Source organism: Myotis daubentonii, chromosome 3 (assembly GCF_963259705.1).
Source record: "Myotis daubentonii chromosome 3, mMyoDau2.1, whole genome shotgun sequence".
Classification (NCBI taxonomy): domain Eukaryota; kingdom Metazoa; phylum Chordata; class Mammalia; order Chiroptera; family Vespertilionidae; genus Myotis; species Myotis daubentonii.
Window position 1 is genome coordinate 53,255,748 of NC_081842.1, and position 120,891 is coordinate 53,376,638.

A 120,891-nucleotide genomic window follows, 5' to 3' on the forward strand; every position below is an offset into this window, starting at 1 on the left:
CTGGAGTTTGATCGCTCACTCTGACATGTGCTGACCACCAAAGTGTGTTCCACTCTGGCGTGGAACATGGTGGGTGACCAGCGGTGGCGGCGGGGTGCTGAGGGAGTGAGGGAAGGAGACGGGGAGGTGGGGAATTGCACAGTGGTGGCGCACAAGGCGGTGGGGAACCTGATTGGCCCTGATCGCCAGCCAGGCCTAGGGACCCTACCTGTGGGTGAATTTCATGCACCGGGCCTCTAGTTGGTAATACAACTGAAATGCTTAACACTCACCTGGCAGATTTAACTGAAAAAAATTTCATGTTGGGCAGCTGAGATAAAATCATGACTAAATATTTGCCAATGCCACCCTCACTTAGCTATTCTTAGAATTACCTCCCTCAAATAAAAAACTAGGTGAGTCAAATCCACATTTAAAATGTAGAAGCCAAACCCCACACCCTCAAAACACTTTGGCTGGGGTAGTAACTAAGTCTTGCAGCTGTGATCCACACTAGGGAGACTTGCTATCTGCTCTTTTATTTTCCCAATGAGTAGCAGATGCACTCTTGTCAGCCAGTTAGGCAAGAGCTGATGGGGAGGACAAGGCATTTTAGAAAATTGCTTAAAGCAGCAATTCTTTGAGCAATACAGGCATACCTCAGAGATATTGTGGATTTGGTTTCAGGCCACCGCAATAAATTGAATCACACAAATTCTTTGGTTTCCCAGTGCTGGTGCAGGGTCTAGTCTTTAATTTAAAAATTAAAGCATCTGATTAAAAATGCAGCATCTGATTAAGTGCAATAAAACAAGGTATGCTTGTATTCATATCAATAATAAAGCACAGCAGCATATACTAACCATGGTCTCATCTTTCCTGGATATGTATTTTATAGTTTCTTGAATAAATTACCAAAAATTAAGGTCGTATGCTTGGCAAAATATGTACAATCCATAAATGTTGTGCAGTTATTTCTACCACATCTTCCCTCTTTCAATGGTAAACTGTTCTTATTTTAGGAGGTTCAACTTTCATAAGACATTGGAGACCCTAGTCTACCTTCCCTATTCTTATTTGGGATTCTACTTAAGGGAAAAGAGGGAGTGGATTATGATGAAATGTTTAAAAACTGCTAGGTTAAACCAAGTTTTTTTTTAAAATATATTTTTATTGATTTTTTACAGAGAGGAAAGGAGAGGGACAGAGAGTTAGAAACATCGATGAGAGAGAAACATCGACCAGCTGCCTCCTGCACACCTCCCACTGGGGATGTGCCTGCAACCGAGGTACATGCCCTTGACCGGAATCGAACCTGGGACCCTTCAGTCCGCAGGCTGACGCTCTAAACACTGAGCCAAACTGGCCAGGGCTAAACCAAGCTTTAAACACATACTTTATGCAGGATGTCTCAAGCCCTTTAATATGATGATGTGCATTATCATCAGTCTTCAAGGGGGTAGGAGAATAAAGTGTATAGTATGTGCAAAGCTTATGAGCTTGTGGAATCCTTTTCATGGAATATGCTGTAGGACTGAGGGTTTCATGGAATTCAGCAGTGTTCTTTAAATCTAACAATAAAATAAAATGGTATAAATGGGATTGTTAAAGAATAACTTTAAACTGAAGATTAAAGCAAAGTACTATTTTTCCTTAGATTTTTATTTTGTTTACATTTTCCCCTTTAAATTGATACACTAAACACATTGTAATAAAATGTGATGTGATGCCCTGGCTGGTGTGGCTCAGTTGGTTGAGCTTTCTACTGTGCACCAAAAGGTCACAGGTTAGATTCCTGGTCAGGGCACATGCTCAGGTTGTGGGCTCAATCCTCAGTAATGAGTGTGCAGGAGGCAGCCAATCGATGTTTTTCTTCCCTCTCCCTTCCTCTCTTTAAATCAATAAAAACATTAAAAAAATAAAATGCAGTGATATGACATGCCTGTTTTTATAAGCTAGCTTGGTATTTATGAAAAAAAATCCTGTTCTGAGCTTAAAACATACTGCTTAGAAACAAACTTGCAGAATGAGCAAAATTACCTGCACTTAGACATCCCTAGTCATAGAATATTTGTGCTTTTGGGATTTTTCCTAAATGGCATAAAACCCTCAAATAATTTCCAAGTTTTCCTACTAAAAAAACCTTCAAAAACCTAAAAAATGTTACTCCTAAAGCAAAGGTTGTAAATTAAGAATCCAAATAAAGTTTAATTTGTAAGGTGTAACTTCTAAAATGAATTTTCTAGATCAAAAAAAAAAAAGCATGGATAAAGCGGATGAAATTTATAGTTAGATCTGGAATTAAACTCTGTAATTTAGCATGTATGAGACATACATTGAGACTGAAAAACTTGGCCAAGAGCATTTTCCTCCATTACAAAATACTGGTAAGAATACTGCTTGCCCTGGCTGGGTAGCTCAGTTGGTTAGAACATTGTCCAATATGCCAACATTGAGAGTTCGATCCCCAGTCAGGGTATATCCAAAAAGAAACCAAAGAATGCATAGGTAAGTAGAATAGCAATTAGATGTTTCTCTCTCTCTAAATATTTTTTTAAAAAGGAACAACTGCTTTACATGGTTGGTGTGATTATATTTGAGAGCTAGCAAAATGCTGGGCAAGAGCAATTAAAAGGCTCCCAATAAATTATATCTTTTATTATTTCTATCACAACTAAACAAACTACCCTACCACAATGTAGTCCAAAATCCTCTCCTGGTATCAAGAACATTTGGCCAATGGAACATGATCCTGAGATAGCTGGTTAGCAAAAAAAGTAAAATCCACAGACAGGCAATTGTCAACCACTGTATTTTATTACAATACTAGGGGCTCTGTGCACGAATTTGTGCACCTTGAAAGGAACTGTGGGCCACGAGGCTGCAGTGGGCACAAAGACTGGTCTCAGCCCATCCTTTGTGCCCCTGCATGGCCCCTCCCATCATGGCCTTCAATCCCTGGTCTGATGGAAGCCCTGTTCCCACCGCTGCCACTCCCACACGCTGACAGTGCTGGCCCTGCTCGCACCTGTTGATGGTGCAGAGTGAGCGGGGCCAGTGCCGCCTGCTGCCTTTATTGGCCCGCAGGAACGGGGAGGTGGAGAAGCCCTCAGGGGAGATCAGGACCGGCCCTGGGCATTGGCAGTGGGTGTGAGCTGCGGCTCCATTGCCAGCAGTGGGTGTGAGAGGTGGCTGCCAATACCGATTGACCCTCAGAAGCAGGGGGAGGTGGAGAAGCCCTGAGGGGTGATCGGGGCTGGCAGCCGCCGCTCGCACCCACCAACGGTGCCGAGTAATTGGGGCCGGCGCTGGGCCCAGCAGTGGGTATGAGCAACGGCTCTGGTACCGGCAGCTGGTGTGAGTGGGGCTGGCGCCGGCAGCAGGTGCAAACACTGGGCAAGACCATGGTGCGCAGGAGCAAATAATTTTCAGTAAGCACCAGGGGCTCCCCCTGATGACAGTGAACAGCACCCCGCCTTGGTCTGGTGCCCCTGCTCACCCGCTCCACCATTCTGCCACAGCTGGTGCCCACCATGTTCCACAAGTGCCCCCTGGTGGTCAGCGCACATCATAGCAACTGACTGTTCTATTTGCATATTAGGGTTTTATATATTTAGACTAGTGGCCTGGTGCATGAAATTCATGCGGGGGGGGGGGGTGTTCCCTCAGCCCAGCCTGCACCCTCTCCAATCTGGGACCCCTGGCTCCTAACTGCTCACCAGCCTGCCTGCCTGCCTGCCTGATGGCCATTAACCCCTCTGCCTGCCTGCCTGATGGCCCCTAACCCCTCTGCCTGCCTGCCTGATTGCCCCTGCCTCTGCCTGCCTGATCACTCCTAACTGCCCTCCCCTGCCAGCCTGATCTCACCCCTACTGCCCTCCCCTGCTGGCCTGATTGCCCCTAACTCCCTGCCAGCCTGATATCGCCAACTGCCCTCCCCTGCCGGCTTGATCCCTAACTGCCTCTACCTCGGCCCCCACCACCATGGCTTTTTCCAGAAGGAAGTTGGACGTCCGGAAGATGGCCAATTGACCTGGTCTAATTAGCATATTACCCCTTTATTAGTATATAGGATAGGATTCCTTAAATGGGGGGGTGAGGGGGGGAAGCCTTCTTCAGCAGGAAGAGATGCTCTTGGCAGACAAAAATCCCTATATCTGGACTGATAGCCAGCCATATGCACTATACTGCCAAACTGATCATTAAAAAATTGAACCCCTTGCTTACTCCTTACACCAAACAGCTGTTGCCCTTAAAACCCCTCCTCAGCCCCCACCTTAGGTTCTGCCTTCACAGTTCACCAGATTAGGTTGTGATTAGTCGGTTTCTATGCCAGTCAGCGTCAAAAGCTCCGCCTTCTAGGCAGCCATTGGCTCCTCGCAGTTCACCCAGGTTTGGTTCTGATTGGTTGGTTTCTATGCCAGTCAGCGTCAAAAGCTCCGCCTCCTAGGCAGCCATTGGCTCCGCCCAGTTCACCCAGGTTTGGTTCTGATTGGTTGGTTTCTATGCCAGTCAGCGTCAAAAGCTTTGCCTCCTAGGCAGCCATTGGCTCCTCACAGTTCACCCAGATTTGGTTCTGACTGGTCATTTTTTTATGCCAGTCAGTGTCTCCGGGCCTATCTCCAGGCCTGATCAGAGAGGCAGGGCTGATCAATAGCCACCCCAGGCTGCTGGTGAGAGGGCTGAACTGCTAATCTCTCAGACAGAAAGAGGTGTAGCTGCTGGCAAGGTCTGCTGATCACCCCTGCTTCTCTCTCTCTCCCCAAGAGGTCAGTTCAGCCCGCTCACCAGTCCCCACCCACCGGAGCCTGCTGCACACAGCCTGGCATTTGGTTGAGGCTTCAGTCATTTTGGACGTTATGGACCTTGGGTTTTTACATATTGGGATACTTAGTGTACCAATTTAAAAGGAAAAATGTAAACAAAATTAAAGTCTAGGGAAAAATGGCACTTCTCCTTAATCTTCAATTTAAAGTTATTCTTTAATAATCCATTTACACCATTTTATTATTACATTTTAAAGAACATCACTGCTGAATTTTAGACTAAACAATGAATGAGTAGAAATGATGACACCACGAGTTAAGCAGAGGAAGTAATATTGATCAAAAAGTTGAATGTAAAATCTACCTTGGCTAGAACTGAACATTGATAACTTTTTCCAAAGAGAAAGTATAACTTGAATCATAAAGGTTCATTTTTTTATATAGTCCAATACCATGTTAATTAGAAACTCATGATTTGATAAAAACAGTTTTACTTAGTTACATTGGACTTCTAAAATCCTACTGGGCATGCTATTTGCCATGTTTTATTTTCCTGAGATAACTATCTACATTTTTTATTTTAAAATATTTTTTTATTGATTTCAGAGGAAGGGAAGAGAGGGATGGAAGCATCAATAATGAGAATCATTGATCAGCTGCCCCCTGCATGCCCCCTGCATGGGGATTGAGCCTGCAACCAAGGCATGTGTCCTTGACTGGAATCAAACCTGGGACCCTCAGTCCAAGGCTGACGCTCTATCCACTGAGCCAAACCAGCTAGGGCTCTGCATTTCTTAAAAACGAGAAATGAGAGTTTGCCTGTGACTGAAGTTTCAAGAAATAGTTTGGTGCTATTAGCTAACATGTTATAGTTAGAATACTATATCTGTAGTTCAGAAGTGCTTTGATTGGATTCCATTTTAGAAAGATATTCAAAATAACAAAAACATTCTTCTAACAGCAAATAATGTTCCCACTTTTAAAAAAAAAATGTTTTTATTGATCTTTTAGAGAGAGGGAGAGAAACATTGATGTGAGAAACATTCATCAGTTGCCTCACATAAGCACCCTGACCAGAGATCGAACCTGTAACCTAGGTATGTGCCCTGACTGGGAATCAAACCAGGTGACCTTTTGGATGACGCTCAACCAACTGACCACACTGGCCAGGGCTCTCCCACTTTTTATTTGACATATTGATATTTCCATAAACTTGTAAGTGGAAGATAAGCTGTTCAGTAAAAGCCATTTCATATGTACAATATATAGGAATTATTTAAAAGTCTGTTCATATAATGGATTCTTTGGGCACTAACAAAAAATTAAGATACAAATAATTGACTAAAAATGAAACTATCATTAAACCAAGAAACACAGGAACTGCACTTCATTTCAGGGGGTAAAAATATCAATCTTACTGTGTTAGAAGAATAAAATACATTTGTCATAGTATACATTATCATATTCCCTTAAAGCAGAGAGTAAAGTTTTAAATTAAAAAGTGTTCATATTACTTGTCTATACATTTAGGAACTAACTTCATACCACTAGTTACACACCATTCTCTCATCATGCAAAAAAAAAAAAACAACCTCAGTTATTTCCTAAGGTCTACTTAAGTCAAACAATAAACTAGTAATAGCAAATTAATTAGCAGGCTGTAAATCAGAGCGGTGTAGAAATTTTGCAGTTGAATTGTATTTCTTGTCTATAGTACTGCTGCTATTAAATCCGTTTTCTCCACATATTAGAAGAAAAAAAAATAGGCATTGATAGTCAAAATAAGATTTTCATTGCTACAACAAATGACAGAATATGTGAGAGAAGGAAGAGTTCCTAATGTTACAGCAATCTGTGATCTATATATATAAAAGCCTAGGCGACTGGTCGACCGGTTGCTATGACGCACACTGATCATCAGGGGGCAGATGCTCAACACACAGGTGTAGACACATGGAACAGACTAATAAATCTCAGAGGAGAAGGGGCAGTGGGGAGGGCGGAAAGAGATTAACCAAAGATCTTACTTATATGCATACTAGAGGCCTGGTGCATGGATTCGTGCACTGCTGCGCCCTCTCGCAATCTGGGACCCTTCGGGGGATGTTGAACTGCCAATTTTGGCCCAATCCCTGTAGGCACGCCGAGGGACCCCACTGGTGCACGAATCTGTGTACCAGGCCTTCAGTTCTTTATAAAGGTAAAGGGTCATTGTGTGCATATATGTGGAAAGGAGTATGAAACAAAGGCAGGTGGTTAGGACAGACATATAAAGGGAATGCTAAAACTACATTAGAATTATATTTGTTTGAAAAAACTGATCTGAAGTCTGCCAATCAAGTGTACAAAAAAAGAGCAGACATTAGTGCAAGTTTAACCTGATAATTTATTTGTGAATAAAGCTAGTTTTGGTGAGGAAAAAGTTTAATCCTTTCCCTGAAAACATAAACAAACTCAAAAGGAATTTTAAAGGTAGTAGGCCAGAAAATGCAATAGTAATTCTTGTAATCTTTTTTATTTAAAGAGAAAAATCAAGTTGAAATGTGTTAAAATACTTTTCAGATTGAATATTTATCAGCCTATATAATCTGTTGTTCCAATTGGATTTTGACTTAAAAAAATTTTACACGAGCTATCACATCTAGAAGTGAAGAAAATAAATTAAATCCCCTCCCCCTCCCCAAGATATTATTTAACCTCTAAAGCATAAAAAGCTATGTAATATCTTATACAAATTAACCAGTGTTCTTAAAAAAGTAATGCAGTTTTGGACTGATGATATGCTGTATTTGTGGTGAAGTACTAGGCACAAGAATATGTATATATATATATATCAATTAGGCATTTTCAAGTCTAATTAGTCTCTAAAGTTATTTAATTCTTGGCAACATTGGTATGCATTTTGGTACTTAAGTCATGAATTGTAGAGAACAAGAGCAGTAAAGTATAGCAACAGGGTCTGTATCAACAATGAGTGTTGAACAAATCTCTTCTATGAACTCTGTGATTTGTTTTGCAGTTGGTCACTTGTAGTAGATCCTGCAAAGATAAAAGAAAAACAATCAACATAATTTGTTTATTGTATAGTCTCAACTTGGGAACTCCCTGAGCTAAAGTTCCCTTCCACCACCATTGATGATTAACAAATAAAAAGATCTAAAGAACAAATATGGTATATTTCCCGTAGGTAAAATAGTCTGATATGAAAGAATCTGCATACCCCCAAATTTTCTAAAGAGCAGAACTGGAGTGTCGACTTGGTGACAAGACAAAAACGTTTCAGACTCACATTCCTGTGAGTAAATCACAGGTGGATAGCTGAGTTAATTACAACTCAAATACCCAATGCTATAAGAAGATTGGCATTTATGTTATCAAAATTATAAAATATTTAAATATATAAAATTTATATATTTTATAAAATATTTCTTCAGATTCTAAATATGCTACTTTAAAAAAAAATAAAAACAACAAAACAGAGGTCAGGGGAGAAGAATAACGCTAAAAAAGTAATGGGTTCTATAAAACCTGGAGATTTTAAAAGCTGGTAAGATTATTTTTTAAACCAAAAGGGTAGAGGATAAAGAACTTTCTTCCCTGTTTTATTTTATAGTCTTTTCTTTCTTTGTATACTTTATGAAGCTAGATAGAATATATTCCTATGTAAGTAGTACTTCATCTCCACTGAAGAAAAACCAAGCACTGAGCTAATACAAATTTTAATCATTATCTTTAAATGATAAAATATACTTATGTACTATATGTGTGAAATCTAATATCTTACAAATAGAAAGACAAAAAGAGCTATTTTCAAAAGCTGTGGTTTAAAAAAAGAAATCCCTCTAACCTTTGGCACAGTGTTGCTGGTGCAAATTCCCAGAGGCAAATAAGGTAAGTATTCACAGTGTTTGACCAGAGTTATGAAGAACTGATATTGAAAGTCTGAGCAGAAACTGATGAAAACTCATAACCAAAGAAACATTCATTTTTACATCAAAATAAATCACTGAGATATAGGTGGTAAATGGGAAACAAAGACCAATTAGGAGAAAGGCCAACTAAAAATGGGTAATAAATTTTAAAAAAGACATATAACAATTATTCAAAATAAAGTTTGTTCAAGTTAAATATAAGCTAAACAGGTTATAGTGTATACAATGGAAATGAAATGCTGAATAAAGTAAACTGTATCACCCTGGCTGAATAGCTCAGTTGGTTAGGGCGCCATCCCGATATGCCAAGGTTTCAGGTTTGATCCCAGGTCAGGAATCAATCAGTGAATACAAAAATAAGTGAGACAACAAATTAATGTGTTTTTTTTTCTCCGTCTCTCTCCATTCCTCTCTTTCTCTAACATCAATAAATAAAAATTAAAAAACGAAACAGAAAACAAACTATACAAAAGGCTAAATAAAGCCTAATATGGAATATCAAAAAATACTGTAATAGTATTTTTATTATGAGACAGTTATCAGATTCTATCACAGAACACTGATATTTCACATATGCTCACCAAAACAATATGATAATTTACTTTCCTAAGACTTAACCATCCAAAGCACAACTAATAAAGTTACATCTCGACTGAAAAGCATGTTTGCAATTACAAAGAGTAGGTAAAACAGGCACAACATCTGTATTAGTGGTGTAGAAGATTCACCTTCATGGAATACCAAAATAACAGGTTGTTAAAAATAAATAAATAAAATCTATTTCCTATGACTGATCAAGAGTTGGTAGGCTGCAGGGGCAGACTGTCTGATACTTAAAAAAACAAAACAAGCCCTGGCCTGTGTTGCTCAATGGTTAGTCAGCCTGAGCACTGAAGGGTCAAGGGTTCAATTCCTGGTCAAGGGCATGTACCTGGATTGTAGGTTCCATTCCCGGCCCCAGTTCAGAGCATGTGCAAGGGACAACCAATCGATAGGCACATGATGTTTCTCTCTCTCCCTCTGCCCCCTTCCACTCTCTCTAAAAAAACCAATGGAAAAAATATCCTCAGGTGAGGATTTATAAACAACCAATTAGCCAAATAACCTGTCAATCCAAGAGTCAAAAGAATCAACACTGAAAACATATCATACAATTTGTACCCAAAGGGATATTAAAACAAATCTTCCATATTAAAAACATTTCTTCTAAAGTTTAAACCTTAATTCAGATTGTGAAATATCAAACAGGATCTAAAACATTAAAAACAAAATACAGCTTAATATGAAGACAAACATCATTGCTTAAAATCAAGTAAACCAAAACACATTAATATATAATATAAAATATGGTCTTAAATCAACTCTTGGCATAAAAAACTTTATTATTTTGAGATTGGCCACAGGTGTTTAAATTTTAGAAACTTTTGGCATAATTGAATGCCAGCAAAATATTCTGAGGTTCTTTAAGTTTAAAGCAAAATAAAGTCTATTAGGCACAAAGGATTACAAGAGTCTCAGGAATATTTCTTAAACACCTAACCTTGATTTGATTCTTCCATATTCATACTTTCTCCAGTTGCACTCTCTAACATTTCTTCATCTTCATCATCTTCATGTAGATCTTTTGAAATTAATTGCCTAGCTAATTTCATATTCAGTCCTTCATTGTAGTGAAGCTTCCTTTTCATTTCAAACTGTCGCTTTTTTTCTATAAAATACAAAAAAATAGACTTAGGAAGTCTTTAGCTCAAGGACTGGCAAACTTTACAGCCTATATCTGTTGGTACTGCTGGAACACAGTGATGCTCGTTTGTTTTTGTAATGTTTAAGGTTGCTTTTGTGCTCAAAGGCAGAGCTGAGTAGCTGCAATAGAACAATATGGCATATCAAACCGGAAGTATTTACTTTCTTGCCTCTAAAGAAAAAGTTTGTCAATTTCTGCTTTAGATGGTTCAGGAATATCTTAATTGGAATACAAGAATAAAGCCATTGAGTAGCTCTATTTGTGAAGAAAATTTAAAGATATTGAAAAACTTTCCAGAAAGAGTTGAATAGGGGAAAAAAGCAAACTATAATACTGTGTGTGTGTGTGTGTGTGTGTGTATTGACAGTCTGAGCAGAAACTGATGAATACTATGTAGAAGTATTATATACAAAGCCTGCATGTATGTGCATGCATACATATAGAGAGAAAATAAGACTCAATAAGTAACAGTGGCTAATTCTGGGCCAAGAAACTATGGAATAATTTTAATATTTTCAAGTTTTTATTTTTATAATTAAGAAAAAATTTCTTTAAGAAATTCTTACTATTCATTAAGAAATTACTAGGATTTAAAAAAATACTGGCTAAAAACGCAACCTCATCCCCAGAGTAATTTTAAGAAAAACCTATTATTACAGTTATTATAGTGAAGTAATTATGGACTATTCTTTTATTTATATTCACCATAGAAACATTAAACAAGCAACAAATAAACATAGCTGATCATAATTAATAGACAGCATTTTAAAGATCAACTGTTTATGAAGAAATAAGTCTAAGATTTTAAAATTTCTTAGACCTGTAAATTAAAAAAACAAAAAAGGGGGTTGATATAAAATTGCCAACTATTTATTTTGTCAAACAAGAGAGCATTCAAACTCATTCACCATAGTTTTATTATGGCATTCATAAAAATATTTTAATGCCAAAAAGGCATAAAGAAATAGAAATCTCTCAGAATACAGCTATTCAAAGTACTTCTTCAATGTCTTCTAAATCCAAGTTTTTATCATTATGTATACTTATGTTTTACAGGCATTTATAATTCATATCACCACTCATCAATCACTTTCAGGAAAGTTCTGAGACCAACATCCATTTCAGCATTCCATAAAGATCTTGCCAAATATCTTTCTTCTTCTCTGCCTATAGATTCCTTTGTGATTTGTTTTACTCTTTCAGAGTACCATATTGTAAAGAGGATTGAAATTAAGATTTGTTTTACTCTTTCAGAGTACCATATTGTAAAGAGGATTGAAATTAAGAAAGAAAAGAAAAAAGACCATTAAAGAGACCAAGTTCTCATGACTAAATTTTTAGTTATGCCTTTAAAGTATTCAGATGATGTAGTACAAAGCAATATAAAAAAATAAAACATTCTAATTGCCTCCAATACCATATAAATTTACTAAAAAGGTAACACTTTTTCTCATTACAAAGTAACACAATTTCATGAGAAGCATAGTAAAATTCTGCCACGTACAGAGCAGGTTTACATAATTTAAAAATGATTATAAAGTATGAGAACAATTTTATCCCCTATATCACAGATATCTGATTTCCCCCTTTATATTTTCAATGTTTTTTACTATGTAATATACATACATTTTTGTGTATTTGTTCTATTATCTTTGTAATATTAACTAGTGTGGTTTCAAACCGTGCTTCATGACTATTGAGTCACAATTAGCATTTAAAGAAAAAAAGAAGAACAGAAAAAACTGACACATCACATATAGTAAAGGGGAATACTCTTGTGCACTTTTTATTTTTGCAATTTTATGTACACATGTATATTAAATGGGATTTCATTAAATATGTTTAAAAAACATTAAACACTGGAAAACTGAATTACTAGATCAAAAGATGTTTTGTTTTTAGCTTTCATTTTCCATGCCTACCAATAGTAATATGAGTAACCTATTTCTCCACATTCACACCAAAAGAGATATTGTCTTTCTTTTTAATCCGTGTTTATCTGAAAGGAAAGAAAGGTACCATGACACTTTTAATTTGTAGTTCCTTATTCCTACGAGTTGATATAATAGTATTTTTTTTTTTTTGGTGAATTATATTTATAGCCTAAGAAAATTATTTCTTTTTAATTTTAAGAGATAATAAACTTGGTTTTGCTTGTTATAGATATAGTAGAGGCCTGGTGCACAAAAATTTGTGCACTCGGGGGGAAGGGGGAGTCCCTCAGCCTGGCTTGTGCCCTCTCACAGTCTGGGACCCCTCGGGAGATAACGACCTGCTGGCTTAGGCCTGCTCCCGGGTGGCAGAGGGCAGGCCCAATCCCTAGGTGCAGCCCCTGGTCGGGCTCAGAGCAGGGCTGATTGGGGAGTTGGGGCACCGCCCCGTCACACTCAAAGCAGGGTCGATGGGCAGGTTGCGGCACCACCCCCTGTCACGCACAGAGCAGGGCCAATCAGGGGGTTGGGGCTCCGTACCCTGTCGCACACAGAGCAGGGTCGATCAGGGGGTTGGGGACCTCCCCCCTATCAGGCACAGAGCAGGGCTGATCAGGGGGTTGGGCGCCTTCCCCTGTCACGAACAGAGCAGGGCGGATAGGGAGGTTGTGGCCCTGCCCCCTGTCACACACAGAGCCGCAGGGTGATCAGGGGGTTTGGGCGCTGCCCCCTGTCACGCTGATCCTGGTGCTGGGAGGCATATTACCTTTTTACTATATAGGATAGAGGCCTGGTGCACGGGTGGGGGCCGGCTGGTTTGCCCTGAAGGTTGTCCTGGATCAGGGTGGGGGTCCCCACTGGGGTGCCTGGCCAGCCTGGGTGAGGGGATGATGGCTGTTTGCAGCTGGTCACACCCCCTTCAGGGTGGGGGTCCCCACTGGGGTACCTGGCCAGTCTGGGTGAGGGGCTGAGGGCTGTTTTCAGGCTGGCGGGTGACTGAAGCTTCCAACCGCTCCTTTTTTTTTTTTTTTTTTTTTATTCTGGGCCAGCTTTAGCTCTGAGGCCCCAGCTCTTAGGCCTCCGCTGCTGAAAGCAGGTTTCTGGCCTTTGTTTACCTTCTGTATTTGAAACAATGTTGCGATCCTGCTGGCTGAAGCCTTGCGACTAAAGCAGGTTTCTGGGGTTTTGTTTAGCTTCTATATTTGTAACATAGTTGCTTAGAGTTGCAGCTCAGAGGCCGGCAGCGGCAGGCGGGGAATGTTGGAGTCCTCCGTCACTGAAGCAAGCAAGCCTCATGTTCGCTTCCAGCTGCCTGGCTGCCGGCCACCATCTTGGCTGGCAGTTAATTTGCATATCGCCCTGATTAGCCAATGGGAAGGGTAGCAGTTGTACACTAATTACCATGTTTCTCTTTTATTAGATAGGATTCTAGTTTTGGAATACTCAAAATTTATTACATAATTTAATAAATTTCTATTCACTTCACAGAAAGCTGCTAATATACAAATGGTCTTAGTCTTCTTTGAATATATTCATTTTATCTATAATCCTTGTATGGCAGAGGAACATAATGCAGAGTACAAGGGCATTCTGGTTTCAGGCCCAGATGTAATAATAATGAACTAACCACATGGATTAGATAAGTGAATTATTCTTTTTATATTTTCTTTTACTATCCTACAAACTAATAAAATGGAGAATATACCAATTATTTTAAGTTCTTAAAAGTTAATATTTACTGAGCACTTATAATATGCCAAGAAGCAGTGCTAAGTGCTTTAAATTTATGTAATTTAATACCAATGGCTCTCAATATTTCTAAAGCTCCTGATTTAGAAATGAGGAAATGTAGACTCAGAGAAATTAAGCAAATTAGACAAGTGACATATCTGGAGTATAAACTTAGATCTGTCTTGACTCCATAGCCAGTATCTTAATTGTTATGCTATCAGTTACAAGACAATTTTTTTCTAAAAACTTCCGTCAATAAACAAGGCTTTTTATAAGACATGTAATTTGTTTATAAGTAATAAACATCTATAGGTATATATGCATCAGTAACTCTACTAGTGGAAACTGAACATGTGAAATTGCCAACTACTCAACAGTTCCCCCTGCTGGCTAATTCCCAGAAGTACAATTTAAGGAAAAAACCCTTAATGAAAATTGTCAATATAGGTTAATAATAAATTCCCTGTTCTCAATAGATCATGTTTTTAGAGAATAATGAAAAAAAAAAAAACATACAGAATTTCTATCTGAAACCCTTTTAAGGGCCTTTTGGGGTATATGTTGGGAAAATATAAGTCAGGAAGTCACTGTGGATACAAAAATGTAATACAACTTGAGAATATGCTATGACAATTAGGCTCAGACTATCATAATTTCATTGAATAAACTATATTCTAAGGATGTGAGGAAGGAATAACAAATTATACCTTAGCAGCTGCCTATGACAAAGATTCTGAACTTCTTTTACAATATGTAGTCTCTACATTTCAAAGCTCTAAGTACACTACTACTCTCTTTTTTTTCTTTTTCTGAGGATATGTGGGTGTTTCTTGCATCTTTTTTCCCTACACATAGGCTTATGGTTTTTTCCTTTTAAAAACAATTTAAAATAACTTATATAAACTATTTTTAATTCTTAAAATGATTCTACATTCATACGATTCAAAAGGTATAAAAAGCAAGGTGAAATATCTTCCTTCTCTCCGAACCTCCATACATAACCACTGTTACTGCAAAAACAGAAATAATGAGTAGATAGCAATGCCTTACTGTATATGTGCTATATGGGCTACAAAGGCCTTTTCCATCCTTGTTGAGAGGTTATCTTTATCTTCTTTCCTATGACACTATCATTCTTTGTATGATGGAACCTAGTAAAATCTTCTTACTATGCCTGACTATCTGGAATTATTAAGTTTTTTCTGCCTTAAAACAGAAAAAGCACAAACAACTGGGAAATTAGCTTTTATTTCTATTCACTTTAAAACCAAACACTCAATGACTCTAAAAGCGTTAATCTAATAAATATTTACTGAGCATCTACTCTATGCCAGGCACTAAAAAAGTACAAAGGAACATCAATAATTACTTTAAAGATGGTAATATTTTCCCAAATTCTTGATATCGAGGTGGAAAAGACTGTCAATACAATAAACACACATAAGTAGAATTTGAATTTAAAAATGTTGCTCCCAATCTCTCTCATCCACTTTCCAAAAAGGAAAACCATTTTACAATCTTCCAAATAATGGGTTTATTTTAAGCAAAAATTATTGGCATAATACTGAAAGCAGAACAGGAAATAAAACTACCTTGTTCTTCAGGTGAGAGGTCACTGTCTTCATCTTCACTGCTTTCTTGTACATGAACCTGATACTTTGACTCCGAGCCTTCAGCAGCAGCTAATCTAAACAATCATTTGCAAAGAAATCAACACACTCATATTCTTATATTAACTCAGTGACTTGTTTAACTTTTGAGTACCATTAAAACACCTAATGCTCATTAATATACTAGCTATAACTTGATGAGGAAAATAAAAAGCAAGAGAGTGAGATGGGTGTAGAAACCAATACGCAACAAGAAGACTGGAGGGTAAGAAATCAATGAACAGCAAAGAAATAGAGCTTTTGTTTAGAAATGCAACTTTTTTGCCTTCCTCACATTTATCTTTAAAACTCAGGAGGCAGCAATATTAAAAAAACAAAACAAAAAACAACCATCAGTGTATTAGGCTCTGGTACTCTAATCTTTGTCACCTGCATACCTTGATTTTAATCTAGAAACAAGACTATAAAAGTTGTTATGAAAAATCCAGATATACTTAGCACATGCTTTTTATTTACACTTGTACAAGTAAAATGCCTTTAACGCTGCACAATTAAAAACAGCATAAGTGCCCTGGCTGGTTTGGCTCAGCGAATAGAGCATTGGCCTGCAAACTGAAGGTCCCAGGTTTGATTCCGGTCAAGGGCACATGCCGGGTTGCGGGCTCGGTCCCGGGTGGGGGGCTTGCAGGAGGCAGCCAATCCATGATTCTCTCATCATGGATGTTTCTCTCTCTCTCTCTCTCTCTCTCTCTCTCTCTCTCTCTCTCTCCCCTCTCTCTTTCTTCTCTCTCTTTCTTCTCTCTCTCTCTCTCTCTCTCTCCCCCCCCCTTTCTCCTCTGAAATCAATAAAAAATATATTTTTAAAAAAACCAGCATAAGTGAAAATGCTTTATAGTCAACAGTACTTACTTCTTAGCTAATGTATCTGGGGTCAGGGCTTCAGTGGTTTCTGAATCACTCAATGCATCTTCATCATCACCTATCATACTAGGACAACAAGCAGATTATAATTAATAATGGAACTATAATTTTTCAAGCAGAAAAACAAGGTAAATATAATCCAATTGACTTACTTAAAATATCAAGACATTTATAGCTCTGTTGTGATCTTTGAAGTTTAATTTTAGTTTCAATTCAATGCAAATATTTAAAAGTAAATGATTAAAAAACAACAACACTACTGCAACTATGAAGATAAATATTGAAAATTCAAACCATCTGAAAAAAATACTTCGATTATTCCATCCAGTGGGGTTGGGGGGACAAATAATGCAAAAACAAACAAACAAAACCACCTCACTGTCTATTTTACAATATGTACTGTTACATAACCTGAAGATGAGACAAAGGGATCTACACAGACATAAGGTTAGGTAAAATAACAAAATTGAGGGTTTGGGTTCGGGTTAAAGAAAAAAAAAACAACAAAAAAAACCCCCCAAAAAACCCCCAACAAAATTGGACCCTAAAGACATCATTCAGGAAGTTTTAAACGCTATTTAGCATTCTAGATCTACTCTCTAATGAAATATTTGCTCCCCACTTAATTGCAAATATGGGCATCTTTAATTTTCAAGCCACTGAAAAGTATATAAAACAGAATTTAGCTACATATAGAGAGATATAAATATATACCTATATATCTACATATCTATATGACTTATACCTTTCCTGGTTTGTTAAGGAGGCAAGTTAAATAAGTGCTATGGTTTAAATGATGCTCTTTTTCTAAGTGAAGTTGAAATAAACTCATTTACATTAAGCAGAGGACAGAATCATCTATCAATTTGTAGAACTCTTTTATAAAAAATCTAGGCTTTGTTATAAAATTTACAGATGAATTAGATGTTTGTGTATATGTATACACACACACACACACACAGTGGAGCAAAAGTAGGTTTAGAGTACACGAAACAGTTTATTCTTGTATTATTATTTATTGTCTTATTTTCCATACAAACAACTATAAATTTACCTTTTTATTTTTATTCCTCACCTGAGGATATTTTTCCATTGCTTTTCAGAGAGAGTATATGGGGAGGGGGGAGAAAGAAACATTGATGTGAGACACATGTATCGGTTGCCTCCTGCATGTGCCTGAATGGGGCCAGGGATCGAACCTGCAACCCAGGAACAGGCCCTCGACTGGGGATTGAACCCGAAATCCTTTGATATGTGTGGGCCAACACTCATCACTGAGCAACAATGGCCAGGGCTATAAAAAGCATCTTAAAGAAAAAAAAAAAAAAAAGCTCTTTAAGAAAAAAAGAGCTGGTAAAACTGAGCACCACATCGAGAAAACCTAAGCACATACATTTGTACATACACACAGCCTCAATCATTTAGAGACCAAATAACTTTAGAGACTCTCAGAGGAAGAATATGGGTAAGGTAGAGAGAGAGAGAGAGGGAAACAAAGCATATCTACCTGTGGACAGCAGCTGCAGCATTGGGACTGGATCAAGCCTCGGACTGACTTGTGGCAAAGCCACATACAAGTCCCAGCTTGGAGGGCAAAGCCCTCACAGCACAATTATAGCTAAAAGGCTATGGTTGTAAGCTTGACCAGTCCCACCCTGCAGGCCTAGGTAGCTAAGGGATGTGGGCTACAGGAGGGGAGGGGGGTGTGTGTGGGGGGGTGAGTGTGTGTGTGTGTGTATGTGTGTGTGCCTGCACGTGCAGCAAGTGCTGCCTAAATAAAGCTTGATAGAGTTCAGAGAATGGCAACAACAGGAAAGAAGCAGATTTGAAATTCACAAGAACACTGTAAACATCTTGCCCTTGTTTTGCTTTGTGTGATCTGACTATAAAATAAAGCTTCAGCTTACAGGCTGTGTCACTGTTTCCTCATCCAGGCACAGTGATCTACCTGATCCGAACTATATTCTCTTGTGTGTCTTCTTTAATCCTTCACCGCCCCTCCTCAGGTTCACCACTGGCTGTGCTGGATGTGGCTCATCTACCATTCAGATTTATTATATTTTAAATATAAAGCCTAAAAATAATGAGTACAGCTATTTTTTTGAATTATGTTCGATCTAAAGTCTTTCAGGATAGTATCTCCAACACAGGTAAGTAAGGGGTATCTACTACTTTTATTTTTACTTAATTTTAATTTTCTGTTTCAAAGTAAATTACAGTTTACTTTCAATATTATTTTATATTGGTTTTAGGTATACAACATAATGGTTAGACAATCGTACTTTACAAAGTGTTCCCCCTGAAATTTCCAGTACCCACCTAGCACCATACATATTGACTATATTCCCCATACTGTACTTTTATATCCCTGTGAAAGAAGTGAAGGGATTAAGAGGTACAAATTGGTAGTTACAAAATAGTCTACTACTTTTACTGAAAAGGAAGAAAGCCCCAACTTTGGCTTCTGGTACAATAAACGTTTTAAGGTATGTCTTAAAGTATATCTGTAATTAGGAGAAAACAATGTAAACTTTTCATAGGTAATATGTCTATTTTTTCCCTCAAGTTTATTAGTATTAGTATTTCAGTATCTGTACTTCCTATTTCCTTATTTCTTTCTACCCTTGCCAAAATCATGTTTATTCTTTTTACTGTTTTTATCATCAAGTTATCTCAACTTTGCTTCTTCCCAAGATTTCATCCACTGATTTAAAACAGAATTTCTTAATTCTATTTTAACAATAACTTCCGGATTTATGAACTTACACTTCAATGACAAAATATTTCAGTCCTGAAAATCTTTATTTTTTCGATACAAGGCATGCTCTGTGTTAGGTATTTCTACTTATTTAGAACTCCATCTTCTCAAAATGCTTATTAGCACATTATTTTTGTCTTTATACTAATCACTGACACACACTATGATTTTTAAAATTTTGGAAGACTCAAAATTGCCAACAATAACAATGCAATGATCTAAACTACAATATTATGTGAGTAAAAAATAAGGACACCAAACAGTAGTAATGACCACTTGTCTTTGAATGGGTTAAAAAATAGTTAACATCTGTGAAGTTATTTTCTGCAAAGAGAGTAAGTCCCTGATTTCTATTTTGGAAGCAAACAAGCCCAATTTTAAAGTTACATATTAGTTATATTATTACACAAAATATGCAATATATGCAGTTGGGTTAATTAGCACTCCAGTAACAAATATAAAAACAAATTCAAATCAGCTGTTATCTAGAAGTTCATATCAAATGCAAAATGTAAACAAGTCAAAAAAGGAATGATGTCTACAAACATTACCGGTGGTATGGAGTGCTTGGTTCATCTATTTTCATTAAACCATAGTCTTTGTCTGCTGGATGATATGTCGCCAGGATGTTCATTTCATCCCACTTCTGGGATTTTTTACTAAAATTAAAAGAAAAAGAAAAAAACTGTTCCTCAAAGCAATAAAAGATAAAAAATGTGCACATCTAAAATTCACAAACATCTAAAAATACGTTTTTATTGATATTTAGAGAGAAAGGGACAGGGATAGAGAGATAGAAGCATTGATGAGATAGGAACAATATCGTAGGCTGCCTCCAGCACATACCCCTGTACTGGGTGGGGATAAAGCCCACAATCAGGGCATGTGCCCTGACCAGGCGACCTTTTAGTTCCTAGGTCGACACTCAACTGCTAAGCCATACTGACTGGGTTAAATTTCACAAATATCTAAATCCCACATTTCAGTTTCTAGTTGACTGCTAACTTCTATTTTTACAGCTACTTTACTAGAATAGAAACTGATTTAGGAAAAAAACTGTAAGTCATTAAAATAAAATCTTGGTAAATATTTTATAAAATACTTAGTGCCCACATATTAAAAACATATTATTCAGAATCTTCATCAGGCATTCAAAACACACTATGACATATTTAGTCTTCACCTGATCTACAAAATTAAAACAGTAAAAATTGAAATTTATACATTGTTTGATCTCAATAGTTAAGAATTTTTGATCTATATATTAGTAACAGTGTGATTAAAAATATCAAACAGGAATTTTTTTTGGCCTAATTTTTTCAGATATCCATGCTAATCAAAAGAATCAGGCTTGCTCTCCCTCCCAGGAGCACACCCACACGCTGCCCCCCTCCTTTTTTCCCCACAGGTATGCATCTCCTAAACTCTAAGGGACCCCATGAGGCTTGCAAACAGGGCAGCAATGGGCAGCTGCAGTTCATTACAGGCAAACTCCCTGAATCTATTCTCAAGGCCCTTGTTCTCTGAATTCTTAGTGAACCAAAGCAGCCTACCTAGGCTCATTTCCCCAGCCTTTGTTTCATTGTCACCAGCTTTAATAAACGATCTCTAACATTCAACCAAAAAATCAGAACATTAAACGATAGGGAAAAACTTTATTAATTTCATATACCACTAAATAAAGATTTAGGTTGCAAAAAAACAAAATTATAGCTCTATTTTTTAATCTAGAAAAATAAGGCTTTGGTCAGAAATGGAATACAGCAGTCCCCCTTTATCTCTGAGGGACACATTAGAATGCCTGAAATTGCAGATAATACTGAACCTTATATATACTATGCTCTTCCCTGTATATACATACTTATAATAAAGTTTAATTTATACTAATAAACTTGGCACAGTAAGAGATTAATAATAAAATAGCACAATTATAACAATATACTGTGATAAAAGTTATGTAAATGTGGTCTCTCTCAATATATTGTATTCATCACCTTTCTTGTGATGATGTGAGATGACAATGCCTACCTAATGAGATGAACTGAGGTGACGAATGTAGGCATTGTGATATAGCATTAGGCTACTATAAGGGTTGCTTGAACAAAAGCACTGTGATACCTGAACAGCTGATCTGATAACCAAATGGCTAGTAAGTGACTACAGGCAGGTAGTGTACTGGTATACAATGTGAATATGCTGGACAAAGGGACGATTCACACTGAGGTTTCATCATGGTACTTAGAATGGTGCACAATGAATTGTTGAGCATTTTTTTCAAGTCTCTTGGCCGTTTATTTGTATGCCCACTTTGGGCAAGTGTCTATTCAGGTCCTCTGCCCATTTTTAAATTAGATTGTTTTCCTTTTGTTAAGTTGTATGAGTACTTTATATATTTTGGAAATTAACCCATCAGATGTATCATTGGCAAATATGTTCTCCCAAACAGTGGGTTCCCTTTTCATTTTGATGCTGGTTTCTTTGGCTGTGCAGAAGCTTTTTCGTTTAATGTAGTCCATTTATTTATTTTTTCCTTTGTTTCTCTTGCCCTAGGTGATCTATAGGTGAAAATTCTGCTACAGGAGATGTCAGAGATTTTGCTGCCTACGTTTTCTTCTAGGATTTTTATGGTTTCACGACTTACATTTAAGTCTTTTATCCATTTTTAGTTTATTCTTGTGTATGGTGTAAGTTGGTGGTCTAGTTTAAATTTTTTTGCACATACCTGTCCAATTTTCCCAGCACCATTTATTGAAGAGACTCTCTTTACTCCCTTATATGCTCTTGCCTCATTTGTCAAATATTAATTGAGCATAATGGCTTGGGTCAATTTTTGGGTTCTCAGTTTTGTTCCATTGATCTATATGCCTATTCTTGTACCAGTGCCAGGCTGTTTTGATTAACAATGGCTTTGTAGTATAACTTGATACCATCTTTTGATACCTCCAACTTTGTTCTCCTATCTCAAGGTATCTGCAGCTGTTCAGGGTCTTTTTTTGTTGTTGTTCCATATACATTTTGGAGTATTTGTTCTAGATCTGTGAAATATGTCATTGGTATTTTAATAGGGATTGCATTGAATCTATAGATTTACATCACTTTGGATAGTATGGACATTTTAATAATGTTAACTCTTCCAATCCAAGAACGCGGTATATTCTTCCACTTGTTTGTAGCTTCCTCTCTTTTATCAGCGTCCAGTAATTTTTCGAGTACAGGTCTTTTACTTACCTGGTTAAATTAATTCCTATGTTTGCTTATTTATGTATTTATTTACTAGAGGCCCGGTGCACAAAATTTGTGCACGGGTAAGGTTCCTAAGCCTGGCTGGTGAATAGGGCCTTCCTTCATTCCGAGCTGCCCCCGACCCCCCACCCCCAGTGGGTCAGCGTACACCTAGCAATCTGGTAGAACTCCCCCAAGGACAATTTGCATATTAGCCTTTTATATATATATATAGAAGATTTGCAATAATAAAAGGGATTTTTTTTTCTTTTCTTTCTTTTTTTTTTTTTTTTTTTGGTTTCTCTTTCAGAGAGATCATTATTGGTGTATAAAAATGCCATTGATTTCTGGATATTAATTTTGTATCCTGCTACTTGGCCAAATGCGCTTATCAAGTCTAGTAGTTTTTTTTGGTGGGTTCTGTAGGGTTTTCCATGTGTAATATCATGTCATCTGTGAATAATGAGTTTTACTTCCTCCTTGACAATTTTAATGCCTTTTATCTTTTCTTCTTGTCTGACTGCTGTAGCTAGAACTTCCAGTGCTATGTTGAATAAGAGTGGTGAAAACAGACATCCCTGTCTTGTTCCTGTTCTTGAGAGAAATTATTATGCTAAGTGAAATAAGCCAGTCAGAGAAAGACAAATATCACATGACCTCCTTGACTATGATGTTGATTTCAACGTCACTAATCATCAGAAAAATGCAAATTAAAATGACAATGAGGTATCACCTCACACCTGACAGAAGGGCTACCATCAATAAATCAACAAACAAGTGCTGGTGAGATTGTGGAGAAAAAGGAACCCTAGTACACTGCTGGAGGGAATGCAGACTGGTACAGTCACTATGGAAAACAGTGTGTTTTCTCAAAAAATTAAAAAAGTGGAACTGCCATTTGATCCTGTGATCCCACTTCTAGGAATATATCCTAAGAAGCCTGAAACACCAATTAGAAAGAATGTATGCACCCCTACGTCCATAGCAGCATAATTTACAATAGCTAAGATCTGGAAACAGCCCAAGTGCCCATCAACAGACAAGTGTATAAAAAAGCTGTTGTACATTAACACAATGGAATACCATGCAGCTGTAAAAAAGGACCTCTTACTCTTTGAGATAGCATGGAGGGACCTGGAAATTATTATGCTAAGTGAAATAAGCCAGTCAGAGAAAGACAAGTATCACATGACCCCACTAATATGTGGAATCTAATAAATAACATAAATTGATTAATAAAATAGAACTAGAGGCATGGAAACATGGAACAGACTGATGAATCTCAGAGGGAAGGGTGGTGGTGGTGGGGTGGCAGGAAGAGATTAACCAAAGAACTTATGGCATATATGCATTACCCATGGACACAGACAATAGAGTGGTGAAAGCCTGTGGTGGGGTGGGAACTTTGTGGAGGGGAGCAACAGGGGAAAAAGGAGGGGAACATATGTAATACTCTCAACAATAAAGAGGAAAAAAAGAAATAAAAATAAAATTTATGAATTGTTTATTTCTGGAATTCATTTAATATTTTTGTTTTTAAAATTGTATTTTTCAATTGTGCTGTTTACATTCAATATTATTTTGTATTAGTGTCAAGTTAACAGCACAGTGGTTAGACTTTACAAAGCATTTCCCCCAGTATTTCCAGTACCCCTGTGGCGCCATACAGAGGCATTACAATATTCTTGACTATATCACTTATGCTGTACTTTACATTTCCATGGCTACTTTGTAACTACCAATTTGTATTTCTTTAAAACTTTTTTAAAATATATTTTTATTGGTTTCAGAGAAGGAGAGATAGAAACATCAATGATAAGAATCATTGATTGGCTGTCTCCTGCACACCAACCTGCTCGATCTCCTACTGGGGATCGAGCCCACAACCCAGGCATGTGCCCTTGCCCAGAATCAAACCCAGGACCCTTCAGTCCACAGGCCAATGCTCTAACCACTGAGCCAAGCTGAGTAGGGCCCAATTTGTATTTCTTAATCCCTTCAACTTTTTTCAGCCAGTCCCCTAACCGACTTACCCTCTGGCAACCATTAGTCTGCTCTCTGTATCTGAGTCTGTTTCTATTTTGTTTATTTTGCTCTTTAGACTCCACATGTAAGTGAAAGCATATGGTGTTTGTCTTTCTCTAATTGACTTATTTCACTATGCATAATACCCTCTAGGTCCATCCATGCTGTCTCAAATGGTAAGGTTTCATTCTTTTTTATTGTTAAGTTATATTCCATTGTATATATATCCACTTGTCTATTGATGAGTGCTTGGGTTGCTTCCATATCTTAGCTACTGTAAATAACATTGCAATAAACATAGGAATGCATATATTCTCTCAAATTAGTATTTTTGATTCCTTTGGATATATTCCCAGAAATGCAATTGCTGAGTCTCAAGGCAGTTCCAATTTTTTTTTTTTTAGGATCCTCCATACTGGTTTTCACAGTGGATGTACCAATCTGCATTCCCACTAAAAGGGGTCCCTTTTAACCCATCCTTGCCAGCACTTGTTTGCTGATTTACTGATGATAGCCATTCTGATAGGTGTGAGGTGGTATCTCACTGTGGTTTATATTTGCATTTCCCTGACGACTAGTGATGCTGAGCATCTTTTCATATGTCTATTGACCATCTGTATGTCCTCTTTGGAGAAGTGTCTATTCAGGGCCTCTGCCCATTTCTTAATTGGATTGGTTGCTTTTGGTGTTGTTATAGGAGTTCTTTTTTGTTGTTAATTCTCACCCAAGGATATTTTCCCATTGATTTTTAGACAGAGTGGAAGGGAGGAGGAAGAGACAGAGACATCAATGTGAGAGAGACACATCGATTGGTTGCCTCCCGTACATGCCCCAACCAGGGCTGGGATTGAGCCTGCAACCAAGGTATGTGTCGTTGATCAGAATCAAACCAGGGACCCTTCATTCATGGGCCAACTACGCCAAACTGGCTAGGGGGAGTTATATGAGCTCTTTATAAATTTTGGATATTAACCCCTCATCGGATGTACCATTGGCAATTATCTTCTATTCAGTAGGTTGTCTTTTCATTTTGTTGTTTCCTTTGCTGTGCAAAAATTTTTAAGTTTGATGCAGTCCCATTTGTTCATTTTTTCTTTTGTTTCCCTTGCCCAAGGATACATATCAAAAAAAAAAAAAATAGAGCTTCAAGAAATGTCTGAGATTTTACTGCCTGTTTTCTTCTAGGAGTTGTGTGGTTTCCATCTTATATTTAAGTCTTTAATCCATTTTGAGTTTATGTTTGCATATGGTATAAGGTGGTCTATTTTCATTTACTTTTTTTTTGGCATCTGTCTGTCCAATTTCTCCAACACCATTTATTGAATAGACTGTCTTTACCCCACTGTATGTTCTTGCCTCTTTTGTCATACATTAATTGACTATATAGGTATGGGTTTACTTCTGGGCTCTCAATTCTGTTTCATTGATCAATGTATCTGTTTTTATGCCAATACCATGCTGTTTTGATTACTATAGCCTTGTAGTATCATTTGATATCAGCTGGCATGATACCTCCAGCTTTGTTCTTTTTTCTTAGGATTGCTGTGGCTATTCAAGGTCTTTTGTGGTTCCACATAAATGTTTAAATTATTTGTTATAGTTATGTGAAAAACACCATTGGTATTTTGATAGGAATTTTGTTGAATCTATAGATTTCTTTGAGTAGTATGGACATTTTAATGATGTTCATTCTTCCTATTCAAGAGCACGGTATATGCTTCCATTTATTTGTATCTTCTTCAATGATTTTTGTCAGTGTCTTATAATTTCCTGAGTACAGGTCTTTTACTGTCTTGGTTAAATTTATTCCTGGGTATTTTACTTTTTTTGATGCAATTATAAATGGGATTGTTTTCTTAGTTTCCCTTTCTAATACTTCATTATTGATATACTAGAGGCCCGGTGCACAAAATTCGTGCACGGGTAGGGTCCCTAGGCCTGGCCGGCAATCAAGGCCGATCAGGGCCTCTGGCTGCTTGCCAGGGCCTTCCTTCCCCAGCTGCTGGCTGCTGGCCAGGGCTTTCTTTTGTTCTGTGCCACACCCTTGTGGTCAGCGCACGTCATAGTGAGCGATCAAACTCCCTAGGGGACACTTTGCATATTAGCCTTTTATATATATAGAAGATAAAGATGCAACCAAATTCTTAATATTAATTTTGTATCTGTTATTTTACTGAATTCATACATCAGTTTTAATAGCTTCCTGGTGGAACTTTAGGGCTTTCTGTATACAGTATTCATGTCATCTGCAAATACTGATATTTTTACTTCTTCCTTTCCAATTGGGATGCCTTTTATTTCTTCTTCTTGTCTAAGTGCTGTGGCTAGGACTTCCAATACTATGCTGAATAAGAATGGTGTCTTATTCCTGATCTTAAAGGAAATGCTTTTAGCTTTTCCCCACTGAGTACAATGTTAGCTGTGGGTCTGTCATATATGAATTTTATTATGTTGAACAGTGTTCCTTCTATTCCCACTTTGCTAAGAGTTTCCATAAACTAGAGGCCCAGTGCATGAAATTTGTGCACTGGTAAAGGTCCCTAGTGGCTGCCGGCCATCAGCCGGGGCCTCCCTCCCTTCCCCCGGCTGCCTGCCAGCACCAGGGTCTCCCTCACTTCCCCCCACCAGCCTGCTGCCTGGTCGAACTCCGGTTGAGGGGACAATTTGCATACTACACTTTTATTATATAAGATGGGTGCTGGATTTTGTCAATTTCTTTTTCTGAATCTAATGATATGATCATATGATTTTTGTCCTTCATTTTGTTTATGGGGTGCATCACCTTATTTGATTTGCAGATATTATACCAACCTTGCATTCCAGGAATAAATCCCACTTGATCATGGTATATAATCTTTTTAATGTATTGCTGAATTCAGCTTGTTAATATTTTGTTGAGGATTTTTACATCCTTGTTCATCAGGGATATTGGCCTATAATTTTTTTTTCTGTAATTTCCTTTTCTGGTTTTGGAATCAGGACAATACTGACCTCATAAAATGAGGTTGGGTGTCTTCCCTCCTGAATTTTTTGGAAAAGCTTGAGAAGGGTAAGTGTTAGTTTTTCTTTGAATGTTTGGTAAAATTCACTTGAGAAACCATCCAGGACTTTTGCTTGTTGAAAGTTTTTTGATTACTGCTTTGAATTTGTTGGTTGTAATCAGTCTGTTTTAGTCTTAGAAGACTGTATGTTTCTAGGAATTTACCCATTTCTCCCAGATTGTCAAATTTGTTAGCATATAGTTGTTCGCATCTATTTAATATATTTGGACTGCAGGTAATTTAAACTATGGAAAGCGAAACTGTGGACAAGGGGGAACTGCAAATAAGATAAATCTACTTAAGAGAAACAGAAATGCTTTGTAAGTACTTCATGAACACTTGTTATTATCCATTCAACAAAATATTTGCACAACTATTAAGATGTTCAATAATTAATGCCTTAATTACAAATCTTTACATACTCATTAAAAAGGACATCAAAGGTCTCTGTCAGCTGACATTTTGTCACATATACAGTTTATAAATTGGTTATATAATTTGAAAATAATACTACTTTAAAAAGAATCAATGTAGATTTTATTCAGATTCAAATCATACCTTCTGCATTTGGTCCATATTGTTGAAGTTTAAATGTAGATAATTTTAATGTTCCCAAATCTACTAATATCCTGATCCTGAAATGCTCTTGGAAAATTACATACTTAAACTTTAACATTATATTCACTTCACTATGCTCTGAGTCACCTTAAAAATTACATGCCTCCATTCATTGCAAGTAAGCCTGACTTTATGTTCTTTTGGTGCATTAACTCTAAGCAAAGAAATAAAATTTCTTCTTTTTTTTTAATAATATATTTTATTGATTTTTTACAGAGAGGAAGGGAGAGAGATAGTCAGAAACATCGATGAGAGAGAAAAATCGATCAGCCGCCTCCTGCACATCCCCCACTGGGGATGTGCCCGCAACCCAGGCACATGCCCTTGACCGGAATCAAACCCGGGACCCTTCAGTCCGCAGGCCGACGCTCTATCCACTGAGCCAAACCGGCTTCGGCTAAAATTTCTTCTTTAAAGAGCTTCTTTTATTCACTCAGCAAAGAACTGAATTTCCAACTCATCAAATTTAAATGTTGTTAGTATTAAAAAAAAACACTTGATTGAACTAGACTGAGTAAATACATCTTGCTTTATACTGATATTTTTAGATGCCAAGTTTCAGACTGTCTTATCAGTAATAGTTGGTCTTGTGGCAGGAAAAAAAAAACACAAAAAAATTTAACTGGGAGACAGATATTTAAGGTTCAAGTTCCAGTCATCTTTCACTAGTCCTGTGATTAGGGGCAAGCCCAGAAAACATCCTCTCTTGGGCTATATCAACTCCACATGGAAATTATAATAAAATGGAGTTTTAATAACAGCCTTTTTTACTATATAAAATTGTTGAATCAACTGAAATAATGCCAATGAAACCAAATTATAAAAGCACCTTATAAAATTATAAAAGCTCCTTATAAACATAAGGAGCTTTAAAGATCTTAAAATCTAAAGTTTTGGGGTAAAAATCCTGAAACCAGATCTCACTTAGCACCACAGAAAATGGTTTGAGATAAGGTATTCTGAAAACATAATTAAGTTGTTTTTGTACAGAATGTCTTCTACCTTTGCCCTCCAAGGCTCAATATTTAAGATCTGTCAAAGAATGAGGTTTCTAAAAAGCAATCAGCTTCCTATTTAACTAAATCTACAGCTTCAGACATTTTATTTTGCTAAACAGTTCCATTACCTACAGATTTCTGTAAATTTAAACAGCAAATGATTAGGTTTGCTCATGGTCATATTCTATAAAAGGAAACTTACAGTGGAAAGAGATACATTTCTCTAAAGATTGTTTTTTAAAAAATATTTTTATTGATTTCAGAGAGGAAGGAAGAGGGAGAGATAGAAACATCAATGATAAAAGAGCATCATTGATCGGCTGTCTCCTGCATGCCCCCTACTGGGGATTGAGCTCGCAACCCAGGCATGTGCCCTTGACCAGAATCGAACCCAGGACCCTTCAATCCACAGGCCGACGCTCTATCCACTGAGCCAAACCAGCTAGGGCTCTAAAGATTTTAGATAGAAATTATCAGAAAGCTTCTGATTAGAAGGATAATGAAAGAAAAGGATTCACGTTTTAAGAAAAGAAGATTAATTTTGTGAAGAAAGCAATTCTAAAGCAAAAAAGAAGGGAGACCCATGATCCAGTAACTAAATGTTCCCTCCTTGTAAGACAATGCCTCTGAAATGAGTTAAGTCAGAGTTAGAAGCAGAAAAGCACCGCTAAAAGTTGCATTAAACCTATGTAAATAGTCCCACTAAGATTTCCTATTAAGGATACTGTAAAAGAAAACTAGTACATCTCTATGTAAAGTTCAAAAGCAGGCAAAACTAAAATGTGTAGGGATATATAATTAAGTGATTACCATAAAAGTCAGGATAATGGTTATGATAGCAGGGAGGAGAAAGAGACTGGAAAGGACAGGAGGTATTTCTGAAGTAATGGAAATATTCTTTTTCTTGACCATGATGGTGGTTACAGAGACGTTTGTTTTATAACTTCTTAAGCTTCAAAATATACTTTTCTGTATGTATATGAAATATTTAAAAAGCAAACACATATTAACGACCTTGTTCATGCTTCCTAATCTCAAAGTAAAACAGGTTATTTCCTCAATGATGCTAACAATATTGAGTTAAAAATGACAATTTATTGTTATTACTGCTTAGGAGAGAAGAATGAAGATGGACCTTTGGAGTTTAAAAGGTATCTCTAATTGTGAGGGGGACACCAAAATACCTTGTAAACCTGCTTTGTGAGCCAATTATAGAAAAACTGTAGGACACAAGCAGAAATGTTTTCTTAAAATTAAGAATGAAATTTAAAAATTATAATCCCAGCACCTTAACCCATTAACAATTTTGATTTCTGCATACTTTCAACTGTGTATGATAAGAAAAAAACACATAAGCTTTCAGTATATATAAAATGATGCAACATTTATAAAATACATATACGTACTGATATAAAACCTATCAGTATATGTATTTTATCATAATAAGCTGCTTGTATTTTCTAGTATTTTACCTTTTTAAAAAATCTTTACCTGAGGATATATTTTTATTGATTTTAGAAAGAGGGGAAGGGGGAAGGAAGGAAGGGGAGGAGGGGGGGAGAGAGAGAAACATTGATATGAGAAACATTGATCAGTTGCCTCTTGTACTCACCCCAATTGGGGATCCAAACTGCAACCTAGGTATGTTTTTCAGTCTTTACCTTTTTAATAACTGCACTAATATTCAACAATAAACTCTTAACCTAATGTTAGATATTTAGATTAAATCCAAGGGTTTTGTATTTAAAATAAAACAGAAATGAACATTTTTGTGCATATTTTATTCCAGGATGTTTTTAGGATAATTTGCCAGGATAGGCATATCTGGATTAAATTTTATCAAGACCTTTATAGTTAACATTATGTTGCCATACAGCTTTTTTAAAAGAGAGGACTATTTGTAATGTCCCCAATAATTACTAAAACTTTGCCAGGATCAGATATTTGTATGTGTGTTTTCCACCTGAGCAGAATAAATCAGTATTTAAAGGCTGTTTTGTGTTTCTTTGCTTATTACCTAATAAGTAATATGAAAAAATATTTATTTTAGCCTCTTGTATGAATTGCTTAAATCCTTTGCCTACCTATTGGAACCCTCTTATAAATTTTAAGAGATTTAATCCATATTACACACAACCCAAGGTATTTAAATAAGGTATAAACCACATTATATGTAACCCAAATTTTTCCCAGTGTGTTTGCCGTTTAGTTTATGTTCCACTAGAAACAGAATTAAAGCTTTATATATTCAAAGCTTCACTCTACTTCAACACAATGCTAAGAAAAAAAGAAATCTTTAGAATTATTCAGAACCAAAGATGATAAAAGTATCTTGCAAACACAGGAATTTAAATAAAGACATAAAACAACAGGCTCCAAACAATGGTAGGACTTCCGAGGTGGAAAGTAGTGAAGTAGAAGAAACTGTTAGCAGAGTACACTGGATATAGAAATTAGCATCTCTAAAGTTTTGGCAGATTAAAATTAGTTGTAGAGCAACAAAACCCAAGGAGTAAAACTCGAGTTTAATCCCAACAGTATCAGGAACTATTCCTGTGACCTCCATTAGGTCTTTATCTCCACTTACAAAAAATAGGGGCACCACCACATGCACTGCAGATCTGCTGTGAGGGTAAGAGCACCTAACGGTTTCAGTTTCTTTCCTCACTCTGGCTGAGTAGTTTTCCTGCAGCCTAAATCTGGTCCAGAAAAAGTCACCACTCTCACTTTCACTTTGATAGCCCATATGATGCCATCTCAAAGACTTACTCATACTTCCTTATTGCTTGTGACTTGTTCCTTTGACAGTTTTAGCCACGCTTGGAGTGGGAAGCAGGATTTTGCTTCAGGGTGTTAAACTTTAATTGCACATTTCAAGAAATGGTTCTTTTAAATGAAGATTCAACTTATGTAGGGTGACAAAGTACAAGTCTTTGAAGCCTGACACCATTACTGAACTATTAAAGTAAGACTTAACAATAAAAGCAATTAGTAAATAAAACTCACTTTTGGAAAATTTTACTCAATGAGACTTTAATACATCCCTTTATAGGCAGAAAAAGACAAAGTTAAAGCACACTTATATGCCTGGCCAGTGCTGTTCAGTGGTTGAGCATCAACCTATGAACCAGGAGCTCAAGTTTTGATTCCCAGTCCCGGTACATGTCTGGGTTGCGGGCTTGATCCCCAGAGTGGGGTGTGCAGGAGGCAGCAGATCAATGATTATCTCTCATAACTGATGTTTCTACCTCTCTCTGAAATCAATATATTTTTTAAAAAGAAATTAATCCAAGCACATTTTTTTTCAAACATAATTTGCCTACATTACTAACCCAAGACTACTACAGAATTTGAATTGAACACAGTAATTCTGAGATGTGGGAAAAATTAGTATTTATGTTTATTTACTAAAATAAGAGTAACATTTGAAGTTGAGGTACTGGGTTAAATACTTTACATTTATTACCTCATTTAATAATTAAACTAGGCATGAATAAAATGAATAACTTATTGGCAGTCACAGAACAAATAAGTAGCAGACAGGATCCAAACCCAGGTAATCTAGTTCCTAATTAATTGATAGCCTACACACTTCTCATAGGATAGCATTAGTAATATTTAATATTAATACCATACTTTCAACAATTCCAAATGAACATTCTCATTTTAATATCTCTGAAAACAGAATATATCTTAAAATAGATGGCATCTTATAAATTGGCAGTACTTTTTTCTTTCTTGGTAGTACATAAAATCATGTTACAGCTTAGAATAAATGGTGTCTTGTTTTTGATGAAATGGACATACTTACTATATCTGTTACATTAGATCAGCGATTTTCAATCTTTTTCATCTCATGGCACACATTAATTACTAAAATTCTGCAGCACACCAAAAAATATATTTTTTTGCCCATCTGACAAAATAAAAAAGGTGTAATTTTGATTCATTCACACCAGATGGCTACTGTTTATGTTGGCTATTGTCATTTTTTTTTGTTTGACAATCTAAGGCAGTGGTTCTTAACCTTGGCTGCACATTAGAATCACCTGGAAATCTTTTTAAAATCCTGATTTCTGGGCCTTATCCTCTGGAAATTCTGTTTCTTTGTTACTAATGTTGTGGCCCCACCCCATAACAAAGAAACAGAATTTCCAGAGGATGAGGCCCAGAAATTAGGATTTTAAAAAGATTCCCAGGTGATTCTAATGTGCAGCCAAGGTTGAGAACCACTGATCTACGGGAAAAGAGGTCAGTGCCCCTGACTAAATAGTGCAGTATTGCATTATCTTAAAATTTTTTGTGACACACTGCCTGAAAATTGTTGCATTAGATCTTAATGAGTTATGTACTATATTCAAGGTATCCTGAAAGAATGGGAATTCCACAATCATAGGAGGTAACAGTAGAGTTCTAACTATTTGAACAGTGTGTTGCAATGTACTGAGATTTACCTATTCCTAATTACGTGGATCTGCAGAATCTATCCAATTTAATGGTAACTTGAAGAAATTAGTCATTGAAGATAATATTACAAATGCAAAGTATAAAGAGAATATTAATAACAGCAGAGAAATTAAAAAAAGATAATTTGACAAGAACTGTATAAAAAAATTCTAAAGACCATTCAAAATATGGCATTATAAGAACCTTACTTTAAGTGTATATTTAGCTTTGAGATATTATCCAATGATAATAGTACATGTGTAAATATTATAAATAAACACTTGGAAGCGTATTTGAAATTTTTCCTACTAAAAAGATGCACAATCAAAAAAATTTAAAGACTAATGGAATAAGACAACTCAATTCTGGCCTTTTAAAAAAATCCCTTGGTAAGGTTTCTTTTTGTTAAATAAAATGTTGTATTTAACAACTGATGGTGGTGGTAGTGGGAGGGAAGTGGTGTGTACAGAGAAAAAGGAAATTACCACTGCATTTTACATGATAAAGACACCAATAAAAAGTATGGTTGAGATTCTGTATTTGCAAATAAGGGTACTTGCTGAAATTCATCTGTAATTTCAAAATAAATATTCAGAGGCACTTTCCTCAGTCTCTCAAAGAGCAGGGAAAAATTTGAGTTGCCCAATGCACATTCCCAGCTGAGGGAAAACAAGGAGATGCTTTTACATTGTTTCAGCTCTCATACTGTAAGGGTCCTTTTGGCAGTATATGTAGTTCCATGTTATTTGCTTTTTGCTAGTGACTTTGCTGTTTAAACTGGCTCCCAGGTGTAGTGCTGAAGTGCTATCTAGTGTTTCCAAAAACAAGAAGGCTGTGATGTGCCTAAAGGAGAAAATATGTGTATTATATAAACTTCATTTAGACATGAGTGACAGTGCTGTTGGCCATGTGTTCAATGTTAATCAAACAATATATATTAAATAAGGTGTCATTAACAAAAACAAAATTTTTTAAAACTTATATAATGCTAGAGGCCCGATGCATGAAATTTGTGCAAGAGTAGGCCTTCACAGCTGCCTCAGCCCTCACAGTCCCTCGCAGCTGCAGCCGCCTCTCAGCCCTGACCCCTGCCCCACTGGTCATTCTGGAAGGTCGTTCTGCAGTCCGGTCTAATTAGCATATTAGCTCTTTATTATATAGGATTGGTGATTAAAATGTGACCATAGGCTTGCAGAAACTTAGCTTTGTATTTCACCTGGGAGCTATGATTCAGTATTCACTAACTTAGTGTTTGTGGTGACTTTATATAACACAACTACCGAAAATAACCAGAATTAACTTACATCCCTGGTTTTTTTATATTAACACATTTCGTACCGCTCAGGAGTTTTCTCGTGTTTCACGCGCCATCTGTTAAGGATCGCTCACGAGTGTTCTCGTTTTTCATGCCCATGGAAAAAGGAGTGAATCTAGATATTTATGTAAATTTTGTTTGGTCCCTCTTCATAGAGGAAAATGTTTTATGCAGTACCATACGCTAAAAAAGTACTAGGAACTTTGTTTGTTTTTGTAAATAAAAATGTTATAATTATTGAAAAACAACCTAAAGTGCATTATGATGATTTAAATAACGTGCAGTTTGCCCAAAAACGTGTGGTCCCTGGCGTATGTCTTAGAGATTTCTATGCGGTATGCAATGTGTTAATACTAGAGGCCTGGTGCATGAAATTTGTGCACTGGGGGGGGGGGGGGGTGACCCTCAGCCCAGCCTGTACCCTCTCCAATCTGGGACCCCTCGGAGGATGTACAACTGTCGGTTTAGGCCCAATCCCTGTGGAACCAGGCCTAAACTGGCAGTCGGACATCTCTCTCACAATCCGGGACCGCTAGCTCCCAACCACTTGCCTGCCTGCCTGCCTGATTGCCCCTAACAGCTTCTGCCTGCAAGCCTGATCACCCCCCCAACCACTCCCCTGCTAGTCTGATCGACACCTAACTGCTCCACGCCCCCAACTGCCTCCCCCTGCCAGCCTGATTGCCCCTAACTGCCCTCCCCTGTTGGCCTGGTCGCCCCTAACTACCCTCCCCTGCAGTCTTGGTTGCCCCCAACTGCCCTCCCCTGCCGGCCATCTTGTGCAAGGGCGTGATGGTCAATTTGCATCTTCCTCTTTATTATATAGGATGAGATTCGTTTGCCTTATACTCTGTTCCAACATTTAAAGTTAGACCACTACATTACACTTACTAGTTTCTGAATTTTAAGTGCATTGTAATTGAGTTATTTATTTTCAGTCCTTTTATATAAAAGGGGGAATATTGGTTGTATTAAAATTACACATTACAAAAAGTTTGTTTCAAATATGTTCAACTATACTTCTGTTTCAGCTCAAAGAGGCTCTCATAAAGTCACTAATATTGTTTGCATGAGCTGTGACATAAATACATAATAATGTATATTGTACAGCTGACCCTTGAACATTTGCGGGGGTTGAGGTGCCAACTCCCAAAAACTTTACTAATACCTTACTGTGACCAGAAGCCTTACTGATAACATAAACAGTATTTTGTATGTTATATGTATTACATACTGTATTCTTAACTTAAGCTAGAGAAAAGAAAATGTTAAGAAAATCCAAACTGGGCCCATGCAGTTCAAACCCATGTTGTTCAAAGGTCACTGTATTACCAATATAATCAGTTTCTCTGCTTTACTGCCATGTAACACTGATTATCACTTGGAACCGAACATCACGAACCTCAATGAATTAGGTAGCTCCTTTTAAAGACAAGACTATAACTCTCTAACTAGAAAAGCAATCAAAGTCACCCATCTTGTAAAAGGCTCCTTTGGAATGAAATCTGCCCTGATAGCAGCTCCTACAGAAGGAGTAGCTCTATGTAGGTGAGTCAGTCTCCTATAGTGACTTTCAAGGTAAAAAGATCTGGAGGTAACCCCAATTACGAGGCCAACCCATACATGGAGTGGGGCCATAGGATTTTATGGCAGATCAAAGTTGAGAATAGACGCTATCAGAGAAAAACAGAAGAAAATTATAAGCCACTTGGTAGCCAAACAAAAAGTTCACACTGATATCTAAAAACATAAATGCCAGTGAGAACTGTATTCCTGCTGCAGAAGAGCCTTCTATAGTTTTTGACTTTTTTTTTTTTTTTTAACTATCTTGGTCTTTCTGTTATAGCTATGTTCTGGTGAGATTCTGCTTTCTAAATCCCATCAACCACTACTCCTCATCCCCATTTGAAGTGGCTTATCCCAGAGGTTGGAAAATTGTGTTACAGAATGTAAGAGTCAAGCATTCCAGAATGGGGGTGGGGGAGCTGCTAGACAAACAAGGTCCTTTCCAACCCCAAAGGTCATGATTCCAAGCTGTGATCCTACTTGTTTTCTTCAAGGTAACACAAATCCACATAAATTTACCATCACCAACTAGTAGATCCTTTTATTGACCTAAGATGGTCCTTTAAATGGGTATGCCCTAGTTCCAATACTCTTAAGTTTTCCTGAACATCCTCACTTTATGACTTTACAGATTTCAGTTAAGTTTTCTTAAGCCTTAGTTCCAAAATGTAGCGTCTTCATATTTTTTAGCATTTTATAACAAGCCCTTTAGCACTGCTAACCCAGTGGAATATTTTATAGTACATATACTGTATGGCAATTTTTTCTTTTAAAATATATTTTTATTGATTTCAGAGAGGAAGGGAGAGGGAGAGCGAGAGAAACATCAATGGTAAGAGAATCACTGACTGACTGCCTCCTGCACACCCCACACTGGGGTGGAGCCCATATGTGCCCTGACTAGGAATCCAACCCTGACCTCCCGCTTCATGGGTCGATGCTCAACCACTGAGCCACCCCAACCAGGCTGCAATTTTTTTTTTTTTCTCCACTGAGCACTGCTTCTTGGGGATCTTTCTCTGTACATAAACATCTCTCTCACTCTCTTTAAAAGGCTGGTATGTTGTTCCAATATACAAATGTACCATAATTATTAATGGACTGTGGGTTGCTTCCAATTATTTATTATTACACACAATGCTATGGGTCAACATCTTTTTACACGTGTACCCGTGCGTATGCAAGAGTCGCTACGTTATTACTGGGTTATTTTGAATTGCTGCTTTCTGAACTGTCTGAGTTTAGATAGGTCTTGAAAGAAGAACGAAGGCTAGAAAACACTCAAACTCTCCCTGCAGGTGCAAATATACTTAGCAATAAGTAGCTTTCCATTAACTATGAAGAAAAGACTTGGGCATTTTTCGTTCCTCTGAGGTGCAGAGACAATGACACACCAGGACCGGGAGACCTGGCGCATCGCACGATGCTTCTGACAAGGTTCACGTAAGATTGAGAAGGAGGACACTTAAAAAAATGGAAAAAAATGCTTCTTTTTTGGAAACTAGAGTTCCCAGGCCAAGGGTTCCCACGCCTAATTACTTTAATTACTGAAAATACTTTAATTGCTTAAGAATTTCAGAAACCTCGGATGCGAGATGAAGAAATAACAAACGCTTAACAGGTGAAGCTTTGAAACTTCGGTGTGATTCTTTAATGCTCCCAATATCCGAAAGTTCAAAGGTTATGATGTGTGCTCTAAAAATATTATAAATGCGTATATACTTAAAAAAAAAAAAAAAAGATAAACACGCCATAGCTCCTGCCTTCTTTAGACTCACCCCTCTCCGGCCGGCGGGCCGGCCAGAGGAGACCCGAGCGGCGCCCGAGCAGCATCCTCGCCGCCGCCCGCGCTCGGGGCCGGGGCCGGGGCCGGGGCCGGGGCCGGGGCCGGGCCGGGTCGGTAGCCGCCGGGCGACGGGCGTCCGTCCCTGGGGACTCACCTCAGTTCTTCGTCGACACTCTTGCTGGGCTGCTGCTCGGCCGAGGCTACCACAGAGGAAGTCGTAGAGGTCTTGTTCTTCAGGATCCCCTTAATGGGCCGGTGAGAAGCCGTCGAGGCCGCCATTGCCCGCCCCTCCGGCGGTCGGTTCAGGGTCGCTGCTGGGCGTCGGGTCCAGGAAGGAAAGGGAGAGGCGCGAGCCGAGACTCGCCGGGCAGCCGCCGCGCCCGCCCCGGGCTGAAGCGGCCGCACCTGCTGTCGCGGAGGCGGCCACCGGCGTCGTTCCCACGACACAACGACCCCGACGCTTTGGCGTCTAGCCGACGCCGCGCGGCCGGCGGTTCTTCGCGCGCCCCTGGCCACCGACACGGCAGCGCGGCCCGCGGACGCGGAGAGAAGCCGGCCTACCGCTCCAGCGCGGGAGCGACGCCGACGCCGAAGCCAAGCGGGCCCGCCCTCTCGCGATATCTAGGGGGGGCGGGCGTGGGCGGGGCGTGGGCGGGGCTAGAACAAAGCCAACCTGCTCGCCCCGCCCTCCCCTGGCCCTCTCCGTGGGCTGGCCGGTACCATGGGCGCGGGAGCCCAGGAGCCGCCGCAGAGAACCTTCGGAGGTTGCTGGCTTGCCTCTGCGCAGAGCTGTACATCTCTCCGAGCACCCTCATCCCCACCAGCGTATGAAGTCCATATTGTTATTTCTGTAACTTATAGGTAGGAAGACTGAAGCTCAAAGGTGACATCATTCCTCAAAGATCCTGGGTGACTTTCAGAGAAATCAGTCTCCTCTTTCCTAACACTGAACTCGCATAAAAAGTTGGACACTATGATAAAATCGTGGAATGTCAGCATTGAAATGACCCTTAGAGACCTATTGTGAGGTCATAGAATATTGACTTTTATGAAATCATAGAACATCAGCATTGAAATAGTCTAATTTATTTTTAGAAATAAAGTTTGGAGAACCTGAGGGACACAGAGGGGAAATGACCTGACCACCCTGTCACACAGCCCGTCCATAGTGCGTCGTCATAGAACTTCAGATTTGTAGTCTGGCGTTTGCACGTGTTACCGCATTCTCCTCCTGTGTTGGTAATTCCAAGGAAGGTATTACTGGCAAAAGTTCCTATAATGGTGGTTTATAATGTCTTCCCCCCAAAATCTAGGGAATTCACTTAAGGTAACTATGTGAATTAAGGTAAACTGGGTAAAACAGGCCAGAAGCTTTGGAAGCTATCTAGGTCTTTGTGAAAGTCTCTAAAATGAAAAACAAAAAACAAAACCCTCATACACTCCAAGTTTTTCTGTGTCTGGGTGTAGATAAAAGATCCCAAGGTGGACGTTGATAAGAGCGAAGGAAAGCTCAAGGCTCTAGGGCAGGGGTGGGGAACTTTTTTTTTTTCCAAGGGCCATTTGGATATTTATAACATCATTTATGGGCCATACAAAATTTCAACTTAAAAATTAGCCTGCTATCTTTGTTCAAACGTTTAATCAACTCACCCCTAATGCCTTGGCAGGGCCAGACCAAATGATTTCGAGGGCCTTACATAGCCCGTGGGCCAGAGGTTCCCCACCCCTGCTCTAGGGTGTGAGGAGATGTGGGTGTCCAGGTTGGGAGTGGTGTGGATGTCATGAGGGGAAGCGGTTCTATGGAGAATAGGGAAGGGCAGAATTTCAAAGCCCTGGGAACAATCTCAGAGCTATGTTGTACCTGAAATTAAGCTCGGGCCAGCAGAGGGAGTGGTGTCCACTCTAGCCACCCAGCCTCTCTTCATGCAGTGTCAGTACTGGAAATGGAGAGTTGGGAAAAGAGGAGGTCTCAGCCATTAAGCAAGTTGCTTCCTATTATGTGTTGAATTATGTGTCCCCCTAAAATTAAGCTATATTGAAGTCCTAACTCCCAATACCTCGGAATATAACCTTATTTGGAAACAGGGTAGTTGCAAATCAAATTAGTTAAATTAATATGTCATACTGGAGTAAGGTAGGCCTCTAATCCAATATGACTAGTGTTCCTGTAAGATGGACATGTGGAGACAGATGAGGAGGACTCCATGTGATGACAGGTTCTCAGTGATGCACCTATAAGCTGAGGAACACCTGGGCTACCGAAGGCTGGGGATGCATGAAACAGATTCTCCTTTAGGACTTTTCCTTTTGAGAGTCAACTTTGTTGATACCTTAAGTTTGGACTGTGAGACATTAAATTTCTGTTGTTTAAAGCCGCCCAGTTTGTTGTATTTTGTTATGACAGCCCTATACACCTCCTCCCGGTCTACTCCTACCTCCAGTCCCCACTGCCTCATCACCAGGCTTTTTCTCACCACTCTTTCCTGATCAGGCCTCTTCATCATCCTTATGACAGTCCAGAGCAGCCTAGTCCACCCAGAACGGACCCCTCAGCCGACCCACCTCCTGTGAATTCACAAGCTACTTGGTCTGGAAAGGACCTTGTCCATCCCACCAGATAGCTATCCAATCCCTTCTCCAACAACCCCAGTGGCCAGGAGCTCACCACCCTACAACACAGCTCATTTTGTCTTTGGACAGCTCTGACCAAGAAAGCTTTTCCTCAGATTGAACTGACGCCTGGTTCCCAGCAATGTCTGGCCACTGGTACAAGGGGAGGGAGGAGAGAATGGGGATGGGGAAGGGCTATCTCTATCTTACCCCACTGGCAGTGTTCTCACTCAGGTCTCCTATTTCCAGGCCCCAAGTCTCATCTCCCTTAACTCAGTATCTGTGCCTGAAGGAGCAACATTTAGTTCATCCTCCTTAGGACTCTGCTCCTCAGGAATGACTTCAGGGTTCATGAAAATAATTCTGTTTTCATTGTCTGGCCCCCAGCCGTAGCTGAGTTTCTGGGCTCGGTAAAGGAATGAATGCTGAACGGAGATAACAGAGGAGGAAGTGAGCAGGCAGGATAGAAGAGCAACAGCTTTGGCAGTCAGAGCTGCTGTTTTCCTTAGGGATTTCCCCAAGCAAGACAGAGGCCTTCACAGCCACCCCAGGGCACCTCCCTCTCTTGGCCTCACCCCTGTTTCTAGCCACAGCTTACACACTGTTTAGTGGATCCGAGGTCATGTTCTGACAGCCCTGCCCAGCCCCTGAGGCAGAGAGAGGGTTCTCACTGAGGGGTAGCAGGATGGTTACCTCCCTTCCTGAATCCTTCCTACCACAGGTTACAACACTTGCCTCTCTTGCCCTGTCAGCTGGAGCGCCAGTCAGTGGTGCTCATCCTGTTTTCAAGGGAATACATAAAACTTCCCTTCATGTTCTAAATTATTGGGCTGATTTGCTCTGTTCTGGGCGTCACCTCCCTGGACCTAACCTTGACTGGGCCCTTAATTTAGCACTGCCTTGCTATCAGAGACTCTAATGAAAAGAGCTGCCGCAGTATGACACAATGTGTTTTATTACAGTTAATAATACACCGGAGTGGGAGTTCCCTGAAGAATTTTGAAAAATGTCTCCCTCATTAAAAGTCGAACTTTTGTTTCTTGTATTATTTCTTCCACTCTGAACCCCACTCAAAGTGAATGCGGATGAAGAGGACTTTCTTAATGTGCTTATTTTTTAAATAAAATATTAGTGTGACTGCAAGATGGTAAGTGCCTGTACAGCTTCTCTTTATTTTATAGAATCATTGAACCACTTTATTCCTCAGTGTAACCCAAAGAAGATTGCCAAATGCTGCTCAACAGAGCTCCCCTTCGATGCCTCGGCTGAGATCTGCTCTTGTAGGAAGTCATCTCCACCACGCCCTGAGTTTTGCTGTCTGTGTGTTATGTTTCCTGTGTGTCCAAGAGATGGAGTGTGAACAGAATCTTCCATTCTGCTTTCAGTTTTCGGAAGTAGCTATTGAGCTCAAGCCAAATCATGTATTTAAAAACACATACACAGTTAAGGCTTACCTGACAATTACGTCTCTCTTTTTGAAGACTTCATCAGTTGCCTGATTCAACACCACTTACAGGGAAGAGAAGAGGAGACACTTTTACTGTACCCCCTGAATTGGCTGAGCTAGTTGGCTCTCTGCTCATTGGAATAGGCTACTGAGGTCAGTGCTACTTGATTTCTCACCGAGAGGAGAATTCCAAAGCTGGAAATAGCTTCTCTGGCTGGCTCCGCCCTGTCAGCCTAAATCATCCACCAGGGTTCACCGAGCGAACACATAATAGTGCCCCCCCCAGCCCCCACCTCTGGAAAAATACCCACAGTTTATGGCTTAATGACCACTGAGTCAGCAGCATCTCTTTCTTTGCCAAGAATAGCACATTGTTTTTTGTTTTGTTTTGTTTTTGTTTTTAATCAGGTAATCCCTCCATGAGACAAGATAATCACAGATTTTATAGTACATGATAGAAATTCATTGTGGTAGGGGCAAGATTATTTAAACAAAATACAGAAAGCATGAGAGAGAGAGAGAGAGAGAGAGAGAGAGAGAGAGAGAGAGAGAGAGAGCCAAGGACAAAGATTAATCATTTTCTGTTTACAAAATGGCTATGATTTGCAACTGTGGCACTCTCCACCTTTCTCTTCTCCTCTAAGAGATCTACCAGGAGGATTCCTTGACCTCGCCACAAAAGCCTCCAAGTTGCCAAATTCTTTCTGAGACTGCACACTTGTCGGGTATACAAAGATTTCATTAGTTCCTAAGTGTTTCCTGACCTTTTAAAAACTAGTTAAATCAAGGGAAGCTAGGGAAGTACTTACTCTTTTCCAAAGCCTATCAGACAACAAATGGAAAGAAAAAAGAGGCAAGACCTGTAGTGTAAAGAGCCTTGGAATGATAAATAGGAAATGTCTAATATTGTTTTGGCTAAGCTACAAATTTCTCTTGTGCCTGCTAGAAATCACTCAGTTTTTTTGTGACTGTAAATTTTCCATGTGTTTGCAAGTCTTTCAAGAAATAAGCAATGCCCTTTATTGTAATTTTATTGTGTTAATTTTGCCAGGCTCTAATGCATTTTATTATTCTGTGAACTCATAATGGGATAAGGAGTATAGACTTTGATTCAGAATACATGTGATGTGAAAGCCTATATAGTCATTGTTTTCAATAGGAAGACTTTTGGCTTTAATACTGTGTTCACGTCCCTTGCATTTGTTCTAGTGTGAAATTCCTCACATATGTAATATTATTATTGATCTAGGCACCAATCTCCATTTTTTAACTGTCTATTCATCTTCGTATTGCTCTCATACTACAAAAAAATTGGCTACGCAATGAACCTTAATTTATTACGTTTAATTCCGCTTTGCCAGACATGGTGTGAGGCACAGGGCAAACTATTAGACCTTTCTCTCCTTTTGTCTTTTGCTCTAAGAACTCAGTCTTCAGCGACTGCTCATTGCATAGCATATTCCAAACTCCTTGGGCCTTCACAATCTGTTGCCATCTGTTTTTGCAGGCTCCCTGTCTTTTCACATCCATTTCTTTTCTCCCTATGTTCTTCACACCAGTCAGACTACCCTTGTGAGGTGCTAGAGTATCCGTTTCCTTCATGTTTTAGTACCTCTACCAATCTGTGTGCAATGCCACACCTTACTTTTTCCCTGGAATTACCCCAGATTAAAGGTTGCCTTCTTGCCTACTCCTCTCAGGCAGAGTCAGTCTTTGGCTGCACTGAGATCCTGAGAAGTTATTTGTATTCCTCTATCTCATCCTATATAATAAAAGGCTAATTTGCAAATAGACTGAATGGCTGAACAGCCGGAACAACTGAACAACGGATAACCGGTCTCTATGATGTGCGCTGACCACCAGGAGGTGTGTGCGGAACATGGTGGGCATTGGCCGCGGCGGGATGGTGAAGCAGGTGAGCGGGGGGTGCCAGACCAAGGCGGGGCACCGGTCGCTGTTATTGGAGCAAGCCTCTGGTGGTTACTGAAAATTCTTTGCTCCTGCGCCTTGTGGTCCTGCCCGGCATTCGCATCTGCTGCCAGCACTGGCCCTGCTTGCACCCACTGCCACTGCTGGAGCCACTGCTAGCACCCCCTGCTGGTGCCTGGTGCCAGTCCCAATCACTCGATGCCATCAGTGGGTGTGAGTGGTGGCTGTAAGCCCCAATCGCCCCTGAGGGCTTCTCCACCTCCCCCTGCTCCTGAGGGGTGATCAGGGCAGCAGCCGCCACTCGCACCCACTGACAGTGGCGGCCTCGCTCGCACCTGCTGCTGGCTCCAGCCTCAATTGCTCCGCACCATCAGAGGGTGTGAGTGGGGCCAGCGCTGTCAGCACGTGGGAGCAGCGGCAATGGGAGCAGGGCTGCCCTGCTGGCAGACAGGGGACCAGGGGCGTGGCAGGAGGGCCAGGGGGGAGAGTGGAGGATCGGCCGAGACCTGCTCCTGTGCCCACAGCAGCCTTGAGGCCCACAGTTCCTTTCAAGGTGCACGAATTTGTGCACTGGGTCCCTAGTAGTATCAAAATTCTCTAAGTGTCTGTCTCCCATGGTGGCCTCTTCAGGAGCAGGCATATTTCTTCTAACACCCCAGCAGCATCACTTAATGAATGCAGTGTCTGTCCATGAGAAGCCCTCAGTAAGTGTTGGTTGAATCAGTGAATAAATGAATTAGTTCTAAAATTTCCTCCCCAAATAATGGTGCCCTTAAAAAGGCATTAAAGGAGGAGGTTATTCTTTCAACAATCAGTTAAAAATCTTCATTAAGGTCTTGCTACGTGCCAGGCCCTTTTCTAGGTCCCAACTATTGCTTGGTTTCATAAATTGAACTACAGCATTTTCTTTTCTTTCTTTTAATTTTAAGTTCAGAACACTTACTAAAAAATGATTCTTTGTTGTTAGACACACACACACACACACACACACACACACACACACACACACACACACCTAGTTTTAATTCGGTCTCTCCAAGCTTTGGTTCTGTGCTCTATGAGAGCACTGTTGCTGTTTTCATGAAGTATAGCTTCCTATTTGTGTCAGTCAGGTGTTCTTATTACGTGTGCCTGTGCTGTAGATAGGATTTCAGGCCTTCTGTGTTCTCCTGTGGCTAAGGTAGGTGTAGGGGGTCAAAATTCCTTAGTAGGAGCCACAAAACTCTACACAAGAGCAATTGGTGTCTAGTTGTTCCTCCCCGCCATGGACTGGAAGTCAGGAGAAAGCAAGGTAAGGGCGGCTGCAGGGAAAAGCTCCTGCTTGGGAACTAGCAGGGGGGCCAAGTAGGTCAGCGGAATATGCACACAGTCTAATCTGTGAAACATAGGGTAGGAAATGCTGAAGGATTCCCATAATCTTTTTTTTTTTAATATATCTCCTACCAAGAACATTCTAGGGCACAAAAGAATTTGCTTCTATTTCTGATGTATGGGGTTTTCCAGGCAGCATCTTAAACTGAATTGAATTAAAAATAAAGCCAAAGTGAAAACACTAGCTTTGCCCCTAGAATTTTTTTTTTAAAACGGTGGCCCCAGTAGTGTTGCATTGTAGGTTACTGACTGTTCTTTCTAATCACCTGTCACTAATGGTTACCTACTTGGAAACCCAACTCTGTCCAAGACAAGCCCTTAGGTGACATTATATGAAGTTCCACCCTACCCCTAATATCCTGACATTCTTAAATACACTGCTCAGCTGCGCTTGTCAAAGGCAATTGCATTTGCCACATTTCAGATCGGAGACCGGAAGCATGTTTGATCTGTGCCAGCACTGACTCAGTGCAGGATTGTGGAGCTGAAACTCACCTTGATTTTTACTAGAGCCCTCCAAATAGGAAACAATGAATTGAGGGATACATTCCCTCAAACTTTTATAGGGCCAAAGAGAACACATAAAAAATGTGAATACTCTTGTTACTTGCTTCCTCTCTTTTCATAGAGGGACATAGAAATAAAGAACATTTATAGAGAGTGGACAGGAATAAAATCTGGTTAATCAAGCTAGCATACATATTAAACATGGTAGTATATATCTTGAAGGATTAGAATAGAATAAAACAAAATGACATCAATACTAAAATAACTCTAAGCCGAATTTAGCACAAATGTGTTTTGTTCCATAAGCACTTGAACTTCACCTTTCATCTTTCCAGGCTCTGGGACCTGACCAAGCCCTTCCCTCCTGGGGCAGCTGCTTTCAGGAACCAACAGGCTAGTGGAGCTTCTCTCCCAGCTCAGCCAGCTTTCAGAGAGCTCCAGTGGCGTGGTGGGCAAGCCCTTTCACACCCAAGGCCAGTTTCACTCACCAGGCCTCCCGTCCCTGGCACCATCAGGCTCCCTGGACGTCCAGCCTCCTTATCCAGTGTCCTCTTCAGGCATCTCAGTGTTCTCTTCAGCCCCATGAGCTGGACACTCCAGCCACCATCCTCACAAACGGCTCATACCCTGGGCCTAATCAGAATATTTGATCACCAAAACAGTGTGGGCTGGTTTCAACAAAGCAAAAAGGAAAATGGCCATCATGAAATATAATAGGTTCATATAATTCCCAGAGGACTCTGATGTACCAAGTGTTACCCCTTTAGTTTCTGGGGTAACTGGGGGGACCTAGGGGTGGTTAAGTGACGGGGAACACTCTGGAGGCTCAGACAGGTGTCTGCTTACCAAGAGGTGGTGTTGTGCTAGTACAGGCCTGTTGAGTGTCAGTCCATCTGAGACCCCAGGTGACTTCCCGAAATGTTGCCTGCTTTTCACATTAACAGAATTCTGGTTTTTCTCTCCCATGTGGCTCTTACCAATCATGGCTGACAGTTCACCCTGGTGTCTTAGAGCACAGAGCTGGGAGGGGTGGGGCTTTCTCTTTGATTCTCAAGGCTGCTTCCTTCATCACCAGTCCCCCTATCCTGACTCATACTCACCAAGGTAAAAACTCCTTGAGGCTCATGTCAGCTACTATGTATTCCTGGCTGCCCATTCCAGTTGCTGTCATCTCATAATCCTGACAATTTCTACATTTTGTCAAGAATGTCTGCTCACTTTTTTCTCATTTGATAAATATTTATTATTTGCTGTGCAAACAATGATGTGCAAGGCATAATTCTTGTCCTTAAAGACAAGCTCATAGTTTAATGAAGAAATATAAAACAAGAAGTACCAGACTAGATGGTAAATGTCTAATTGCACATACAGTATTTGTAAACTTGGAAACATGAACACAGGGAAATGGTTGGTGTATTAGTTTCCTGTGGCCTCTGTAAGAAAATACCACCAACTGAATGGCTTAAAACAACAGAAATTTATTATCTTGCCCTGGCTGGTGTTGTCAAGTGGTTAGAACATCTGCCCATACACAGAAGGGCTGCAGGTTCAATTCCCAGGCCTCGTTGGGGTGTGTGTGTGGGAGGCAGTCAATCAATGTGTCTCTCCCACATTGATGTTTCTCTCTCTCTCTCTCTCTTTCCTCTGCCCTCCCTCCCTTCTACTCTCTCTAAAAATCAATGGAAAAATATCCTGCCCTAGCTGGTTTGGCTCAGCAGATAGAGCGTCAGCCTGTGGACTGAAGGGTCCCAGGTTCGATTCCGGTCAAGGGCACATGCAGGGTTGCAAGCTCAATCCCCAGTGTGTAGGGGGGTGGGGGGGTGTGCAGGAGGCAGCCAATCGGTGATTCTCTCTCATCATTGATGTTTCTATCTCTCTTCTCTTCCTTCCTCTCTGAAATTAATAAAAATATATTATAAAAAAAGAAAGAAAAATATCCTTCAGCGAGGATTAACAAGAAAAAAAAAAGAAAGAAAGAAAATAAATTTATTCTCTCAGTTCTGGGGCTAGAAGTCTGAAATCAAGATGTCAGCAGGACCAGCCTCCCTCTGGGACTCTGGCTAGACTCCTTCCTTCTTCTACTCCCCCTTGTGGTTTCCCCACCACCTTCCATATCCAATTGGTCCCTAGGTCCACCTGATTGTGACTCCTACAAATTTCCTAAATATGCCTTATCATTTGCATTCAGGCTGTCATCATCAACCATTAATTCAGCATTGGCTTCATGGGTCCTCTCACTTTGATGCTCACCCATCCTCTCTCAATCCTCCTCTGCTGCCAGAGTCATTGTTGAATATTATCAGCTCTGCCCAATGGGAAGGTTGTTGGGCAGGTGGTAAGGGGATTTCTACTATGCAAGGAATGAGGTTGTGCTCGGCCGGTGTGGCTCAGTGATTGAGCGTCAACCTATGAACCAGGAGGTCATGGTTCGATTCCTGGTCAGGGCACATGCCCAGGTTGTAGGCTTGATTCCCAGTATGGGACATGCAGGAGGCAGCCGATCAATGAGTCTCTCTCATTATTGGTGTTTCTACCTCTCTTTCCCTCTTCCTTCCTCTCTCTGAAATCAATAAAATCATATTTAAAAAAAGAATGAGGTTTCCTGAGCCTCACCAACCCCTTCTACATCAGACCCGGAATCACCTGCTGTAACCTGGAGGCAGAGCACTTGCTTCCCAGAGGACTCCAGCCTCGGATCTGCTTTCCAGGCAGGTTTTTTCACCATGAATTAATACGTTGGTTTTCTGATTTTATTTTTTTAATGTAGGTTAAATTACTTCTGAGATTTAAATCCTTCAACCACTCCCCTTCACCTTCAGAGTAAGAGCTGAACCCCTTGTCATGGTTTGCCAGGCTGTCGGAGAGAACCTGACCTGGGCTGCCTACCTAGCTTCATATTCGCGGCGCCTCCTCAGACCCTGGGCCCCAGAGGCTCCTGAATTATTTGTGTTCTCTTGCATGACAGTCGTTCTTCTGCTTGGAGTGCTGCCTCCTCACCCTTCTATTTCTGGTAACTCCAGTTTGTTCTCCCAAAAGCAGCTCAGGATTTGCTTCTGAACAAAGCCTTCCCTGACTCTCCAGGCAACCTTTCTCTGTGTTCCCATAATGCTCCATTCTAATGTAGATGATAGCTTCCCAACCCCATGTGATCTTCGAATCCTACATTGTTATGGTTGATTTTCTTGTTTATCTTTCCCTCTAGTCTAGGCTGTGAGCAATACAAGCAGGCTCCAGGTCAATTCTCCGAAAAGCAGTGTACCTAAAACACTGCCCTTTTGGCATTTTTAACCTGATTTTTGGCATTTTTATTTTGTGTGGGTGTTCTTTTTCTTGATGGAATTGCTGGATTTTCACAGACATTAGATGTGAACTGCAAGGCACCTCCCTTCAAAGAGGTAGAGTTTGCTGCTACTCATGATGGAGGCTGAGCAGCCAAGACTGAATGAGGTGCCACTGGAGACACCAGAGAGGCAGTGGAAACATTTTTCTTTTTTAAAATCTTCACTGGATAATATTTGTCCATTGATTTTTAAAGAGAGTGGAAAGGAGGGTGGGGGGAGAGAGAGATAGAGATAGATAGAAAGAAACATTGATGTGAGAGACACATCGATTGGTTGCCTTCAACACGTGCCCCAACCGGGCAGGGGATCAAACCTGCAACCAAGGTATGTGCCCTTGACAGGGAATTGAACCCATGACCCTTCGGTCTGTGGCCAATGCTCTAACCACTGAGAAAACCAGCTTGGGCTCTTTTTGTTTTTGTTTTTTTTTTAAATATGTTTTTATTCATTTCAGAGAGAGGAAGGGAGAGAGAGAAAGAGATAGAAACATCAGTGAGAGAAAAACATTTATCAGCTATCTCCTGCATGCCCCCTACCAGGGATCTAGCCCAACCTGAGCATGTACCCTGATCCAGAATCCAATTGGTGACTTCCTGGTTCATGGGACGACACTCATCCAAATGAGCCACACCAGCTGGGCGGCAGTGGAATCATCTCATCTGTGGATGAGATGTTGAGATTATTTGGAGACTCTGAAGACTATGGTCTGTGGGTGGATCTCAATTGTAAATGCTTGAAATAACATGCTTTCAGTCACCCATAATATTTGGTACAAACTTGTGTCTATAATTTGTGGTATTTAAATTAACATTTTAGAATCTGATATATAATTTAGTGATTTTCAGATCTTGATTAATAGTAAACAAAAGAAAAATAATAGCCACAAGGGAAGTAACAATACCATTTATATAATGTTTCAAATCTATGACAAGCTAATTGGAAATATGAAGTCTGAGGAACTTTTGGCCAAATTATTTTTTAAAAATCTTAAAATGCCAAAAAGACAGAATTAAAGACTAGAACAACTTTAAAAAAAGTCCTCAAAATGGGATTGACTTTTGAGCCAGGCTCCACACCTAATTATGTGTTCACCTCACTCCTCTCTACTATAAGGGGGGAAACAAAAATGAATAAGATAGGGTTTCTGCTCTTAAAGGCCCTTGCCATCTATCTAATGGGAGAGACAGGCTGGCTAACCAACAGCTAAGAGTCAAGGAGATAATTTAGAGTTGACCATTGAATTTGTCTTTGTAGGCAGTAATTCTAAGAATAAGAATAGCAGCCTTCCTGCCAAAGCTAATATGTGAGCTGTTGGTGTTCTTAGGCATAATTCAAATAATGAGTCAAACCTACCCTGAGAACAGGTAACTGAAAACATTGCATTGGTTACCAGTCTTTGTTCCTCAGCTAGAAAACTACCATATTCTTCCTTCCTTCCTTCCTTCCTCCCTCCCTCCCTCCCTCCCTCCCTCCCTCCCTCCCTCCCTCCCTCCCTCCCTCCCTCCCTTCCTTTCTTTCTTTCTTTCTTTCTTTTGAGAGAGAGAGGGAGAGAGAGGGAGAGAGAGAGAGAGAGAGAGAGAGAGAGAGAGAGAGAGAGAGAATCTGTTGTTCCACTTACTTATGCATTCATTGGTTGCTTCTTGTATGTGCCCTGACCAGGGATTGAACCCAAAACATTGGCATATTGGGACAATGCTTCAACCAACGCGCTATTTCTTCACTATATTGAATTTGGTAACTTCAAGTGGTGTTTTCTGGGATGTTCTGTCAATTCTGCTTTTGGAAAGTTGCTCTACTACCTGAATAGTTTCCTTTTGTTATTCTGAAATAGTAATTATTCTTTATTATTATTGCTTTGTGATTTTTTCAGCTTCGTGTTTAATATTAAGGGCACCATCATTCTGTACTGAAAATTGTCTCTCAGGAAGCCACCCATTAATTGCTCCTTGTGATTTTAAAGGGAGATGCCTTTCTTTAAGATGGCAGTGGCGGTGGTTGTTACAACACTAGACATAATTAATGTCGGTTAATGGTGAGCTTAGTTTGAGGGCTAAGAAAGAGTCTCTAAGATAGGCTATTCTTTAATAAATCACTGATCTTCATAGAGTATCCCATTACTGTGGTAATTCTTTCACTGCTGCGGGTTCAGTCCCCAGTCAGGGCACTTACTCATGAGAATATATGGCACCTCAAAGCTTTTATTTCTTTGAACTAAAAAAAAAAATCTCCTTTCGATGACAGACAGTGATATTTGGCTATTATAATTCAAATCAGTTTTCAGAGCTGGTGACATTTTCAAGGAGAAAGAAATAAGAAAGGATGAATGAATGAGCTGGGGTATACTTTCTATAACATACAAAGAGAAAATGAGAACTGGACACCGATAAAACATTCAGACTTATTAAGAAATTAGGAAAGCCCTAACTGGTTTGGCTCAATGGATAGAGCGTCGGCCTGGGGACTCAAGGGTCCCAGGTTCGATTCCGGTCAAGGGCATGTACCTTGGTTGCAGGCACATACCTAATAGGGAGTGTGCAGGAGGCAGCTGATCGATGTTTCTCTCTCATCGATGTTTCTAACTCTCTATCCCTCTCCCTTCCTCTCTGTAAGAAATCAGAGAAATATATTTTTTTAAAAAAAGAAATTAGGAAAGTTTCTCAATCAATGTATTAAGTGCATGCACTCAGTATTTGCCTCTCAAATGACTAGGAGGCAGCATAGTCTCATGGGAGGAGGGGAAGTGGGTACTAGAAGCTCCTGTTCTTCAGGCTTCCTGTGCTGTCCTCGTCCAGATGGCCTTAGATGCTGGGAAGTTCTCATTTAGTCAGTCAACCCCTTGCTTCCTGGTAAAGTTGCCCCTTAATCATATGAAACAATATCCTTAATGCTAAAAATAACTAGAGTCTGAGTCCAAGACTTCATGTTGACCATCTCGTGTACCTGGTAGCCCTGGGGAGTAGGATGTCCTCTCACTCATCTTTAATAACATAGACTATCATAGCATAACATAGTGAAAGCTGCCTCCTTAATAATTATTCCTGGAATATAACCGCCCATGGAGTGATTATTGATTTGCCAAATGGAACACTGACTTCGTAGCATAGTTTTTTGTCTCATGGAGACAAAAACACTTTTCTTGTAGGAGGTATTTTGTTGTTTTATTTGTGGGGGAAAGGAACAAAATAAGATAAAAAAATCTCCAAAACATCCTATGAGTAAATTACTTCTTTGATAGAAATTACAGTCCAAGTTCAAGTCATAACTATAACTAGTCATAGTTTTGTTCAAGTCCTTTTATTTTGCTGGACTTCAATTTCTCCAGTTGGAAAATGAATATGCATCTGAAGGGGATGATATTTCAGAGGTAAATGTGGGAATATAGTGGAAAGAGCAAACTGGGCAACAATCTCAGCTGAATATGTTGAGACACATAAATATAGGGTGTGGGGAAGCACAGGACTTGGTTGGAATGTCTATAAAGCAGATTCTCCAAAAAGTCGGGGGCCTCTGAGGGGACCTTGCTGAAGACAGCAGCCCCTACCTTGACTTTTCCAAACAAGTCCAATCCCTCAGGGTGTTTTGTTAGAATCTCTATGTTTAGTCTTTAAAGACCCAACTTTGTAGAAGCATATACTTTCTCAAGGATATGTCCCTGTTGATTTTATCTAGAGGTTAATTTTAGTTCAAGCTGTTGTGACAATAAAAGCCTAAGGAGGCAGGCGAACAGGGCTGCTTTTTACTTCTAAAGGAAAAACTTTTCTCTTTCACAGAAAAGTGTGTCAGAGCAATCTGTTCATCCGTCGCTCAGGGTCTGCCGGTCAGCCCCGGCAATAGGATATTACATTTATTTGGATTTTGTTTTCACTTCCGTGACTGATTCTTTCTGGATCCTGGGGCATTTATTCAGCCTCTGAATTCGCTTGTCTGTTTTTTCATTCATTCATTTATTCAGTAAAATTTTGTTGAGTTTCTAATATGTGTCAGGCACTATCCTAAGCTCTGAGGATATAAGAATGTACAAAAAAAAAGAGTAGGGTTCCTGACTTCACAGAGCCTACTTTCTAGTGGGAGAGATGGATAATAAATGCACAAGCAAATAAGTAAACAAGGTTATTGCAGATTGTGAAAACTGGTGAAAAGAAATAAAAAGGGTGATGGGATGGAAGGTTACTGGGACAATCACTTTCAGGTAGGTGTCTGTAGAGATGCCGTTTAAGCTAAGACTTGACAAATGAAATACCAACAACCTTAGCTTCTAAGTCTGCCAAGGTAGAGAGGTTATTCATATTAGTAATTCCTGGATGCTAAAAACGGCCCATCTAGACTTCCCCTATGCACAGTACACTTTGTTGACAAAATGCCCTTGGCAGAATGCCACATATGTCACACATATGTCAGCCTCAGCTTTGTAGATTTCCTTAGTATTCTCCAGTAGGGCTGGTCCTGGCTACTCCAACCACTCCCTCATCTGGAGGGTGCAGGGAGTCCTCTGACTTTGTGGGGAATGTCCTGGCCTCCTAAGACCTGCTTGGACCAGTCTGCAGAGAAGGAACAAACATGTGCTTAGTCACAGCTGAACTGACAGAGGGGCGGCCACCTGCTTCCTCTGGCTCATTCCAGCCAGGGAGCTCCTGAGCCCATTAGTTACCTCCTGGGAACCAAGCTGACTCACAGAGTACTGGCAGCTCGTTTGACCTGGAAGGGGTTGAGATGCAAAGCTTGGATTAAAAGCAGGTAGAGCTGGTGGCTGCCTATATAATAAGTCTGGAATTATTTTTTCCTGACTTGTCCTCAATGCTTGAAATTCTACTGCTATAAGCGAGCATACAACCCATTCAATTTTTGAAAGGTTTGTTTTTTAGTCGTCAGGTTTCATTTATTTTTGGAGGAGGTGCCACTCTTTAAACATTATAATTTAACATCTTAGATGGGACTCACATAAATTTCTAAAAATGACAAGAGTCAGGTTTTAGGTGTCATACTCGGAATCTCATCTTATCCAGATTGCTCCACATCTAAAATGACAAATTCATACAGCCTGCCCTTAGAGCATGACTCCTAGCCTTCTAGGTTTCCCATTGCAGTATTTCCCTTACATTGCTCTGCAGCCTCCGGAAGGCCTCTCTTCCCATGAGAAGTTCACGGTCTGTGTATGATGTAAGACAGATGCACATGTAACTGTAACTCAAGGTAGAGGGTTATGAGTCTATGTCCACTGTCTCACACCATTCAGCTGAAAATTGCCCTCCGTCCTAAAGATACCAGGGCCTAGTCCCTGTAACCTGTAAATAGTAAATTTGGAAAAAGAGTCTTTGCAGATGTAATTAGGTTAAGGGTCGTGAGATGGGGAGATTATCATGAATTATCCAGATGGTCCCTAAATGCCATCACAAGTGACCACATAAGGGAGAGGCAGAGGGAGATTTCACACACATGCGTGAGCACACACACACACACACACACACACACACACACACACACACACATTTGTGATGATAGGGCAGAAAGGTATTTGAAGTTTGGAGTGATGTGACCATAAACTAAGGAATGTTGGCAGCCACCAGAACCTGGAAGAGGTAAGGAACAGATCTCCCCTATAGCTTCCAGAGGGAACACCACCCTGCCCACATCTTCATTCTAACCCAGTGATATTGACTTTGGATCTTTGCCCTCCAGAACTGTGAGAGCAAATTTCTATTATTTTAAGCCACCAAGTTTGTGGTACATTTGTTACAGTAGCCACAGGAAACTAATATAATTATTAAATCAATGGAAGCCACCCGTGTTCCCTGCCCACTTGCAACACCCTCTCTCTACCCCCTGGTGGTAACCAGCATCTTGACTCTGGTGTTTATTATTTTCTGAACTTCATTATACTTCTGTTAAATATAAATTTTCTGATATATGTCATTTATGTATTATATCCTCCTGCATATTGACTTTTACTTTCTGTATATTTTTATTTACCTATAAATATATGTATTTTATAAATTACACTAGAGGCCCGTTGCACGAAGATTTGTGCCATAGGCCTTCTTCCCCCTGGCTGCCCGCACCAGTTTTCCTCTGGCACCCGGGACCCAGGCCTTCCTCTGGCCACCGCCTTCCATCTTCGTTCTGGACACAGTCTTCGCTGCAGCTGGAGCCTTCAGTCTTTGCTCCTTGCTCCGGCGGGAATCTTCAGTCTCCAGCCAGAGCTGCTCCTGTAGCTCCTTCCACCCCCCACCATCCCCCTCATAGCTTGATCGCTGCTTCACCTGCAGACCTCGCCGACAGGCTCCTGGGTTCCAGGGGGCTGCCTTGCCTGCCCCCGGCTTTCCAATCATGATAATGGTCACGGGCCGCAGGCAAGGCAGCTCCTGGGTCCTGGGGTGCCACCTTGCCTGTGGCCCGGTTTCTGATCACGATCACGACCACGGCTGCCAAGCCCCGCCGCCCAGGGCCGCACATGGGGGTCCCAGCTGGCGGCGGGGCTTAGGCGGCACATGGGGGCCTGGATGGCAGCTCGCGCTGGCCCTCCCTGCCTGCAGTATGCAAATTAGCCGCCATCTTTGTTGGCGGTTAATTTGCATATCACACTGATTAGCCAATGAGAGGTGTAGCGAAGGTATGGTCAATTATCATGTTTGTCTATTATTAGATAGGATATGTTGCTACATATAGCTTTAGTTCATTTTCACTATTGCATAGTATTCCCAGGTGTGTGTGTGTGTGTGTGTGTGTGTGTGTGTGTATACCACAATTTTAAAATAAAAATTTCAGTTGATAGACATTTAGGTTGTTTCTAGTTTCTTGGTCTTTCAAACAGAGATGTAATAAACATTTTTTTTTGCACATATCTCCTTGTGTTCAGGTGCAAGAATGTTTCTAGGATTTTTACCAAAAATAGAATTACTAGATCAAAGGTGTGTCATCTTCATCTCTGTCAGAGTTTGTCAAATTGCTCTGCAAAAGTACTGATGTACATTTGGTGGGTTGGATTTTGACAGCTGGAGATTTTAATAAGAGGAATGATGTGTACCAAAGTTGTAGAGATGGGAGGCACAAAGAGTGGTAAGTAGTCAGTTCTCTTTGACAAAGGAATGGTTCTTAGTTGAGGCATGAAAGCAAACCTGGATTTTTCGGGGGAATTTTTGCAATCTTTACCGTCTTTTGCCCACTCTCTCCACATATGAGGATGTCTTTCTTCCCAAGGAACTGATACATTCTCCCAGGAAATTGTGGCATGTTTTGGTTGAGAACCAGTAGACTGGTATCTGAGAAGAAACAGGGAGAGAAGAGGCTGGAAAGCTTGCCTGGAAGGACCACTGCGAGGGCTGGGATGCCAGGCAGGAGAGTACACGTCAGTCAGGGGCACCGAAAATGTCTGAGCAGAAGCTGAGCACCTACCTTTCTGCAGGTCTCCAGAGCATCGTTAGGCTTCGTTCTCTTAGGTTAAGGGATTTGGAATAGAGGTTTACATATTTGACCATGTGTGTCGAGCTCTGGCCTCTGACAGCACTTCCCTCAAGTGTCCTTCCAACCTTGCTCACTGAGGAGTCACTTCATGATTCAGTGAGCTTTTGCTCCCCTGGGTCTCTGGATCATTGAGATTGCTGAAGAGTTGGCTAAGGTTGGCATTTCTATATTTTAATTAAATTGCCAACGTAGGAAAATCCAGGAGAGTTAAATATAATCCTTCTAGTGCACTAATAGAATAGAATATGTTATATTGGTAAAATGTGTGCATTCTGTGGAAAAACATGTACTAGTACATCCAACTAATGCATAGTATGAAAAAAAGACATAAATATTGGTTAAAAAACAGAGTACAGTGTGTGTGTGTGTGTGTGTGTGTGTGTGTGTGTGTGTACCTTGATAAAGATTAGAAAAAGGCACAAAACATGAAAAGAGTTGTTTTTTTAAGTTTATGGCTTATTTTTCCTATAAAGGTACAGGTACTCCCTCCTTCTTAGCAAAAATTGTACTTTATTGATCACATACAAACCTTTAGAACTATAAATGTTAGAGAAGCCTCATCTATTTTGGCTCTTTCAACTATGACACATCGATGAGGGGACAGCCTGTGAGGGGAAGAGGCCTGCTGGGGCTGGAGGCTGCCGAGTCCCGGCTGGAAAAGGGCGAGACCCCTCTGCCACAGGTCCGCTCCAACAGTTCAGATTACCTTGTTTGGTTGGAAAACATTAGATAACTAGTGTTATTGAGTCTATTTCAATTTCTTATTTGGTAGTGAGTCAAAGAAATGATTTTAATATTAAAGTTGACCATATTTAACACATTTTTAAAACATTTTAATAGTTTTTCATAATTCTCAAGGCGAATGGTCTTTTTTGGAAATCTTTTCTAAAGTAACATAATGTTTAGACAAGTATGAAAATAAAAACTTTCTAAATTACTTGATATCTCCCTTCATGTCTCCTAGAAGTGTACAGAGGAACTTGCTGGTAGTAAAGATTGCTTTAATAACATGTCCTATATTCATAAACTAAGCCATCCTCTCATATGTGTTAGGAGAGTGGTGGGATGGAAGAATAGTCCAGAGGGGTCTCAAAGTCTGAGATAATTGTTGGAAGAAAATGCCTATTTGGGGTGGCTTGACTCTAGACTTGCCAGAGAAATCAGGTTGAACTAGAAGGAAGTTTTAGGGTCTAAAGTTTTGGAACTACACTATAAACACCAATAGCCAAAAATAGACAAACAAATAAATAAAAATTTAAAAATTACCTTGTAATTCTACCATTCTAACACACTCATTGCTTTCTTTTTTTGTTTCTGTTAACTGTTAGTCCTTGACTTTATGCCATCATTTCAAATAACTTTAAATACAACATAGATAAATTCCTTCATTCTTTTTTTAACTCAACATTATATTGTGAACAGTTTTGTCTCAGAGCTATTTTGGTTGCAAGGAACATTAACTTAGTCGAGTTATATTACCTGAGAAAAAAGGTGTGTGTGTGTGTGTGTGTGTGTGTGTGTGTGTGTGTGTGCGCACGTGCCTAACCTTAGAGAAATTCAAGGACAGGAACCTAAGCGGTGAAGCTCCAGAGGCATTGGAGCGGGGACCCAGAAAGCCATCAGTCACTGAAGCTGCTCCTTCAGGGGCCTTTAATGGGGCCCCTGCTTATTTTTGCATTTCTGTTCCGTACTCTCCTAACTTCAGATGTGCATTGTCAATAATGGCCACCCCAGACTGCATGACTACAGTTCCACAATTTTCAGTCATCTCTCTTTAGATCACTTAAAGTCAAATCCTGATTTGATTTGCCTAATTTATCTTTTCCATTCAGGTAGGCCACAAACAAATCGGAGGTTTCTGTTTATCCCATGGATTGGCCGTCACTAGCTCAGGTTGACATACCTTGGTCCACTCGGGTGTGGGTGGGAAGGTGGAACACATGCTCTAGATTCTAGCTCTGCACTCAGCAAAGGATATGCAGGAACTACCCTCCCTTCTCCTAGCAGTGAGTGTGGGTGGGTAGGCACCAGCTCCGATATGATTGTGTAGTCTTTTAAAGAATGCCCAACATTACATTAAATGACTGTTCCATAATTTATGATTCCACTAGAGGCCCAATGCACAAAATTAGTGCAAGAGGCTCGGCCCTCACAGCCCTGGCTGCTTTGGCCAGCCCTCGCAGCCCCCGAATCTGGAATGTCGTCCGGACTGTTGTTCTGCTGTTTGGCCTAATTAGCATATTATCTCTTTATTATATAGGATTCCTCTGCTCTTTTAGTTTAACTCCTTTCAATTAGGGGGCTACAAGTGAAACTATGCTGAACATTTGTGCATACATAGTCTCCTTTGTCCAGATTATGTAAAATAATTTCTAAATTACATAGAGATTGCATCCTCGGAGCACCTTCAAGATACAAAGCATAACCTTGTTTTTTTGTTGTTTGTTTATAAAGTGTATTTGCTAGAGATTTATACATAGATAGCCATGAGAAAAATAATAGGGTGTGATACCTTGGGTTTGCTTCAAAACACTCTAAAAAATTGGGGGTGGGTGGGTGATAGCTGAAGCAACGGTGGTGAAACGTTGATGACTGTTGGAGCTGAAGGTGGGCACAGGAGGATTTATTATATACTATTGTCTTTATTTAGCTGTTTATTTCCCACTTGCCTTTAGGATTTTTTGTTGTCTCCCCCCATGTTTCTTCTAGACACTTGCTTCCCCCATGCCGCCCTCTGGATTCCCAATATTTTCCCCCTCAGATTCAGTCATCCCTAATACTTGTTTAATAGTTTCCTTTTCCTTTAAAAAAAAAAAAAACAACCCAAAAACTTCAAGTCCATTCTCTATTCACCCATTCAATAATTCATTTAAATAAAAAATTTGAGCCTATGTATAGGGCAAGACACTGGAACAGGTACAACATGTAGTCATGCTCATTGCTTTAGATGTTACCAGACAGCTATTAAGAGGAATGCAATCACAACTTACTTTGGATCATGAGATAAGAGATAGATAAGCAGCTTAACACTCTTGGGAAGAACTATATTTTAGAAGAGGAGCCACGTGCCCTGCGGTGGAGTGGGCAGTATGATAAAGCGCAGGGCACAGCAGCAGGCACAGCTGGGAAGAGAGGGTCTTCTCCTTCAATTCCTACCTCCTCTGTACCGTCTTTTTGCCCAGTGGTTCAGCCTTTAAGAATTTCAAACTAAAAGCTACAATTTGAGATCATATGTAGTTAGCAAAATGAAAATTGTACATATTAAGATCCTTGGAATTTTTGTAACCTTCAATATAAAGCATTAAAGTGTCTCAAGTGCTCAAGGAAATTAATATTTTATATTCAGGCTGAAAAGGCAAAAATCATATGGTTTCATTTTCTATTCATTTCCCTACACAGGAGTAGATGATAAATATTACCTGAGCTAAATGAAATTGCAGGGTAATAATTCTAGGGTCTTTCTGCTTTCGAAAGTCACAATATAAAATAATCTCAAGGAGGTTCCTGACTCCCTGAAGCTGGAACCCCCGGAGGAGTGACTGTACAACCTTGTGGATGCCTGTGTCTTGCAGGGTTGGAGATTCTTGGAGCTCCCATGGCTCCTCCACATGCCTCTCATGCCACTCTGCATTCTTCAGCTTGGATTATAATTTCATTTTAACTCGCCAGGCTCCCTCGCTGTCCTGTGAACCTCTGTGGGAGGACAGGGATTCTGTGCTTTTAATGCCTGGGATGCAGTTGGGCCTCAGTAAATATCAGCTGAATGAAAGACACCTCCCCTCAAAAAAATTTTCTTAAAAAACTTCCCATAAGTTCTCCCTGATAGATTCTCTCCCTGATAGATTCTCACAGACCCAAGATGGTCCCATTCTTCAGCCTGACTCTGAAGACTTCCTGATAAGAAAGTAAATGCTTCAAGGAAACTGCCTGTCAGAGACTCGAAAACCCTAAGAGATTTTTCCCAAAGGAGCACCTGATGCAGAAGGGGCACCTGGATCCGTGTCATCCACAATATGTCTTTGCCATCAGCTTTCCTTTTCCAGAAACAGGATTGTTATCTTTAAACTTAAACTGTTCAGTACTTAGGTGTGTTTTTTTTTTCAACACAACTGATTAAGAATTTCCAAACATAAATTTATAACTAAAATCCACAATAATTGTTCCAAATCAGAATTTACTGTGAGTACAGCAGGTCAGCAAAAAAGTTTATTATTAGGCATGCAAGGAAACAGATAGTGTACGGCTAAGTGTTTGGGCCAACTTTCCTTGAGTTCCTCTCCACTGGCTCCTGCTGTTAAATTTCCTTCTGTAGTTGCGATGGTTTGCCACGGTGGGTTGGCTTATTGTTATGAGAGGTGGATGGGGTGGGGGAAAAGCAAAGCAAAAGAAGGAACATGGGGTGAATGCAGCCTCCTGCCTCATTACAGGAACTCGGGGCAGTTCCCCTGATCTGTGATGGTCATTTTCTCGATGTCAATGTTATTAGAGGTCAGGATATCTTTTAGATGGGTCACTGTTTCTGGAGGGAGATATGGGTTTCTTCCCAAGATCCAAACATGATCTACATGAAACAGCCAGACGATTGTGGTACAGGAGTACACGAGGGCGTAGTTCTCGTAGTCGGTGGCCAGGACCCAGTATGGAGCCGAAGGCATCACTGAGAACCAGAGGAGGGCAGTATTAGGAGGGACCAGAGCAAGAGAAACCTTCATCTGCAGGACCTGGAAGCCAGATTCTGGGATCTTGGTTCTTCTAAATCAGTGGTTCTTAATTCTGGCTTCATGTGGGAGTTGTATGGGAGCTCTGACCAATACTAGACCCTTCCCCAGCCTTCCCTGGATTCTGATATGGAGGTGGTTGGTACTTTTAAAAAGTCCCCTGTGATTCTAATATGCAGCCAGAGTTCAGAGCTAGCATTCCTGATCCTCCCTGGTAGGACCTGGTAGCAGATTGGTCTCTAGAAGCCCATAGTAACTGCGGGGGGAGGGGAGAGGGGATTGGCTGGACCTCCTAGATTAGCACTAGTGCATATAGAGGCACTACTGAGTTAAGCTGAGTCAAGAATGTAAGGTCAGGAGCCTCAGGCTTTCTGAGTCTGTACCACCCAGTTTCCAGAACTTGACCAAGGGAGGAGGTAGTAGCTAACATTGGTTTGTTTGTTTCTCTTCCTGCTTGTCCTTTGAAAATCCTTCCATTCTTAAGAATATAGGAAATCAGGTGGTAACAAGTTATAAGCTCTTCTTTACAAAGTGTCTATGAAGATTCATTGATTGATAGCTACATAGCTTTGAAAGCCCAAAATTAAAGGGGTCGTTAAGGGGAGAGATAGGGTATTTGCCCTCTCCATCTGAATCCAGAAATTTCCTCTGTGAATTTGACCTCCATGGCCAAGCTTCAAACCAAGGAAAACTCATAGCACAGCTTGTTAAAGTTAAGTGGAAGATGGACCCGCATGGGAGATAGATGTGTGCTGACAGCATAAGAACAAAAGACTTGGACACATATGCAGTCCTGGGTGATTTGCTGGGTTTTAAGCATCCTACCCCCTCCAATCAAAAATAATCTCACTGTTTGCCAAGTCAAACCAGAGCTAAGCTGCTGGACAAAGGAGGCAGTATGAGCGTGGTTAGAGCTTGGCTGGGGGTCAAGGACCCAACTGATTATCAGGACCACACAAGAGGACAAGTTCAGATGACCACCCACCAACATCCCTCCTACCTCTGACTTTCTACCTGCTTATAAATATAAAAACAGAAGAACACTTGGAGGATGTCTGGACAGAAGCCTGGACAAGGCTGCAGGAGCTAGACTGAGTATTGTTTCTGACTCACATTTCTAACACGGTTGGTGCCACCTGCCTGGCTCACTCAGGAGAGCATATATTTACCATATATCTGCTACTGTGGAGTGTCAACTGCTCTGTGGGTTCCCAGCTGGACTGAGAGCTCTTCAGCCCTGAGCGATACGTCAGCAGCAGCAGCATGCCCCACTGCCCACACTCAGGCATGCATATCCTGTCTTCCTCCCACAGGGTCTAGCGCTCATGCATAAATGTACCCAGATATTTTCCTTTAGGAAAGAAAACTTCCATGTCTCTTTATTAGAAAACTTTGTCAAAGCTTTAGGATAGGACCTTCAAGTTATCTAGCATGGCCTTGGAGACCCTCCCTAGTCTTGTCTTCTACTTCATGGACCCTTCAGGCCTTTTCTCATGCCATCCTCTCCACTTGGAACATTCTTTCCCATAATCTCCCATACACTCCGCAAAACCCAGTGCAAACATCTGACCTCTTCAACAATAAATCCCTTCCTCCTCTGCTTCCCCAGCCAACAACTCTTGCCTCTTTTAGTTCCAGTTTGGCTTCCTTAAGAAGGTTGTGCCCATAATATTTGACCTTCCCTCCCATCCCCATCCCTCAACTGAGAGTTTGGAGACCTAGGTTTTAGTCCCAACTTTGCCTCTGATTAGTCCAATGACTGTGCCTATATCACCTAGCTTTTTTGCTTTTCTTTTTAAATCTTTATTGTTGAAAGTATTACATATGTCCCCTCCCCCCGCCCATTGACCCCTTCTAGCCCACCTCTTGTCATCTAGCTTTTCCTTATTTAACTTTCTTATTTGTAGAAACCACAAGAGAAACTGGCCTGTACAAAGCCCTTTACAACATATAGAGCATGTGTTATCTAGCTTATCTACACAACATTAGGTATAGATGTGAAGTTAGTTGCCCACAGTCATATGTGTGGGAAGAACTCTTTTCTACTCCTCCCAGCATTCCTATCTTGGTCTACAGAATAAGAACTTCCTCTCTGCCCACTCTAGGCCCTTCATCAATGGGGAAACCGGGGAGGAGGGTAGTGATTCCTCTTGCAGCTGGTCACTTCTGTGTCTGCCCCACAGGTGGGGAGAGGTGCTCCCAAGCACTTTTGGCATTAGAAAGTCTCACAGCCCTGACCGGTTTGGCTCAGTGGATAGATCATCAGCCTGCAGACTGAGCGGTCCCAGGTTCGATTACGGTCAAGGGCATGTACCTTGGTTGCGGGCACATCCCTGGTAGGGGGTGTTCAGGAAGCAGCTGATCGATGTTTCTCTCTCATCAATGTTTCTAACTCTCTATCCCTCTCCCTTCTTCGCTGTAAAAAATCAATAAAACATATTTTTTAAAAAAAGAAAGTCTCACAGTTCTGAGCTGAATTAACCTAATTAATTCAGCAATAAAACTAATATATGGTACTTTCTCTGTTGCATATGTGCAATCCTCCGTTAGTCCAGAACTTGGAGGGCAAATGCCTGCAATTAAATATTTCTCAGGGACCCCAACAATGTGGCTGGAAAGTAGCAGACAGAACGAGGACTCAGACTTACCTTTACTCTTATCAATTTCTTATCTCTAAGCTTTTGTACATGCTAGTTGTTCTGTTAATAACTACTAATTTTTTAGGCTTCAGTTTCCTCTAGGAAACAAGACTGGATTGGGTCTCCTACTGCTCAAGCACTGTGTGGGCCAATCTGTGTTTCCTCTATTGCAACACTCACTGCAGTTTGATAGTAAACGGCCTGGGTATTTGTCACTATCCACACTGGGATGTAAGCTCCTCAGGGGCAAGGGCCTGCTCTGTCTTCCTCATCATTGCATCTCCAGCAACTTGCTCAGTACCTGGCATGGAGTAGGTGCTCAATAAATAATTATGCATTGAATCATTATTGACATGCAGATGGGACACAACCTTATCCAGCTTAGGGCTCTAGCCCTCAGTTTGCTTATCTCTTGTCCCTGAAACCTCCTGAGAGAAGTGGATACTTACACCAGAAAAACTTTACTCCCAGCTTGGCGGGCTCGGTAAAGTTGCTCTGGGAGGCTTCGCCTTCAATTTTGTTCACAGTTCCATCAGATCTGCAATGAATTAAAAAAGAAAAAAATAACCTGAACTCACGAAAGCCAAAAACCGACGAAAGGCAAGATTTGTTACACTTAAGAAGCATAGTGGCCAACATTGTGATTTCTGGTTCAAGAGGATCTCCAAGGTAGGTTAGACTCCAGTTCTAGTCTTTCCTCTTCAGTTTGCGACTGCCTCTGAGACCAAGCGGAGGAAGACAGCCTTGGGGAAATGAAAAGCAGCAATTGCAATGCTCTAGACCAGCAGTTCTCAACCTGTGGGTCGTGACCCCTTTGGGGGTCGAACGACCCTTTCACAGGGGTCGCCTAAGACCATCAGAAAACACATATATAATTACATATTGTTTTTGTGATTACTCACTACGCTTTAATTATGTTCAATTTGCAGCAATGAAATTGGGGGTCACCACAACATGAGGCGCTGCATTAAAGGGTCGTGGCATTAGGAAGGTTGAGAACCACTGCTCTAGGCGCTACATTAGGCCCTTGCACTTCAACACTGGTTTTTGGACTGTATGGTAGTGGTCTGCAAGGCTCCAGAAAGAGGAAGTAAAAAAAATGGGGGAGGGAGGGAAAGGAAAAACAAACAAAACAACCCAGTACACTGAGAATTCACTTTTTTTTAAAAAAAGTGCATCACTTTTTTAAAATAGAAGAGGCCAAACCATGGAGCCTGGAGATCTGCAAGACCCTCTTTGGCCTTAGGGATCATCTTTCCCACAAAAGGATTCATACACATGAACTCTGAGACCCCTTTCAGTTCAGCAAGCTTCTGACTGAGTGTGGGAGATTTCAATGTACGCCAGGTAAAGCCGGCAATGAGCAAACACCTTATTTCAGTGATTCTCAGGTGCACCCAGATCTTAGAGACATTAAATATGAAGAAATGTGCATCTTACAACTAATGCCACCCTACACTTACAATTGGCAGTGTCACTTCTTCCTTAGTGGTATATAAAACGGTACATATATAAAAGTGATGGTCTTAGGGTGTGTGAAATACTTTCACTCTTTTGGAGAAAGATAGCCTCATTTCTGGATAACTCCCAGTGACCTCATGGACCCCGGGGAGAGCAGAAAGGCCTGGGGATGGAGGCAGCACAGAGGGAGGGTGCTCAGACGCCAGGGTGCTCTTCCTAGGAAGCCGGGAGAGGAGCTGCCTGTTAATCAGTCCTCCAGGTGGGGGAACTAAAATTAGAGCAATAGTGTGTGTCAGAAAGTCAGTAGGCTTTGGCTAGTGGTGATGAATATCCTAGAAACCAGCCAACAAGCACCAGGTAAGGGAGGGTCGGAACCACTGTGCTGATCCTGGATGCCTTGTCTGCTTATCGTTAATTAGGGCTCGAGACAGAGCCCTGCTCTCTCACCTGGAACTCAGCCATTGGGAAGATGGTCCATCTCTATCTGCATACAGTTGCTTAGCAACAAACTAGTCTCTTCCCATCAGGCTTTTCCCCTTTTCACTATCATTTGCATTGTGCTCCAGAACGTTTTTTAAAACACCACTCTCTGATCATAAACTCATAACTTGTTCATGGGAAAATGCATGAATTTTTCAAAAGTAGCAGCAGTTGAACAATAATAGGAAATACTTATTAAAAGATTAATACACGCCAAACACTGGTCTAAGTGCCTTACATGTGTTGCCTCACTCTTAGTCACAAAGCCCTCTGGGGGGAGGTGCTACGATTATTGCCGTTTTACCCAGATGGAGTGGGAGGCTGAGAGGATTATTACAACCAACCTAAGATCTTGTCATTAGTAAGTGGCAGAACCAGGATTTGAAGCCGGGAAGCCTTCCTCAAAAGCCTGAGCCCTTTAGCTCCCAACCCTGTGCCAGCTGCTTTGTCCCTCAAATACTCTGACAGGGTCTAGTGTTTAGCTCAGACTCGCTGCTCCACTCACTGCAGGACTCCTGGAAGGAGAAATGAGACCATTTTCCGGAACTAGCAAACCTTTCTTCATGTCTCCTTGTACCTTAACCAGGTATGACCCGAGAGGCAAGGAGACCTAACACTCAGGATCCTGGCTAACTCTGAAGGAGAAGTGGGGAGATCACATCGGTGCTGGGATTTGTGTCACTGTCTGATTCTTGGTCATAGAATGGGACAAAATATTTGAAATAAAGTCATTGCAACGTTAGGGCCTGCAGAATTCCTGTGAGCTCTTCTGGGTGTCTACAACTCAGCTCCTGTAACCCTTCCTGGGCTCTGAATGAGCTAAATTTTTCCCTAGAGACCCTCAAGGTCCTTACTTTGTTTCTTTGGTTTATGCAGGTCAGGGAATCGACCCATTGTTGGAAGCTGAGTGGATAATAGGGTGGCCCCAGAAGGTCCCTTTGAGCCTGAGTAACTTCCAGGCTGGGCTGTAGTTATTTTCTTGAAGTTGAACTCAGAGCCCATAGGGAACTGGAAGGACAACCCTATATTCTCAGTCTTTTCTGTTTTTTTGGGGTCTGTCTCCAGTTCTCTTCCCGCGTCACTTCTCCCTGGGTCAGAATCTCAGCTTCATCACTTATAAGCTGTGTGACCCTTCGGCAAATTTCTTTACTCCACTGTACCTCAGTTTCCTTACCTATAAAAATGGGGTTAATAATAGCACTACCTCAGGGTTGTTATGGGATTATATCAATATACTGGGTAGAACAAAAGTAGGTTTACAGCTGTGACTATGTGAAACACAGTTTATTCTTGAATTATTTATTAATTATTGTATTATTTTCCATATGAACAACTGTAAACCTACTTTTGCCCCACCCTGTACATACACACTCATATAGGTACATACACATGTGTATATATACACTAGAGGCCCCGATGCATGAAATTCGTGCGAGAGTAGGCAATCGCAGCCGCAGCGGCTGCCTGGATCCCACAGCTGCAGCCCCGGCTTCGTCCCAGAAGGACGTCCAGTCTAATTAGCATATTATTTATTTATTATTATAGATATACACGCAGAATAGTGCCTTGCATATAGGAAATGCTTAATAACTGTTAGTTACTGTTTTTATTGTTGCCGTTATCTTTGTTGATGGAGGGTGGGTAGGAGCTTTCCTGAGGCTTTTTAAAGTTTATGGTTGCTTTTCAAAATGTGAATTTGGGGATCAAACATCAATCTGGGAAAAGCCTTGAGTAACAGAAAGGTACACTTGTATAGGATATCCTGTTCACATAACCTAGTATGTGGCTCCGTATGTATTTGATCCTTGCTTAATAGGAAAAGGCATTTTCTAATAGCGGAAGCTGTCGGGAGATGGGGTAAACTGTCATGGTTGGTGATGCGCTCCCAGTTCCTGGAAGCTGCAAGCAAAGCTGGATGCCTCTGGCAGGAGCTGCATAGGAAGGGCTTCTCTCTTGGTTTGGAGGTCAGACAAGATGGTCCCTGATGTCCTTTGCTACCAGAGTATCTATTTTGCAGTGAGAACAGGAACCCTGATGTTTGGGTTACCACTGAGTGCCCAGTGCCTCTTGCAGGACCCAGTGCACAATAGGTGGTCAGCAAGTGGGCAGGGAAATGGGTGACTTTTCGTCCCCACCGTCCTGCCTGCCAAAAGCGTTCCTCTCAGGGCCTGTTGTGAGCAGGCTGTCTGACCCAGCCATGGCCGAACCCTCCCTGAACCAGACGGCAAGGACACCCAGTCCCTCCAGGACAGCTCTCTGCAGGATGAGCAACGCCTTTGACGCCACAGCCACTCACCTCAGCTCCTGGTTTATCACTTTGATGTTTCCGTTTTCCATTAGTGAGTAGTTGGCTTGGATGCAGCTTCCCTTCTCAAAGCTCACTGGGATCTTCTCAATTTCATACCATCTTCCAAGATACTGCAGAGACAACAACAAGTAGAGCAAAACCCTGTGGCTCTCTGGGGACCTGCAAACTCTCCTCTATTGTTGTCTTTCAGAGCAGAGCCCTTTCCTGGGGAAACCAGGCAAAATGGGCTGCGTTGTTCCCAGTAGCAACTGAGCAAGATAACGATTCAGAGGAGAATAAGTGATTCGGATGTGTAGGCATTGACTGAATGCCACCTTCTATTCCTAAAGTGCTCTTTATTTAGATGCGCTCTCAGTGTCCCCTTCAGACAAAAATCTATGTGAAATTCGAATCTCTGTCAAAGTAAGGGATTAGATGATGTAAGGTGCCATCTCAAACGTTTTATGATTCTTCAAGGCATCTTTGAGTTGTGTACAAAGTTAGATATGTTCACTGTGGGATTCCAGAGGTAACTGAGTTCTCCTCATATGACCCCACACAGGGAATTGGTCTCAGAGGCTTTGGGCAGATGATCAGGATTTAGAAGACCTGTATCATTCTTCCACTGGGGCCTGCTCTCAGTTCATAACTCTGGTGTACAGAGTCAACTTTAAAGGAAGTGTGCAACTGTGTGCTTCCATACATTGCCTGGCATAGAGACTGAACCAATTTACAACCTTCACGGAGGGTAATTTGGCAATATCTAGCACAACTAAATATACATATACTGTTTGGCCCAGAAATTTCACTTCTGGAAATGTAGTGAAAGAAATGATGTATGCACAAGATTATTTGTTGCAGTACAATTAGTAATAATAAAAGACAGGAAACAGTCTCAGTGAGCATTAGTAGGGGGCCGAGAAAGTAAATAATGACACATTTAAACAGTGGAATGTTATACATCCTCTTTTAAAAGGGTAATGTGTAGCCTTAACCAGTTTGGCTCAGTGGATAGAGCGTTGGCCTGCGGACTGAAGGGTCCCAGGTTCAATTCCGGTCGAGGGCATGTACCTTGGTTGTAGGCACATCCCCAGTAGGGGGTGTGCAGGAGGCAGCTGATCTATGTTTCTCTCTCATTGATGTTTCTAGCTCTCTATCCCTCTCACTTCCTCTCTGTAAAAAAAATCAATAAAGTATATTTTAAAAAAATAAAAATAAAAGGGTAATGTGTAATTATCTCCAAGGTACCTTTAATAAAAAGAGTCAGGTGTGCCCTAACTGGTTTGGCTCAGTGGGTAGAGCATTGGCCTGTGGACTGAAAGGTCCCAGGTTCGATTCCGGTCAAGGGCATGTACCTTGGTTGCCGGCACATCCCCGGTGGGGAGTGTGCAGGAGGCAGCTGATGGATGTTTCTCTCTCATCGATGTTCCTAACTCTCTACCCCTTTCCCTTCCTCTCTGTAAAAAATCAACAAAATATATGTTAAAAAAAAACAAAACTTTAAAAAAGAGTCAGGTGCTAGTAGTGTATATATTAAGCTACAGTTTGTGTAAAACAACACAAATTTACTTCTTATAGGTCTGTAGGTCAGAAGTCTGACACGGGTCTCACTGGGCTAAAGCCAAGATGTGGGCAAGGTTATGCTCCTTTCCAGAAGCTATAGAGGAGACTCTATTTTCTTGCTTTTTCCAGATTCTAAGGTCTCAATTTCTCTTCCTACATAGGAGAATGCAATGTCTACAAAGAATCCTGGAAAGGAAGAAGTATGACTCTCTATTTGCAAATGACATAATTTTTGTACACAGAAAATCCGAAGGTACACACACACACACACACACACACACACACACACACACAAAGTATTAGAACTAATAAATGAATTCATCAAAATTAAAGGCTACAAGATCAATATACAGAAATCAAATCTCTTTCTACACTTACAATGAGCAATCTGCAGGTGAAATTAAGGAAATTCCATTTATAATAACATCAAAAAATAAAATGCTTAGAAATATTAGTAAATTTAACCAGAAAAACATAAAACGTGTACTATGAAAACTACATTGTTGAAAGAAATTAAATAAGACCTAAGTAAATGGAAAGATATCTTAAGTTCATGATTTGGAAGACAAATTTTTTAAGATAGCAATTGATATACACACAGATTTAATGTAATTTCTATTAAAACTCCCAACAAACTCTACAGAAATTGACAAGCTGATCCTAAAATTCATATGGAAATGCAAAGGACCCAAAATAGCCAAAAGACAAAGTTGGAAGACTCATACATTCTGATTTCAAAACTTAACCACACGGCTATAGTTATCAAGACTGTATTATATTGGCATACGGATAACCATATAGATCAATAGAACAGAATTGAGAGTCCAAAAATAAACTCTTACATAAATGGTCAATTGATTTTCAGCAGGAATGCTGAGACTATTCAATGAAGAAAGGATAAGTCTTCTTAACAAACAGGGCCAACTGAATATCCACATGTGAAAGAATAAGTTGGGCCCCTGTATTATACTATATACAAAATTTAACTTAAAATTATTTTAGGAGAAAATATAGTAGTAAATCTTTATAACCTAGGATTAGGCAATGGCTTTTTTGTTGTTGTTATTCATCTTCACATGGATATTTTTTACATTGACTTTTAGAGAGGGTGGAAAGAGGGAATGGAGGAAGAGAGACACATTGATTGGTTACCAACTGCATGCGTCCTGACGGGGGCCGGGGATCAAACCTGCAACCCAGATATGAGCCCTTGACCAGGATTCGAACCTGTGACCCTCTGGTGTATGGGTTTACACTCTAACCATTTAGCAACACCGGCCAGGGTGGCAATGGCTTTCTAGATATGACACCAAAAATGGAAGCAACAAAAGAAAAAAATAGATAAATTAGAAGTCATTAATATTAAAAACTTATGTGTGTCAATAAAGTTAAGTGACAATCTATGGAATGGGAGAAGAAACTTGCAAATCATATATCTGATAGGAATTTGTATCTAAAATATATAAAGAACTCTAGCCCTAGCTGGTTTGGCTCAGTGGATAGAGCGTCGGACTGCAGACTGAAGGGTCCCGGGTTCGATTCCGGTCAAGGGCATGTACCTGGGTTGCAGGCACATACCTAATAGGGAGTGTGCAGGAGGCAGCTGATCGATGTTTCTCTCTCATCAATGTTTCTAACTCTCTATCCCTCTCCCTTCCTCTCTGTAAAAAATCAATAAAATATATATTTTTTAAAAAGAACTCTTATATCTCAATAATTAAAAGATAAATAACCCAACTGAAAATGGGCAATAGACTTCAACAGACACATATCCAATAAACACATGAAAAGATGCTCAACATCATTAGCTATTAAGGGAATGCAAATCAAAACCACTATGAGATACCACTTCATATCCACTAAAAATTTCTATAAGCAGAAATATGACAATAAAAAGTATGGGCAAAGATATGGAAAAATGAGAATTATACACTTCTGGTGGGAATATAAAATGGTGCAGGCCTTTTGGAAAAGAGCCTGGCAGTTTCTCAAAAGGTTAAATGTGGAGTTACCATATGACCCAGCAATTCTATTCCTAGATATATATCCAGGAAAACTGAGAATGTATGCCCATGAAACCAAACAAGCAAACAAAAAACCCAGGCACGAATGCTCATAGCAGCATTATTCCTGATAGTCAAAAAGTGTAAACAACCCAAATGAACCGATGAATAAAATGTTGCATAACCCATACAGTAGGATATTATTTAGCAATGAAAAGAAACGAAGTACCGATTTATACTATCACATGGATGAACCTTGAACACATTGTGCTGGTAAGAGAAGTCAGTCACAAAAGACCTATTGTATGATTCCATTTCTATGAAATGTCCCGAATAGGCAGAGCCATACAGAGAGAAAATAGATTATTGATTGCCTGGGGCAGAGAAGGTTGGGGGAAAGTGGGGAGTAACTGTTAATGGGTATGGAGTTTCTTTTTGAGATGCTAAAAATGTTCTAAAATTGACTGCCGTGATAGTTTCATAACTGAATATACTAAAAACCACCGAAAGTGAAACCACTTTAAATAGGTAAATTATATAGCTTATGGATTATATCTCAGTAAAAATCCCTGCTTTATATCTCAAAGGACTTTTGTAAATACAGATCAATTATAATTTCCAAAGTATCTAGGGATTTTTATCCTCAAACTGAAATGTAACTCAAATTCTCTGGATTTTTTTCTGTCAAGCCTCCTATACCTGAATAAAGGAATCAGCCTTAATAATTAATGCAGTAAGTCAATGTAGACTTTGGTGTACTGTCTCTCTCCTACCTACTTTCCTGTTTGAACTCTATAGATGGTGCCCCTTCTCCCTACCCCCTTCAGGCTTTGAGCTCTCTTCCCTCATTCTCTACCTTTATCCATGCTTTATGAGGTCCCAACACTCATCCACACTGAGCTGTGAGTGACTGATAACAACTTCAATGTTATTCATAACAAGTGAGTTGCTTCTTATTTTTTTAAAATATATTTTTATTGATTTCAGAGAGGAAGGGAGAGGGAGAGAGTGATAGAAACATCAATGATGAGAGAGAATCATTGATCGGCTGTCTCCTGCATGCCCCCTACTGGGGATCGAGCCCGTAATCCTAGCATGTGCCTTTGACCTGAAATGAACCCAGGACCCTTCAAGTCCACAAGCCGACACACACTATCCACTGAGGGCATGAATTGCTTCTTAAAAGAGAGATCGAAATTTCTACAAAGGAGAATATATCTTAACTAGAGGCTCAGTGCACAAAATTTGTGCAAGGGGGTGGATGTCCCTCAGCCCAGCCTGCACCCTCTCCAATCTGGGATCCCTCTCACAATCCGGGACTGCTGGCTCCCAAGTGCTCACCTGCCTGCCTACCTGATTCCCCTTAACCGCTTCTGCCTGCCAGCCTGATCACCCCTAACCACTCCCCTGCCAGCCTGATTGATGCCTAACTGCTCCCCTGCTGGCCTAATTGCCTCCAACTGCCCTCCCCTGCAGGCTTGGTCGCCCCCAACTGCCCTCCTCTGCTGGCCGGGTAGCCCCTAATTGCCCTCTCCTGCTGGCCTAATTGCCCACAACTACCCTCCCCTGCCAGCCATCTTGTGGCTATGGGTGCTGCCATCTTTGGAGGCGTGGCAGTCAATTAGCATATCCCCTCCTTATTGGCTATGGGTGCTACCATCTTTGTGATGGTGTGAGGGTCAATTAGCATATTCCCTCTTTATTATATAGGATGGGGAGATTCTAGCCTTGAGTTAGTAACAATGAGAGCCTTTAAATCATGCCATCCAAAAGCACGTCTTTCTGCTGCTCCATCCCCCTGCCCACACAGGTATTCAGTAAGGCTGGGCCTAATTTGAGGAAGAAAAGCCATACATGGGTGAGCTGGTTATATTGATAACTCTTTAGTGCAGGTAACAAGAAAGCCCCTTAGGGCAGCGGTTCTCAACCTGTGGGTCGCGACCCCTTTGGGGGTTGAACGACCCTTTCACAGGGGTCGCCTGAGACCATCAGAAAACACATATATAATTACATATTGTTTTTGTGATTAATCACTATACTTTAATTATGTTCAATTTGTAACAATGAAAATACATATTGCATATCAGATATTTACATTATGATTCATAACAGTAGCAAAACTACAGTTATGAAGTAGCAACGAAAATAATTTTATGGTTGGGGGTCACCACAACATGAGGAACTGTATTAAAGGGTCGCGGCATTAGGAAGGTTGAGAACCACTGCCTTAGGGAGTTCTGTCCTCTCCTAGGCCCTGTTTGAGTGGGTGTTCTGCACTGCTGGGGGGCCGAGTTTTGAATCCCAGTCTGCATTCAGTAGCTGTGTGACTGGGTAGGTTATAAACGCTTCAACATTCAGCGTCCTCATCCGTAGAATGGGGGACAATGCTACTGCAGCAACTGCTGTTGATGCCTGGTCCCGTGTCCTCTGCGTACACCTTTGTTTTGGGTTTACTCCAGCCACAGACAATTCCCACACACACTGCCCCTCGGTCTCCTTCTCTGCCAGACAGCTTTGCCACGGGAGCTCCCACGGCTCACTTGCACCCATCCCTGGGACAGTCCGAGGTACATTCCGCACATTTCCGAGGATCCTCAGCAGGACTGAACCCCGTTGTTCACAGAGTAGCCTGCTCCTGAAAGCAGCCTTTATTACTTTTCTGCCTTCTCTGTCTCACTTTCCTACATGGCCACTGGTGCTTCCTGGTATTGGCTTACAGAAACTCCCTGCCCCCAGTTCTTGTCTCAGAAGCACACCTAAGGTAAGTAGGTCCCCCCAGGCTTGCCGTGGCCATCAAAGCAGAACGATATAACTGAGCCTTGTAGGGTGCCATTCAAACAGGAGACGGAAAACAAGCGGGAGGTTAGCCTTTTACCACACCTTATTCACGTCAAAATTCTCCTGCACAGGAGGAGTTGGGCACTTCCCGAGATGGAATGCTTGTCCCTCTGCCGCACGGAAGAGGCCGGCCAGTGCCGAAAGCAGCAGCAGGGCAGTCACCATCTTGGGGCTGGTGGCTGAGATGGAACCTGGAATTGGAGGAAGCAAAGCAGCGGGAGTCTTTTGAGCAATCTCTGGAGAAAGATTTCTGGGCTGGCCGGTCCCTCTGTGGGCAGTTCTCCCACTCAGCCCGGTATCCCCCAGGGGCCACCTGAACTGTCAGCACTGCTGTGAGGGTCCCTCCCCCCTCCTACCCCCCCTCCCCCCACCCCCCTACCCCGCCCCCTGGGGAGCCTCTCCCTAGAGCAGTGGTTCTCAACCTTCCTAATGCTGCGACTCTTTAATACAGTTCCTCAAGTTGTGGTGACCCCCAACCGTAAAATTATTTTCGTTGCTACTTCATAACTGTAATTTTGCTACTGTTATGAATCATAATGTAAATATCTGATATGCAGGATGTATTTTCATTGTTACAAATTGAACATAATTAAAGCATAGTGATTAATCACAAAACCAATATGTAATTATATATGTGTTTTCCGACGGTCTTAGGCGACCCCTGTGAAAGGGTCATTCGACCACCAAAGGGGTCGCGACCCACAGGTTGAGAACCGCTGCTCTAGAGCCTTTGCACCTGCATAGAGCACACCCTGCCTGATATTAGTTTGTTGGATTTGTGCTGCAGCCACTTCCCCTCACCAAATTAGGCATTGTTCAAGGATGGACACTGTTTCTGCTTCTCCTCGGACTCCTCCACAGAACCATGTGGTGTCAGGCACGGTATATATTTGAGTGAACAGAAACAATGTGGGGGCAGCAGACAGCAAAGGGAGAGACTGAAGCTGTCCAGTGAACCATGAGAGAGAAAGAATGAAAACAAACCACTATAACGTTTAGTATCTTATGGAACTCATAAGAGAAATGCCTTCCTGCCCGCACCCCTCACCCCTGTCCCAATCTTGCTGAGCTGTGTATCAACCCAGGAGTAGGGCTGGAAACCTTGACAGGGAGCAGCGGGGTCCCGGTCAAGGTTTTGAATTCTGGCTTTGCCACCTATGACTAGTAAGTATAACTGTGTCCAATTTATGCTTCTGTTTCCTGGTGTATTAAGTAGGAATAGTAATCACCCACCTCATGAAGTTTTGTGAGAATTAAATGAAATCATAGAGCATTTAGAGCAGCGTCTGATACAGAGAAAATGCTCAATAAATGCTAGTTACTATTACTATGAAAAGCAGAAACAAATGATTGTTTCTGATTTTTTCTTTTCTTCTTTTTACATTCTTTTGGGGATATATTTCATAGACGTGCAATTAACTAGAGGACGAGTAGCTGGCATGCAACTTTGCAACCAGTATTTCTGCCCAAAGCACCCTTCTGGCAGCAGAAGCTGCCTTGAGGAGGGGCAGCGGGCAGGTGTGGGGGCGGGGGTAAGGGCAGGGGTAGGGGTGAGGGTGGGGGTGGGGGTGGGGGTGGGAGTGGGTGGGGCAATGCAGGGCTGCTGGCAGGGTCTGCTCCCAGGCTGCTCCCTGCTTTTCTCACTGACTTGCTTTCAGTCTGTTCTCTTCTGCGTGACTCCCTGCCTGTAGCTGCACAAGAGCTATTTCCAGCTCTTTGCCTTTCTCCTTGTGATGAGGAGGACTGAATCCACGCAAGCAAAATGTTCTCAGATCTGAGCATTTAAAAGGATGTGTCATAATAGGAATAATTATCACCACTGTATAATGAGTCTCTAAACCTTCAAATAACTTTAATGATCAATAGCTTTTCTTCTGGAAGTTTCCTGGCTGGTTTTCAAAAGAAAAATTACATAACGAGTAAACTGCTGCCAGTGGCGGTGGGGGGAGGGGTGATGGCTGAGTGCCCTCCCCTTGAGCAAGTCTGCAGGGGTAGGGGGACCACCTTCTTTAGTCTCTGAAGCCCCATTTCCCATCAGCCCTACCACCATGTAACTTTTTCAGGGCTGATGGATTTGCAGAAGCCCATCCTAAACCTACAAAAATTTGCATCCATTTCCAAGAGGCTCTTAGAACCACTGGAGCTCGATCTACTTTTGGCCCCCAGTAGGCGCCACACTCAGTGCCTTGCCCAGGAGATCTAACCTCAAAGGAGGGCCACACATTATACACATCCAGAGGGTCCCAAACACTGGATAGGACCTTAGAGGCCATTTATCCAACCCTCCACCCTCCCCCTGCCAGGGGTTCATGTGGGAAGCTGAGGCCCAGAGGGCAGAGAGCTGGGATTCGCACCCCATCTCCAGCTGCCCATTCTGCAGCGGCTCTGAGCCAGGCTTCCTTCTGCACACCACCTCCGTAGCCTGATGAGTCTCACCTCACCACGTGACAGTTACACCAAAAGTCAGTTCCACATCTTGCGCTGACAACTCTCTTATTACAAAATGTTCTACTGTGGGCTGAAATATGTTTTTTAGCTCTGTAGGAGGATTTCAGAGCAAGGCTAATTCCCCTTGATTGCATCTCTCCCAAAGATACCTCTTTATTGCAGGAATTTTATTCCTATCGTCAAAACTCTTTTGTGAGAGAAAGGGTTCATAAAATCCATAATTTTTCAATGCCCCTTCCATTCTAATTCTAACACTTACTGAGTACCTACTGAGGATAAATCACATCATTAACATGTACCTATGAACCTGGGTATATATAACATATTTTTGCATCTTCTAATTAAAATTAGTACGAATGGGAAGATTGTCCTAATGAAAAGAGTTTAAATACTTTTAAAATATGTGTAATTTAAATACTATTTTAATTGAATAGTAAATAATTTAAGGATAATTCTAAGGGGCATCCACTGGGCCAGCACTGACTCTGAGAACCACTGCTCACATTCATTGAGCTTCCCACCCAGATGCCCTGGCCTCGGGATTTTACATGCGCCAGGCACTGAATCTCCAAACCATCCTTCTGGAAGGATCCAACACTGACCTTCTCTTTGTGCTCAGTGAGGTCAGTTTGCCCAGCTGACGTCCTGGTAAGCCGTGGAGCCAGAACTTCTACCAGATCTCCTAAGACTGCACTCCTAACACCTGCCTGTTAGCGTGGACCTGGTCTCTGATCTCAAGAAGCTGAAGAACATTAAGGACTATATTTTTAGATTTCACGTGGTAACACACAATACGTTTCCACAAGCAAATGAGTCTTGAAAACTCATTTAGCTATTGAGTCTAACAAGAAAACATATCTTCTGAAAAACACATTTTTGTGCCATATTGTTAAACGCATTTTCTATCCACACAATTCCAGTTCGCTTTTCAGTATTTTACTGTAATGAGCATTTGGATAATAAGCCCGAGAATTCATCTAATATAGTATTGGTGTATGGAAAGCTCTCTCAACTGTCTCATTTAGTACAGAGAGGGGTACATATTGCAAGTAGAATATTTTGAGGTGAGACAACATTGAGTTGGCACCCCAGCTCTGGCATTTGTTGGCAGTCTTATCTTGGGCCTGTTGCTTCAGATGTCTGAACCTCAGTTTGTTTGAGGAAAATTAGATCAAGTCTGCAAAGCTACTGGCACAAGCCCTTGATAATGTTAGTTAAGTGGCCCTCTTAAAGCAGCAGGCAGCATGTCAGTCTCATAATCATGTTAGTTATGAATTTTTAGCTGAAAAAGGGCAATAGAAAAACAAGACTGTCTCCATTTTAAGCATTATTCATCCTAAATAAAAATTAAAACTACAGTGCATACCTTTTTATCAAGATGAAGGCAGTTTCCAGATGCAAAACCACCCAATTGGAGATGCCTTGTTTGGGTGACTGGCTTCTCCCAGGTTATTTTATAAGCTTCATCAGGTCACTGACGTTTAATTTTAATGCATGCCACACCCCCCTGCAGTTCCAGGAGGGCTGGGCTAAAAGCTTAGCTCTGTGTAAAACACAAAGATGAAATGTTTTGACCATCTCCCTCCCCCAATTTCCTTCACAGCTGCTCCCTGAAGAAGAAACAATGAGATATTGTTTGTGTGTGTGTGAGAAAGACAAAGTGCATTTCATTCAAAATATTGTGGGGTTTTTTTGCTATGTGGATTTTCTAATTTAATTTTCTTAGTCGGACTGCACTTTGAAGTTCCAGTAAGGATGAGTTACAATGTTTTCAAACATCTGGTGTTTATTTTTCATTTTTGTGTAAATGAAAAATCAACAATCCCATTTCCTGAAATGGAGCAGGGGTTCTACCCCATGTGGTCCCTGGTCTGGAATGTGGCTTAGGCAACAGAGAGAAGTTTAGGAATTGGAGTTGACTTTCTGTGTGATCCTGGGTAAGCCACTTACTTCTCTGAGCCTCAGTCTCCCCACTGTGAAGTAGAGACGAGCATTTCTGTCTCCATCAGAGCTTGGGGTATAGGCTAGATACCAGTTCTGCAACAGTTGGGGCTAAAAGCTGAGAATGCCAAAGGTGTCTTCTGCAGCTCCTCTCTGTACCTTTAATGACCCTCCCAGTCACTGTTTGGGGTGGGGTTTAAGTCCAAGGGTACTTCTGGTTGGGCTTTATGTATCTCTGTGGAATGAGCAGCTTAGACTCATGAATTGGATTCCACGCCTTTGTTATAGGCAGGAGGTATTTTTGGTGGCATATAGATAAGATAGTACCTTTGTAGGATACTTAGATCCTAAGTAAAATTTATTTTCAAATTTGTTAGTAATAGAGAAAAATTTATATAATTAAGCATTATAAACATTAAAACAACAGCCCAGCTGGAGTGCCTCAGTGGTTGAGCATCGACCTATGAACCAGGAGATCATGGTTCAATTCCTGGTCAAGCACATGCCTGGGTTGTGGGCTCCATCGCCAGTGGGGGGCATGCAGGAGGCAGATGATCAATGTTTCTCTCTCATCATTGATGTTTCTACCTTTCTCTCCCTCTCATTTACTCTCTGAGATCAATAAAAATATATGTTAAAAACAAAACAGGCAGAAGGAACCAAGATGGTGGCATAGGTAAATGCCTGTACTTGCTGCCTCCCACAACCACATCAAAATTACAACTAAATCCGGGTGTGTTGCTTTTTTAATTGGGAGGTCACCTCTAGGGAGGCCACCTGGAGGAGCAAGGAGTCCCAGCTCCACACCAGCTCCCTAGCCTAGGGTCCCAGAGCTGGGGAAAGAAGTCCCTACAGGCCCATAAGAACTACAGACTGTAAAAACCAGTGCAGATTGGGGCTGAGTGACACACAGGCTTCTGGAGATCCAGATGCTCCTCTTAAAAGGCCAGCACCATGGACTGAACTTACAAGTTCCTGCTTCCTCTGAGCTCAGTGCCAGGCGAGACTCTGGGGGACCCAGACACATAAGGGGAGAAACTGGACTGTCTGGCATGGGGGCAAGAACACGGGCTCAGCTTTCTTCCAATGGCAGATGCTCACAGCAGTCATTGTTCCCATGCTGGGACCTCCCTGGTGCAGGGCTGACTGGCAGCCATTTCTGTTTGCTCAGCCCTAGAATTCCCTGAGACCCTGCCCCACCCAATTTACAACCCAACCCAAGCTGTGTATAGCAGCTTTTGCAGATGAATGGCCTGTCATTTCTCAGCCTAAAACCTGTCAAACAAGCTGCAGCTGGGTCAGAGAGCCCTAAAGATATCAATAAAATGCCCAATGCCAACACCAGCACCAGCCTGCCTTGCTTCACAGCTGGGCCTCATCTGGGAACTTCCAAACCCAATACAAAGAGGAGGAATCTGCAGATCTCTCTGTAGCTCCTGCTGGATGGCCCCAGGCAGTGGCTGACTTTGCACCTCCCTAGAGACCCAAGAACCAGTGTACCCAGTGGTCAGTGTGAGACCATACCAGATTACAAGTCTACACATCCATAAGCAACACACTCAAGGGGCAGACTCAGTGAGCACCAGAGCCCCACTGAAGCAAGTTGTGCTCCGTAAGGGTGTCTCGTGCACAGCAGCTCTTCCAGTGTAGACACAGCTGGTTCTTATAGTCAATTGGCCTGGAGGTCAATTCCTCCCAGTGACACCAACAGCAATCAAGGCTCAACTACAACAAGACTGTGCACACAGCCCACAAAGGGTGCACCAAGAGTGTCCACCTCAGGTGATTGGGGAGGCTGAGCCACTGGGCCCTATAGGACACCCACTACATAAGGCCACTCAACTCAAGGAGAGTTAGCAGCTACCCAATACATAGAAACAAACACAGGAAAGCAGCCAAAATGTGGAGACAAAGAAACATGTCACAAATGAAAATAATTGGAAGAAAGCAAACTACTGGATATAGAGTTCAAAACCACAGTTATAAGATTATTCAAGAATATTCTAGAAACCTCTGAGGAACTTAGTGAGACCTTCAAGGATCATAGTGAGAATTCCAAAAAACTGGAAAAGGACCAGTCAGAAATTAAACAAACACTGACTGAAATAAAGAATAATATACAGGAATTCAACAGTAGACTAGAGGATCCTGAGAATTAACTCAATGATTTGAAATATGAGGAAGCAAGAAACACCCAACCAGAAGAGCAAAAAGGAAAAAGAATCCAAAAATATGAAGACAGTATAAGGAGCCTCTGGGGCAACTTCAAGCATACCAACATTGAATTATGGGGGTGCCAGAAGAAAAGAGAGAGCAAGATATTGAAAACATATTTGAAGAAATAATGACAAAAAACTTCCCCTACCTGGTGAAAGAAATAGACTTACAAGTCCAGGAAGCGTAGAGAACCCCAAACAAGAGGAATCCAAAGAGGACCACACCAAGACACATCATAATTAAAATGCCAAGGGCAAAAGACAAAGAGAGAATCTTAAAAGCAGCAAGAGAAAAACAATTAGTTACCTACAAGGGAGTACCCATGCGACTGTCAGCTGATTTCTCAACACAAACTATGCAGGCCAGAAGGGAGTGACAAGAAATATTCAAAGTGATGAATAGCAAGAACCTACAACTAAGATTACTCTACCCAGCAAAGCTATCATTTAGAATTGAAGGTCAGATAAAGAGCTTCACAGACAAGAAAAAGCTAAAGGAGTTCATGACCACCAATCCAGTATTATATGAAATGCTGAAGGGTATTCTTTCGGAAGAGGAATAAGAAGAAAAAGGTAAAGATAAAAAATTATGAACAACAAAGTGACAACAAATACGTATCTATCAAAAAGTGAATCTAAAAATCAAATGAATAAAAAATCTGATGAACAGAATAAACTGGTGAATGGAATAGAAATCAGGGGCATGGAAATGAAACAGATTGGTGATTCTCAGAGAGAAGGGAATGGGGGGGGGGGCGTTCGGGAAGAGATTAGACAAAGATCTTATATGCATGTATGAAATACCTATGGACACAGACAATAGGGTGGCGAGGGCCTGGGGTGGGGTGGGAACCAGGTGAAGGGGAGTTATGGGGGAAAAAAGAGGGACATCCATAATAATCTCAACAATAAAGATTTAAAAAAAATAAAAACAAAACAAAACAAAAGCACAACAGCAACAGGAGTGAATCCATAACATACTAAACTTTGAGAGCTCTTTTGGGGGATATTTACCTTTTCAGGAAAAGAAGGGATTCTTATTCTTGTTCAGGGCACTGACTCTTGTTGTCCCTCCTATAATACTTTCCCCTCAGAACACTGAATGCCTCCCCCCATCCATATTCCTGATCAAATATCACTTTTTATTTACTTATTTTATTTTAAAAAATATTTTTTATTGATTTCAGAGAGGAAGGGAGAGAGAGATTATAACATCAATGATGAGAACCGCTGCTGCCAAGTCACTGCAGCTCAGCAGCTCCTGTATTGAGCATCTGTCCCCTGGTGATCAGTGTGTGCCATACCAACTGGTTGGTGGGCTGGTCGGACAGTCACTTAGCCTTTTATATATATACTAGAGGCCCGGTACACAAAAATTTGTGCACTCGGGGGGGAGGAGGGGTCCCTCAGTCCGGCCTGTGCCCTCTCGCAGTCTGGAACCCCTCGGGAGATAACGACCTGCTGGCTTAGGCCTGCTCCCGGGTGGCAGAGGGCAGGCCCAATCCCTAGGTGCAGCCCCTGGTCGGGCTCAGAGCAGGGCCGATTGGGGAGTTGGGGCGCCTTCCCCTGTCATGCACAGAGCAGGGCAGATAGGGAGGTTGCGATGCCACCCTCAGTCACGCTCAGGGTAGGGCTGATTGGGGGGTTGGGGCACCGCCCCCTGTCACACTCAAGGCAGGGTCGATGGGGAGGTTGCGGCACCACCCCCTGTCACTCACAGAGCAGGGCCCATCAGGGGGATTGGGGCTCCGTACCCTGTCATGCACAGAGCAGGGCCAATCAGGGGGTTGGGGCGCTGCCCCCTGTCACGCACAGAACAGGGCCCATCAGGGGGGTTGAGGCTCCGTACCCTGTCATGCACAGAGCAGGGTCAATCAAGGGGTTGGGGAGCTCCCCCCGGTCATGCACAGAGCAGGGCCGATCAGGGGGTTGAGGAGCTCCCCCCTGTCACTCACAGAGTAGGGCCAATAGGGGAGTTGGGGCACCACCCCCTGTCACACTCAGGGCAGGGCGGATCAGGGGGTTGGGGCGCCACCCTCTATCACCCACAGAGCAGGGTCGATCAGGGGGTTGGGGTGCCGCCACTGTCACGCTCAGGGCAGGGCCGATGGGGAGGTTATGGCTCTACCCTGGCACACACAGAGCAGGGCCTGTGGTGGTGGTGGTGGTGGGGGGGGGGGGCGGTGGGAGTGGAGCACCGCACCCTGTCACGCACAGAGCAGGGCTGATCAGGGGGTTGAGGTGCCGCACATTGTCACACACAGAGCCGCAGGGCAATCAGGGGGTTGGGGAGCTCCCCCCTATCAGGCACAGAGCAGGGCTGATCAGGGGGTTGGGGCACCTTCCCCTGTTATGAACAGAGCAGGGCGGATAGGGAGGTTGTGGCCCCGCCCCTTGTCACACACAGAGCCGCAGGGCGATCAGGGGGTTTGGCTGCTGCCCCCTGTCACACTGATCCCGGTGCTGGGAGGCATATTACCCTTTTACTATATAGGATAGAGGCCTGGTGCATGGGTGGGGCTGGCTGGTTTGCCCTGAAGGGTGTCCTGGATCAGGGTGGGGGTCCCCACTGGGGTGCCTGGCCAGCCTGGGTGAGGGGATAATGGCTGTTTGCCGCTGGTCACACACCCTTCAGGGTGGGGGTCCCCACTGGGGTGCCTGGCCAGCCTGGGTGAGGGGATGATGGCTGTTTGCAGCTGGTCACACACCCTTCAGGGTGGGGGTCCCCACTGGGGTGCCTGGCCAGCCTGGGTGAGAGGATAATGGCTGTTTGCCGCTGGTCACACACCCTTCAGGGTGGAGGTCCCCACTGGGGTGCCTGGCCAGCCTGGATGAGGGGATGATGGCTGTTTGCAGCTGGTCACACACCCTTCAGGGTGGGGGTCCCCACTGGGGTGCCTGGCCAGCCTGGGTGAGAGGATAATGGCTGTTTGCCGCTGGTCACACACCCTTCAGGGTGGAGGTCCCCACTGGGGTGCCTGGCCAGCCTGGGTGAGGGGATGATGGCTGTTTGCAGCTGGTCACACACTCTTCAGGGTGGGGGTCCCCACTGGGGTGCCTGGCCAGCCTGGGTGAGGGGATGATGGCTGTTTGCAGCTGGTCACACACCCTTCAGGGTGGGGGTCCCCACTGGGGTGCCTGGCCAGTCTGGGTGAGGGACTGAGGGCTGTTTTCAGGCCGACTGAAGCTCCCAACCGCTCCTTTTTTTCTTTTTTTTTTCTTTTTTTATTCTGGGCCAGCTTTAGCTCTGGCTCCAACTCTGAGGCTTCTGCTGCTGTAAGAAGGTATCTGGTTTGTTTGGGTTCTATAATCGAAACACTGTATAACTCCAGCTCTAAGATCCCGGCCTCGCTGAAAGCAGGTTTCTGAGGTTTTGCTTAGCTTCTATATTCGTTACAATGTTTCTTAAACTGCAGGCTCAGAGGCCGGCAAAGCAGGCAGGGAGCGTTGGTTTCCTCCGTCACTGAAGCAAGCAAGCCTCATGTTAGTTTCAAGCTGCCTGGCTGCCGGCCGCCATCTTGGCTGGCAGTTAATTTGCATATTGCCCTGATTAGCCAATGGGAAGGGTAGCGGTCATATGCCAATTACCGTGTTTCTCTTTTATTAGATAGGATACATTATACTTTACCTAAAAGTATATCCTTTATTTATGTCTTTTCTTGTTTATTGTGTTTTCCCCACTAGACTATAAGCTCTGCAAGTGCAGAGAATTTGTCTCATTGACTTACTGCTGTACTCCCACGTAAGTGTTCAATAATACTTGTAAAATAAATGGAAGGGACCTGTCTACTCAAAGAATTTACTGAGCATTCTAATATATGCAAAAGGAACTAGAGGTAATACTTAAGAGACTTATACTTGAATTGTTTTCTTGAGAAAGAGCTAGCCTGTAATTTTCTGTTTCTTTTTTTAAAATTTTATTTATTTTTTTTATTTCAGAGAGAAAAGGAGAGGGAGAGAGATAGAAACATCAACGATGAGAGATAATCATTGATTGGCTGCCTTCTGCACATCCCCTATTAAAGATCGAGCCTGCAACCCAGACGTGTGCCCTTGACCAGAATTGAACCCGGGACCCTTCAGTCAGCAGGCCAACGCTCTATCCACCAAGCCAAACTGGCTAGAGCTCTGTGTCTTTTTTTATCAGCATCACATTTGTCACCAAGAAATACTCTTGTTCATGTCATAAAAAAGAGTATTTCTCTCTACTCTAAACAGTTGCCGTTTTTCACAAAGCAATGTTGTTGGTTTCCAAATGTGTAAGTTGGATATCAATATATTTATGTACTTATTCCTCAATATTGAATCAATAACTGTGGGGCTCAAAGTACTATACTAAGAAGTCCCAGCATGAGAAAAATCACATTATCTTTTTGTGTTTCAGTTTATTTTTTCCTGCAAATATTCATAAATGATATAATTTAGGGAAATCCTCTCTCTACATATTTCTGTGATGTAGAGCCATGCACAAGTTCTTAGGTGCCTTAAACCAATTCAGACCTGTGTTCTAAACCAGACTTTATTTAAAACCCACCACCCAAAGTCAAATTTTTTTAATTCCAAAATAATACACATTTGTTGTAAACAATTAAGATAGTAGGACTCAGAAATGCACACCTCAGAGATAACCATTGCTATGTTTGTATTGTTTCTTCTAGGTATTCCTAAGCAGGTCCTAATATAACAAAAATAGCGACAATGTTCAGTGTCCTGAAACTTGCTTCTTTTCATGTACGAATGTATTTCTCCAAATCAACACACACAGGACAACCTCATTCTGTCACCACTGCAAAGCCTTGCTTTTACCTGACAGCTCATTTCTTCAAGGAAGCGGCCTGTGGTTTTGCAGGAAAGCAGCTCTTTGGTTGGATGATCTTTCAGTGTATAGGTGATTGCCTCGGGGGCTTCTCTATAGGACCCTCAGGGAAGACGAAATGATTTTTGGTGGATAAAAAACAATCTCATCTTAAAAAAAAAAAAGTTACCCTGGTGAAACCTCTACTTATTAATAAGTGGTTCTTTCAACTACCACAGTCAACCTGTATGCTCTTCCAAAGTGGTTTTTCTTTCTTAGTTAAAATAAAGGGGAAACATAACTGCACTCTTCATGTGAAAACCCAGACTAAGAGTTTCCCATAACACAAAGTCACTCTTCAAGAGGCAGCTCCAAAGTTCCCCTCTCTGGAATGTCTTCCCGAATCCTCGCCGCTCCAGGCAGGCTTCCTCACTCTCTGCTCTGTGTCCACAGCCCATGCTACGCTGTTCTCCATCACACTGAGGCCTCTGTCTCCTTCCGGAGCTGTCAGATCCTTCAGAGTAGATTTGTCTTGTTACCCCTGGTAAACGGCCTACGTGTTTACTGGATGTGACTGGATGATTACATGAATACAGAATGTTTAATTCTCTTTACATGCGGGATTTATTACATACTTCATGATTTTTTTCACTTCTTCTTTCCTCTCCTTCCTTGCCCCTTATGGCCATTTTCTTTATCACTAGGAGCTGGAATGAGGTGAGAATTTAATGGCACCAAGCATCTGATGAACCAGAAGAAAGCAATCAAACGGATAAAAAACTGAACTTGATATGGCTCCAGGGAAAGAATTCTGAACTGGAAGGCAGGAGGCCTGGGTTCTAGTCCTAGCTCTGTTGCTAACTCATTCATCCATCCATTCAACAACACATGCCAAGCACTGCCATGTTCAGGCACTAAGTCCTGCAGATGTAGTGGTGAAAAAGAAAGACATGCCTTAGCTCTTGTGGGGCTTACCTTCCAGGGGAGAGTCAGATACAGAGACAGGAAAATATACATGAGAGCCTAGGGTGACATGCTAGGGAGAGACTGGGTGGCTACTTTAGTTGGGTGGTTAGCAAGGGGCCTATTTGAGTACTTACTTCTAGGCTGAGATGTGAATGATAAAAAGAAACCAGTCACTCAAGGATCATGGGGAACAGCATTCCAGAAACAAGTGCCAGTTCTAAGACTTTATTTGAATTGTTTTCTTGGGAAACTCTCTGAGAGAGAGAAACAGAACCCCATCCAGGAAATTCTTAGAACGCTTTCCTGGGAAATTCTTAGAACCCTACCAAGGGTTCCAAGATGGGAGCAGATTTTGTGTTTCAGGGGACAGAAAGACCAGTGTGGCTGGAGTGGAGAGGGCAAAGAGGAAAATGATTCAAAATGAGTTTGGATGTAGGTAGGAGCCATATTATACCTTGCTTTGGGAAATTTGGATTTTATTTTATGTACAATGGTAAACTATGGGAGGGTTTTAATCAAGAGCATGAGAAGACCATTTAGGCTGCCCCAACAAGAATGAATTGTAAAGTGATTACAGAGGGATCAGCTGAGAAGCTATTGTAGTCATTCAGGTAATGATGGCTTGGACTAGACTGTACTGAAAATGAAAAGAAGAGGATGGATTTGAAATATGCTTTTCAGATAAAGTGGACAAGACATGCTGATGGATTGAATATGGAAAATGAGAAAAGAGGGGAATTAAGACTGACTCCTAGACTTATAGGTTGAACAACTGGGTAGATGGTCATGCCAATGACTAACACTGGGAAGGTTGAGGAAGGAGAAAGTTTGGGAGTAAAACTCAAGAAGTTTTTCATGAATAAATTATACCTGAGTTGTCTACTGGACATCCAAGTAGAAACATTAAAAAGGCAGTTGGATATTCAAGTCAAGTTTGGGGGGCAAGTCAGGGCTAGAGGCAGAGATTTGGAAATCATAAGCACATAGATGGTCTCAAAGTCACGGAACTGGATGGAGTTACCAAGAGAAAGCATACAGTAATAGAACGAAAGTATGCTCAGGGTAGATCCCTGGTACCCTCTAACTTATAGAGGCTGAGTAAAGGAGAAGGAGTCAATAAAGGAAACACAATGAACAGAGGACAGTGAGCTATCACAGAGCCAAGGGAAGAAAATGTTTCAAGAAGGAGGAAATCATCAACCTTTGCTGAGAGGTCAAAGAAGATAAAAATAAAGAAGTGACCACTGGATTTAACAATATGGAGGTCACCGGTGACCTTGACAAGAGCAGTCATTATGGAGTAGAGGGGTTAGAAGCCAAATTTGAGTTGGTTGGTGGAAGGAGTGGAGGTAGCAACTCTCTTTAATATTGAAGGAAAGGAGAGAAATGGTTAATAGCTGAAAGTAGACATGGAGGTTAAGAGAGATACTAAGAGCATGCACATGAGGATGATTTGGTCCAGAAGAAATATTAACCATGCAGGAGAGGTGGGTGGAGACTACAAGAGCAACCCTAAGTAGGAGACTGTCATGGAATCTAGAGCACATTTCGAGAGGCTAGCTTTTGAGAGGAGCAAGGGTTCTGTGTCCATAGAAACAAGAGGGAAGGCAGAGAGTAGGCCACCAGATGCAGAAAGATATATAGATTTGGTGGTGAGAAGATGCAGGATTTTCTCTTTGGGTGACTGTGGTCAAGGCACGTATCTTGCTGAGATATGTTGGAGAAACAAAACAGGTCTGCTCTGATCATGGTGACTTCTCTGAACACAGTCATTCTTCTAATTATATCTACCCTAACATCTACTTTATTCAATAAGGGACATAGAGGGGAAGGTGCAGGGTTCAACCTAGAACAAATTATCATACTAGCTCCTAACTATTGAAACACGACATATCAGGTTCTGTATAGGTGCCTTCCACATATTAGCTCTAATTGTCACCACACCCTGCAAGGCAGGGATTAGTACTGTTCTTATTAGAGAGATTAAAAACCCGAGGTGGAAAGAGGTGGTCAAGCAGCTTCTCTAAAGTGCTGAACTGAGGATTTAAACCCTGAGGTGTGACTCCAAACTCACACTTTTAACCATCATATTGCCCAACATAGGAAAGAGTGAAAGGGCTCAGCTAGGAGAGTGGCCAGGGGTTAATGTCCTCAGGTTAAATATCTATCAACCTTCTTAGCAGAGAAAGATGACACTGCTCATTCCTTCCTTCCTTGAAAAAGGCCACCTGAAAGCCATTTAGTCTACAATCTAATGTTATCATCGGTCAAATTCCAAGAGCTAAGACATCTGCTGCCACTTAGTAGTGCATTAGATGAGTCCTCAGTCAAGTTATTGTGGCCTTCGGCTTTTCCAGATGTTTGCTGGAAAACAATCTTCTTCTGGTTTTGTAATCCTGTATAAAATGAGGTAAGTTCTTATGAATACATACAGGGCAGCAGGGCCTTGACCATACCTTCCAACATGGAAAAAATTCAGGATTTAAAAATATATATTTGTTATTGATTTCAGAGAGAAAGGGAGAGGGAGAGAGAAACAGAGACATCAATGATGAGAGAGAATCATTGATCAACTGCCTCATGCATGCCCCACACCCTCAACCCGGGCATGTGCCCTGACCAGGAATCGAACTGTGACCTCCTGGTTCATAGGTCAATGCTCAACCCTGAGCCATGCCAGCTAGGCAGAATTGAGGATTTTTCCATGCATAAGCAATAAGAGTTGTTTTGTTTTTCTTAATTTTCTAAAATTAAAAAACAAAACAAAACACAAATTGGTGGAGAGAGTCCAGGTCCAGAAATAGGACAGTGAGGCTGTTGCCCTGGTTCTCTTACTTCTAGCTGGGTAAACTCATAGAGTTTCCCAAGCTTTCAATGGGGAGTTCAGCCATCAGGTGTTTATAATATAGAATCCATAGAATTTCATGGGAAGTTGATAGAATTATATTACAGTATAATTGACAAAATTCCATTAGCATACCATCTTGGAACTAACCTTTTTAGCCAAGTCCAATAGAGTGTGGAGGGGTGAAGGGCAGTTCCCAGTGCTGGTCATCAGAGAGGTCAGTACATAAAAGGTGATGGAGCATCATATATGGGTTGGGCCCAGGCCAACCAAGGGTGAGATGCAAACTCTTGGATGCTGTCATCGTCTGGGTATTGGGGCTTCAGATGTGCATTTGGGAAGCACTCTTGAGAGACTGAGATGTCTTGGGGGTCATGTGCTGCCTCCAAGGACAAGAGAAAGTGGCAGCAGGAGGAGAACCTCAACCTGGCCCATCCTTCTACTTCCTGTGCTATCTCGACTCCTGTAACACAGCTTCTGATAATAAAGTATAATGTCAAATAAATCCCGGTTATAAGAGTTATCACTGATTGATCAGCCAGCTATCAGATACTGGACACTTGTTATGCTGGATACCTTGCGTATATTCTCCTTTAAGCCAACAGCAACCACGTTAGGTAGATGTGATTATAGCTATTTCACGGAGAAGAGAACAGGCTCACAGAAGTTAAGTATTGTGCCCAACATGGTGCAGTGAGTGGCTAAACTGGGATTCACACCCATTTCCACATTTGCCTTCTCGTGGATGAGAGCGATTGGCCAGTCTCTTGGTCCAAGGCAGTCCTTTCCCTTTTAGAGTGAGACATGATTTCTATGTTTCCATCCAAGTCTCTAGGAAAATGGCCAAGTTTTATTTATTATTTACTTTGTCAAAGGCACTTGTTGTATTGTGTCTGGAGTTTTGTGTTTGACCTGGAAGACTTCTCTTAAGTTTTCTAAAATTAGTGTTTACAAGTAGATCCTCATTAGAGCTATGAGGGGACTATTATTGGATTGTAGGACCACAGTACACTCCATTAAGAATGGCAAGTGATTTTTCTTGAGCTACTACTCCTGGAAGGGGCAAGTGGGTGGGCAGACGAGTGGGTTTAGGGGACAGGAGGTGACTGAGACCCACATACTTCATTGATTTAGGATTTGGGTGGAGGCTGTATGGTAGAGTTGTTACAGACTCAAGAATAGGTCAGTGCATCCCTTGATCTTGCACACTTTGCATAGACTCTAAGAGCCAGTGATTCAGAATATTGGTAGAGTGAGCTATTGGGGTACTCTTTGTGCTTTTCTTTTCCAAAGATTTTGTGTTGGTGACTCTTCCTTAGACCAGTGGCCCTTAACTCTAGTTACATATACTTGGGGTGCTTTTAAGAGTGATTCTTGGGCCCCCCCTCCAATGATTCTGACTTCATGGGTCTGTGTGAAGGCCTGGCATCAGTAACTGTTAAAAGCTCTGCCAATGGTTTCAATGTGCAGCTAGGGTGAGAACCACTGAGCCATGGTCTTACTTGCCTTTGGACATCCCACTCGCTGCTCCTTTACCTGAAGGCCCTGCTGCCCTCTTCACCCAGCCAACTCTTTCTTGTCCTCCAGGAAGTCTTCTCTGAAATGCTGCCTGGGCTCTGTGACCCTCCTCTGTGCTCCTGGGGCTGCTTGCATCAACTCACTCTAATACATCACACAACATCCCAGTCTTTGGTTCGTCTGTCTTTCCTACAAGGTTGTGGAAAAGAATATGGCCTTACTTTTTTTTTTTTTTAAAGCCCCAACTTACAGCACAGTGCATGGCACAAGGTAGGAGTTTAGTAAGTGTTTGTTGACTAAATGAGGGTGTGAATATATTTCTGAGGAAAGAATCAGAAAAGGGGCCAGACTTGTATCTGGTCATTCTCTGTTTGCTGAGGGCCCTGAAGACATCGCAGGAGAGCTCAGCATGAGTGTTTTGGGGGAGGTCTGAGGTTGAATGAGAACCTGACATTTGGAAATACATGTGTTCAGTTTTTTAAAAAGTCTTGCACATGCTGTCATGATGTATACCACCACACACAGCAAGTTTTTAAATCTCAGCCCTGCAGCCCCAGCTACCACTGTGCAGCCATCACCCGGCCCAGAGCATCTACTCAGCTTGAGTCAGCTGCCTCTTTGTCTCTCACAGAGTTGCTGGTTCTGTCTCAAAGGAACAAAGAAAACATTCTGACTGTGAGAGAATGGCTTTCAGAGCTTTCCTGATGTAGCCCTGGAGAGAAGACACTTCCACTTTTATTTCTATCTGTTCAGTGGAAACCAGCAGAGGTAGGGGTATGTCCATGGCCTTCAATCATGAGATTCAGATAAAGACATCAGTGGCAGAGCTTCCTTGGAGTAGGCACTCTGAGGTGTCTAGGTAGGATAGCTGTACCTTTAATGAAAATGGAGAGAGACAAGGAGGAGGAGAAAGCTGCTTTTATTAAGAATCTACCCAATGGCACTCAAATACTATTTCAGGAACTCCGTGTGTTGGTTAATTCTTCTACTCCTTACAGCAACCCCATGAACTAGAAATTGTCTTCATATTATTTTCACCTTTAAGTCACTATTCTTTGACAACTAAATACTTTTAGCCCCCAAATTCTCCCCACCCAGCCTTTCCTACATTTCTATTTCATCCCTTCTCTCTCCCCATTGGCAATATTTTATCTCAAGCCACTATCTAATTTGCCATGAGAAAGTTCAAGTGTCAATAAGCTCACACCATATGTCACAACCTTAGTGAGAGTTGCATTTGGACCTGGGTCTTGGGTTAAAGGAACTTTCTCTATTGAGACAATGATGCTGAAACTTACTAAGGTTCCCTAGTTTCTGACTAATCCCCTTAGATTTCCTTTTGCCTTCCTTATCCCCAGGCTTAAATCTTTAACTTGGTCTTATAAATCAATCATTTATTAATTTAACAAATGTTTACTGAGCACTTCCTAAGGACCAGACATTTTGCTAGACACTAGGAAGATTCAACATATAAGATAAAATCCTTGCTGTAGCCAGTTTGGCTCAGGGGATAAGAGTGTCAGCTCGCTGACTGAAGGGTCCCGGGTTTGACTCCGGTCAAGGGCACGTACCTCTGTTGCAGGCTCGATCCCCGAACCTGATCGGGACATGTGCGGGAGGCAACCAATCAATGTGTCTCTCTCACATCCATGGATGTTTCTCTCTGTCTCTCCCCATCCCTTCCACTCTCTCTAAAAGAAAAATCAATGGAAAAATATCCTCAGGGGAGGATTAACAAAATAAAAAATAAAAAATAAAAAAAATCCTTGGAGTTTGCCATTCGAGGTCTTTTCCCCTCTAAGTAGTTGCTTTGGTCACTTGCCTTCAGCCTCCCTCACCTAAAGCAGTGGCTTTTACAGCAAAAGCTGGATGTGGCCATTAACCAGGCAAACTCCTGAAGATTCAGGAGTTCTGCATCCTGTCATAAATGGTCCAGGGCAACTCTATTCTGCCCATCAGGAGGCTGCAAGTGGTCTTTTATCTTCCCCATCCCCAAGCCACTTCCACTCAAGAGAAGGACAAAGGTTAGGGACCCTCAGGACCCCACAGTATCCGAAGTTATCACTCTGGAACTTTGAGACCACAAGGGGGTACTCTGGTCTCCAGAGCAAGAAGACTATTGACCTGAGGTGGGCCAGGAATGTTTTTATCTTTGGTGTCATGAACTCTCAAGTAAACATGACTTATAAACATTTTGCCCTTAATGATTAAATGTCTGGTTTCCTGGTACATTCTGTATATTTAAACTGAGCTGCTTTGACGTAGTTAAAATAACAAACATTTAAGAAAACAAACTTTTCAAGAAAAAATATGTGAAAGAAAGATTTGGCTCATCAAATCTGGTTCAAATAGGGAAATTTTAACCATGAATAGAAGGTCTTTGGTTTTATTATAAAGGCTTGGGAGGGGCTCATCTGAAGAAAGACTCCTGGACCTGAAGGAGGTTTCTACTTTTAACCCTAAGGGATGAACACACATTTGCCTTTTTTTCCCTCTCTTTCTCTACAGTTTGCCCTGAGATTATCTTCATGTTGTTATAGTAACTATTCCAGCTCGAGAATTCCACTTCCTGGAGACTTACCCTAACTCACTCAAAAGAACCCAATCGATGCCCTAAAGATTAAGCATCAACCTAACACACCCCTTGTCCCTATTCTTCCAGTAACCAGGAACCAGGGTTGTGGAATTTCCCAGAGGCTTGCACTTCCATTTGAGGGGAAGTGACTGGATTTCCCAGGACTCTCTCACTTCAGAAGGGTCATCTGAAAAGATGTCCATGGCCTACTTAGAGATAATCACAAATTCCGTTGTGGTAATGTGCTTGGGCAGGGCTGGCTTCAACTGAGGCCCTGAGGGAATGTGGTTAAAGCTGGGGAGAAGGAAAAGTTTAAAAAAAAAACAACCAAAAACCCCAAACAGCCAAAAAACAAACAATGGTACAAAGGAGACACTGTCCCAGTGAGCAGATGAGTGGTGGGGTCGGCACAACACAGGTCACTTGTACCAGGCCTCCCACAGCACCCCTGTTGGGTCGGGAGGAAGCACATTTCTGGTCCAGGGCCAGCCTGGGCTGAGGAAATGGTTCAGGGGATGAGTGGCTACACTAGGACATCCTGCGGAGCAGAGGGATACCCACAGGACTTGCTACTTGAAAATCAGATGTGTGGAGAGTACTCCTCAGTTCTACTACCTGAGTGTTGCAGCGTAGACTGCCAAGTAGGTTAATTCAAGTGGCATAGTGAACATTCCGGCTTGAAATACGTAGTTTAATTCCTATTCAGATTAACTCACCAGATCTTTAGGCCTCGCCAGGATCTGTGGACACAGGTATGGGCTTAAACATCAGGAGGTGCCTTTAGACCTGCAGCTGCTTCTAACATATGTGATCTCAGGATGCACCCAGACAGTTGGTTATTCTGCATGCTCTTTAAGGCCCCTTCCTTTCCTGAGCCTCTATGATTTTATAGAGGCCAGAAGCTAAACAGTGTTAAGAATGAGTCATGCTGTGAATGGGTGGATAGCAGAGGGAAGGAAGGATTCATGTGACTGAACATATCCTCTGTGTTCCTAGACCCTACTCAGACCCCGTGAGACTCTTGGGAAGGAGAGAGTTTGTAGTCTCCTCTCAATGATGTTATGGCCAACAAAGGCTTATCCTACTTTGACTTAGCTTAATTTTGGTAACTTGACAGGCTGTTATTGTTTATACCCAGGGATTGCATCTCAAAAGAACATAGGTCTGTGAATAAAAACACAGGAGGGTTTCAGGCCCAGCTTTGTCACCAACTTGCAGCTGAAGGCAGTTCCTCTTCCAGATCAAAGTTTCATCCCCTTTCTTGCCACTTTAAAATTCCATGACTGTGATTTGGAACCTAGTATGGGAAGCAGACAGGACCCCAGGTAGGTCAGGGGAATCACAAAAGGAAGTTAGGGGAGGGTCATATTAGCTTGAGAACCATTTAAACCCTTGAATTGTTACATAACCCTGTACATATCTTACGTTAATCCTCACTTGAGGGACACCCTTCTTTCCAGTGACTTTTAGAGAGAGTGGAAAGGAGTGGGGAAGAGAGAGAGAAACATCGATGTGAGAAAGACACATCTATTGGTTGCCTCCCCCACACACCCCAACCAGGACCAGGACCATAGATCAAGCTTGCAACCCAGGTACGTGTCCTTGATGGGGATTCGAACCTGCAATTCTTCGGTGCGTGGGCCGATGCTATAACCATTGAGAAACACTGCCCAGAGCCCCTTTTGGTTTTCTCTGTGTGCACTCACCATGGAGAAGGAAAGCTAGAGAGATAGGTATAGGGTGAGGAAGGAGGGCATTTGGAGAGTGCTGTTGGGAAAGATGCTTCTATGTTGTAGGCCCTCTAGCCTGGGCACTGGGAGGAATATAGTCATGGGAAAACAGCATCTGCTATTCTCTTCAGATGAAATTGTTTTCCTGAAACAGGAAATGCAAACACAGGTTCTATTTTTCTGCCCTATGTTACTCTAATGGGAATAATAATAGTGGTGCAATCAAGAGGGTGATTAATAAATCTATCTTAGGTTCACAAAGGTGCTGTAGGGAAGCCAAGACTCCCCAGGAAGGATTTGGAGATTTTGCAAATTCCAAACTATTTTCCTGATGAACTGTAGTAACCCACCACAAGACAGAAGAGATGGACTCAAGTTCCAAGTACATGTGTCCTCATAGAGCTTGTTTTGACACCAGAAGAATTTCATCTGTGGGTCATTCTCATGATCTTACCCCCATGAGCTTGTTTGGCACCCAGTCTAGTGGACGCTTGGTAAACGCAAAGATCTGTCTCTCCAGCATGAAATAAGTGGCTGAGAAGGGGAATATTTCATGTTCCATGGGTTAGTTTATTTGTAGCAACAAAACAGACTGGTTGGTTCTTCCACCAAATTGCAGGACAGATTCTTTCAGGGGAAGGATTCATCATCAATGTATGATGAAGTGTTGTGACTGAGAGATCAGGACCTCAGACTTCAGGAGAAAGACGTTTTATGATAAGCCTTGAGAGGTCAGACCAGAACCAGTCTTGAGATTTTAGTGAACCCCCTGAGCCATACTGGAGGGGGTTGAAAGAAGTGCCTGGCTAATTTTGCACAGGTTTCTTTGGTGGGAATAAAAGGTCATGCTCTCATGTAGTGCAAATGAAACCCAGAACGCAGACACATGCAGTGTTCCCATAATGCTCCCCTTATAAGATGTCTGGTCCTTTCCCTTCCATATGCTTCTCAGGCACTGAAGGTCCCTTTTCTGACTCTCCATCTGTCTTCATCCTTCACACCCCTTCCCAAAACTACCCTTCGTGCTCATCTCACCCACTTTTGTCTTGATACAAATGATGGGAGAGGGCACTAAACTTGTCTCCTCACCTATCCTTCATATGTCAAGAGGGCCCCCGGCCTTGCTTGGTTGAACTGTCAAACTTGGGGATAAAATAAGGGAGAAGTCTGAGAGAAGAAGAGAAGCTGAGGAAGACCATGGACAGAAGCCAGCTTGCCTCTTGTTGACTCACCTTTATAAGGAACTAGAGCAGGAGGAGGCAATGCTCTCAGCAGCCCCCAGGATCTGTCTCTTGCTTCAACAATATTTGGGCAGGATATACCCACCTTCTAGCCTCTGACCACCTTCCAACCTCTTTTCTAGTCACCACCTTTGGAATGATCTCAGCCACCCCCAGCCTCTGAGACCACCCAACCCCATTTTTTGAGCTTAACTCCTTATTGCTGAGCAACCATGAGCTCCCAAATTAGTCAGAAATATTCCACTGAGGTGGAGTCTGTTGTCAACCGCCTGGTCAACTGGCATCTGAGGGTGTCCTACACTTACCTCTCTCTGGGCTTCTATTCTGACCTAGACAATGTGGCTCCAGAGGGTGTGGGCCACTCCTTCTGGGAGTTGGCCCAGGAGAAGCTTGAGGGTGCCAAGCATCTCTTGTAAATGCAAAACAAGTGTGGCAGCCAAGCCCTCTTCACAACCTGCAGAAGCCTTTCCCAAGATGAGAGTGGTAAAACTCAGGGATGCTATGGAAACTGCCATGGTCCTGGAGAAGAACCTGAACCAGGCTCTCTTGGAACTGCATGCCTTCGGTTCTGCCTGCACAGACCTTCATCTCTGTGACTTCCTGGAGAACCGTTTCATGGATGAGGAGGTGAAACTCATTGAGAAGATGGGCAACCACCTGACTAACCTCCACAGGCTGGCCAGGGTGAGTATCTCTTCAAAAGGCTCACCTGCAAACATGACTAGGAGCCTTTGGAGCCCAGAGGCCTTTGAGGGGCACCTCTCCATCTCCCTGGCTTCTGCTTGAGCCTTTCCCTTCAACCACTAGACAGCGTTTTAACCACACTAGAGCCCTCTCCCATGCTGTAGACTAAATAGAAATAATAAAGCTTTTTGCAGAAAAAAATAGTTCAGGAGGAAACTGAGAAAATAAAATTTAGCTCTCCAAAATTTAGAACAATCTTAACCTTCCTTCTGTGCTTTATTGAGGCCATCTTAGTGCTTTGTTTAGGAAGGTTTGGGCAAAGAAACTTTTATCCTTTTTACTGCCAGTAGGTTTTATCCAGCCATGGAAACAGGGATGAAAAGCTTGGTCTTCAAATATGCCCTGGTTTTCATTTAAAGCCAGATATCTAATTCTGTTTTAATTTTACTTTATACTGCTTATTAGATCCACGAGACAGTGATAATTGCATTTTTCATGTCCACAAACACCATTTCTTAACATCTTTTCTTTCTTTAATCTTTAACCATGTAATTCTGCAGCTATAATCCTATCTAATAAAGAGAGAATATGCTAATTGAGCCTCACACCATCGCAAAGATGGCAGTGCCCACAGCCAATAAGTAGAGAATATGCTAATTAACTGCCCTGCCCTCAGAGATGGTGGTGCCCACAGACACAAGATGGCAGCACCCAGTCCCTTCAGCCCTGCTGGGGCAGCAGGAGTACGGCAAGGCCAGGCCCGGGTGGGCCCGGCCGCTCCACGCACCTGCCTCCAGAGTCCCCCAGTCCCCTCAGCCCCCCAGCCTCCCAGGGCCAGCCCGAGGCACAGGCAAGCCTCAGATGGTGGTTGCCCAGCCACCCAGGGGTGCCTGAGGTTCAGGTAACCAGGGCCAGCCGAGGCTTGCGCTGCCAGCAGTGGCAGCAGGAGAGGTGTGATGGGGCGTCGCCTTCCCCTGATCACCAGGTTGCCTCCTGCCCCTGAGGGCTCTGGGACTGTGAGATGGGGCAGGCCGGGATGAGGGACCCCCCTCCAGTGCATGAATTTTCATGCACCGGGCCTCTAGTACATAATAAATGGGAAGTTATCTCTATTTGTTTTATTTTATTTATTGTACTTTTGTGGAAAAATATAGTATATAGTCTTTTAGTTGATATAAGGTATAAAGATCAAGGAAAGTCTAATTCAAGTTGAAAATCAGCAACATTTGGCAGGTGATAAACTTCCCCAGGGTTCCATGTCTGAGAGAAATTTGAGCACAAAGTACAAATATTATATTGTTGATCTTCCCTATATCTCACTTGCCAATGATATTGTAATTTTAGAAGTAGCATCTATACTTTAAGTGGCTCATGCTGAGATGTAAGATTCTGCTGGCAATATTTATTTTAAAAACTTACAAACACTAGTTCTCTTTTCTTATTGCTCCAGCCACCTTAGTGATAGCACATAAAAGCACTTTTGTAAGTGTTTTGTGTATGGAATGATAAGGTAATTCACATTCAATGAAAAAAAATGTGGAAAACATAGGAAAGCACAAAGAGGAAAAGCACAATGGAACTAGTAATCCACCCGTCAGTGAGCACCTTGGTTGACAGTTGTCATTTCTGACATATAGAGATAGAGTCATAGGGGCAGAGAGCCATATGTCTTTTTCTGCTTAATCCTTAGCCGAGGATATTTTTCCATTGATTTTTAGAGAGACAGACAGAGAGAAACATCAATTGAGGGAGACACAGTGATTGGTTGCCTCTTGCATGCACCCTGACCAGAGCTGGGGAACCTGCAACCAAGGTATGTGCCCTTGACGGGAATCTAACCTGGGACCCTTCAGTCCATGAGCTGATGCTGTGAGCCAAACTCAGAGCATGGCCCTAGCCAAACCAGCTAGGGCATGGCATACTTCTTTTAAAACAAAAATGAGATTGAATGGAGGGTTAGGGAGACACAAATGTGACAGAGATGCTGCAGTTGCATCAGAGTTGATGCAAGACCATCTGACAAAGTGGAAAATCTGAGCTAGCTAAACCTGGGGCCTTCCAGAACAAAATTCTAGAATCTGACCTTGACTTCCTCAGGGTGCAGTTTAGTTGTATTTCAGTAGTTCTAGTTCTGGGGTATTTGTGGCCTGCTCAGGTCACAGCAAGTCATGAGAAAAATCCTGTCCCTTATGGAGCTCTCATTCTAGGGAGACCAGATGGACAAGTGCCTGTTGCTGCTGTGCCAGTTCATTCATTCATTCATTCATTCATTCATTCATTCATTCATTCATTCATCTAACAGTGAGAGCCCACTATAATGACTCTGTAATGTGTCAACTTGGCTAGGCTGAACCACATTTTCCAGAATTTCCTTTCTCATGTGAGATTTGGAGGGTAGAAGAAAAGCAACAGCCATTTTTCAGTTCACACACATTGTCTCTACATGCTCACCCGCCACCTCCCCCGGATCAACTTCCATGTCTCCTGGGCTGGCTGTGGGCATTCACCTCCATGATGACAGGCCCTGCCATTGGACTTGTCAGCCTTGTTAGCGTCTTTGCACTCTGTTCCACTTTCCAAAACCCCATTCTGACATATCTGGTATTGCTTACCCTCCACTCTTGCTGTGCCCTGCATTTCTTATTTATTTATTTATTTAAAAATAAATAAGGATATTCCCCCAAATGATTTTTAGAGAGAGTAGAAGGGAGGAGGAGATACACAGAGAAACATTGATGTGAGAAAGAGTCATCAATTGGTTGCCTCCCATTCGCAACTCAATAGGGGGCTGGGGAACAAGCCTGCACCAGAGGTACATGCCCTTGACTGGAATTGAACCCCGAGACCCTTCAGTCAGCAGCCTATGCTCTAATCACTGAGCAAAACTGAGTAGGGCTGCATTTTATTTTTCATTGGTTAAGGAAACCATGATATGTCACTTATTATGAACATTTTCATTTATTTACTTATTCATTCATTCAACAAATATTTTAATGAGATTCTCTTAAATGGCAAATGCTCTGCTAGGTGCTGGGGATACAGTGGAGAACAGAACAGATGTGGCCTCTGCCCTCATGGAGCTTATAGTCCAAACAAGAGGACAGAACAAAAAAATCAATTAAACAAATAAAACTAGATTAAAAATGAGTGGGGCTGTGTGAATAGAGAAAAGTGGGCCAGGGTAGACAGGAGGTAGTACTAAGATAGACAGGAAGCCCTTTGTGTCCAAATGCATTTTTACATATTAGAAGGTCAGAAAGATATAGACCTATTGAGAAAGCAGTTTTTGTTAGAACTGTTCATCCATTTGAAAACTACTCCATAGAGATTAAATTTCTTGAGAAGAAATGAGTAGAGAAGAAAAACTAGCAGTCTGAGAAACCCATGTTTAGGAAGAAAGAGGCAATCATACAAGATTCACTGGGAAAAGAGGAAAGGGTGGGTCTTACCCTTTTGTTCTGAGGGAATGCATTGAAAGCAAGTCTTGTATTCAGACAGAGCCTATTTATTTAGAATTGTTTATTGAGTGTGATCCTAGTCCATGCCATAAAAAACCTCTCAGTGAAGGGATGGGATACAGGGAGAACTCTGAGCAAACAGGCTTGGGACCAACACCTGGGGTGGGTGTGTGCACTCACTCTCTTTCCTTCACAGAAACCTGCTTGACTAGTCCATTCTAGGGAAATGAACAAGGTGATGGCTCTGCATTTTCTCTCCCGCTACCTGGGAACCAAGAATGAATCCAGTCAGATGGGCTGTGAGCACCAGGAATTACCCAAGTTATAATATTCCCCGGGTAGTGTCAATTCCCTGGTCAGGGGTTCCTGGTGACCCTGGAATAATTCCCATCTGCCACAGAGTGGAAGGGTCGTGACTTTATTTTTTGTGTGTCTCCTCACAGTACCAAGCAAAGTGCTGTGCACCCAACAGGGGAATCGATGCTTATTGATTACTTCACACAAAGCTTTCCTCCTGTGCAAAGTCAGCTTTTAAAGCTTTTTGAAGTTGGGGCCTGAAGTGTGGACTCAGTACACAGAGACCCCAGCAGGGAGGTAGCAGGTCTTCTTCTAATGTTTCCCATAATGTTTCCAGGTCTAGTTACTGGCTTTGGATCCAGAGGAACTGTGCTCCTCAGTTTAGGACTTCCACGGATTAGAGGAAGATCTAAACGATGAGGTAGGAACCAAGCCAAGCCAATGTGATGAGGAACAGAGTAAAGCCCCTTTCTTCTCAAGTGAGAACATGGCTTTCAAAACAAGAACAAACACTGTTCTTCTGGAAATTCCAAAATTTTCCCTACACATTTGCTCTCAGGGCAATATCAGTATTCCATTGTCATTCATCAGCTTCTCTAGGTTCCTTTAGTGAGGTGCCAGCGTACTGATAGGCTATTTTAAAAAACAACAACACAAACATGGGAAGAGAAATCAGGCTAAAATTTTTATTTAAAAGTTAGCTACCTACCCTGGAATCTGACATTCTCTTCATGTCAGAATATTCAGAGCGTCTGAGGTCCATCTACTCCCCAGGAGACTAAGCACCAGACACTTCCCAGATTTCTGTTATGATTATTTTTACAAACCCGGGCCCATGCAAAAGGCCCAGGAATCACCTTTAAAAACAGTGGTGTTCTTCAGCCTTATGATAGTCTGGCCCTGATTAGCAGACAGAAAATATCATGGCCTCTAGTGAGACCTTGTCACAGTTCACTCACCTTGCCTATTAATGACCTTTACATGACATAAAGCAAATTACCTGTCATGGATCAGCTGAGATAAAGAAGTCATTAAAATTCAAGCAAAAGGGGGGGGGGAAACGGATACATATATAAAGGTTTAATCCAAGGTCACCCAGTCTAAAGCTCCCAGCCAGAAAATGTCACAATCTTTCCTCCCATGAGGCATGTGGGTAGAAAACACATTAAGCAACATTGAGAACTGTGAGGCCTTCCCACAGTTCCAACAGAGGAATAATAGCCTGAGGCCCTACCTCCACCTCTAGCTGTGCCTGTGACCTAGCTTCCATCTTGTACTCAGAGGTCAAGCCAGGAACAACCTTGATTTACTATCCTGCACTGGAGCAATTTCCCAAGAAGGTTTAGCTCATAATTCAATGTTTATTGTATGAAGCACTTTCAAAATCCTTTGTTATCAAAGGCCTTTGCCTAGAGCCTTGGAGAAGATTACAAAGGAATACTTTTTCTGCTTTCTTCCTTCAGTTTATTTCTTAGGAAATACCTCCAGACCTGCCAAAGTCACCAAGAACTGAAGGATTTCATTGGTGCCTTCACACATGAAACGTTTGGACAGCTTTCATGATTTTTTCCACTGCCATTCCCTGAGGAGGAAAAAGAAGATCTGGCAAAAATGGACTGTTTACCTCTGATTTCTTGGCTGCTCTGATCAAATGACTCCAAGTGGCAGTTCCAGTAACAAGGCTGGAGCATATGTATAATTTATTGCTCATATCTTTGTCTTTCACAGTGAGTGGCCCCACTGTCAGGTGGGGGATGCTCTACTTTTGTCCAGGTACTTTGCCTTCTCCCTTGTTTTGTTACCTCATTTTGCCTTCTGTCCATCTATTCATCCATAAATCCATTCACTAGCCATCCATCCATCCATCCATCCATCCATCCATCCATCCATCCATCCAACCATCCATCCATCCATCCATCCATCCATCCATCCATCCATCCATCCATCCTTCTACCCACTCTTCGAAACGTAATGTTTTACTATAGGCCAAGCTCTGCACTAGAAATTGACTCTAAAAATAAACAAGAAGTTTCTTCCCCAATCTTGTGGGAGGGGGCAGGCACATGCGTATATAGCTCTAATATGTGCAGAGACTGAGGTGTGCATAAGACCAAGGGACTGATGGTGTCCATAGCAGAAGCATCACCTCCAGCTGTCCCCCGCTATGGGGGCCTTTCTCTTAAAGTGACCTCTCTGATCCAACTCCTGATGTTCACGCCCTTGTGTGATCCCTCCTGTTGAGTGGGCAAGACCTATGATTTATTTCTAATCAATAGAATAAGGCAAAAGTGACAGGACGTGGGTGATTATGTGCATGGGATTACATCATTATCCTATATAATAAAAGGCTAATGAGCAAATTGTCCCCTCAACGGGGAGTTTGACTGGGAGTTTGACCAGGGGGCTGACCAACCACTCACAGCCCCTCCCCCCAGCCAGCCCCGCCCCCAATTGGGATGGGGGGACCCCAATTGGGGTGGGCCAGCAGGACCCCACTTGTGCACAAATTCGTGCACCGGGCCTCTAGTGTCACATAATGACCATCTTGCTGGAGTCTCTGTCTCCCTTTCTGGCAAGTGGCCACATTGGGAAACCTCACATGGCAGGGAACTGCATGTTAGCCTTAGGAGCTGAGGGCAGCCTCTAGCCAACAGAAAAGGAAGAAATGGGAGAAATGGAAGCCCTGCATCACATGCTACTGGAACTGAACTCTGTCAATAAGCTGAGGGGTTGGAAGTGGCCGCTTCCCCAGTAGAGCTTTAGCTGAGTCCCAACCCCAGCTGACATCTTTATTGAAGTCATGTGAGACCCTAGAGAAAGGACCCAACTAAGCAGTGCCTGGACGCCTTACCTACAGGAACTGTCAGATAATGCATGTGTGTTGTTTAAAATCCTACGTTTGTGGTAATTTGTTACGCAACTTTAAACATCTATTACACCTCCTGAGGAGCAGCCATGAGATGTAAAGTTGTGGGAAGGGGCTGACAGTTGGAGGAATGCTTCTAATCTCCATGCTCATTCATTTAGTCATTCAGCAAGTATTCATTGAGCACTTACTATGCATGAAGCACTGTTCTAGATACATTGATATACAAAGTAAAATCTCTCTCATGAGTCTTACATTCTAGTCAAGGAATATAAACATTAAATTAATAGGTTTATTGTATCATGTTATTAGATGATAAATGCTATCGGAAAGGATAGACAAGGGAGCTGGGAATGCCAGGGAGGTGGATTGAAAATTTTTAGGGAACATCTCATTGAAAAGGTGACACTTGAGTAAAACTTGAAAGAAGTGAGGAAATATTACACCCGGAATTCCACGCATCTGCCATGTGCACAACTTCTAGCATGGATTCAAGGTCCAATTCTGCATTAGGGGGTAATGCGGGGGGTCATAACTGCCCTTTTAAACTTCATTTCCCACCTCTACTCCTCCACTGCCCATGTCCACCCTGCATCCTCACCTCCTAGCCCTCTACCATTCCCCAAACCCACCCATCAAGAATCCTCACTCCTCATTCTGTTCACCTGACAAAAATGCCTTCCCTCCCCATTCACCTCAACAGTCACCTCACCCTGAGGCCTCCTCTGCACCCTGCTTCCTGCAGAGCGTCAGCCCCTCCTCCACATTCCCTCCAAGTTTGTTTATGATTTTATCGTGAGCTTTCCACTTTCCACACGTGTTACAGCTGGTAGCCTTTTTCTCTTGAAAATATTGTGGGCTCATTGAGCACAGGGACTTGGCTGAATTTCCAGACTCTTGTATATTATAGATGCTATTTGTTGAAAAAAATTTAGTTGGATGTCAGTCTTCTGTGGTTTTCTCTCTCTCTCTCTCTCTCTCTCTCTCTCTCTCTCTCTCTCTCTCTCCCTCTCTCTCCCCTCCCCCGCCCCACTTGCCCTGACTCCCTTACTATCTGTCTTTCTCTGATCATCTCTTTCTGCCTCTTTAAGTGTCTTCCTCTCTTTCTCAGCCTGTCTCTGTTTTCCCCTGTAATACACACATAGACACATGCACATGGATACTCACACAATATATGTAGAAGTTTATTTTGAGCATCTTGAGGACAGGTGAGAAGGAAATGAGGGTAGGATGGGGGAGGATTGGGGTGGAGGGAAAACCCTTTACTTCAAGGGAAAACCTAAATATACAGCTGGCACCTCTTAAATATTAGATTAAAATAACCACACTATTACCCTGCATCCACCTTTGGATGTTCTTAGGGTTTCTTACCTTTATGTTCTTAGGGTTTCTTAGTAGAGGCTCTATTGATGTTTTGGATCAGATAGCTCTATTATGGGTGAATGTCCTGTGTACTGTAGGATGTTTAGCAGCACCTCTGGCTATATATATATATATATATATATATATATATATATATATATATATATATAATTTTTTTTATTGATTAAGGTATTACAAATGTGTCTTTATCCCCCTCATTGTCCCCTCATCCCCCCCAGTCTTGCCCTCACTCTCACCCCCTGTTGTCTGCGTCCATCGCTTATGCTTATATGCATGCATACAAGTCCTTTGGTTGATCTCTTCCCTTTACCCCCACCCTCCCCTACCTTCCCTCTGAGGTTTGAGCATCTGATGGATGCTTCTCTGTCTCTAGATCTGTTTTTGTTAATCGGTTTATGTTGTTCATTATAATCCATAAATGAGTGGGATCATGTGATATTTATCTTTCTCTGACTGGCTTAATTCACTTAGCATAATGCTCTCCAGCTTCATCCACGCTGTTGCAAATGGCAGTTCCCAGTGGAGGAGGGGGGTTTTGCCCTCAAGGGACATTTGACAAGTCATTTTCCAGGCAGTGTCGTAGGCATATAATTTCTACAGGGTGCAACAGAGAACACAGGGCCTGGGTTCAGGACAGAACAGCAACCTCAGCCTGTTTTCAGCCTTCCCTGAATCTGGCCCTTTTAGATCTAACACTGACTTTGTGGGGCCTCTGGTAGCTTACGGGCACATTTGTGGGGCCCCTTTGGGGAAGACCTATCTCTAAGTCAGGACACAGAGCTTGGATTTGGGTCCCCATTCACCAGCTCTACTGGCCTTTCTGTACAGTCTGCAAACTGTACACATGTATACTGTGGCCCTGGACACAACCTTCCCTCTGCTACTAACCAGTGGGGTGGCTACCAGTGAGGTTTTCTTCTAAACCATGACAGCCCTGTTCTTTTTTTAAAAAAATAATATGTTTTTATTGATTTGAGAGAGAGAGGAAGGGAGAGGGAGAGGGAGAGAGAAAGAAACATCGATGAGAGAGAAACATCAACATCAATCAACTATCTCCTGCACATGGCCCATTGGGGATCAAGCTCACAACATGGGCGTGTGTCCTGATTGGGAATCCAACCAGTGACCCCCTGGTGCATGGGTCGATGCTCAATCACTGAGCCACACTGGCCAGGCAGCAGCTATGTTCTTCTCTAACATAACCATAGCTGAGGTGTTGCAAATCAAGTGGGGTGAGGTACAAAGAGGCACATTTTTTTTTTTCTTAAAGAAACAGACTGTCTTTGCCAAATGTAATTCATCCATTAGTAAAATTTGGCCACCTGTGCAGAAGATCAGCCTAGACTAGAAGGAACAGGAGGCTACATTGTTGTGAAAATGTAGGTAGAACTCAGAAAACATCTAGGATGGGAATGTACTTGACAGGTGACTAGAGAAAGCGATGACCCACACTTACAACCCAGTTTCTGGGGCTTTGTGTGACAAGAGTCTCAGGAACTTGCAAAGGGAAATTTGACTGCTCTTCTGACCTTAGACAAATCCACCCTGGAAGGATTTATGTAGCTTGATCCTGTCCTTAACTGAGCAATAGTGGTGTAAGTACTAGCATTTCTACCCGATGCCTAAAATGTTTAGACATATGAAAGTACTTAGAGGAAGTTTACATCGTTTTTCATTTGGTTTGTTACTGAGAGGGTATTTGGACACAGTCTTACTTGTTTTCCAAATTCTACTTTTGAACCAACTTCCTCCCAGTCCTGACGTTCTTCATAGAATTGCACACACATTCAAGACACAGCCTTGGACTCTCAAACAGATAAATCATGCAGCCACATGTCTTTCCTAGAGAGGTGAAAGCATAAGGGCTTTTTAAAATTTATTTTACACCTAAAACATTCTTAAAGTGGTGGCTTCTTGTTTGTAAGCCAGCTGATTTGGTAGCAACCAGAAATTCTGTGTTTGAGCATATGAAAGACTGCTGGCTTACCTGTGCTGGACACAACAGCATTCAAAGCAAGGACTAAACAATTTAGTGACCACTAGATTATTTTAGGATTCTGCATTAACTCTATAATGTTATTGGTATCTATATATATAAAAAGGCAGCTACTGTAAAGGCCATAGTGACCTAACAGCCAGTTGCTATGACGTCCACTGTGGCCAGCGAACTGGCCTGATCAGGGAGTGGGGCTGACGGCCAACCTTGAGGCCCTTCCCCACTGCCAGCCTGCCCCTGATCCGACTCTCCCACCCCGATCAAGAGTCGGGCCTGCTGGCCAAACGCCCCCTCCCGCCCCCCCTACCAGCCCCGCCCCTGATCACCCCCCTCCCCAATAGGGGGCGGTGCTGGCCAGCCAATCTTCTGCAGCCCCTCCCCCAGATAGGCCTCCCCCACCCCAATCAGGGGTAGAGCCAGCTGGCCAACCACCCATGGCTTCTCCCCCAGGCCACTGGCCACTGATTGGAACCCCCCACCCCCCCATTTGGGGGCGGGGCCAGCTGGCCCACCACCCACAGCCCCTCCCCATGGCCAGCCCTGCCCCAATCGACCCCCAACCCCAAGCAGGGGTGGGGCCCGCCGGCCAATCGCCCGCGGCCCCTCCCCCCAGCTGGCCCAGCTCTGATTGGGGGCCCTGATTGGGCCCTGGTCCAGGTGGGCGGTCCGGCCAGACAACCTCCTGCCATCTCCTCCTCCCACCAGGCCCAGTCCCGATCCACCCCGATTGGGGCCAGGCCAGCCGGACCCCACCCGTGCACGAATTTGTGCACTGGGCCTCTAGTTAATAATGAAAAAAGCAGTCCTGGTCTGGTAGCTCAGTTGGTTAGAGTGTTGTCCCTATACGCCAAGGTTTTGGTTCCATCGTGGGTCAGGGCACATATATGAATCAACCAGTGAATGCATAAATAAGTGGAACAACAAGTTGATATTTCTCTTTCTCTTTCTTTTTGTCTTTCTCATTTTCTCTCTCTCACTCTCTCTGTCTCTCTCTCTGAAATCAATAAATTAAAAGCATGTTTGTCAGAGAAATTTAGTTAACATCTTAAAACTGAAAATGTATGTATGTTGCTTAGATAAATACAAACACTGTAAACACTTAAAAAATAAATGAAATAAAATAACATTTATATTTTTTTCAATATATATTTTTATTGATTTCAGAGAGGGAGGGAGAGAGAGAGAGATAGAAACATCAATTATTAATTGATTGCCTCCTGCTCGCCCCTACAGCCCCTACACGGGACAAAGCCCGCAACCCGGGGATGTGCCCTGAGTAAGAATTGAACCATGACCTCCTGGTTCATAGGTTGAGGCTCAACCACTGAACCATGCCGGCCGGGCCATAATGGCTTTTAAATGTCATTAACAAACACCTTGAGAAAGAAGTGGTTTCTCTTCTTGAGTACGGAGCTCCAAATATGGTGATTAAAAACTTCTATTTAATTACTTATTGCAATTAAAATAAAACAAACACTATGGTAGCAACAGTCTTGCTGACGGAAGCTGCAGTCTGAAATTCAGGCATCTGCATGTCCATAGTGCCACTCACCATGTAAGCCAATGACTAGAGGAAAGAATCAGTTTGCCTCTGATTCCATCTGATTGCCATCAGTGATGACAATAAACAAGGCAGAAAGACCAAATGATACTTGTGGGAAGCTCTGAAAAGGGCCTGGGAAACATTCCCAATTGAGGCTACACAAGAGAAAAAAAGTCAACTGAGTCACATAGATCAAAGGCAAACTGAGTTAAACTAGTCACCGGAGCAGCACAAATTACAATAACAAAGGGACATCATTTTATACCTATTAGATTGGTAAATGTTAGAAAGTGGAATAATGCCACATGTTGTGAGCTGTGGGTTATAGGAAACCCTCTGGACAGCTGGTGGGAGAGGGCACTGGTGCCACCATGTTGGAGAGAATCAGGATTTAGTCAAATCGTATATATTCTATGGCCCAGCAATTCCTCTCCTGGTTTGTCTCAAAGAAATCTCATACAGGTTCGTAAGAGGTCATGCAAGAGAGTATGTATTGCAGTGTTATTTGTGAAGTTGGAGGCAATCTGGGTTCATTACTGGAGTAACGGAATAACTCATGGTGGATGCACACCATGATATGCTATACAGCACTTAGAAGCAGAAGATTAGTCGTAGCATAATACGTATGGATCTTAAAAATACAGTGCTGTGTTTAAAAAGTATGAAATCAGCCTGGCCAGTGTGTCTCAGCGTTGACCTATGAACTAGGAAGTCACGGTTCGATTCCAGGTCAGGACACTTGCTTGGGTTGTGGGCTCAATCCCCAGTGTGGGCTGTGCAGGGGGCAGCTGATCAATGATTCTCTCTCATCATTGATGTTTCTCTCTCTCTCTCTCTCTCTCTCTCTCTCTCTCTCCCTTACTCTCTGAAAGCAGTAAAAATATATTTTTAAGAAGTATGAAACCAGACAATATATAACTATACTACCATTTATGTAATTTAAAACATATGGATATCAAACAACAAAATATACAGTATTTTGTAAGAACACAAACAAAAAGATCCACATTAAACACATTAGGATGTTTACATATATAGGGGACAGAGAGAGGAACGAGAATTGGAATTGGGATTCAAGGGAACACATAAATAAATGGGGACTTGCATGCATCTGTGATAACAGTGTCTTACGAATTAGAAAAGGCAAGGAACAAGGTCTCTCTCTGAACATCCAGAAAGAATGCAGGCCTGCTGACACTGATTTTAGCCCTTAAAGACCCATTTCAGACTACTGACCTCTGGAACTGTAAGATAGTACATGTGTGCTCTTTTAAGCCATTAAGTTTGTGGTAATCTGTTAAAAAAGCAATAGGAAAGCCATACAATAGCTATAATTTACATATTAAAAGAACTAGTGGAAAAGGTATACAACATACATAAACAAGGGATTTTAGCAACGAGATGGAAGCTATTCAAACTAGTCAAATGTAAATGTTAAATGAAAAACACAATCTCAAAATAATTACTTTGACATTCTTATCAGCAGAATGGACAGTAAAAGAGAAAAGAATTGGTGAACTTTAAGATAGGTGAGAAATTATGCAAACGAAAATACACAGAGGAAAAAGGGTAAAAATGCAAAACATACACCCAAGATCTCTGGGACAATATCAAATGGCCTAACATACATGTCTCTGGATTTGCCAAAAGAAGACAAAAGAGAATTTGGAAGAGAGAGAGAGAGAGAGAGAGAGAGAGAGAGAGAGAGAGAGAGAATGAATTTGGGACAGAGGTAATATTTGAAGAAATAATAGCTGAGAATTTTCCAAAGTTAAAAAAAAAAAAAGACCAACCACAGATTGACAATTGAGAAAACCCAAAGAAAGATTAACATAAGGAAAAAACACTTGCCAGGCACATATGGTCGACCTGCTGAATTTTAAAGATAGGTATAAAGAAAAACTTAAAGGAAATCAGAAAAAAGAAAAACAAAACAATAAATACAAAGGAACAAAGATAAACGTGACAATGCACTTTTCATCAGGAAATATGCAAGCTAGAAACAGGGAAGTGGTATTTTAAAATACTGAAATAAGCCCAGCTGGCATGGCTCAGTGTTTGAACGTTGACCTATGAACCAGGAGGTCACCAGGAGATCACAGTTTGATTCCTGGTCAGGGCACATGCCCAGGTTGTGGGTGGCTTGATCCCCAGTGTGGGGCATGCAGGAGGCAGCTAATCAATGATTCTCTCTCATTATTGATGTTTTTCCCTCTCTCCCTCTCTCCCTCTCCCTTCCTCTCTGAAACCAATAAAAATATATTAAAAATAAAGTACTGTAATAAAAAATATGTCAACCAAAAATTATTTACCCAGTGGTAATATTGATTTTTAAAAATCTATATTTAAATCTACCAACTTACTATTTGCTTTGAATCTTATCCCATCTGTTCTTTGCTGTTATTTTTGCCCCTTTCCCTATTTTCTTGTAGATTGAGTACTTTTTACGATTCCATTTTTTGGGTTATTATATTATACTAGAGGCCCAGTGCATGAAATTTGTGTACTGGGGGTCCCTTAGCCTGGCCTGCGCCCTCGTGCAGTCTGGGACCCCTCGCTCCTTACCGCCCGCCTGCTCGCTGCTCTTTAGTGCTGCTGTGGAGGCGGGAGAGGCTCCTGCCACCACCGCTGTGTTCACCAGCCATGAGCTCAGCTTCTGGCTGAGCAGTGCTCCTGTGGGAGTGCACTGACCACCAGGGGCAGCTCCTGCATTGAGCGTCTGTCCCCTGGTGGTCAGTGTGCATCATAGCGACCAGTCGTTCTGGTCATTCTGCTGTAACAGTTACTTAGGCTTTTATTATATAGATTAGAGGCCCGGTGCACGAAATTTGTGCATGGGAGGAGGTCCCTCAGCCCGGCCTGCACCCTCTCCAATCCAGGACCCCTTGGGGGATCGGGCCTAAACCGGCAGTCGGACATTCCTTTCGCAATCCAGGACTGCTGGCTCCTAACCGCTCACCTGACTGCCTGCCTGACCAGCCCTAACCACTCTGCCTGCCTGTCTGTGCCCCTAACTACTCCCCTGCCTACATGATCACCCCTAACCACCTCTGTCTGCCAGCCTGGTAGCCCCTAACCGCCTGTGCCTCAGCCCCCGCCACCATGGCTTTGTCTGAAGGGATGTCCGGTCTAATTAGCATATTACTGTTTTATTAGTATAGATCAGTGGTTCTCAACCTTCTGGCCCTTTAAATACAGTTCCTCATGTTGTGACAAAACCATAAAATTATTTTCGTTGCTACTGTTATGAGTCATAATGTAAATATCTGATATGCAAGATGGTCTTAGGCGACCCCTGTGAAAGGGTTGTTCGACCGCCAAAGGGGTCGTGACCCACAGGTCGCGACCCGCTGGTATATATGGTTACTGAGCAGTGCATTCTGGGGAACATGGGAAGCGGCCCTATGACTCAGAGACCAGGGACTCGACAGGAAGCTGGGAGGTCTGGTCTCACTCAGCAGAGGATGGGCCTTGGATCATGGGCTGGACTGTGTTTAGATCTGAGGAGCCTCCCTCCTCCAGGCACCACTTGCTCAGTGGCCTCCCACACACACTCCCACCCAGGTTCAAACCCGCAACCTTTCAATGTACAGGACGAAGCTCCAACCAATGGAGCCACCTGGCCAGGGCAGTTATTCTTGGCTTTTCTTTTCTTTTTTCTTTTACTTTTTTATTTTCTTTTATTTTTTACTCTTTTAATTAAATCTTTATTGCTGAATGGTTTACATAGGTCCCCTTCCCCCCCCCCCATTAACTTTTTCCAGCCTACTACCCCCTCCCCCCAGGTCTCACCACCCCATTGTCTATGTCCAGGGGTGATGCATATATGCACATAAGGCCATTGGTTGATCTCTTCCCACCCACCCTCCCTCCCCCGCCTTCCCTCTGAGGTTCCACAGACTGTTCATGCGTCTGTGTCTCTGGTTCTATTTTTGTTCATCAGTGTATTTGGCTCATTAGGTGTTAAAAGTGCTCTGCTTGTGATCACTTGGGTTTTCTAAAGATGCAGTCATATCACGTACAAATCTTTTTTCTTTTTCCAAGTGTACTTGTGGACACATTGGGAATATAGAAACCAGAAACAGAAGTCTGCGAATAAGTTGTGAATAGGATGCTTTTTCTTTCGTGACGTTGTGTTCATGATCCTGTGCTCCTGCTGTGTTGAGAACACCGAGTACTGTGGCTGCAGGGAGGCTCTCATTGGCAACTCATCCACATAGAGCCATAGCCTCCCTCTCCATCAGCCGCAGCTCCCAGGACAGATGCATGCACCCCTCAGCAGAGGTGGGGGCACTTGGCCACCTCCCACAGGCTTGCCCCCTGTCATCACCTGGTGGGGCCCACCTTCCGCATATCACCCTCTTGTTCCTACTCCCAAGACTTTCCATGCACTTCCTCTCACTCAGCCCCTTCCCTCCTCCCGTCATGTCTGCAGCCCCAGGTGCTGTCCCTGTGAGGTGTGTGACACTCCCTACCGGACCGTTTCATCTTATTCTTCCATGGCGTCCAGGGTTTCTCCTGCCTCGTTTAACTTGGTTTGAATCTGAGTGGAAATGGCTCCATCTTCTATTCCTTTTGTGTCCTTTCCACCCCTAAGTTAATGTCGTGTCCTTAGTATATGGCTATGAGATGTCTCTATGACTGAGCTGGGAAACCTTTCGCATTTCTTTTTCCTTTTCTTTCATCTCAGGATAACTGAGCTCTGCGGTTTGTGTGGGACCAAGTGCCCTGAGAATACAATGCTGAGCCCTCTGAACTCATTTTAGTCTTTATTGTATTATTTGATTCGTGGGGTTGAATTAAGCATGAAAACAGAAGAAAATATACCCTTAGATATACAATCTGAGTTATTACCCGGAGATTTCCATGGGAGCTGACACTGAGGCATGAGACACATGTGTTTATTGGTCAGTTTCCTCAATTATGGAACAAAGGTTGAACCTGCCCCTCGGATCCTTTGGAGGTTGGATATGATGCATCCAGAGGGATTAACTGGCGGCTGGGAGAGTAAGATTGGAAGTCAACAGACACTTGTTTCCTTTACCCCGACACAGTTAGAAAAAGACAACTCCTTTTATCGTAACACCATGAAAGGCTATGCCTGTGGGAGGAGGTGCAGGGACCAGGGTTGCCCCCTTGCTCCTGCCCCGCCCACCCTCCCTCCATCCCTGCATCCCTGCACTGGCTCAGCTGCCTGGCTCGGCCCCTCCCCCATCGAGGAACCACTCAACTCAGGCTCTGGCGCCGCTCATCCTGCAGGGAGGAGCATGCACAGTTTCTTGCAGACATGGAAGCTGTGGAGTAGGGAGGTGGCGGGTTTTCCCAAGGAGGGTGTTTGTGCTTTAAAGCTGATGGTCTCTGTCCACCTCCAAGCAGTGAAGGCTGAGCGTCGCTGCAGGTGCTGAAGTCCTTGTTGAAGTCTCTGCTCCAGAGCCTCTCACAGCGGAGAGTCCGTGTCCCGAGAGGCTGCCCAGTGGAGGTGCCATGTTCCCTTCAGAAGAAACTGAGGATCGATTGGAACCTGCTGGCTTGGGGAGCGACCAGGAGGTCTGCCTTGTGCCCGCTCACCAGTCCCCAGTCCCACTCCGCTGCCACCCAGCCAAGTTCCTCTTGGTTTCCCATTGATCATCCAGCAATGGGAGCCTGGGGGCAGGGCGGTGGGGGGGGGGGGAACCTAGAGGTGCTCCATGTACTCCCTGGTGTTCAGTCATCCGTTCGGTCATTTTGGACATTATGGACCCTAGCTTTTTATGGTGTAGACTAGAGGCCCGGTGCATGAAATTCATGTGTGTGTGTGTGTGGGGGGGGGGGGGGGTGTCCCTCAGCCCAGTCTGCACCCTCTCCAATCTGGGACCCTGTGGGATCAGGCCTAAACGGGAAGTTGGACATCCCTCTCACAATCCAGGACTGCTGGCTCCCAACTGCTTGTCTACCTGCCGGAATGCCCCTAACCACTTCTGCCTGCCAGCTTGATCACCCCCTAACCACTCCCCTGCCAGCCTGATCGATGCCTAACTGCTCCCCTGCCAGCCCAATTGCCCCTAACTGCCCTCCCCTGCTGGCCCGGTCGCCCCTAACTGCCCTCCCTTGCTAGCCTGGTTGCCCCCAACTGCCCTCCCCTGCAGGCCCAGTCGCCCCTAACTGCTCTTCCCTGCAGGCCTGGGTCCCCCCCCAACTGCCATACCCTGCAGGCCTGGGTCCCCCCCAACTGCCCTCCCCTGCCAGCCATCTTGTGGTGGCCATCTTGTGTCCACATGGGGCAGTCATCTTGTGTGTTGGAGTGATGGTCAATTTGCATATTACCTCTTTATTATATAGTATATTAAATGTAAATAGTTTACACACGCTGACTAAAATGCAAAGGTTGTCAGACTGTATTTTAGAAGTAAGAACTATTTTCTATTAAAAAAAAATAAACCAAAAAAACAGCTTCAAATATAGATGGACATAGATGGATTAAAACTAAAAGGATAAGAAAAGATGTCACACTAACAATAATCAGAACACTCAACATCATTTAGATATCAGTTCTCTCCAAATTACTCTATACATTCAACGTAATCTCAATAAAAATCTCAACAGATTTGTCCTGGCTTGGTGGCCCAGTTAAAGGAATGGGAAATATTTAAATTGGAATAGAGAGGACTCCACAGGCATATGACCACAACTTGCAAATATCTCAAGTCTGGCAGGAAACAGACATGATCCATGTGAACCCCAATAAGGAAGTAGGAGAGAAGCTGAGAGGAACTCACCCTCAGAGTTACAGCTGTGGGACACTGGACCCCGACTTCAGGGTGACATCTGAGCACCCTCCACCAGCAGTGATGAGGAAGACAAGCTGACCTTCCAAGCTCTGGGGATGCTGCAGGTTCCATTAGGTCAGGGCACATTCCTAATTGCAGATTGATCCCTGGTTGGGGTACCAACAGGAGGCAAGTGATGGATGTTTCTCTCTCTCCCTTAAAAATAAAAACCCCAACAGATTTAGTTGTTTTTGATATTGAGATGAATGAACCAACTAAAAAATGTATATAGAATTGCAAATAATTGAGAATAATAAAACACATTTGAAAAGGAAGAACAAAGTTGGAGAACTTATACTATTTGACTTCAAGATTTACTGTAACACTGCAGTAATAAAAACAGTGGTAGTCTTCTGAGTATATATGTAAAGAAACCCAAAACACTATTTTGAAAGAATATGTTTACCCCTATGCTCATTGCAGCATTAGTTACAATAGCCAAGGTATGGAAACAAACCAAGTACTCATCAATAGACAAATGAATAAAAAAAAAGTTGTGGTACATATATACAATGGACTATTACTTGGCCATAGAAAAGAATGAAATCTTACCATTTGTGACAACATGAATGGAACTAGAGGGTATTACGCTAAGTAAATAATGTTAATACAAGGATATTCATTTGGGAAAAAATGAAATTCCACCCACACTTCACATCACAGACAAAGACAAATATCATATATCACTTGCACGTGGTTTCTAAAGAACAGAATAAACAAACCAAATTAAACCAGGCTTATAGATACAGAGAACAAGCTGACAGAGGCCAGGGGGAAGGGATGTTGGTGGGGACGGGGCTGGGTGAAATAAGGTGAAGGGTAGGAAAGTAATAATTGGTAGTTACAAAATCGGCATGGGGATGTAAGGCAAAGCATAGGGACCATAGTTAACATTATTGTGATACTGTACATGGTGCCAGGTGGGCACTTGAATTATCAGAGGGGACACTTTATAACCTTATGAAAGTCTATCCACTGTGTTGTACACCTGAAACTAACACAAAATAGTGTTGAATGAAAACTGTAATTAAAAAAGTACCATAAACATCCATTAAAAAAAGACAGTGTGGCAATGGTGTAAAGGATAGACATAGAGATTAAAGAAAGACTGGCATCATGAAACATCCATGCATCCATGGCCAGTTGATTTTTGACTAAGATACTAAGGTCATTCAATAGGGGAAAGAATAGTCTTTTTAACAAATGATGTTAATACAAAAATATTCATTTGGAAAAAATGAAATTCCACCCACACTTCACATCACATATAAAAATTAACTTGAAATGAGACATAGACCTAAACACAGGAGCTAAAACTCTAAACATTCTAGGAGAAAACCTGTGCCAAAATCTTTGTGAACCATTATAAATAAAATAAAACATCTTTTAATTTTTGGTGGGGGGCGGGGCACATAAAGCATGAACTGTAAAAGAGAAAATACCAATTGGGTTTCTTCATGTTTAAAAATATTTGCTCTTCAAAAGACATTGTTAAGAAAATGAAAAGACAAGCGACAAACTGGGAGGAAAATATTTGCAAATATATCTGATGAAAGTCTTATAGTCTAAATACATAAAAGACTCTTACAATTTAGTAATAGGAAGACAAGTCAATTAAAGAAATGCATAAAAGATTTGAATAGACACTTCACCAAAGATATATGAATGGCTAATAAGCACATAAAAAAGTGCTCAACATCATCAGTCATCATTAAAACAACAACGAGATATCATTCCATACCCACTAGAATGGTTATAATGTAAAAGACTGACCACACCAAGTGTTAGTAAGGATGTGTGACAACAGCATTTCTCAGGCATTGCTGCTGGGAATACTAACTAGTACAGCCACTTTAGGAAGCGGTTTGACAACCTCTTATGGAGTTAAACACACACATACCCTATGACCCAGCAATTCCACTCCTAGGTATTTACCCAAGAGAAGAACATACGTCCATATCAAGGTACTTAATTTTTGTGTATATTACCATTTCTCAACTAAACATGTAACCATTATACATATAATAAGACATCTTTTAAAAAATCCCTAGTTCCTTAAAATTGCAAACAATGTGTACATTTTATATCATTCATATTAAAATAAAAAAATTAACAAGTAATAGAATGGTGGCAAATTTAAATTAGGATTTCTCTGTCCCCAAACCTATAAAGTCTAGGTAATCCAAGTCTTGATTTAAAGGTATACTGGATGTCATATGTGAAAATTATATTTTTGTTTTAACACATTAAATAAAATGAATTTAAAAAACCATACGTCCACATAAAGACCAGCTACATATGGACATACGGTTTTTCCTGACAATGTTGCAAGGAACACTGTTGAACATAACTCCTGGAGCCAGTGTGGCAGTTTCTCTAGGGCCATCGCTGTGGCTGTGAAGGCTGAGTCACTGAGTGTGTGCTTCTCCTTTACTAGACACCGCACATTTACTTTTATGCTGTCTGATCACGCTAAGCCTGTGGTCAACTGACTTTATCATATAAATGCCTATCAAGCAAGGTCTCCCTCAACATGTTCTACTTTTAAAAAGCCAAAATTATACTCCTTGAATGTCTCCTATAAGCAAGACACTGTGCTAGGCACTATGGACATACAGAAAAATAGTACGTCCTACACCTTTAAGGAACTTAAGATAAACTAAGGTAAATCGAGAGCCGGGCTGGGTCTGTAGATGGAGCCTCCTCATTGATGCTCCTAATAACTTATGCAAACCCACTGAGGAGGTGCAGGCCCTGCTACTTGGGAAGGGAGCAGAAAGCCTCTGTTCCTCCTCTTTGTCAGACAGCCACTCTTCCTGAGCAGTGCCAGCCACAACCCTTAGGCACGGTGGTGAAGGTCGGAGTGAACACATTTGGCCTCACTGGGCGCCTGGTCACCAGGGCTGCTTTAACTCTGGCAAAGTGGATATTGCCGCCATCAGTGACTCCTTTATTGACCTCAACTACATGGTCTACATGTTCCAGTAGGACTCCACTCATGGCAAGTTCAAAAGTACAGTCAAGGCTGAGAACGGGAAGCCTGTCATCAATGGAAAGTCCATCTCCATCTTCCAGGAGCGAGATCCTGCCAACATCAAATGGGGTGATGCTGGTGCTGAGTATGTTGTGGAGTCCACCGGTGTCTTCACTACCATGGAGAAGGCTGGGGCTCATTTGAAGGGCAGAGCCAAGAGGGTCATCATCTCTGCCCCTTCTGCGGATGCCCCCATGTTTGTGATGGGTGTGCACCATGACAAGTATGACAACTCCCTCAGGATTGTCAGCAATGCCTCCTGCACCACCAACTGCTTGGCCCCCCTGGCCAAGTCATCCATGACAACTTTGGCATCGTGGAGGGACTCATGACCACAGTCCATGCCATCACTGCACCCAGTAGACCGTGGGTATCCCCTCTGGGAAGCTGTGACGTGATGGTCAAGGGGCTGCCTGAACATCATTCCTGCTTCTACTGGCCCTGCCAAGGCTGTGAGCAAGGGGATCTTGAGTTAAATGGAAAGCTCACTGGCATGGTCTTCCGTGTCCCCACCCGCAGTGTGTTGGTGGCAGATCTGACCTGCTGCCTGGAAAAAGCTGCCAAATATGATGATATCAAGAATGTAGTGAAACAGGCATCAGAGGGCCCCCTCAAGGGCACCCTGGGCTATACTGAGGACCACGCTGTCTCCTGCAACTTTAACAGTGACACCCACTCCACCTTTCATGCTGGGGCTGGCATTGCCCTCAATGGCCACTTTGTCAAGCTCATTTCCTGGTATGACAATGACTTTGGCTATAGCAACAGGATGTTGGACCTTATGGTCCACAAGGCCTCCAAGGAGTAAGAGCCCCCTGGACCACCAGCCCCAGCGAGAGGAAAAGAGGCCCTCAGCTGCTAGGGAGTCCTTGCCCCAAGTCAAGCCCCAATGCACTGAGAATCTCCTCACCACCGTTTCCATCCCAGACCCCCTGGAGAAGGGGAGGGGCTTAGGGAGTCCTACCTTCTTGTGCATCATCAATAAAGGTCACTTGCCGAAACCGGTTTGGCTCAGTGGATAGAGCGTCGGCCTGCGGACTGAAGGGTCCCAGGTTCGATTCCGGTCAAGGGCATGTACCTGGGTTGCGGGCACATCCCCAGTGGGAGGTGTGCAGGAGGCAGCTGGTCGATGTTTCTCTCTCATCGATGTTTCTAACTCTCTATCTCTCTCCCTTCCTCTCTGTAAAAAATCAATAAAATATATTAAAAAAAAAATAAAATAAAAAAAATAAATAAATAAAGGTCACTGTACCCAGCCAAAGCAGAAACAAAACTTCCCTGGGAGGCCAAGAGGGCACCTGCCATCATCCCACCAGAGAGAAGAGGGAGCTGAGGCACAAAGGGGGAAGTGAATTGTATCACATTATAAGGCCAGAAATGGCAGAGCCCAAGCTAGAACTTAGGTCGCCTGACTCCAAATCAGTGTCTTTCCCCAAATATCACTGACTCCCCACAGCTAGAAAAATGGGGAGGCTTCTCAATCTGTCTTCATATCAGACTGAAAGATA

The 120,891-nt window shown here is 42.3% G+C and overlaps 2 protein-coding genes and 3 pseudogenes across 4 annotated transcripts; 2 read left to right on the plus strand and 3 right to left on the minus strand.

Moving 5' to 3' along the window:
• Positions 1-5,730: 5,730 nt before the first annotated feature.
• PPP1R2 (protein phosphatase 1 regulatory inhibitor subunit 2) lies at positions 5,731-38,998 on the minus strand. 3 transcript variants are annotated; one of them, XM_059687447.1, is made up of 6 exons: positions 38,544-38,993; positions 19,924-20,031; positions 16,603-16,680; positions 15,676-15,770; positions 10,218-10,385; positions 5,731-7,784 (listed from the first exon to the last, which is right to left on the minus strand). In XM_059687447.1, exons 1-6 carry the CDS (start codon positions 38,666-38,668, stop codon positions 7,738-7,740), a joined length of 621 nt encoding a protein of 206 aa, XP_059543430.1. In that variant the 5' UTR covers positions 38,669-38,993; the 3' UTR covers positions 5,731-7,737. The 3 variants fall into 3 exon arrangements, with proteins under 3 accessions (XP_059543430.1, XP_059543432.1, XP_059543433.1); XM_059687449.1 differs by lacking the exon at positions 5,731-7,784 and adding an exon at positions 11,512-11,615 and having other exon boundaries at positions 10,270-10,385; positions 38,544-38,998; XM_059687450.1 differs by lacking the exon at positions 5,731-7,784 and adding an exon at positions 11,476-11,615 and having other exon boundaries at positions 10,270-10,385; positions 38,544-38,998.
• On the minus strand, positions 15,104-15,211 carry LOC132232255 (U6atac minor spliceosomal RNA; annotated as a pseudogene).
• Positions 38,999-61,206: 22,208 nt separating the features above from the next.
• Positions 61,207-79,006, minus strand: APOD (apolipoprotein D). The gene is made up of 5 exons (XM_059687451.1): positions 78,856-79,006; positions 75,084-75,232; positions 68,647-68,768; positions 64,859-64,947; positions 61,207-61,709 (listed from the first exon to the last, which is right to left on the minus strand). The coding sequence occupies exons 2-5, from the start codon at positions 75,204-75,206 to the stop codon at positions 61,474-61,476; spliced, it is 570 nt and encodes a 189-aa protein (XP_059543434.1). The 5' UTR covers positions 75,207-75,232; positions 78,856-79,006; the 3' UTR covers positions 61,207-61,473.
• Positions 79,007-97,528: 18,522 nt separating this feature from the next.
• Positions 97,529-98,041, plus strand: LOC132229254 (ferritin light chain-like; annotated as a pseudogene).
• A 21,260-nt stretch (positions 98,042-119,301) lies between these two features.
• On the plus strand, positions 119,302-120,265 carry LOC132229255 (glyceraldehyde-3-phosphate dehydrogenase-like; annotated as a pseudogene).
• Positions 120,266-120,891: the final 626 nt, after the last annotated feature.

Excerpts from the sequence above, each read along its gene's own strand:
- PPP1R2 (XM_059687447.1), bottom strand. The coding sequence starts at position 38,668 with ATGGCGGCCTCGACGGCTTCTCACCGGCCCATTAAGGGGATCCTGAAG. Across the intron at positions 16,681-19,923 it reads CCAAGCACTCCATACCACCG|TATGATAGGTGATGATGAAG; the intron begins GTAATGTTTGTA and ends TTGTTGTCCTAG. Across the intron at positions 10,386-15,675 it reads CCTCTCACCTGAAGAACAAG|AAAAAAAGCGACAGTTTGAA; the intron begins GTAGTTTTATTT and ends TGTATTTTATAG.
- APOD (XM_059687451.1), bottom strand. The coding sequence starts at position 75,206 with ATGGTGACTGCCCTGCTGCTGCTTTCGGCACTGGCCGGCCTCTTCCGT. Across the intron at positions 64,948-68,646 it reads GTGATAAACCAGGAGCTGAG|ATCTGATGGAACTGTGAACA; the intron begins GTGAGTGGCTGT and ends AATTCATTGCAG. Across the intron at positions 61,710-64,858 it reads GGGAGTAAAGTTTTTCTGGT|TGATGCCTTCGGCTCCATAC; the intron begins GTAAGTATCCAC and ends TCTGGTTCTCAG.